At 68.8% G+C, this 117,762-nt stretch overlaps 7 protein-coding genes across 10 annotated transcripts; 3 read left to right on the forward strand and 4 right to left on the reverse strand.

The window, feature by feature from the left end:
• Window positions 1-1,298: 1,298 nt before the first annotated feature.
• LOC140647304 (casein kinase II subunit alpha-like) lies at window positions 1,299-27,378 on the forward strand. Of its 4 annotated transcripts, none has more exons than XM_072851750.1 (13): window positions 1,299-1,445; window positions 13,635-13,770; window positions 16,113-16,224; window positions 17,980-18,081; window positions 19,987-20,037; window positions 21,103-21,162; window positions 22,240-22,323; window positions 23,929-24,039; window positions 24,595-24,696; window positions 25,852-25,952; window positions 26,244-26,392; window positions 26,700-26,789; window positions 26,882-27,378. In XM_072851750.1, the coding sequence occupies exons 2-13, from the start codon at window positions 13,670-13,672 to the stop codon at window positions 26,995-26,997; spliced, it is 1,179 nt and encodes a 392-aa protein (XP_072707851.1). In that variant the 5' UTR covers window positions 1,299-1,445; window positions 13,635-13,669; the 3' UTR covers window positions 26,998-27,378. The 4 variants fall into 4 exon arrangements, with proteins under 4 accessions (XP_072707851.1, XP_072707854.1, XP_072707852.1 ...); XM_072851751.1 differs by having other exon boundaries at window positions 1,337-1,493; XM_072851753.1 differs by lacking the exon at window positions 13,635-13,770 and having other exon boundaries at window positions 1,315-1,445.
• A 1,509-nt stretch (window positions 27,379-28,887) lies between these two features.
• DGAT1 (diacylglycerol O-acyltransferase 1) lies at window positions 28,888-35,976 on the reverse strand (the record flags this gene model as incomplete). The annotated part of the gene is made up of 17 exons (XM_072855043.1): window positions 28,888-29,668; window positions 29,878-29,940; window positions 30,048-30,135; window positions 30,222-30,287; window positions 30,466-30,578; window positions 30,673-30,717; window positions 31,722-31,763; window positions 31,861-31,899; window positions 32,171-32,274; window positions 32,386-32,460; window positions 32,542-32,679; window positions 32,795-32,900; window positions 32,974-33,026; window positions 33,155-33,240; window positions 33,551-33,591; window positions 34,097-34,184; window positions 35,777-35,976. Coding segments are annotated over 17 exons (1,494 nt in total), but the record flags the coding sequence as incomplete, so codon positions are not given.
• A 3,274-nt stretch (window positions 35,977-39,250) lies between these two features.
• LOC140646798 (TBC1 domain family member 20-like) lies at window positions 39,251-41,671 on the forward strand. The gene is made up of 5 exons (XM_072851118.1): window positions 39,251-39,487; window positions 40,627-40,728; window positions 40,811-40,952; window positions 41,031-41,203; window positions 41,299-41,671. The coding sequence occupies exons 1-5, from the start codon at window positions 39,258-39,260 to the stop codon at window positions 41,549-41,551; spliced, it is 900 nt and encodes a 299-aa protein (XP_072707219.1). The 5' UTR covers window positions 39,251-39,257; the 3' UTR covers window positions 41,552-41,671.
• Window positions 41,672-42,025: 354 nt separating this feature from the next.
• Window positions 42,026-65,360, reverse strand: SCRT1 (scratch family transcriptional repressor 1). The gene is given in 14 exon segments (XM_072851120.1): window positions 42,026-42,139; window positions 42,741-42,932; window positions 43,473-43,551; window positions 44,983-45,112; window positions 45,115-45,160; window positions 46,316-46,467; window positions 47,500-47,658; window positions 47,661-47,699; window positions 48,065-48,264; window positions 53,293-53,448; window positions 54,020-54,161; window positions 55,123-55,149; window positions 62,126-62,818; window positions 65,249-65,360. Coding segments are annotated over 14 exon segments (2,241 nt in total).
• An 8,191-nt stretch (window positions 65,361-73,551) lies between these two features.
• On the reverse strand, window positions 73,552-81,361 carry FBXL6 (F-box and leucine rich repeat protein 6). Its single transcript, XM_072855044.1, has 9 exons — window positions 81,358-81,361; window positions 80,839-80,930; window positions 79,187-79,561; window positions 78,942-79,100; window positions 78,800-78,863; window positions 76,950-77,060; window positions 74,902-75,132; window positions 73,982-74,213; window positions 73,552-73,896 (listed from the first exon to the last, which is right to left on the reverse strand). Exons 1-9 carry the CDS (start codon window positions 81,359-81,361, stop codon window positions 73,713-73,715), a joined length of 1,452 nt encoding a protein of 483 aa, XP_072711145.1. The 3' UTR covers window positions 73,552-73,712.
• Window positions 81,362-81,573: 212 nt separating this feature from the next.
• ADCK5 (aarF domain containing kinase 5) lies at window positions 81,574-95,786 on the forward strand. Its single transcript, XM_072851755.1, has 15 exons — window positions 81,574-81,645; window positions 82,681-82,745; window positions 85,227-85,367; window positions 85,448-85,523; window positions 86,623-86,823; window positions 88,683-88,823; window positions 89,701-89,814; window positions 89,889-90,020; window positions 91,694-91,777; window positions 91,894-91,975; window positions 92,693-92,771; window positions 92,850-92,941; window positions 95,009-95,261; window positions 95,341-95,457; window positions 95,541-95,786. The coding sequence occupies exons 1-15, from the start codon at window positions 81,628-81,630 to the stop codon at window positions 95,644-95,646; spliced, it is 1,701 nt and encodes a 566-aa protein (XP_072707856.1). The 5' UTR covers window positions 81,574-81,627; the 3' UTR covers window positions 95,647-95,786.
• On the reverse strand, window positions 95,782-115,127 carry CPSF1 (cleavage and polyadenylation specific factor 1). Its single transcript, XM_072855045.1, has 38 exons — window positions 114,733-115,127; window positions 113,844-114,016; window positions 113,695-113,722; window positions 112,630-112,970; window positions 112,446-112,526; window positions 112,183-112,334; window positions 111,927-112,073; window positions 111,689-111,828; window positions 111,496-111,606; window positions 109,953-110,046; window positions 109,773-109,860; window positions 109,556-109,681; window positions 108,456-108,507; window positions 107,112-107,206; window positions 106,937-107,011; window positions 106,702-106,782; window positions 106,322-106,411; window positions 106,115-106,231; window positions 105,827-105,968; window positions 105,547-105,725; window positions 105,312-105,448; window positions 105,015-105,189; window positions 104,660-104,866; window positions 103,802-103,891; window positions 103,577-103,720; window positions 103,305-103,457; window positions 103,104-103,220; window positions 102,843-102,933; window positions 101,804-101,888; window positions 101,575-101,716; window positions 100,137-100,289; window positions 99,872-100,048; window positions 99,699-99,765; window positions 99,405-99,452; window positions 99,150-99,305; window positions 97,554-97,683; window positions 96,696-96,834; window positions 95,782-95,937 (listed from the first exon to the last, which is right to left on the reverse strand). The coding sequence occupies exons 2-38, from the start codon at window positions 113,985-113,987 to the stop codon at window positions 95,890-95,892; spliced, it is 4,542 nt and encodes a 1,513-aa protein (XP_072711146.1). The 5' UTR covers window positions 113,988-114,016; window positions 114,733-115,127; the 3' UTR covers window positions 95,782-95,889.
• Between the last annotated feature and the right edge of the window lie 2,635 nt (window positions 115,128-117,762).

Consider the following 117,762-nt stretch of genomic DNA (forward strand, 5'->3'; position numbering starts at 1 on the left):
CAGATCTGGGAGCACTGGGAGTACTGGTTGCACTTTTCCCAGATCTGGGAGCACTGGGAGTACTGGTTGCACTCTTCCCAGACCTGGGAGCAGTGGGAGCACTGGTCCCAGGCCCAGGAGTAGTGGGAGCAGTGAGAGCACTGGGAGCAGCGGGAGCAGTGGGAGCACCAGGAGCAGTGGGAGCAGCGGGAGCACTGGGAGCAGTGAGAGCACTGGGAGCAGTGGAAGCAGTGGAAGTACTGGAAGCAGCGGGAGCACCGGGGGCACTGGGAGCACTGGAAGCAGTGAGAGCACTGGGAGCACGGAGAGCAGTGGGAGCACCGGGAGCACTGGAAGCAGTGAGAGCAGTGGGAGCAGTGGGAGCACTGGGAGAACGGAAAGCACTGGGGGCACTAGGAGCAGTGAGAGCAGTGGGAGCACCAGGGGCACTGGGAGCAGTGGGAGCACCGGAAGCAGTGGGAGCACAGAGAGCACTGGAAGCAGTGGGAGCACAGAGAGCAGTGGGAGCACTGGGAGCAGCAGGAGCACTGGGAGCAGCGGGAGCACCGAGAGCAGTGGGAGCACTGGAAGCAGTGGGAGCACGGAGAGCAGTGGGAGCAGTGAGAGCACTGGAAGCAGTGGAAGCAGTGGAAGTACTGGAAGCAGCGGGAGCAGTGGAAGCAGCGGGAGCACCGGGGGCACTGGGAGCACTGGAAGCAGTGAGAGCACTGGGAGCACGGAGAGCAGTGGGAGCACCGGGAGCACTGGAAGCAGTGAGAGCAGTGGGAGCAGTGGGAGCACTGGGAGAACGGAAAGCACTGGGGGCACTAGGAGCAGTGAGAGCAGTGGGAGCACCAGGGGCACTGGGAGCAGCGGGAGCACCGGAAGCAGTGGGAGCACAGAGAGCACTGGAAGCAGTGGGAGCACAGAGAGCAGTGGGAGCACTGGGAGCAGCGGGAGCACTGGAAGCAGCGGGAGCACCGAGAGCACTGGGAGCAGCGGGAGCACTGGGAGCAGCGGGAGCACTGGGAGCAGCGGGAGCACGGAGAGCAGTGGGAGCACGGAGAGCAGTGGGAGCAGTGGGAGCACCGAGAGCAATGGGAGCAGTGGGAGCACCGAGAGCAATGGGAGCAGCGGGAGCAGCGGGGGCACCGGGGGCACTGGGAGCACTGAGAGCAGCGGGAGCACCGAGAGCAGCGGGAGCAGGGCTCGCAGGCCCCTCACCGCCGCCCCGGGGCGCGGCGCAGGCGCAGTGTCGGCAGCGGCGCGGCGCGGGCGTCGGGCGGGAGGCGGCGCTCCGGCCTCGTCCTGGCGGCGGGGCGCCGGCGCGGTGGCGCCCCCCGTCGGCCCGGCGGGGCCCGGCCCGTCCGAGGGCGCCGCCGCCAGGAGCCGCCGCCATCTTGTCACCCCCAGCGGAGGGGAGGCAGCGCCCCTCCCCACAGCGCCGGGCCGCGGCGCTCGGCCAGGTAGGCCCCGGCCCCGGCCCCCGCCCCGGCCCCCGCCCGGCCCCACCGGTGAGGGGACAGCGGGGCGTCGCGGGGGAGGGAGGGAGGGGGGACTGCGCCGGGGAGGGGGAGGGAGGGCTGAGGGGGCGGGGGAGGGAGGGAGAGGGGGAGGGGCGGGGGAGCGGAGGCCTGAGGGGAGGGGAGTGCGGGGGGGCGTGAGTGTGGTGGGGGGGAGTGGGGGTGAGGGTGAGGGTGTGAGAGCCGGGTGAGTGTGCGGGGGGGGATGAGCATGGGGGGGAGGGGTGGGGGGTGCAGGTGAGTGTGAGGGGGTGAGTGTGAGGTGAGAGGGTGTTGGGGTGAGTGTGAGGGGGCGAGCGTGAGGGGTGTGTGAGGGTGGGGGTGAGTGTGAGGGGTGTGGGGTGAGCGTGGGGAGGGTGAGGGGAGTGGGGGGTGATGGCGAGTGTGATTGTGAGGGGTGGGTGTGCGAGGGTGGGTGTGGGAGTGGGGTGGGGTGGGGGTGTGGGTGTGAGCATGGGGGTGTGGGTGTGAGCATGGGGGTGGAGGGCGTGAGTGTGTGAGGGTGGGTGTGGGGTTGTGAGTGTGAGCGTGGGTGGGTGTGCAAGGGTGAGTGTGTGGGAGTGTAAGTGCAAGCACGAGGGTGTGAGTGTGCGAGGGTGCGGGGGTGTGAGTGTGAGCATGGGGATGGGGGTGTGAGGGTGAGCATGGGGGTGTGAGGGTGAGTGTGATGGGGGTGTGTGCAGGTGAGTGGGGGTGTGAGGATGAGTGTGGGGGTGTGAGCGCGCGTGAGGGCGAGTGTGGCGATGTGAGAGTGAGCCTGGGGGGCTGTGAGGGGGATGAGGGTGTGAGGGTGATGGGGTGTAAGTACGGGTGAGCGTGGGGGTGTGGGTGCGTGTGGGGGTGGGGGTGTGCTAGGGTGGGTGTGTGAGGGCGTGTGACGGTGGGTGGGTGGGTGTGAGTGCTTGTTTGTGTGGGGGTGAGCGTGGGGGGGGTGTGAGGGTGAACATGAGGCTGTGAGGGTGAGTGTGAGTGTGTGTGGGGTGTGTGAGGGTGAGTGTGAGTGTGGGGGGTGTGTGAGGGTGAACACAGGGGTTTGTGGGTGTGAGTGTGTGGCGTGCGTGAGGGTGAGCGTGGGTGCATGTGGGTGTGTGTGGGTGCGTGGGGGGTGTGTGAGGGTGAACACGGGTGTGTGGGTGTGTGAGGGTGAGTGTGGGTGAGCGTGGGTGGGTGTGGGGTGTGTGAGGGTGAACACAGGGGTGTGTGGGTGCGTATGGGGTGTGTGAGGGTGAGTGTGGGTGAGCGTGGGTGGGTGTGGGGTGCGTGAAGGTGAGCGTGTGTGGGTGTGGGGTGTGTGAGGGTGAGCGTGGGTGGGTGTGGGTGTGTGAGGGTGAACACGGGGGTGTGTGGGTGCATGTGGGGTGTGTGAGGGTGAGCGTGGGTGGGTGTGGCTGCGTGTGGGGTGCGTGAGTGTGACCATGGATGTGGGGGGGTGCATGAGGGTGCGTGTGGGTGGGTGTGGTTGTGGGTGAGGGTGAGCGTGGGTGGGTGTGGGTGTGTGAGGGTGAACACGGGGGTGTGTGGGTGCGTGTGGGGGTGTGTGAGGGTGAGCGTGGGGCAGGGCAGGGGGGTGTGGGGGAAGGGGGTGCAGAAGGGGGTGTCAGGGGACGGGCGCATCAGCCGGACACCCAGGGGTGGGACGCTGGGGGCCGTGGGAGCTGGGTGTTGGGGGCAGGACGGCAGTGTGGGGAGGGGGCCTGGCTGGGGGGGCACCCCGTGGGCAGCCCCGAGGGGTTCCGGTGTGCCCAGCCGTGGGGGGGGTGTGGGTCTGGGTGTGCCCAGCCGTGGGCGGGGGCGTGAGCGTGCGAGGGCCGTGTCGGAGGGGTCCTGCCCCGCTGCCGGGGTCCCTCTGGGCCGCCAGGCGTTGGGGTCCCGTTCGTGAGGGGTTCACCTGGGTGAGGTGTGGGGCAGGGAGGTGCCCCACGTCCCGCCCGGCGGTCGGTGCCGGCCGATGCTGTGCGGCGCGTGGGCACGGCTGGCTGCCAGGAGAGGGGCTGGGGCGGGCGAGGGCGGTGCGGCCGGGCAGGGCAGGGGCCAGCGCCGTGTTTTATTTACTTTTACCAGATTCTCCTGTTTTACTTGAACAATTCTATTCTGCTCGCCGCCCGGGAGGCAGGGGGGTGGGGGCGGCACCTCGCTTTTGGGGACCACTCGGGCCCTTCCCGGCGCAGTCGGTCGCTGACCCGTTAGCGCACCGCGGCCGTAATTGCCGGGGAGCGCGGGGGGGAGCAGTGGTTTCTGCCGAAGCTCTCCCCGCTCACCTGCGACGAGGGGTGGAAAGAGCGGGAAGAATCTAACGAACTTTGCTTCTGCCCTTTGTTAACGTATAGACGAAAACAATGCAAAGCCCGTTTCTGTCCAAACTCTCGGAGTTTTTTCTTGTACTAATGAATCCGTCTTTCTCCAGCCGTATCAGGGTCCGGTCCCCAGCCCGGGAGCCCCTTAATGTCGAAGCCCCGTCCTTGGTGATGAATTCTCTGGCTGGCACCTGCTCTAACCAGGATCCCAAACCCTTTTGTAGGCGCCGATGAGGAATTTTTAAAGCGTCTGCCTTAGGAAATGCCAGTCTTGGTTCGCGGTGAGCTGTGAAACCGGGTGCCGTCCCGCAGGGAGGGATCCCTGTCCGCCGAGGATGGCAGGGGAAGAAGAGCAAAACCTTTAACCGCCGTTGCGGGAAATGCAGCGCGGCCGGTGCGAGGGAGACCACGGCACCCCAGGGCGGTGTTTTGGGGGGCTCTCGGGTCACGCCGTGTGCCGGGAGGTGCCCTGATGGGTGCCGCGCTGTCGTCCGTGGTCTCACCGGCATTCCTGCCTGGCTGCGGGAGATGCTGATGGGGCAGAAGGTGCCGTTGTCACAGCTTTTAGCTGATTCCTCCTCTGAAATCTCCCTGCTTATTCCGGCCACCTTGAAACTCGCTGTGTGATGCCAAGACGACTAAATTTAGGATATCGACCCCTTGCTGCTTCCCCTCCTCCCCTGTGCCCGGCGCTGACCAAGCTCACTCTCCCTCCAAGCCTTTCTCCCGGCAGCACTCACTGCCCGTGGCTCTTTGGAGAAGTCCTTCGGTGACGGGACGTGGGGCGATGATACTGAAACGCTGAGGACAACTCGCACGGCTCCCGCTCTGCAGGGACGGGAGGATTTGTGTTGTCACAACGCCTCGCCAGACCTGGCTCTGCAGGACGCGTGAAAGTGGGGTTGAAAACATGGCGGGGAGAGATGTGAGAGGCCAGAGCGAGGAGCTGGAGGCGAGCGAGGCCGGGGAGGAGGGATTTGGAGTTGCAGGAGAGGGGATGGGAGAGGGTTTGAGGTGAGAGGTCCAGGTCAGGACGTGGAAAGAGGGATGGAGGATGAGGAGGCAGAGGCGATCAGCCCCACACTGGGTCCTGGCATTTGAGCCTCTCTCTCCGCTCCCCCCGGCTGGAGTGGGTTTGGGAGCCGGCATCGGCCACGCTGAGCTGGAGGTGGGTGGGCACAGGGGTGTTGGGTTCGTGTCCAGAGAAGGGCAACGGAGCTGGGGAAGGGTCTGGAGCACAAGGCTGATGGGGAGCGGCTGAGGGACCTGGGGCTGTTCAGCCTGGAGAAGAGGAGGCTGAGGGGAGACCTCCTCGCTCTCTACAGCTGCCTGACAGGAGGGTGGAGAGAGGGGGGGTCGGGCTCTTCTCCCAGGTCACAAGGGACAGGACGAGAGGAAACGGCCTCCAGTTGCGCCGGGGAGGTTTAGACTGGGTGTTAGGAACAATTTCTTCCCCGAAAGGGTTGTCCAGCACTGGCACAGGCTGCCCGGGGAAGCGGTGGAGTCCCCATCCCTGGGGTGTTTAAAAGCCGTGTGGACGTGGCGCTCAGGGACGTGGTGTCGGGGTGGCCTTGGCTGTGCCGGGTTAACGGTCGGACTCGATGGTCTTAAGGGTCTTTTCCAACCTCAGTGACTCGATGATTCTACGGTCCTGCGGCAGAGGGGGCACGGTTCCTCATGAGCAATGGGGTAGTGACAGTATTTGTGTAGGGAGTCAGCCTGAGCTATCTCCGTATCTGTATCTCCACCCTATCCGGGCAAATGAGCCATTTCACCCTAAACCGTTGCCTTTCCAGACTGTTCGCTGCTGTGGGTTTGGATGTGACGAAGCAATCACAGTGATTTAAACAAATAAGTGCATTATTGAGTGCCTGGCTCGAGAGGCTTCCTGGTTCGGAGGATGACTAAGGGCACGTCTGCCCGGGCGTGCAGGAACACCGGGTCCGTCTCTCCGTGCGCTGGTGCCAGCGCTGGGATTTCAGGCTGGCAACCTGAGCCGGCTGCAGTCAACGAGCTGGGCTGCAGGATTTCAGTGCGGTGATGTGCTAATGGCCAAACTGCTCCCGGACCCGCATCCCCATCCAGGTGGTGCTGCCCGGGGCCTCGGCCGAAGACGCTGGCAGTACCTGGGCAGGGCACTCTGCCTGCACTGCTCTGCCTGCACTGTGCCTGCACCTTCAGCCTAGACGCCCGGTTAGCGGCGGGAGCGAGGGAAGAGACGTGCCCTTCCTCGAAGCGATGGGGCCAGAGACGCGCTGGGAGGGACAAGGGCCCCGGCGGGATTCGGCGTCGTCAGCTTTCTCTGCCTGTGGCATGCAAAGTTTTGTCACCCAGAGACTGAAAGCTGTAGCCTGCCAAAAGTCGTTTTACCTGGTGTTGGGGACAAGGGGAACGTAACGCCCCGTGAGCAAGGAGGGCACCGACCTGGAAGTCTGGTAGTCCCTTCTGGAGCTGAGCAGTTTTGAATTTTAGAATAATTGGGGCTGAAACAGGGCTCTCAAGCCACAGTCCCTGCTCAGGGCACGACGGCGGGGTGAGGAGGCAGATGGGAACCGGACAAGACGCTGCTGTTTGTTCTCCTTTAGGGATGGGACCTGCTTGTCCCCGTGGGCCTGCCGACCACGTCGGATGGGGGATCCCCTAGCCCCGCATTTAGAATAGGGTGTCCTGGCCCTCTTACCCGTCATCGGACGGGGCCGGCTGCTTCTCTCGAGACCCCAGAAGGACTGCGAGGGCTGAGGCATTAAAAACAGGGAGTAGCTTGCGGGGAGGTCGGGCGAGCCCTTTGCAGAGGCGGCTGGAGGTGGTGAGCTCTTGTCGGCCGCTGAGCTTCAGAAAATGAGGGGTTACAGTCTCCTCCCACGTCGGGGTTTGAAATTGCCCAGGGAGGGCTTACCCGTACCCCGTACCCACCACTCCTAAGTAGCCGGTGCTGAGGAGAGGCTTTGGCAGATTTTTAAAAAAGCTGTGGCCATTTTAAGTGTGTTTTAATTGCTCAGAGATCCGGTGATTCGGGTGCAATCCCTTTCCGTGGGAGAAGTGGGACGCTTCACGTGCCCTCGCCGCAGGCGCTGGTGGGTCAGGCCAGCGCAGCGGCCGGGAACAGAAGGAAGATGGCTTTCTATCCCCGCGGGCCGGATCTGATCTGGATCCTTAACTCTTCTGTTGAGCATCAGCCCGGTCTCCCCTTGAAAAACAAATGCGCTTCTCCATTTGCAGGTGACCCTCCCTTTCCTTAGCTGCGGGGCAGGGACTTCCCTGCTCTTCCCTGCTCCAGGGAGCTGGAGAGTCGGGAGCCGGAGAGTCGGGAGCCGGAGCGATCGGCTCCATCAGAGAGGCAGCATCTCTCCGGGGAAGAGCTGTCCTCGCTGTCCTGGCTGCGTTTTGGCTCTGCAGCGTTGTCAGCTCGGATATAAACCGGTGAGGCTCTGTCGTTCCTACTCCGTACCGTGGTCTTACCTTCCTGGGGGCAAGCGGCTGGTCTCTGAGCAGTTGCCTCTATCGCTGCCTAATGCAGATTGTCAGCAGGGGCCTTGGCATCTGGAAGCATCCACAGTCCAGGCATCTCCTTCGGGATTTCCCTGAGTGGCCTGGGCTCTCCGTGAGGCTCCCGGCTCCCCGGGGTGTGCAGAGGTGGCTGTCTTCACGAACTCCGTGGGCGAGCGTGCCACCGTGCTGCTAAAAGCTGTCGAGGGGCTAGTTGAAAGCTCCAGAGGCTGGCAGGAGGCAAGACCAGAGCAGGGCTGACCTCAGGAGAGGGGAGGGTGGCCTTCATCTTCCTCTTCTCGCTGTGCCGGCTGCCCTTTGGCTTTGACCAGTGCCGTTTTGCCCCACGATCGAGGAGATGTGCCCTCGTCATGCCTCCGCTCTCTCTGCATCCTCCCTGGCTCATCGTGTTCCCAAATCAGTATTTTTGTGGTTTCTCCCTTGCACGGTGTGTGGAAGACGCTCCCGAGAACATTCCCAACTTGTCGATGAGTTTAAGGGAGGATGTAAAGTTGGTTTCTTTGCCTCTGTGCTTATTAAAATCTCACCGGAGAGTGGCTCGGCAGCGTGAGGGGCAGCGCCTGCTGTGCCGACCTCGGGCCGGGGGCAGCCGCTCGGTTCCGTGTGCCGTGTCCCACTAGGGTGGGAGTCTTGGCTGGTGGCACTTACCAGACTCCTCCTGTACCTTCTTAAATCAGATAAATCCATGTGTACAGATGCTTTTTTTCATCCGCAGCTCCTCAGGATGTTTTCAGCCTTCTTGCCTCCATCGCCGTGGAGGTTTACGCCGTGTCTCCGTTACTCTCTGAACGTGATGGTGAAGGTGCTGCCGAGCTCCGGCTGGAGCCCAGCGTGAATTTCTTCATTTTGGCTGCCCAAAATCCCCTGTATCCAGGGGGATCCAGGTGCCTGCGTTGAGCCAGCCGTGTGGATAACCCTGTGCCGAGGGAGTGCCGGCAGTACGGCCGGGATGGAGCGTGCAGGGCCCCTTGGAGTGCGTGGAAAGTAGGAGCATGCTTTGGTCGACAGCCAGCAGAATATGAGCCGGCAGTGTGCCCAGGTGGCCGAGAAGGCCAATGGCATCCTGGCTTGTGTCAGGAATACTGTGGCCAGCAGGACTAGGGCAGTGATCGGCAATTTCTTCCCCGAAGGGGTTGTCCAGCACTGGCACAGGCTGCCCGGGGAAGCGGTGGAGTCCCCATCCCTGGGGGTGTTTAAAAGCCGTGTGGACGTGGCGCTTGGGGACGTGGTTTAGTGGTGGCCTTGGCCGTGTTGGGTTAACGGTCGGACTCGGTGGTCTTAATGATTCTATGATTCTGTAGCCACCGTGTACATCTTCCCTTCAGAGCAGCCCCAAGATTGCAGAAGTTACGGGCACAGGAGTATTTCGGTGCCGCAGGCTGCCTTCTGCCGCGCGGTTCGGCGTCGCCTGCCTTGAGCTGTGGCTTTGTGCGGGGCTAGGGATAACGGTGAGCCTCGCTGGGTCTCGCCTAGCCCGCCCTCGCCGTGGCCGTGTGCCGTAGGTGGTGGGGAGATCCGGCTGCCGCTCTTTTGGAAGCGTCTCTGGCCGCGGCTGCTTCCCGAGGGAACTCTCCTGTCTGTGGGGAAGGTCTTCTCCTCCCCCAGCTTCCCTCTTCGTTTTGGGGAGGACCTGGGAGGGTCCCGGATCCTGCGGGTGCTGCGTTGGCCGGGCAGGGAGGCAGCAGGCGGCTTTCCCCCGTCCTCCCCTCTGCTAGCAGCCTGCCTTTGAGCCGAGTGGAGAAGCCAGGCTTTGAGGTTGGATGTGGAGCAGGTAATGAGCTGTTTCCAGGCTGTTTCTGTCCTCTTGGTTTCGACTGCAGCCCCTTCCCTTCTCATTTCAGTCCACCGAATTGCTCCGGTTTGTTATGCAGAGCTGGAAACGCGGATGTGAAGCTCTTGCTCTCCGAGTCTGCGTGCTCGCCTTGCCTTTCTCTGCTGCCTTCTCCAAAGTCCTGCTGGCTGCGAGTTTATTTAGTGCCGTGAAGGCTTGTGGCTTTTCCCAGAGCCCAAAAGGTACGGTCCTGCCCGAGGAGAGCTTGCGGTCTGACCAGTGGGAAAAGCCCAGCAAATAGGGATTTGGAGGGGCGCTGCCTCGCCAAGGAGATGAGCTCAGGGAGGATTTCAGGGCAGCGCTCTGGGCGAGGGCTGTGCCGGTTCCTCTGACCACCGCCGGTCAGTCGGCCAGGGCCAGCTGGAGGGCAGTGGTGTGCCGTGGGACGGGGCAGGCGATGTTTCCCAACCGGGAGAGAGGTCGGAGCGTGTTCCCGAGGCCTTGCCCAGCCGTCCCCGGCTTCACGCTGACGGCTCCTCGTGCGTGAAAGGTCAGCGGTTTGCCAGAGCTCGTGTCGGGGAGCCGAGGTGGAGTCAGAGCTTCCCCTGGCCCCGGCGGGGCTGTCCGGAGGGACGGGGTTGTGGTGTCACCTGCCTGGGCACGAGGGAGAGCCGCTGCCTTTCGGGCTGCTCCGCTTCCCGTTTGCAGAGCGTGCGTGGAAGGGGTTTGGGCGTGAGACGAGTCCGTGTCTCACCGACTGAGTTACCTCTCAGGAGCACAGGGAGGTTGGAGCGGGCAGAGGGGACCGGTGCCGTCCCGGTGCAGAGGAACCGGCGGCCCCGTCCCGGTGCAGAGGAACCGGCGGCCCCAGGACTCCAGCCAGTGCATCCCGGGGCCGCTTCTGGCTTCCTGGGGAGGATGATGATGGCCACGGCCTTGGCCTTGTCTGCGGATACAGGCTTCTCGCCGGGGGCTGTGAAGCTGTGGTGGGGCTCGCCTTGGAAGCGAGCATCCTGGGTGGGACGCTGGTGGCCTGTGAGACCGCAGGGTTTCTTACACCCGGCTCTGTTTCTGAACCGTGTCACTTGATGTGGTGGTGCAGCGGCAGAGGGGGGACGGGGCACTCAGCCCCCTTCTCCTAAGGGATTCAGAGGGGCGGCTGGGGGGGCCGGGTCTGCGCTGAGGGGAAAGGGCCTGCCCAGGCAGGGATGCTGCCTGTTCTGCCCACGTTTCATCGGAGGGCAGTTTAACCAGCGTCAGGAAGTGCGCCGGCTCCTTTCATCTCGACACCTCTCCGATAACGCTCCTTACGTCTCGGCGCTGCCGAGAGAAGGAGGGATGGCGCCGAGCGCTACCAAAAAAGATGAAGGATGACACCCTTTTAAAGAGAGACCAAATGCTGCATCCCACTTATGTTTGTTATTTTAGTTGAAAAATCCTCAACAGATTGCTTCTGGCGGAGGGGAGCCGGGAGCAAACTCTGTGCTGGGGAAGCACGGGGAGCCGGCGAGCTGCTGCCGGTGGTTTGGAGTTAAAAGCGGTAAGTGCAGGAAGCCCGAGAAGCCCCCGACTGTGGTCGACAACTCCGAGACCCGGGATGCACGGAGCTGAAAGCTGCCCGAGAGCGCACCGCTTCCATTAAAGCACTCAGAGGGGAAAAAACCTCTGAAATTAGCACAGAATAGAGAGGTTGGCTTTTTGCCCCGAGCCCTTCAGGTTAAAAATATTTGAAAAGTGGGACAGGATGACAGGATTCCTGGCTTATTTTGCCAGCCTCACGTGTGAAAGCCTCAGGCGCCGGAGAATGTGCCGCGGGGAGCGAGCCTGCTTTGGCCGGAGGGGAGACCACCGGTGCCGGCACGTAGGCGATGTTGCAGTGGATCGGAGCAGGGAAGCGCTCCCCGTGGAGCCGCCTCCTGCCCTGGGACGGTGGGATGACCGCAGCCCCCCGAGCCGAGGCTCGTTAGCTGCCCGTGTGATTGCCTTCCACGCGTCACGGGTGGGTTTCCCCTGCGTGGAGCAGCGGGTCGTGCCGAGCCTGCGGTGGTGTGACCGTGTCCTCAGCCGCTGCCTCGTGCCCCGAGCAAGGTTCCTGCTATTTTTTCTCCCTCTCTAACGTCTCTGCGGTCGTTCTCTTCTCCCTGTCAGCACTTTTCACCCCGATCCACAATGCCAACAATGCCGCAGCAGAAATGTCTCCTCTCCTCCGGCGTCGGCCTTGCAGACAGGCCCGATCCTGCCCGCTGCCGGCCTTGAGAGTCCTGCCTTCCCTCTCTCTGGCTTTTCGGTGCCGGCTGATCTCCCTCGCCACGCTGCGGGAGGATACGTGGGAATGCTGTGTCTGCCGGCTGCTGCTGCGCGGGCCCCGGTGCGTTCTCTTTGAAGCCGGCAGCCGTGGCTCTTCCTTCTCCCTGGCCCCCTGCACTCCTGGTTTGTTCGGAGCCTGTGCTGTTCCTGCCATGCCTTTCCTGGGATGTTTGCTGGATGCGGGGGGCACCCCGCTGTGTGCAGAACAGCAGGATATTCTTTCTACCTCCAAACAACTTTCTTTTTGCTGAGCAGAACGTCTTCGCTCCGCCGCCGGGATCTGTGTGCGCACCATTTCACTGCGTAGTTGCGGATGGGACCTGGTGGGATTTTTCAATTTTCAGTTTCTGAGTGGTTTTTGTACCTCCCCACCCTCCCCAAACCCTGCTCCGGGCTGGTGGAGCTCGTTAACCTGGCAGAAAACTCCTTTTTTCCTGTGTTAATGAGCTCTGCTCGCTCCCCTCTCGGGTCGGGCAGTGGAGGACAGCAGCCTCTGCAGCAGCGGAGGGGCCGGATCCTGTTCATCCAAAGCCCAGCTCTGCTCGCAGCTTGCAGGCAGCTGCCTCCCTCTGGCTCTGTACCAGCTGGGTGGCATCTACCCTTCGAGATGCCCGTTAACCCTTGCGTAGAATATTAAAAATGCAACAGGGCTGTATAAATGCTCGGTGCTCCTTGCCGCCGGTGCTCGTATTGATTTATAGACTCACCGACCGTGCTGCGACATGTCTTGCGGGTGATTTTGCTACGGCAGGAGCAGAGCCCGGGCTGCTGTGTCAGAATATTTTCTATTTTGGGTAAAAGACGGACTGTAATGCTAGTTTCCCGCTGCCGTAGGAGGACGAGGGATAGCAAAAGCATCCCTCCCAAGCCCGCGTTCAGAGGACTGCCGGACCTGTGCCAGCTCAGCACCGCGTCTTGCCCTCTCTTGGCAGGCAGCCGGGGTTTCGGTACCTGTGCGTGTTTCCCAGCCCGTGTTGTTCAGTCGAAACGTTTCGTCCATGGCTGCGTATCCCCTTTCCCTGGGCGCTGCCCGGAGGAGTGGGAGCAGCTGGGCTGGCTCGCAGCGGGGACTCGTGGCCCTCTCCTCCGTGGCCCAGCCGGCTGACGCGGCGCATTTCACCAGGCGGTTGCGCCTGGAGGGCTCTGGCTCGTACCGGAGGTACTGCCGGCAAGAGGAGAGCGTGCAGTCTCACCGGGGCCGGTGGGCTCCTGGAGAGCTGCTGGTGTAGTGGGTTGGGGTCTCGCTATGTGCGGCTCACGTCGTCCCCGGCTCTCAGGGGACGGAAGAGCTCTGTCCCCGTGTCCTTGGGGAGGTGACAGGGTTTGGCACGGAGCTCCCTGGCCTCTGCCAGGGCCGGCTCTAACCTCTGCTCGTGCTGGGCACCGAGAGCTGCCTCCATCCCCGCCGGCTGCCCGGGGAGAGGCCCGGGGCGGCTGGTGGACGGAGCTGAGCCGATGCCGTTGCTGTGTGGAGATGAGGTGAAGGTGGGGACGTTCCCGGGAGGGGTTGAGAGCCAGGCCGGCCATCCCCGGGGAGGAGAGCCCGAGCTGCGCAGGCAGCCGTGAGCTGAGAGGTGCCGTGCTTGACCCCCGTACCTCTGTGGGCTGCTCCTTTGGGAAAGCAGGCGCTGCGTTTTGGGTCCGCGCAGCCTTCCCGGCGCGCAGAGCTCCCTTCCCCACCCCGGACAGACCTGCTTTCTCTGTGTGTGTCCCTCCCGGCTCCGTGGAGTTTGGCACTGCCGACTTTTTCCGTTGGTGTCTCTGTTTTACCGTTTTCCTCCCGTTGGGGAAGCAGGCTCGGGCCAAAGCTGGCAGGTTCAGGGAGGACCTGGTGGTGCTCGCTCCTAACTGCTGCGGGGCCGCTCGGAGCTGGAGAGCAAAGGGAGGTTTCTGCCCTTGGCTTTAGTGGCCTCCAGGGCGGGCAGAGCGGTTTCGGGGGGGAGAGGACTGGGCTGGGAAGGGGAGTGAAGGACGACAGCCCAGCTGTTGGCTCCGCGGACCCCGGAGCCCGCTTCCCAGCAGAGACCTGCCGCCGGGCTGGTGGCTCGGGCTGCGGTGCTGCCGGCTGCTCCCCGCGGGGCTGAGCCGTGCCGGAGAGCCCGTCAGAATCTGCCTGCTGCCCGCCCTCGCTTTCTGCGGCCCCCCCTCCGCTCGGGTTCGCTCGGCAGCCCCGACACGCGCCCCCTCTTTTCCCTGTTTCTCTCACAAGTGTGCTTTGGTCTCATCCCAATTCATGTGTGTTTGTATTTTTAGGGTGATTGAGGTACTGCGCCTCTGGCCGTGGAAGCATGTCGGGGCCAGTGCCGAGTCGGGCCAGGGTCTATGCAGACGTGAACACTCAGAGACCCCGCGAGTACTGGGACTACGAGTCGCACGTCGTGGAATGGGGGTACGCCTGGGAGATAGGAGGGGGACCTACGCCAGGGCCCGTGCGCGAGCGCTGCCGCCGCTCTCCTCCGCGGCGCGGGGACAAACGCCCTTCCGAAGGCAGGAGGGCCTGTCGCGGAGCCTCCGTTCCAGCCGCGGTGTGAGGGTGGCACCCAGCGGAGCGGGAACCGGCATTTTGGTTTTCGGCGTTGCCGTCCGGCGCCCGCCCAGGGGACTGCGCTGCCTGGGGCGGGCAGCGGTGGGAAGCGGGGGCCTGATTTCCTGGGGAGCCCTGGGCTCGAGCCTGCGGCTCCTCGGCAGCTTTGCAAGTGGAGCCACTTGTATTTAAGCATTTAAAATAGAGCTGGGCGCCTGGCTTTAAGCACAGAAGTAAGCGCTTAATTAAAGAAGCGTGATAAGGGTTTGGTTTTTATCGCTGGGAAGGATGGCTACGTCAAAAGACAGCAGCCTCCGCGCTGCTGTCCCCAGGGCGCTGATGGGAATAACGGGGAGCAAAACGGTGGGGAGCTTGGGAATGGTCCTGGAGCGAAGAGGCGTTTGAAAGGATGAAGGTGAAAGTCTCGTGACTGGTTTTTTTGGAGTTCCTCTGAGAACTTGACACGAAGACGACCAGTTGATTGTTTTATACGGCAGCTGGCTTGGCGACGGGCCGGGCAAAGGGCCAGCTTTGACGTCTCGGGTATTAACGTGGCGCTCGTCAGCAAGAAACGCTCCCCTGCTCGAGAGCATCTTCCTTCCCAAGCCGTGCGCCCGGCGCTTCGGGCTGAAGCAATGCTGCCTGCCAGGGACAGAGGCTGCTCTTTGTTCGGTAGTTGTGGTAAAACCTATGAAATAAGTCTTTTATCTGAGGCCGCAGCGTCAGCCGGTGCCTGGGCACCGAGGCGGCTGTTCCCGTGCTGCGGTTGGCAGCTGTCAGTGGGGTTGCTGCCGGGGCCGGATTAGGAGCCCTCCCCGGTGCTCTCCCTCCTCTCCGCCCAAACCCCGGCTAGCTGCAACGCGCGCCGGTCACTGGTACCGGTGACCTAGAAATGGAAAGCTTTTTATCCACTTCCAAATCCCCTGCGCCAGGCAGAGCCCTGGGGAGCCTTCAGTCTCTCCGGGATGGTAATTCCACGTCTTCTGCGAGCATCCTGGGGGCTTTTTTCACCCAAACAATCCTTGCAATTAATGTTTTCCCCAGCGCTGACCCCGAGCCTTCCCGTCTGGTTCCTAGTGAAGGTGAATTAATCCTCCCCATCTGTAACGCGTGGTTCACCACGCGTGGTTCACCACGCTCCCCCTATTCGCATTTGCCGAGCGTAACCTTAGGTTAAGGAGCGAAGCGGCCTGGCACGGTCGGGTTGTGCTGCAGCTCCGCTGCCCGTTTGAACTCTCCTTCTTTTCCTCAGGTGCTGACAAGTCATCTCCTGTACTGTCTCTGCTAATTAGCAATTTGTGAAGTCAAGCTTTGCAGCCTGTAATTCCCTTTCTTTCCTCAACTTGTTTATCCTTATCAAATCCCCGGGGGCCCCGTGCCTTCCCTCCTTGGCGTAGCAGAAATAATTGCCGATACTTCTGCTGTTTCCTTCAGTCCCCTCAGGTGACTTTGGTTAGACCTTAGTGGATTTAAATACGTGGAGGTTTTGTGGGTGAGAGTTGCTTTCTTTTCTTCTGATTTCTTGTACGGAATATTTATTTTTACAAATCCTTGGGTGTGCGAGAGCCTTGACACCTCAGGATAAAGGAGGGGTCCTAGGGGAATTTTTATCTCGGGTATTTTGTCAGTCTCTGCCGTTAGCTAACTGCTGGTGGGCTCTGGAGTTTCAGGTGAGCTAGTCCTTGCAGCCCACCGCCGCCTCTTTGAGAAGAGGGAAAGGTGGAAAGGCATCGCCTCCGCACGACCCGAGGCAGAGCTGGGAGGAGAGCTAAGGCTGGGAGGGAGAGCACCAGCGTTGGGAGCTGGCAGAGGCATTTTCGGCGTGCCGGAAGGGTTTGCCTGCAGGGCTGCGGCGCGTGCAAGCGGCGGGGGGCTGTCCCCGAGCTCCCCGTAACGTCTGTGAGGTCTGGTGTCCATCTCCACGTGGAAACTGCTGAGCCAGCACTCTGCCACGCGCGCTGCCGGCAGCGCCGCGCTTCAGCGGTGCTCTCCGGTCGTTCGCCGGTCGGTTTGCATGTTCCTCTGCGGTGGTAGCTGCTTCTCTCCAGCCCTAGGCGCCGTGGTAAACTGCTAGCTCTCCATTTGCCACAGACCGACCCCCAGACCTTGACCTTCCCTTGGGAGAAGCGTTGTCTCTAAAGCAAGCAGTGCTCTGTTTGGAGCCGGGCGCAATCTCTTCATCTCTGATTTCTCTGTTTCTCAAACAGCAACCAAGATGACTATCAGCTTGTGCGGAAACTCGGCCGTGGCAAATACAGTGAAGTCTTTGAAGCCATCAACATCACCAACAATGAGAAAGTGGTTGTGAAAATCCTCAAGGTAGGTGTCTCTGCTCACCGTTCTGTTCCTCTGCCGATGCTTCTGCGTCTTCCTCTCCTTCACCTCTTCCTGCCCTCTCCGTTTGAAGCCCTCGGCTGATATTTGGGCGATCTCATCTCAGCTGAGGAAAACATCAGTCCCCAAGGCAAAAGTTTCAGCTAGCTTCTCTCCTTCCCAAGCAAACCAGAGGCTGGAGCAGGGGGCAGAGGATCACGTACGTGCCGTGGAGGCAGAAGGGAAGTCCTGTGCCCAGCCTCGTATGGCTGTTCTGCCTGCGTCCCCTTTGCCCTCCCTCTGTCACCCGCTGGTGTCACCGCTGCGAGGTTGCGGTGGGTGGTGATCTCCTCCTGACAGGCGGCTGCGTCTCAGCGCCGCTCCGGGACTACGGATGCTTTAGGGAATAGGCTTTCTTTGGGCCTGTTTCAGGTCACAATCTCACCAGTCCAACACAAATACTTGGCTTGTTCTGATCCAAGTTCATAAAATCCCCGTGCTGGATTCCTGGAGCGCAGCTCCCTGCCCGAGCGAGGACGCAGGAGCCCAGAGATCTTTCCCGGGATGAGCAGAGCGGCGTCTTGCAACGGAAGGGTCGTTGCAGCACGTGATGTCTCGGCCTATAAGTTGGAGCCGATTCCTGCCCTGGGGATGAGCACGGGTACAGCCGGCTGTCCCGGGAGCGTGGGCAGGGCACAGAGGGGTTCCCCAGAGCTAACGGAGTCCGGACAGATGGGCAGCCGGCAGTCCTGCTTCTCCCGTTTCATCGCTCCTAAACGGGCCGCGTTTAGGCTCGTCAGCTTGCGGTAGCAAGCTCATTTCTGCGGTGTCACCGAGCCGTGTGTAATTATAGTCTGTAGGCTGCACGAGTTATAAAGTATGGGGACGGTCTTAAGAACCGTTGCCTTTGCCAGAGAAAGGGTGAAGTGGAAGGAGTATAGCAATTAAGCAGCACAACAGAAATACACGTCAAGAAAAGCTCGGGACGGGCTACGAGTGAGAACGTGAGAAACGTCCTCGTTAATGTATTTGCCCCGTATCGTGCCCAGCCTGTGACGGAGAAGCGGAAAGCTAGCTCGAAAGGCAGAAAGAGCATCCCGTCTTCAGAGGCAGGAGAGAGACTCAGGTCAGCTTCTCTGAGCGCACCCAGAGCTGTCTCTACGCTCGCTCTGCAAGCGTGGGGGCTTTCCCCGGGCAGCTCGGGCTCGTGAGGCAGCACTGAGGAGTTACGGAGACACAGACGGGCTTGGCTGCTAGAGCTCTTTGGCTGAGTGACGCTCTTCTTGGTTAACTGCTTCCAAAGTTTCAGTCAAAGATTTAACCTGGGACTTGAAGAAATTAAGCTTGCTCTTTAAAACCTTTTTTTTTGTAGTAAAATAATCTCCCAACGGTCTCCCGAACGCAGGAAGCTCCGCTCCTTTGGAAGCGGAGAGCTGTTAGACGGACAAGCTCGCAGGATGCCGTTCTCTGGGGTGATTCAGGCATGGAATCACGCTCCCTCCGTTCTTCCGCAGCCGGGCGACGCTGGGTTACCCTGTCAGGGGAGAGCCACCGTCCCCGTGAGGCAGAGTCTGCGCTGCTCAGGGTCAGACGTGGGCTGTGCAGACCTGGAGAACGTTCCTGCTCATCACAGTTTCTTTTGCACGACTGAAGAACCACACGTTCCTTCGCCGTTCCCCTGCTGCGTGTACAGCCCGTCGTGCCGGAGCGGCTGGAGCGGTCTGTCTGCTGGTAACTGGCTCTCGTTTTCTGTTTTATCAGCCTGTGAAAAAGAAGAAGATCAAGCGTGAGATTAAGATCCTGGAGAATCTCCGAGGAGGCCCCAATATCATCAGCCTGCTAGACATAGTGAAAGACCCCGTGGTAAGGAAGGGGAAGGGGCAGCTCTGACACCCGCAGCTGGCAAGGTGCGAGGGAGTCCTTTGGAGCCCTTCCTGCCCTCTCTGTGAGCTCGCGCTGACTCCCTGGCCCACTTGGCATCCGTCTGGCAGCTGAAATCAGCCCGGGGAAATCTCCGCGCGTGTTCCCCGCTCGAGGGCTGCTGAGACGGTAGGCGAGAGGGTAGAAATGGAAGGAGATATTTCTGGCTGATCCAGCAGCGGCAGGTGGAGGAGGGCTGTGCCTACAGCGCCATCGGCTCTCAGTCCCAAAAAAGTGGCTGGGAGCGAGGGCTGCCTTCTGCCCGGCGGGTTGTTTGGCTTTCTTGTGCAGCATCAGGCTGCTTTCTGTTTGCTGGGTGACGCTCCCTGCCTCTGCGAAGGCCGAGGACAAGGACAGGCAGCGGCCAACGTGGGTGAATCGGCGGGGAGCGGGAGGAGGTTGGGGTTGTGCCGTCGTCAAACCGATCGGGCAGAGGGAGGCTTTCCTCCGCCTCCGTGCCTCGGTGCTCTGCGGTGTGCTGAGATCCTTCACTCCTCCCCAAAACCGATGGTGTTTCCTTTGTGGCGCTGGCCGGTCTCCCGGCTCTCGCCCGGGGGTGGCTTTTACTTCTGTTATCCCCGCAGAGCCGGGGTGTCCCACTGTCCCCACTGGTTTCTAATCCGGCCGGTGCGATCCGGGCAGGATTGCCGGTTCAGGTCGGTCCCGAGTCGGGCAGGGGGGCCGGCAGGGCTCGGCAGGACCCGGAGGGTCTTGGGCTACGGCTTTTGGCAGCGGAGGGGAGAGTTTTACATGGGCAGACTGATAAAAGCCGTGGTGTTTATGTAGCGCGGCTGAATTTCTCCAAGGCCCGTGACTTCGTACCGCCTGCCGTTCTGATTAAAAAGCTGCATTAGGATGAATTAGCGGGGCGTATTTGAGCCGGTTTTAATCCTCTGACGGGCCGTGAAAGGCAGCTGTTTGTGGGGAGATAGCAGCGAGCGGGGGCCCTGGGGACAGGCTCTCGCTCCGCTGCTCCGTTTCCAGACGGGGTCTGCAACGCTGGCTGGTGACGTTTGAGGTGACAGATCACGTCGTAGGGAAGGAGCGCGGGCGGGTTACACGGCCGGCGAGCGGGGCCGTGCTCTCGGGAACTGGGGCGCGGGCTCTCGCGTCGGGGCGGGCGGCTGTTTTGGGGAGCAGCGGGCCGGAGGACTGGCGGGGTTGCTGAGGGTGATGGCCCAAAGTGGGCCCAGGGTGGTCTCTGGCCAAAAGGGCTGACCTGGTCTCCTGGGTGTATTCGGGAGGGGCTGTGCAGACAGGGAGGGGGGTTCCTCCCCGCACACAGACCCTGGGAGTCCTGCCCGGAGGTCCAGCATCCCGCTGCGAGGAGGAGGAGGAGATCAAAGAGAAAGGGAAGGGGTGCCCCCTTCTCCTTTCTGCCGGAGTTTCTATGAAGGCTTTGTGAGATGGGGTGGCTGCCAGCTGAGGCGGGACGTGGGAGCCCCTTTGCCGGGTATAACCGTAGCTCGCTCTAGCGATGCCGGCAGGCACCGCTCTTACAAACCAGACCTCAAGAGCTCCTTTGCTTCCCGCCTCGCCCTGACCCAGCTTTGCTGGGTCCCGTTCAGCACCCAGAGGCGGGTGCATCGGTCTGATCGCTGGGATGGGTATGTACAAAGCACGTGCACACGTGGCGGTGTAAAGATGCGGCTCCTAATGCGCCGGATGCTGCTAAGCGCCGGGCAGCGCTCCTGAGAGCAGCTCGTGCGGCCGTGTGCGCGGCAGGACCCGGGGTGGCAAGGGCAGGAGCTGAACGGAAGCGGGTGCTGAACAGAAGTGCCTACCTGGAGGGGGACTAAACTTCTCTCTCTTCTTTCCGTCTCTCGAACTGACGCCGCTGTCCTGCAGTCTCGGACGCCTGCCCTGGTCTTTGAGCATGTCAACAACACAGACTTCAAGGTGAGCGACCACCGCCGTTGCAGACACCTCCTGAATCCGATGATGGTGGGGGGTATCTGGGAGAGCTCTTCTAGGCTCTGCTGCAGAGTCGGCATCGCGCCCTGGCTGCTGGGGGGATTCCCGGCCCGCTCTGACGCTGTCTCGTGGTGGGGAGGGAACGGTCCTGTCTTTGAGGCACACAGTGTCACGGAAATGGCTGGCGTCGCTGTCTCGGAGGGACCGGGGGACTTGGGGCTGCGGCCAGCTGCTCTTTTCTGCATTTTACAGTTAAGGGAAGAGCCAGGGGAACAGTGCTGCTGTTAGGGATTGTCCCGGCGGGTCCCCAAGTCTCTCCTCTTGGCCACGCTGCTCCAGCAGTTGGCCATCACGGGCTTGTATTCGCAATCTGCTGTTGGCCAATTTGCCGGCTGAAATGTTAGATTAGTTGAGCCTCGTGTCCCTGGAGCCTGGGCTGAGTGGAAAGAGATGAGGGGGGTTATCGAGATGAGCCGTTAGGAGTTAGTAAACCAGCAGCCGCTTTGCCTGTGGCTGCGCAGTTCTGTTTTCAGGGAGTAATTAATGCGCTGTAAGTCCTGATGTGACCCTTTTCCCCCCCCGATTCCTGTCCCCAGAGTTTGTCTTTGGGCTCTCCTGGGGACGTGCTCTCTGCTCCCTGGGTTTTGCGAGGACGGTGAGGCACGCTCTCTCATCCTCGTCCCCTGTCCTCGGGATGGGGAACAATCCTTCCAGGCGCTGGGTCTCCGTGGGGTCTCAGAGCTGCCTGGTCCCCTCCGGGGTGGAAGCAGGGAGGGCACACGCGTGCTCCGAAGGTCGGTTAGCCGAATGAGAGTCTGGCTCCTCCCTGTGGTGTGCTGGCAGTTCCCAGGTGGGGAAATTCGGGGTACAAAGCGGGTACAAGCCTGCCTGGGGGCTGTCCGGCCAGTTGGTTCCTCTGGGCCCGAGTTGTGACTCCACAAGCGTCTGTTCTGCACCTACGCAGACGCAAGGAGCCCGGGTCCCGCGCCCAGGAGCGGCGGATAAACGTGCTGTGTTTTATTAACCTGCTTCTTGTCTTCGTTCTTCCAGCAATTGTACCAGACGCTATCTGATTTTGACATACGGTTCTACATGTATGAAATCCTCAAGGTAAGCTCCCGGGGACGGCTGGGAAATCTACGGTCCCTAAGAAAATCCTCGCTCCAGCAGAGAACTGCTGCTAAATCTCCCCTGGGAAGTCTGCATGTCGAAATGGGAGGCAGAGAGAGGAGTTCACTTGTCTACTAAACCCTGCTGGACTCTTGCCCGGCCGTCCACGTGGGACGGCCGCTTGGGCCACCGCGCGAGGGGAGGCTCAGAGGCAGGTGGCTGTGGAGCGTGCTAGCGAGTGGCTCGGAGCGCAAGGTCACCGTGTCCTTGAGAAGCAGAAGCCGTCTTATTTATCTCCCCGGCATTCTCTTGCAACATTTCTGCCTCCGCTGGGACCTGGTATTGGAAGTGGTTTTGGTTGCAAGCTGCCACTGGGGCCGGGGCCGTGCCGGAGCCTGCTCGGGTGGTCAGCCGGGGGGCCGAGGGCGCTGAAACGCTCTCCCAGAGCATTCCTTGCCTGTCCCAGCCATCCCCGCCGGCAGAGCCTGGCCGGGACCGACTGCAGCGTCCCGTCTGCGGGGCTTCCGTTGGAGCAGGCACTGCAGGGAGACGGCAGCCTTTGAAGGAGGTCTCCTCCGGTGGGGCTGGCACAGGGCTGGAGAGGGAGATGGGGTTTGCCCCCTCGCTGCCGCTCGGTCACGCTCCAGCTCTTGGGTTTGGGCCGGGCTTCAAGGGATCGTGCCGGGGGGCAGAGCCCGGTGCGTGGGTCTGCGGCGCGGCAGGCTGGTCAGACCCACGCTGCGGGATTTTAGCGGTCTCCTCCCAGGAGAGGTGACGGTGCGTGCCGGACACCGGGGAGGGTCCGCGCTAGAGGTGACTGCGCAGGATCTGGAACGGGGCCGAGGTCTGGAGATCCCTGGGGAACGCGTCCGTGCCCGTAGCTTTTAGGACGGGCGTCCCTGAAGCAGGGGCTGACCTCGGTGCTGCCCGGGGCGGCTGGCTGGCTCCGTCCCAGAACAGCCTCTGGGTCTGCCCTTCACCGCCGGCCCCGCCGCCTCCGGCTGCGGGCTCTCTGCCCGATCCTGCTGCCTTGTCACGCGGAGGGAGGCTTTCTGACGGCGCCCGTTCTGTCCGCAGGCGCTGGATTACTGTCACAGTATGGGGGTCATGCATCGAGACGTCAAGCCACACAACGTCATGATTGACCACGAGCACAGAAAGGTACGGTGAGGCCCCGGATCCACCTCCCTGGGGCAAGGGGAATGCCGTGGGGCAGCGCTGGGCCGGGTCCGCGCCTCGGAGCGGAGAGGGTCATGTGCCGTGAGCTCTTCTCCCAACCGCTCAGCTCCCGGCTAAGAACCTTTTACGCTGACAAGAGAACCAGCGGTTTGCTTTTGCCCGCTTCCTCGTGCTCCTGTTCCTGCAGGCCAGCACAGACGTATCCCACATTTAGCTGCCGCGGACGGTTGCGGTTTCGACAGCGAAACTTCCCCGGCACAGTTAACGCCGCGTGGTCCTGCCCGTCTCCGGCAGCACCGGTGTTCCCGAGCCTGTATTCAGGCAGGAAAGTGTTTGCCTTTAAGTCCCGGTCGGCCCTCGTTAGATCTGGGCCCCAGCAGACCCCAGTGCGGGGAGGGGGCTGAATTTGCAGCTGTTTGGAAATACAGGTGACCGTAAAACCCGCACCTGCGTCCAGTAAACTCCCTTTATTTGCCACCTGTTTGTCGGTAACTTGGGCTTGTAAATGTAACTTTAGATTTCTTCCAGCACCTCTGTAGCAACTGGCCAGCTGGGACTTCAAATAAAAAGGACTTCAAAAGGCGCCTGCTCCGACAGCGGGAGGCCGGGCGTCTCCCCGTGGCACGGGCAAAGCCTCTGGCAGCCGCTGAACGCCCCCGTTATCAGAGCAGAAGGGGGCCGAACCCCCGCCCCGTCCCCCTCGGGCATCGTGCCCTTTGAAATCTTCCCCGTCGTCGCAGCCCGGTATCGCCCTGCGTCAGCCCGGCTGCGTTTTGTTGCAACCGCCATGCTCGCAGACACCTGAGCTGAGCCGGTCTTTCCTTCTCCCCAAATTAACGTTCAAACCACCGGAGAGGCTCTCTGTGGACGGTAGATGTCATATATCTCGATTTTAATAAGAATTCTGGCATAAGCCAACCAGGGAAACGTGGCTTAGATGTGTTTTTCTATACGGTAGGTATAAAGCTGCTGGAAAGCCCTAATTAGAGTAATTATCAATGGTTTGCTGTCGGAGCGGAAGGCAGCGCTGCCCGAGTTCCACGGGGATTGTCCTAGGCCTGGTGTTACTCGATATTAATGACCTGGCTGATGGACCATCGTCCGCGGGTTTAACGAGCGAAGCTGGGGAGGGTTGCAAGTCCCCTGGAGCTCAAAGCGACCCTGACGAGTTTGAGAAAAGATCTGAAAAACGGGGTGAAATTCCCGAGGGGCAAACGCAAAACCCGAGTCCGAGGGAGGAGTAGTCATGGGGGGGCAGGCGCAGGACGGGCACCGCAGGCCCCCGAGCCGGGCGAGGGTGCTGGGGGAGCATCAGCGGTGCCGTGACGCTGGACCGCGTGAGCCGTGGTGTCACCCCCCGAGATGCTCCTGTCGCCTCTCCCCCTTGGCTCCGGTGCGGCCACCGCTGTGGCGTGGCACCGCTGTAGCGGAGAGCTGCGCGTCGAAGAGGAGCGGCCGAGAAGAGGCACGTTAGTGGTTGCAGACGCCTGACGGGCTGCTGGAGAGGCCAGCGCCAGTTGTGGGTCTGGGGTCTGCAGGGTTGCAGGTCCTCGTACTGACGCGCTCTCGCCCCTTCTTCTCCTCCAGCTGCGCCTGATCGACTGGGGGCTGGCGGAGTTCTACCACCCCGGCCAGGAGTACAACGTGCGGGTGGCCTCGCGGTACTTCAAGGGACCGGAGCTCTTGGTAGATTACCAGGTACGTCCCGGCGGGACCCAGCCCCTCGTGCCGACGGCGGAGCCTGGCTGTGGAGACGCAGGCTGGCGTGCCGCAGCGTCCCACGCAGCCCCGGGCTCTCCTGCGCCCGGGCACGTGCCCGGCGGGTTGCAACCTGCGGCCGCACGTGAGCAGGACGAGGGACAGCCCAGCTACCCGCGCTTTCCAACCCACGCTGGCTGGACAGGCTCTTGAGCGGTTGGTGTAACCGGCCCGGGGTGAACGTGTGCCGAGGGGTGAAAGAGTTGGGGAAAGCGAGAGTGAAAGTATCTGCCGCCCCGCAAACAGCCCTTGAGGTGGCTGCTCCTGCCTGGTCGGCGGCTAGCTTTTCTGCCCGCGACCGATGAGACCGCGCGCAGTTCAGGGGCCGAACCCGAAGCCTGCGTAGGAGATGGTCCCGGGCAAAGCGGAGCGTGGGGCTGCCGGCTGCCGTGCCGGAAACCCCCGGTGCCTGTTCCCCCTCCTGGGCCGTCCCAGCAGCCTGGTGGCTCCCAGAGCCTCATTCACCTCCCCTCTCTCTGTCCTCGCCTTTTCCAGATGTACGACTACAGCTTAGACATGTGGAGTTTAGGCTGCATGCTGGCCAGCATGATCTTCCGGAAAGAGCCCTTCTTCCACGGTCACGACAACTACGACCAGGTGAGCTCCAGGGCAGCACGCTTGCCCGCTCCCCCCATCACCCCCCCTCCTCCCGCAGACCCTTCCCTGCCCGCTCCCCGCATCGCCCCGTCCTCCGCAGACCCTCCCAGGGCGCTTGGCGAGCCCAGGAGCACACCGTGAAGCAAACCGGCGGCGCTGAACCGGCGTGGCAGCCTCCAACGCTGGCATTTGCGTGCCGCCTCCGCATGCTGCCCCGTCTCTCCATCCCCTGCCCACGCCGGGGTCTCGTCTCTCCATCCCCTGCCCACGCCGGGGTCTCGTCTCTCCATCCCCTGCCCACGCCGGGGTCTCGCCTCCATCCCCTGCCCACGCCGGGGTCTCGCCTCCATCCCCTGCCCACGCCGGGGTCTCGGTGATCCCTGCTTCTCCTATCCCTCTCCTTTCTGTCTGAGGGAGGAGCGGGTGAGCCGGCAGCTAGATCTGGGGGTGGCTGGGCAGGGTCGCAAAGCACTGGTTGTACTGGGAGGTGCTGACAGGAGCCATCTGCCTGACCCGCACGCTGCTGGAGGGGCTGTAGCTGAGGTGCAGCTCGGGAACTGCGGGAGCCGTGTGCTCCATTTCGATTACTCCGAACGACGCTGCTGCCGCGGTGGGGTTTATGGGATGTGGCTTTGGAGCCCCTGGCGAGAGCGGAGGAGGCGTGTTTCCCACTTGTATCGCTCCCGTAAGCTCAGCCAGCGAACGCAGGCATGCCTGGCGGGCCCCTAACCCCACCGCAGCTGCGAGAAGGGCCTGCAGGAACCTGCATTTGTGGGATCCGGGCTCCCCACTGCATCCGCCCTCAGGGTGAGGAGAGGAAATCAGACATCTGGCTCCGCTCCAGCTCTGGAATGCCGGCCCCGGAGCACCTCTGGCATCCGTTCGCCCTTCCTTGCCGAGAGCTGGAACACGGCACGCCTCTGCGTGGCTTCCAGCTGCCCCAGGGAAGGGCTGCGAGGCCTTGCCTTCGCTCTCCGCCCTGGAGAGGGCTGGGAGCGCGTCCTTCCCCGGCCACGAAGCTCCGCTGAGCTGTGTCCTCGCTGGGGGAGCGAGGGACAGCGGGGGGGCCGGGACGTGCGGGGCTGCGGCTGGGCTGGCAGGAGCCCCGTCTCTGCCGTCGCCCTCAGCGTCGCTCCTTCTCCACCCTCCTGCCAGCTCGTGCGCATCGCGAAGGTGCTGGGGACGGAGGACCTGTATGACTACATCGACAAGTACAACATCGAGCTCGATCCCCGCTTCAACGACATCCTCGGCAGGTGGGTGGGCGGCAGGCGCGGAGCCGTGCGGCAGGCGCGAAGCCGTGCGGCCGGCGCGGGCTGGGTGGGTGGCGGTGCCTTCCTTCCCCGCATCCTCCCTCCCCACGGCCTGGCCTCACTCCTCCCGCGGCTGGCAACTGGCCCGGTGCTGGCTGCGCCGGCCATGGTGTCCCACGTCTGGGTGCGGAGCGGGAGAGGGCAGCGTGGGAGGTGAGCTGGAGGTGCCAGCGGCAGGGCACAGCGCTGATGCAACTCTCCTCCTCTTCCTCCTCCTCCTCCTCCTCCTCGCAGACACTCGCGGAAGCGGTGGGAGCGCTTCGTGCACAGCGAGAACCAACACCTCGTGAGCACCGAGGCGCTCGACTTCCTGGACAAGCTGCTGCGCTACGACCACCAGACACGACTCACTGCCCGGGACGCCATGGAGCACCCCTACTTCTGTACGTCTGCCTGCACCGCTGCCTGCCCCAGCTCCTCGGGGGTCCTGCCGCGGTCCCCTCCCTGCCCCGACCCTCTGCCCTCCTCGCGCCGTTCGCTGCCCAGCACCACCCCGATGATTCTCCTCGTGCTTTTGGGCGTGGGCAGTGCCGGCGGCGCAGCTCCGTCCTTGCTGGCTGCCTCTCTCTGCCCATCCCTCCCCCTGCGGGGCCGCTGCCCCATCTCTGGGGGGGCGGCGAGGCACCAGCGCTCCCCTCGGCGCGCCGGGAGCCCTCACTGATGCCTTTTGCCCTCGCCTCTGCCCCACAGATCCCATAGCAAAAGACCCAGCAAGGATCGGCACCTCGGCTGGACTCTCGGCCAGTAACACGCCTGTCAGCTCCTCCAGTATGTTGGCAGGTGAGCGCTCGCGCCCGCGGTGCTCTCAGGGGGGGCTCCGGGACCCCCTCACCCCGCTGAGCTCTGAGCTCTCCTCTCTCTCTCCGGCGCAGGTATTACCTCGATGTCGGCGTCCCAGCCCATCGGCAGCCTGGCTGCGTCGCCCGTCATCTCCTCTCCCAACGCTTTGGGCTCGCCGGTCCCCGCTGCAGCCGGCGTGCAGCCCTGAACTCACCTCTCGACCGCCGGCTTCCCGCAGCGCCGAGGCCGGGGCCGCGCCTGCCTTCTGCCCTCCTGCCTGCCCCGCAAGAGCCACGGGCTCCGGCAGCCCCTGCCCAGAGGCAGAAACGGGGCACTCTGGAATTTTATTTTTATTTCTGTTGAGTATGGAAAAAAAAAAAAAGAGCAAAAATGTAGGTTCCTTTTTTTTTTCTCTGTGCAGTAACAATATCACACTCTCTGGCGATGGACCAAGGCTGATCTCTGTTGTGTCTGTGTCGGGGTACGGAGTTAGCTGCATTCTTCTCATGAGGATCATGGTTAGTGATGCAACTACAGTGTAGAAATCTAAAATGAATAATAAAATTTATTTTCTATGTCCCTAACAGGACAGCAGGAGCAGCAGCTTCTTCTTGGGGGGGGGTGGGGGTGCAGCAGGCAGGGGTGCCCCTGAGGTGCCTGGCACGGGTGAAGGCTGCGTGGGTTAGTGGGCACTTTGGCACAAGCGTGGCCTGAGGGGGCAGCGGCTCATGGGCTCTGCGGCACGCTGGCCCCGGGGGGGGGGTCCCGGGCCACAGGCAGGGTCCGGCAGCTGGGGCCAGGCAAGCCCCAGCCCTGGCACAGGGAGGAAGGGATGGAGAGCAGCCCTGCGGAGAAGGGCCGGGGACACCGGCGGGTGACAAAGGGGACACGAGCCGGCAGCGTGCGCTGGTGGCCCAGAAAGCCGAGCGTCTCCCGGGCCGCGTCCAGAGCGGTGTGGCCAGCAGGTCGAGGGAGGGGATCCCGCCCCTCCGCTCCGCTGAGACCCCCGGAGCGCTGCGGCCAGCGCTGGGGTCCCCAGCACGGGAAAGACACGGAGCTGTGGGAGCGGGGCCAGAGGGGGGGCACGGAAATGGTCGGAGGGCTGGAACCCCTCTGCTGTGAGGACAGGCTGGGAGAGCTGGGGCTGTTCAGCCCGGAGAAGAGACGGCTGCGGGGAGACCTTCCGGCACCTTCCGGCGCTTAACGGGGCCCATCAGAAAGACGGGGAGGGACTTTTTGGCAGCACCTGTAGCCACAGGACGAGGGCTCGGGGCTCTAAACTGACAGAGGGGAGATGCGGGCTGGATCCAAGGAAGAAATGTTTTACGCCGAGGGTGGTGAAACCCCGGCCCAGGTTGCCCAGAGAGGTGGTCGATGCCCCATCCCTGCCACGCTCAAGGTCAGCTTGGACGGGGCTCGGAGCAACCTGCTCGAGGTGAAGATGTCCCTGCTCGTGGCAGGGGTTGGACTGGATGACCTGGAAAGGTCCCTTCCCACCCAAACCATCCTGTGACAGGCAAGGGCAGGCAATTCTGGAGCTGCGAGCTTCCTGCAGGGTGACTCAGGCCCTCGAGCCCTCTGTGCGGGGCTGTTTGCGCACAGCGAAGGTCCTTGGCGGAGCGCGTGGCCCACGGCTTGCAGGATCACCCGTCCCAAGAGCGACGCAGGACCCTTCTAGGGGAGGGGGTGGAAGCCAGGTGCTGGCAGCGAGGGTGGGAGCTGCTGCTGGAGTCGCTCCCGGCTGCTCCTCCCAGCTCTGGAGCCGAATCCCCGAGCGCTGAGCTCCAGCTCCCGCTGCAGCTGGAAGCCCACAGGGAGCGAAGCCCTGGCAGCCGCAGCGCCGCAGGGTGCCAAGCCAAGGGTTGGGGGGGGGCACATCGCTCCCTCCAGCTTGTCCCCTCCATCCCCGCTGCTTCCCCCCCCCAACCAGCTTCTCCAGCCCAGGGTGGGACAGAAGCGGCTCCCCACCCCCCCGGGCCAGGGCTGAGCCCCACAGGCAGCCCCTGCTCCTGCCCCACTGCGAGCAGGGGCGGCATCACCGGCCCTGCCTGCGGGAGCAGCAGGGGCAGAAGGAACAGAGCTGGGGCCAGGCTTGGAAAAAAAAAAAAAGACACTTTAATCACTGGGTGTTGGACAGATACAATCTGGAAGGGCTAAAAAGTGGCTGAGTGAGCCCAGAGCAAGGCCAGGAGGCAGCAGCAGGTCCGGGCCAGCCCGCTCCGAGGAGAGGGCAGGGCCACGGGCAGCGCAGGCAGCTGCCTGCCCGGGCAGCGGCCCAGGGACAGAGCAGGCAGGGCCCAGGGCTCACGGCCAGCACAGCCACGGCGGCTGTGAGCTCTGGGCCCCCCCGAGCCTCCGGCAGCGTCCCTCCCCAGGCAGCGTGACAGGGACGGATGGGACAGGCACCGTCCAGGGACAGTCCTTTAAAGTGCCTTAAGGGAGAGGAGGCTCTGCCGGGCAGGCGGCCGCTTAAAGCTGGGGGCTGAGGGGCAGCCGGGGCCAGAGGCCGGTTCCCGACAGCCCCGGGGCAGGCCGCCCCCCCCGGGGGCTATTGCATTGATCCGACATTCAATTCACAAGGACAGAAACGCTGCCGGCTATTCCCTACACGTACAAGGAGGCGCAAGGCAGCTGCCCGCGGCGGCAGCACCTTGGCGCTGGCACCGGCCGAGGGCCCCTGCGCCCGCTGCCCCGGGGGTCACCGGGAGGGACGGGACGGTGGGCCCCCCGCCTCACTGGTTGCCTTCATATTTGAGCACGTAGTAGTCGTGCACGTACATCAGGACGGCGATGGGCTGCCCGATGATCAGGGATATCCAGACGGCCGCGTTCCCGTAGTTACCCCTGAGGAACTTGGAGACGAACCAGGCCAGCGGGACCTGGAAGGGAGAGGGCAGCGTCAGCCCCACCGCTGCCGGCAAAGGGCCCCGGCCGCATGGGGCTCAACCGCATGGGGTGCGGGACCCTCCTGCAGCTCCAGGCCCCGTCATCCCGAGGCTGCAGCCCAGCCCCGTTCTCTCCTAGGGGACCCATGGGTGCCGCCCCGGGCACGCGGAGCCGAGCAGCACCGAGCCAGGGCTCCGCTCACCTGAGCCGCCATCCCCATGAACGCCCAGAGCCGGAACATCTTCAGGGGGATGCTCACCAAGTACTGCGGGGACACAGCGTCAGCTCCAGCCCCAGGGTGGGAGCTCCGGGAGCTCCAGGGTGGGAGCGGGGGGCGGGCAGCCCCCCCCCGAGCCGGCAGGGAGCACTGACCTCGTGGAAGAAGGCAGACGCCAGGAAGACGGCCGTCTGGGCTGTCCACTTGCTGACCCCCCTCCTCAGCATGGGCTTGTAGAAGTGCCTGAGAAGCAGCACCGTTATAGCAGGGAGCCCCGGGAGCATCGCAGCCACCCCCCCCCGAGCCCCCCTCCCGCGACCCCCGCAGACCTGAGACACCACTTGTGCACCGGGATGTTCCAATTCTGCCAGAAATAGGTCACCGACTCCGAGTTCCTGGGGAGAGAGCGCAGTGAGCCGCGTGCCGGGGGAGCCGCCGTGTCCCCGCTCCACCCCACACCGCAGGGACCCCCCCCCAAAAAAACCAACAAAACACCATCCCACCCCTGGGCAGGGCCCAATGCTCCGGGACAGGAGGGGACCAGGGGACGGCGCTGCCCCCCCCATCGCTCACCACCAGTCCCTGTAAAACTCCCGGTCCCCAAACTGCATCACTTCGGCCATCACGTTCAGGCAGGAGTGGAAGAACCAGTAGAAGAAGATGAGCCAGATGAGGTGGTTGGGGACCTGGGGGGAGGGGGGGAAGGCGGAGGCCGTGAGGGGGGGCTGGCTGTCCCCCCCCTCCGGGGCAGGGGGACCGGGGGACGGCGGGGGTACTCACAGCCAGCTTCAGGAGGCGCTCGATGATCCGGGAATAATCCATGTCCTGCAAGGCATCAGCTCGCGTCACCCCTGTCCCACACCCCCCGTCTGCCAGCCCGGGAAGAGGGCAGGAGGCAGGGAGGGGAGCTGGCGGGGGCTCGCTGCCCTCGGGGGCGCGGGAGGGCGTCCTCTGCCCCACTGGGGCCAGGCAAAGGGGGCAGCAGAGGCTCCGGCTCCCCCTCGCCTGGATATTTCAGCCTCTGGCTATTCCCTACGCCGTTCACCCAGAGGACGCAAGAGCTCTGCGGGGGACAGCCCAAAGAGCGTCAGGGGAGCTCGCTCGAGAAGAGGCGGGTGTCTTTAGGGCCTGCCCTCAACCTCGCTTCCACGCTTTCAGATCCGCTCGCCGGCTACAAAACCGGGGAGAGCTTCTACAGCGACCGCCTCGGCACGCGGCGACGGGATCATCGCGTTTCTACAAAGCCGACGGCACCTAACCGGAGCGCCGACGCTACCGACCGAACTAGCCGTCTCTCAAGACGCGGCGAGAGTCGTTTCGGCAAACCTTCGCCTTCAAAAGGCTCGCCGTGGGAAGACGGGCGCTGAGAAACCGACGGGCAACTCGCTCCCGCAGCCTCCTCCTTCCCTTCGTGCCAGACGCCAGCTCCGGCGCTCGACCCCCGGCCGTAACTCGGCGTCGTGCCCCAAGCCAAGCGGGGATTCTGGCCTAAAGGGGGGCTGCAGTACGGGCTTCCCCCCGCCCGTCGAGCCCCTCGGCTTTCTCGCGGGCGCTCCGTTCCTTTACGCGCAGGCACCGGCCGGGGGCCGGGAGATCTACGCTTCAAAATCCCGTGGGATGCAGCTTATCGCGCCGTAGCGCTGCCGTTTCAAACGCCAAGCTGGTTTTCGCTTCACCGGGTAGCCCGAGCCACGCAGACCTTAGCCCTCGCTAAGCTGCGACTACTCTGGGGCCGGTCTAAATGCAAAGTCAAGCGTTTGCCCCCCCCCCCATCGCCATCCCTAGGGGACCCCCTCCCCCCAACTGCTGGGGGGTCCCCAGGCGCTCACCCGAAACGGCTTCATGGAGTTCTGGATCGTGGGCACCATCCACTGAAACAGAGAAGGCGGCTGGAGCCGGCAGCAGCCCCCGCGTGGGGAGGGGGGAGCCCCCCAGCCCCCCCCAGCGCCAAGCCCCCTCCCCACGTACCTGCTGGATCAGCCCCACCAGCAGCTGCGTGAAGAAGAGCTGGAAGACAGAGGAGCCGTCAGCGGGGGCAGCCGGCAGCCCCCCATCGTCCCTCCCCACCCTGGGGGACCCTCACCCCCCCCGCCTCGGGGACCCCCCCCAATATCATACCCCCCCCCCCCACCTCAGGGACCCCAATCTGCTGCGAAGGCAGAGGGTAGGACCCCGGCCACCAGCCTCGAGCCCAACCACCCCCTCCCACCGGACCCCCGCCCAGCAGGACCCCTGCCCCAGCAGGACCCCCCCCGCAGGACCCCCCCCAGGCTCTCACCATCTCGAAGAGGCGCCGGAGGAGGAAGCGCTTGCGGATCCGGGGGGAGCGGGGGAAGTTGAGCTCGTAGCACAGGGTGGGCGCGAAGAGAAAGTAGTAGAGATCTACGAGGAGGGGGGGGAGCGTGCGGGTGGGCGGCCACAGACCTGGGGACCCCCCCCCCCGCCCCCGCCGTGGGTCGGGGACCCCCCCCGAGGTCCACGGGCGGCACTTACTTCTGTAGGTGAGGTTGGCCGGGTAGGTGACCCCGCTCTTGCCCACGTCCCCGTTGGCTCTCTTGGCCCCGGCGGCTGGGAGAGGGGAGGGGGAGCCCTGAGCCCCCCGCCGGGATGAGCCCCCCGCCCTCCCCCACCACCGCCGCGGTGCCGTACCTGCGGCCGAGCCCTCCCCGGGGGCCGGGGGGGCCGCTTTCCCCTCCCTCCTCTCCCGATACCACTTATTGACGTCCCTGAAGGAGAAGAGCTTGAGGAAGATGACGGTGTAGGTGGCCAGGGTGAAGAAGGACCCCACTGCAGGGAAAGGGGGGGGGGGGGGGGGGGTCAGGGACGCATCCTGCCCCCCCACCACCACCCCCCCCCCCCCCCAGCCCGGGGGGAGCCCGGCTGCCGTCCCCTCGCCCCTCACCTGGGGTGATGGAGGTGACCACGAGCACGACGGCGGCGGGGAAGCAGAGGACGGCCAGGAGGTTGAGGACGTGCAGGGCGGTCCCCGCGCCCTCCGAGAGGGAGCCCTGCGGGGGGCAGGGGTGAGATGGGGGGGACACGGGGACCCCCAGGCGCAGGGAGGGGACCCCCGGGGCTCACCGCCGCCAGCCATCTCTCCAGGGTCAGGGCTACCACCGCGAAGACGTTGGCCACTGCGAAGAGAGGAGGAGGGCGGTGGAGCCGCCGGGACGGCGGCCCCGCGGGCCGGACTCGGGGTGAGGGGCTTCGCCAGCCCCCCCAGCCCATCCCCGCTGGCTGGGGGGGGCGGGGGGGCACTCACCGATGACCAGGCAGAGGGAGGGCCAGCTGTAGGGGTCTTTGAGGAAGAGGGAGACCACCTGGATGGGGTCCACCAGGACGCCGTACCTGCGCGGAGAGGGGGGCTGAGCAGCCCGTGCCCAAAGCCAGACCCCCCCCCACCCCCCGACACCTCCGGGACCCCGCTCCGGGGGGGGTGGGGGTGCTCCGGTACCCACCGGCACTTCCCACTCCCCCAAACCCCCAGCAGCCCCCCGGGGGGGGGGTCCCAGGGACGGATGACACCCCCAGCCCCACGCTGGGGATGATGACACCCCCCGAGCCCCCGTGCCGGGGCTGCTCCGGGCAGCGTGGGGACGGAGGGGGTGGGGGACAGCGTCCGCGTCCCCCCCGGCCCCGTGGGGACCCCCCCGCTCACTTGATGAGGTTTTCCAGGAAGAGCCGAGCGTTGTTCAAGGCCTGGAAGAGGAAGGAGGAGCGGGGTGAGGCGACGGGGGATGGGGGGGGCAGCCCCCCCCGCCCTTTCCCCGGGCACCCCAGGGTCGGGAACAGCCCCGGGACGCTCTTGCGTCACCGGTGCCACGAGTCTGTGCAAGGGTTGCGGCACGAAGCGCGGCGAGTCACGTGCCAGCGCCGGCACACGTACGGGCTGCCCCCGGTCAGCGGCCACGCAACCGCGGCGGCTTCACGCCGGGAAACGCGGGGACCAGTGACGGTCCCGGCACCGCGGCGCGGCCACCTCGGTGGCACCGGGTGCGGGAGCCGGCGGCACGAGCGAATGGGCGCGCCGGCCGCCGCCGAGTCTCTTCTGCTCGCTTTCACCCGCTAAATCGAATTAAAGCCGCGCCGGGGGATTAGCCGTCGCCGCGGCGGGTCTGGTGGCAGAGCCACCCTCGGGGCCGGGGCCGCGCTGCCCGGGGGGGTCCCGGCCCGGCCCGGGGGTCCCCCGCGGCCCCCAACTCACCAGCATGACCACACACCAGTTGAGGATGCCCCGGTAGTTGCTGTAGCCGCTGGCCGAGCTGAGCAGAGACTCCTGCACCTTGTGACACCTGGGGACAAGGGGGGGGACACAGCGGCGGGTCGGGGGGACGGACGGACACACACACGCAGCCAGAGCCACCCCAGGGACCCCGGCAGCGGCTGGGGACACCGGGACGCGCTTTTGGGGGGACACGGAGGGGAAAGCTTGGGGGAGATGGGGGTTTTGTAGCAGGTTGGGGGGGCTGCAGGCAGGAGGGGGGCTACAGGATGGGGGGGGGGCTGCAGGCAGCCCCGGGACAGGCAGGCTGCAGGCAGGAGGGCAGCATGGGGGGGGGGGGTGTAGAGGGCACCATCCCGGAGCCCCCCAGTGCTTGGGGACACGATTTCCCCCCCCCCCAGGAGGGGACAGGGGCGTCCCAGCCCCTTGAAGCGGTGCCAGGGCTGGGCGCAGCCCAGGGTTGCGGGCAGGGCAGGCAGCAGGCAGGGCAGGCAGCAGGCAGGGCAGGCAGCAGGCAGGGCAGGCAGGGCCGGGTCCAGAGTCCCACGGTGCTGCAGCCCCGGCCCCCGATAAGATTAGGGGGTAACGGGGGGGGCAGGGACCCATCCTGCCCCCGCTGCACCCCAAGGGGGGGGGGTGGGGGCAGGCAGCAGGCAGGGCAGGCAGCAGGCAGGGCAGGCAGCAGGCAGCTCACCCATGAGCCCCACAGCCCCTCGCTCCAGCCCGGGGGGAGCGGGACCCCCCTGCCCAGCCGTGGGGGGGGCTCCTGGGGGGTTTAGGTCACCTGGATTGGGGTCCCCAGGGGACAGGGACTCCCCCCCCACCCCAGAGGAGGGGTCCCCAAGCAGGGGCAGGGGACAAGGGGGTCCCCGGGCAGGGGCAGCCAGGGAGGGGGGGGGTCACAGCCCAGCACCCAGGTTGGGGGCACCCCCTCCCCAAAGTGCCCCCCCCCAGCACAGCCCTAAAACCCGGGGACGCCTCCCCGCCCCCACCCACGCCAGCCCGGGGGGCTGGAGGGGACAGCGGGGTGCCCCGTGTCCCCCAGGGTGCGGGACCTCCCCCCCCCAGGGCTGTGACTGGGGCACCCCCAGGTCAGGATCAGGCCCCTGGGGAGCCCCCCCGACCCCACGGGAGCCGGGGTGGGGGGTACCGGGGGCTCCCCCCGCTGCCCGACGCCCCCCCCCCCCTTGTCCCGGGGAGCCCCCGGAGAGGGGACACGGCCACCACGGCCCCCGCTGCGGGGACAGGGACACGGGGGAGGGCACACGGTGGCCCCGGGGGGGCGGGGAGCCGCCGCCGCCCGAGGAAGCGGCGCCCGCCCGGGGAGGGCCCCGCGGTGTCGCAAGAGGAACCGGGAGCGGCGGGGCCCGGGCGGGGGGCTGGGACATCGCTCCCGGGGACACGGGACAGGGACACGGGGGGACACACGGACGAGGGTCCCGGGGACACCGGGGGGGTCCGCCCGCGGCGCTGCCCGGGGAGGGGCAGCGGGGGGGAGACACCGGGGAGGGGACAGGGGGGCACCGGGACCGCGGGTGGGCACCAGGGCGGGGAGGCTCAGGCCGGGGTCACCCCGGAGGGTCCCCGTGCGGGGGTCCCGGTGGCGGCGGCGGCGGCGGGAGGGGAGGTCGGTTGGCCCCGCGGTCACGGTGGGGCCGTTACCTGAAATCTCTGCCGGAGTCGTGGCCGGGGTCGCCGCCGTCGCCCTGCCCGGGGCCGGGGTGGTCGTCGTCGTCGTCGTCTGCTGCCGCCCCCCCGCCGCCCCCCCCGCCCGCCGCCGCCGGGCCCCCCCCGCCGCCGCCGCCGCGCCGCGGTCGCCCATGCTGGGCCCGGCCCTGGCCCCGCGCCGCCTCCCGGCCACCGTACCGCGCCCCCCGCCCGCCACGGCCTATGTAACCTTGGCAACGGCCCCGCCCCTCCGCCGCGCCCCGCCCGGCCAATGGGAGGGGCGGAGAGCGGCGGGACTGCAACTCCCAGCGGCCCCCGCGGCGACCCCACCCCCCCGGTCTACCCGCGCCGCGGTGGGCGGCGGAGAGAACCAATGGCGAGGCAGGATGGGGAGGGGCGAGCCAATGGTGAGGCGGGGCGGGGCCGTGCTGGCCAATGGGAGGGCGGGGCGGCGGGGGAGGGCCAGCGGGGCGATGAGCGGCGGCCGGCGGGCGAGCGGGGGGCGGCGGGCGGAGCGGGGGAGCGGAGGTGAGGGGCGGGGGGGCAACGGGGGAGGGGGTCCTGGGGGGCAGCGGGAGCCCCGGGGGGGAGGCTCTTTTGGGGGCCCGGGGGGGCAGGGGCCGCGGGCCGGGGCACCCGGGGGGAGGGGGCAGGGCGGGGGGCGGGGCCTGGCAAAGCTCGTGCCAAGCCGTGCCAAGCCGTGCCGTGCCATCCTGGCCGTGCCATGCTGTGTGCCGGCCGGGCCACGCGGGCCATGGCCGTGCCGGGCCGTGCTAGCCGTGCTGTGCCACGCCAGCCGTGCCGGGCCGTGCTTTGCCGTGCTTTGCCGTGCTAGCAATGCCACGCTGTGCCGTGCCGTGCCGTGCCGGGTCACGCTGTGCTGGCCGTGCCAGCCGTGCCATGTGCCCCATTGTGGTGCCGTGCCGTGCCGTGCCATCCCAGCCGTGCTGTGCCACGCTACGCGGGCCGTTGCGGTGCCGTGCCGTGCCGTGCCATGCTGTGCTGGCCATGCTAGCCATGCCATGCGGGCCATTGCGGTGCCGTGCCGTGCCGGGCCACGCTGTGCTGGCCGTGCCATGCTACGTGGGCCATCGCGGTGCCATGCTGTGCCATACCGTGCCGTGCCGCGCTAGCTGGGCCATCGCAGTGCCATGCTGTGCCATACCGTGCCGTGCCGTGCTAGCTGGGCCATCGCGGTGCCATGCTGTGCCATACCGTGCCATGCTGTGCTGGCTGGGCCATCGCAGTGCCGTGCCGTGCCGTGCCACGCAGGCCATCGCGGTGCCATGCTGTGCCATACCATGCTGTGCCGCACTAGCTGGGCCATCGCGGTGCCATGCTGTGCCATACCGTGCCATGCTGTGCTGGCTGGGCCATTGCGGTGCTGTGCTGGGCCACGCTGTGCTGGCCGTGCCATGCTATGTGGGCCATCGCGGTGCCGTGCTGTGCCATACCGTGCCGTGCTGTGCTGGCTGGGCCATCGCAGTGCCGTGCCGTGCCGTGCCACGCAGGCCATCACGGTGCCATGCTGTGCCATACCGTGCCGTGCCGCGCTAGCTGGGCCATCGCGGTGCCGTGCCGTGCCACGCCACCCACGCCGACCGTGCCGGTGCCGCCGCAGGCGCGGGGCGCTGCGGGCGGTGGGCGCAGCAGCGGGTGCAGGTGCTGCGGGCGCTGCGCAGTGACCCGGTGGGGCTGGAGGGGCTGCGGGCGGCGGCGCGGGGGCCGGGGGGGCTCTGCCCCGAGCTGCGCCGCCAGGTCTGGCCCAGGCTGCTCAGCGTCGACCCCTGCAACCTGCCCCCCCGGCCAGGTACGGGGGGCGGGGGGCTGGGGGCGGGGGGGCCCTGGCGCCTGGGGTCGCTTTACACCCCCTTCCTGCTCAGCCTTGGCCCGCTGCAACGGGCTGGCACCGCCCCGACTTTCCACCCCCCGTTCCCCCACCCCGACCCTCACCCCCTCCCCCACCCCCACTCCCCCACATTCCCCCCATCCTATTGCCACCCCACCCCCATTCCCCCCGTTCCCAGCCCCCCATTCCCCCATCCCCCTTCCCCATCCCCCTGCATCCCCATCCCCCCTTCCCAGCCCCCCATTTCCCCCTGCACCCCCAGCCCCCATTCCCAGCCCCCAGCCCCCATTCCCCCCGTTCCCAGCCCCCCATTCCCCCATCCCCCTCTTCCCCATCCCCCTTCATCCCCATCCCCCCTTCCCAGCCCCCCATTCCCCCTGCACCCCAGCCCCCATTCCCAGCCCCCAGCCCCCATTACCCCCATTCCCAGCCCCCCATTCCCCCTGCACCCCCATTCCCCCATCCCCTCTCCCCCCCAGCCCCCCATTGCCCCCTGCACCCCCAGCCCCCATTCCCAGCCCCCATTCCCCCCGTCCCCCTGCTCCCCTCCCCAGCCCCCCGCCGCCTGACGCAGCACCGGGGCCCCCGCAGCCCCCCGCCCTCCAGGAGCACCGGGACCGGGGCCAGATCCTGCTGGACGTGGCCCGCTCCGCGCCGCGCTTCCCCCCGGTGAGCGGGGCCGGGACCCCCGCGGGGGCTGGGGGGCTCCGCGATGGGGGGCTGGGATTGGGGATGGGGGCTGGGGGCTGGGGCTCTGCCGTGGGGGCTGGGATGGGTATGGGGGATGGGGGCTCCACGATGGGGGGCTGGGACTGGGTATGGGGGCTGGGGGATGGGGCTCTGCCGTGGGGGGCTGGGACTGGGTATGGGGGATGGGGGGGCTCTGCCATGGGGGGCTGGGGGATGGGGGCTCTGCCGTGGGGGGCTGGGACTGGGGATGGGGGATGGGGGGCTCTGCCATGGGGGGCTGGGGGCTGGGGGCTCTGCGATGCGGGGGCTGGGGGGCTCTGCGATGGGGGGCTGGGACCGGGTTGGGGGCTCTGTGATGGGGGGACTGGGACTGGGATGGGGGCTGGGGGATGGGGGCTCTGCGATGGGGGGCTGGGGGACTGGGGGGCTCTGCGATGGGGGGATGGGGGCTCTGCCATGGGGGGCTGGGACCGGGTTGGGGGGCTCTGTGATGGGGGCTGGGGGGCTCTGCGATGGGGGGGCTGGGACTGGGATGGGGGCTGGGGGCTGGGGGCTCTGCCATGGGGGGCTGGGACCGGGTTGGGGAGCTCTGCGATGGGGGCTGGGGGCTCTGCGATGGGGGGCTGGGACTGGGTATGGGGGCTCCGGGGGGCTATGCCGGGGTTGGGGGCTGGGACCGGTTTGGGGGGCTGCGTCTGGATATGGGGGCTGGGACTGCCTGGGGTGGGTCTCTGCAATGGGGGGCTGTGCCTGGGTTGGGGGGGCTGTGCTTGGCTATGGGGGGCTCTGCCGGGGCTGGGGGTGCAGGGGGCTGCGCCCTCCATTGAGGGGCCCTGCAATGTGGGGGGGGGGTGAGTCTGGTTTGGGGGCTCCGAGGGGGCCGTGCCTGGGGGGGGGCGGAAGCTCTCTGCAGCAGGGGCCGGGGGGGGGTCTGGGATGTTTTGGGGGTCCCCCCCACAGCCAGCGGCGCTGCCCCCAGGCGTGCCCCCCGAGCAGCGGCGGGTGCTGCAGCAGCAGCGGGCCGGCCTCATCCTGCACGTCCTGCGCGCCCACCCCCCGCTCCACTACTACCAGGGCTACCACGACGTGGCCCTCGTCCTGCTCCTGGTGCTGGGCCAGCGCCGCGCCGCCCCGCTGCTGGAGCAGCTCTCCACCCACCACCTCCGGTAACCCCCGGGACCCCCCACCGCCGGGACCCCCAGCACCCCTCGGGACCCCCCAGCCCACCCCAGCGTCCCCCCAGGACTCCCCACCCACCTCTGGGACCCCCCAGCATCACCCCGGGTCCCCCAGCCCCCCCTGCTGCTGGAGCAGCTCTGCACCCACCACCTCCGGTAACCCCCCGGGACCCCCCCACCACCGGGACCCCCAGCACCCCCTCGGGACCCCCAACCCACCCCAGCGTCCCCCGGGACCCCCCACCTCTGGGACCCCCAGCGTCCCCCGGGTCCCCAGCCCCCCCGCTGCTGGAGCAGCTCTGCACCCACCACCTCCGGTAACCCCGGGACCCCCCCACCGCTGGGACCCCCAGCACCCCCTCGGGACCCCCAACCCACCCCAGCGTCCCCCGGGACCCCCCACCTCTGGGACCCCCAGCACCCCCTCAGGACCCCCAACCCACCCCAGCGTCCCCCGGGACCCCCCACCTCTGGGACCCCCAGCGTCCCCCGGGTCCCCAGCCCCCCCGCTGCTGGAGCAGCTCTGCACCCACCACCTCCGGTAACCCCCGGGACCCCCCACCGCCGGGACCCCCAGCACCCCTCGGGACCCCCAACCCACCCCAGCGTCCCCCGGGACCCCCCCACCTCTGGGACCCCCAGCACCCCTCGGGACCCCCAACCCACCCCAGCGTCCCCCGGGACCCCCCACCTCTGGGACCCCCCAGCGTCCCCCGGGTCCCCCAGCCCCCCGCTGCTGGAGCAGCTCCGCACCCACCACCTCCGGTAACCCCGGGACCCCCCACTGCTGGGACCCCCAGCACCCCCTTGGGACCCCCCAACCCACCCCAGCGTCCCCCGGGAACCCCCCACCTCTGGGACCCCCAGCACCCCCCAGGACCCCCAACCCACCCCAGCGTCCCCCTGGGACCCCCAGCCCACCCCGCTGCTGGAGCAGCTCTGCACCCACCACCTCTGCTACCCCCCAGGACCCCCCGGGGACCCCACCCTGCCCCAGTCTCTCCCCAGCCCCCCCCAGCCCACCCCGACGTCCCCCTGGGGTGCTGGGGGCGATGCCACCACCCTGCCCGGGGTACCGGGGTGGGGGGAGGGGGCCACCTCCTTGTGTGTGTCCGTCCCCCCCCCAGGGACTTCATGGACCCCACGATGGACAGCACCAAGCACATCCTCAACTACCTCATGCCGCTGCTGCAGCGCGAGAGCCCCCGGCTCCACGACTTCATGCAGAGGTACGGGATGGTGAAGAAACATGTGGGGTGTCCCCCCCCCCACACCCGGCCGCCCCTCACCGTCCCGTCTGGGCGGCGGCAGGGCGGAGGTGGGCACCCTCTTCGCCCTGAGCTGGCTCATCACCTGGTACGGCCACGTCCTCACCGACTTCCATCACACCCTTCGCCTCTACGACTTCTTCCTCGCCTCCCACCCCCTCATGCCCGTCTACTTCGCCGCCGCGGTAGGATGGGGAGACCCCCCCCCACCCCATACCGGCACCCCAGGGTGGGGTCCCTAAGGTGCTGGGTGCTCTCGGTAGGTGGTCCTGCACCGGGAGGAGGAGGTGCTGGGTGCCCCCTGTGACATGCCCAGCCTCCACCAGCTCCTCTCCCGCATCCCTCCGGATTTGCCCTACGAGCGCTTGGTGCTGCGGGCGCAGGAGCTTTTCCAACGGCACCCGCACGCCCGCCTGGCCCGGCAGCACCGCAAGAGGTGAGGGGGATGGCGGGGGGCACCGTGGGTCGTGTCCCCCCCCCCCCCCAAATCACCCAGGGTTGAGCCGGCGGGTCCCCCTCTCCCCACCGCAGCATCGCCATCCAGTCCTTCGGTGCCTTCCAGCACGCCGCGTCCCACCAGCGCCCCGATGCCGTCCTGCGCCGGCAGCGCCGGGAGCTGGCCGGGGCGGGGGGCGATGCCGTGAGCCCCCTGCCCGCTGCCGGTCACAACCCCCTGGTGAAGGCGGCCGTCTGGGGGCTGTCGGCCACACTGGGGGCCGTGGCGCTGGCCGTCACCCACACCGCGCTCGACTGGGGGCCCGAGTTCCTGCTCCGGCTCTTCTAGACCCCCCGGGGATGCCGGGGACACCGTCACCCACACTGTCACCGGCACCGGGAGCAGCCCACGGTCCCCGGCCGGAGCTGGACCCCCCCAGCCCGGGAGCGGCTTTCAATAAAGGTTCTTTTCGAGGCGTCTCTGTGCAGCTCCCCCCCGTTTTTGGGGTGCCCTGGGTGGGGGTCAGGCCCCTACCCCATCCCACCACCATTTGGGGTCCCCTGTCCCCCCCGTCCCCCACAGATGAGGCCAGCGCTGTGCCTGCAAGAAGACTTTATTGGGGGTCTGGGGTCCCCTGCCTGCTCTGCGCCCATCAGCCCCTGGGGCAGCTTATTTGCATGTGATTTGCATGCCATCTCCCACCACACTCTGGGGACCATGGGGTCCTGCCCCACTGCCCCATCCCCGCAACTCTTCCCACCACGTCCCCTGCACGGGGGCACCCTGGAGGGGGGGTGGCACCGGGGTTGAGACCCCCCCGGCTCAGTCGAGGATCCGGAAGGTGAGCAGGGGCGACTTCTCGGGCATGAGGATGAAGCGGAAGACGGTGCGGATGTCCTCGGTGGACACCGCCTCGATGGTGAAGTTGCACAAGACCTGGTGGGAGCCAAGAGGCTGGGTCAAGCCAAAATGTTGGGTCAAGCCAAGAGATTGGATTAAGCCAACACATCAGGTCAAGCCAAGACGTCGGGTCAAGCCGAAATGTTGGGTCAAGCCAAGAGGTTGGGTCAAGCCAAGACGTTGGGTCAAGCCAAGAGGTTGGGTCAAACCAAGCCAAAATGTTGGGTCAGGCCAAAATGTTGGGTCAAGCCAAGATGTTGGGTCAAACCAAGCCAAGACATCGGGTCAAGCCAAGACGTTGGGTCACACCAAAATGTTGGGTCAAGCCAAGAGATTGGGTCAAGCCAAGCCAAAATGTTGGGTCAAGCCAAGACATCAGGTCAAGCCAAGACGTTGGGTCAAGCCAAGCCAAAATGTTGGGTCAAGCCAAGAGGCTGGGTCAAACCAAGCCAAGACATCGGGTCAAGCCAAGACGTTGGGTCAAGCCAAAATGTTGGGTCAGGCCAAAATGTTGGGTCAAGCCAAGGGATTGGGTCAAGCCAAGATGTCGGGTCAAGCCAACCCAACCCAACCACGGGGGGTCCCAGGCCCCCTGGCCGCTGCAGGGAGGTGACACATCAGGGGGGTCCCCACTCACGTGCATGAGGAAGAGCATCATCTCGGCCTCGGCGAGGCGGCGGCCGATGCACTGGCGGGCGCCGAAGCCGAAGGCCAGAGCCTTGAAGCTGGTGTCGTCCTTGCCCAGCCAGCGGGAGGGGTCGTAGCGCTCGGGGTCGGGGAAGACGTCTGGGCTGCGGCCCATGGCGTACAGGGCCACCTGGCACAGCGTCTGCGGGGGGGTCAGCGCAGGACCCCTGCCTTCCGCCGCTATTCCCCCGGTATCCCCCCGTGCTCCCCAGTATCCCCCCCGTGCCCCCTGGTATCCCCCCGTGCCCCCTGCTATCCCCCCGTGCCTCCCAGTATCCCCCCGTGCTCCGCAGTATCCCCCCGGCATGCCCTCCGGTATCCCCTGTGCCCTCCCAGTATCCCCTCCACGCCCCCCAGTATCGCCCCATGCCTCGCAGTATCCCCTCGTGCCCTCCCAGTATCCCCTCCGTGCCCCCGGTATCCCCCTGTGCCTCCCAGTATCCCCCTCGCGCCCCCAGTATCCCCCTGTGCCCCCGGTATCCCCCTGTGCCCCCAGTATCCCCCCATGCCCCCAGTATCCCCCGGGCCTCCCGCTACCCCCGGTACCCCGGGACCCCGGGACCCCAGGACCCCCATGCCCCCCGGGACCCCCACGACGCCCGTACCCCCATGACCCCCAGGATCCCCGGTACCCCCGGTACCCCTGGCCCCCGGGCCCCCCGTGCCCCCGGCCCCCGCTCACCCCCGCCGGCACGCGGTAGTTGTGGAGCACCACGTCCGTGGTGGGGTAGCGCTGCACCGTGATGCCCACGGGGTACAGCCTGGGGGGCAGGGGGGGTCAGAGGGTCCCCAAGTGCCCCCCCCAGTATCCCCAGGCAACCCCCGGTCCCCCGTACCGCCCAGCGGGCGGCAGCCCTGCCCCCCAGTGCCCCCCAACCCCGTCAGGACCCTGCTCTGGGGGGCCGTGCCCTCGAGAAGACCCCCAGTGCCCCCAGTGCCCCCCGGTCCCTCCCAGTCCTCCCCCAGCCCCACAGTCCCCCCAGTGCCCCCCAGTCCTCCCCCAGCCCCCAGTGTCCCCCAGTGCCCCCCAGTCCCCAGCCAGTCCCGACCCTCCCAGTGCCCCTCAGCCGTCCCAGCCCCCCAGTACCCCCCAGTCCCCCCAGTGCCCCCCAGTACCTCCCAGTGCTCCCCAGCCCCCAGTACCCCCACTACCTCCAGTGCCCCCCAGTACCCCTCAGCCCCCCAGCCCCCGGTCCCCAGTCCCCCAGTCCCCCAGTGCCCCCAGTCCCCCAGTCCCCCCAGTACCCCCCAGCCCCCGGTCCTCCAGTCCCCCAGTGCCCCCAGTCCCCCAGTGCCCCCAGTCCCCCAGTCCCCCAGTACCCCCCAGCTCCCGGTCCTCCAGTCCCCCCAGTCCCCGCAGTGCCCCCAGTCCCCCAGTCCCCCAGTACCCCCAGCCCCCGGTCCTCCAGTCCCCCAGTGCCCCCAGTCCCCCCAGTGCCCCCAGTCCCCAGTCCCCCAGTACCCCCAGCCCCCGGTCCCCCAGTCCCCCCAGTCCCCCAGTGCCCCCAGTTCCCCAGTCCCCCCAGTACCCCCAGCTCCCGGTCCTCCAGTCCCCCAGTCCCCGCAGTGCCCCCAGTCCCCCAGTCCCCCAGTCCCCCAGTACCCCCAGCCCCCGGTCCTCCAGTCCCCCAGTGCCCCCAGTCCCCCCAGTACCCCCAGCCCCCGGTCCTCCAGTCCCCCAGTCCCCGCAGTGCCCCCAGTCCCCAGTCCCCCAGTGCCCCCCAGCCCCCGGTCCTCCAGTCCCCCAGTTCCCCAGTCCCCCCAGTACCCCCAGCTCCCGGTCCTCCAGTCCCCCAGTCCCCGCAGTGCCCCCAGTCCCCCAGTCCCCCAGTGCCCCCAGCCCCCGGTCCCCCAGTGCCCCCAGTCCCCCAGTGCCCCCAGTCCCCCAGTCCCCCAGTACCCCCAGCCCCCGGTCCTCCAGTCCCCCAGTCCCCGCAGTGCCCCCAGTCCCCCAGTCCCCCAGTCCCCCCAGTACCCCCAGCCCCCGGTCCTCCAGTCCCCCAGTGCCCCCAGTCCCCCCAGTCCCCCAGTCCCCCAGCCCCCCAGCCCCCGGTCCTCCAGTCCCCCAGTCCCTCCAGTGCCCCCAGTACCCCCAGTCCACCCCAGCCCCCCAGCCCCCCCAGCCCCCAATTCCCCAGTCCCCCAGTCCCCCAGTCCCCCAGTCCCCCACCCCCCCAGCCCCCCGGACCCACCGCAGGGTCTCCTTGATGGCGGCGCGCAGCAGCGGGAGCGCGCCCAGGAGCTCGGGCAGCGGCCGGGGGCCCCCCCCCGCCGCCCCCGCCCCCGCCGCCCGCAGCTCGGCCCGCAGCGCCCGCTGCACCCCGGGTTCCGCCCCAGCTCGAACAGCGTGAACAGCAGCGGCATCGCCGTCTGGGGCACGGCCTCAGCACCCGCACCCCCGCACCCCGGAGCCCCCGGACCCCCGGAACCCCTGGAACCCCGCACACCCGCACCCCTGCACCCCCGGAACCCCTGGAACCCCCGGAACCCCTGCACCCCCGCACCCCCGGAACCCCTGGAACCCCTGCACACCCGCACCCCCCGCACCCCCCGAACCCCGGAACCCCTGGAACCCCTGCACACCTGCACCCCCGCACCCCGGAACCCCTGGAACCCCGCACACCCGCACCCCCCGCACCCCCGAACCCCCGGAACCCCCGCACACCCGCACCCCCCGCACCCCCGGAACCCCCGGAACCCCCTGAACCCCGCACCCCCGCACCCCGGAACCCCCGGAACCCCTGCACACCCGCACCCACCGGCACCCACAGGACCCCCCGGGATCCCCTGCACCCACACCCGCACCCCCTGCACCCCCGGAACCCCTGGAACCCCTGCACACCCGCACCCCCCCGCACCCCCGGAACCCCGGAACCCCTGAACCCCGGAACCCCGCACACCCGCACCCCCGCACCCCCTGCACCCCTGAACCCCGGAACCCCCGGAACCCACACCCGGACCCCACCCGGCACCCCCGCACCCCCCTGAACCCCCACACACCCGGACCCCGGCACCCCCGCACCCACACCCGCACCCCCGGGACCCCCACCCGGACCCCCGAGACCACCCCCACTCGGACCCCCGGGACCCCACATACCCGGACCCCACCCGAGCCCCCCACCCTGCCCCCCGGGACCCCGGGACCCTCCCCATGGCACCCCATCCCAGGAGGACCCCACACCCCCCGCACTTTCGCGTCCCCCACGCACGCTGTCCCCCCCACGCACGGTCCCCCCACGCACGCTGTCCCGTGTCCCGTCCCCCCCGGTCCCCACACACACGGTGTGCCCCCCAAGGTTCCCCCCAGGGTGCCCCCCACGCTGTCCCCCACGCACGCTGTCCCGTCCCCCCTACACCATGTGTGGCCCCCAAGGTTCCCCCCCCAGGGTGCCCCACGCACGGTGTCCCGTCCCCCCCCCAGTTCCCCCTCCCACAGCCCCCCACGGTGTCCCCCGCAGGGTGTCCCCCCAAGGCCCCCCGCAGGGTGCCCCCCGCCCTCCCCCACGCGCGGTGGCCCCCACGCACGGTGTCCACGCCGCCGGCCGTGAGCTCGGTGAGGTTGGCCCTGATGGCGGCCAGGGGCAGGCGCCCCCGCAGCAGCGCGGCCAGGACCCCCCCGGCGCCGCCCGGGCCCCCCCCGCAGAACTGGCGGTAGGTGCGCTGGATGCTGCGGTCCGCTGCGGGGGGGTCAGCGGGGGCCCAGCCCCCCCAAGGGCGCGGGGGCACCCGGACCCCCCCCAAGGGTGCGGGGGGGGGCACCCGGACCCCCACCCAAAATGTGCGGGGGGGGGCAGCCCTGACACCCACCCGAAGGGTGCTGGGGGGGGCACCCGGACCCCCACCCAAAATGTGCGGGGGGGGGCAGCCCTGACACCCACCGGAAGGGTGCTGGGGCCGTGACCCCACACTAAGGGTGCTGGACCCGGACCCCCACCCAAAATGTGGGGGGGCAGCCCTGACACCCACCCTAAGGGTGCTGCAGGACCCCACCCAAAATGTGCGGGGGGCAGCCCTGACACCCACCCTAAGGGTGCTGGGGGGCACCCGGACCCCACCCAAAATGTGCAGGGGGCAGCCTGACACGCACCCGAAGGGTGCTGGGGAGGCGGCCTGAGACCCCCCCATGTCCCACTGCGGTGCTGCTGGGAGGGGGTGTCACTGGGGGGGCACCCTGGGCGGGGGGGACCCCAGGAGCCCCCCCCATGACGGGGGTCCCGCAGGGTGGGGGGCACCCAGCCCCTCCCGTTCCCACACGCACCGTGCCTGGGGACCCGGGTGGGGGGACCTACAGGGTGGGGGGGGGTCCCATAAGGTGGGGTGTCCCTCAGGGTGGGGGTCCCTGGGCGAGGGGTGTCCCTGGGGGTGTCCCATAGGTGGGGGTGTCCCTGGGAGGGTGTCCGGGGGGTGTGGGGGTGTCCCTGGGGGTCCCGGAGGGGGGCTCCCCACCCGCACCCACCGTGCTGGAAGATGGTGTCCCATAGGGTGGGGTGTCCCTGGGGGGGGGGAGCCCCGGGGGGTGTGGGGGTGTCCCTGGGGGGGGTCCCGGGGAGGGGGTCCCGGAGGGGGGTCCCCTGCCCGCACCCACCGTGCTGGAAGATGGTGTCCCATAGGGTGGGGGTGTCCCTGGGGGGAGCCCCGGGGGGGTGTGGGGGTGTCCCTGGGGGGTCCCGGGGAGGGGGTCCCGGAGGGGGTCCCCTGCCCGCACCCACCGTGCTGGAAGATGGTGTCCCAGGCGCCGAGGTGCTCCCGCCAGAGCAGGGGCCGCAGGCGGCGCAGCAGGGGGGGCGGCAGGAAGAGCAGGGGGGGGGTGGTCCGCAGCATCGTCTCCACCGCCGCGATGAAGCGCTGCGCCCCCCCGCCGCCCCCCCCAGCAGCCCCAGCCGCTCCCCGTACAGCGCGAAGCTGCTGGCTGGGGGCACCCGCTCAGCGCCCGGCTGGGGTCCCCGCTGTCACCCCCCCCCGGCCCCTGTCACCCCCAGCCTGGCCCACTGCCCCCCCCCCGCCATCCCCGGGGGTCCCCACCTCACGCCCCCTCCCCTGTCACCCCCCACCCCATCCCCTGGGGTCCTGAGTGGGTGGGGGTTCCACTGTCCCACCCCCCCATCCCCTGAGGGTCCTGGGTGGGGGGCCCTGAGTGGGGGTCCCACTGTCACCCCCCCATCTCCATCCCACCATCCACCCCATCCCCTGGGTCCTGGGTGGGGGGTCCCTGGGGGGCGGGGGTCCTGCCACCCCCCCCCCCCGCCGGGGTCCCGGGTGGGTCCCCCTACGCACCCTCCAGGGTGAAGCGGAAGAGCAGGGGGTGGAGGTCGAGGGTGAGGCCGCGCCCGGGCCCCTCCTGCACGCGGCGGCGCAGGGCGGCCGCAAAGTCGCGGGCGACGGCGTCGAGGAGCGGCAGGAACTGGCGGACGCCGGGCGGGCTCAGCACCTCCGCGTTCAGCGCCAGGCGGGCCGAGCGCCAGGCCGGGCCATTCCTGCAACGCCGCCGTCAGGCTGCCCGCCCTGCCCGCACTGCCCGCCCTGCCCGCACTGCCTGCACTGCCTGCACTGCCTGCCCTGCATGCCCTGCATGCACGGCCGGCACTGCCGGCAGTGCTCCGAGCACCAGGCCGGGGCATTCCTGCAATGCCGCCGTCAGGCTGCCTGCCCTGCCCGCACTGCCCGCACTGCCTGCGCTGCCTGCACTGCCCGCACTGCCCGCACTGCCCTCACAGCCTGCCCTGCATGCCCTGCATGCACTGCCTGCACTACCGGCACTGCCGGCACTGCTCCGAGCGCCAGGCCAGGCCGTTCCTGCAACGCTGCCGTCAGGCTGCCCGCCCTGCCCGCCCTGCCCACACTGCCCACGCTGCCTGCCCTGCATGCCCTGCATGCCCTGCATGCACTGCATGCACTGCCGGCACTGCCGGCACTGCTCCGAGCGCCAGGCCGGGCCATTCCTGCAACGCCACCGTCAGGCTGCCCACCCTGCCCGCACTGCCTGTGCTGCCCGCACTGCCTGCACTGTCTGCACCGCCTGCACTGCCTGCACTGCTCCGAGCGCCAGGCCAGGCCGTTCCTGCAACGCCGTCAGGCTGCCCGCCCTGCCCGCACTGCCCGCCCTGCCCGCACTGCCTGCACTGCCCGCACTGCCTGCCCTGCATGCCCTGCATGCACTGCCTGCACTACCGGCACTGCCGGCACTGCTCCGAGCGCCAGGCCAGGCTGTTCCTGCAACGCCGCCGTCAGGCTGCCCGCCCTGCCCGCACTGCCGACCCTGCCCGCACTGCCTGTGCTGCCCGCACTGCCTGCACTGTCCGCACTGCCTGCACTGCCTGCACTGCTCTGAGCGCCAGGCCAGGCCGTTCCTGCAACGCCATCAGGCTGCCCGCCCTGCCTGCACTGCCCGCACTGCCTGCACTGCATGCACTGTCTGCGCTGCCTGCCCTGCCTGCGCTGCCTGTGCTGCATGCACTGCCCGCACTGCCTGCACTGTCCGCACTGCCTGCACTGCCTGCAGCACTCCGAGTGCCAGGCCGGGCCATTCCTGCAACGCTGCTGTCAGGCTGCCCGCCCTGCCCGCCCTGCCCGCACTGCCCGCACTGCCCGCACTGCCTGCCCTGCATGCCCTGCATGCCCTGCCTGCACTGCTGGCACGGCCTGCACTGCTCTGAGCACCAGGCCGGGCCGTTCCTGCAACGCTGCCATCAGGCTGCCCGCCCTGCCCGCCCTGCCTGCACTGCCCGCACTGCCTGCACTGCATGCACTGCATGCACTGCCTGCACTTCCCCAAGCAGTGGGCCAGGCCGTTCCTGCAACGCTGCCGTCAGGCTGCCTGCCCTGCTCGCACTGCCCGCACTGCCTGCACTGCATGCACTGTCTGTGCTGCCTGCCCTGCCTGCGCTACCTGTGCTGCATGCACTGCCCGCACTGCCTGCAATGTCTGCACTGCCTGCAGTGCCCCCACTGCCTGCACTCCCTGCCCTGCCTGCCCTGCATGCCCTGCATGCACTGCTCCAAGCACCAGGCTGGGCCATTCCTGCAACGCTGCCATCAGGCTGCCTGCCCTGCCCGCACTGCCTGCACTGCCCGCACTGCCTGCCCTGCATGCACTGCCTGCACTGCTCCGAGCGCCAGGCCAGGCCGTTCCTGCAATGCCGTCAGGCTGCCTGCCCTGCCCACACTGCCTGCCCTGACTGCACTGCCCGCACTGTCTGCACTGCCCGCACTGCCTGCCCTGCCCGCACTGCCTGCCCTGCCTGCGCTGCCTGAGCTGCATGCACTGCCCTCACTGCCTACACTGTCCGCACTGCCTGCACTGCCTGCACTGCCTGCACTGTCTGCACTGCCTGCCCTGCCTGTGCTGCCTGTGCTGCATGTACTGCCCACACTGCCTGCACTGTCCACACTGCCTGCAGTGCCCACACTGCCTGCACTGCCCGCACTACCTGCACTGCCTGCACCGCTCCGAGCGCCAGGCCAGGCCGTTCCTGCAACGCAGCCGTCACACTGCCTGCACTGCCCGCACTGCCTGCACTGCCTGCACTGCTCCGATCTCCAGGCCAGGCCAGTCCTGCAACGCCGCCGTCAGGCTGCCCGCACTGCCTACACTGCCTGCACTGCCTGCCCTGCATGTCCTGCATGCCCTGCATGCCCTGCATGCACTGCCAGCACTGCTCCCAGCACCAGGCCGGGCCGTTCCTGCAACGCCGCCGTCAGGCTGCCCGCCCTGCCCGCACTGCCCCTACTGCCTGCACTGCCTGCCCTCCCTGCCCTGCATGCCCTGCATGCCCTGCATGCACTGCTCCAAGCACCAGGCCGGGCCATTCCTGCAACGCTGCTGTCACGCTGCCTGCGCTGCCCACACTGCCTGCACTGCCTGTCCTGCCTGCACTAGCCACACTGCCTGCACTGCCCGCATTGCCTGCACTGCCCGCCCTGCCCGTGCTGCCCGCACTGCCTGCACTGCCTGTCCTGCCTGCACTAGCCACACTGCCTGCACTGCCCGCACTGCCTGCACTGGCCGCACTGCCCGCGCTGCATGCAGTGCCCGCACTGCCTGCACTGCCTGCACTGCCTGCACTGCCTGCACTAGCTACACTGCCTGCACTGCCCGCGCTGCCTGCACTGCCCGCACTGCCCGCGCTGCATGCACTGCCTGCACTGCATGCACTGCCTGCACTGCTCCGAGCACCAGGCCAGGCCGTTCCTGCAACGCCGTCAGGCTGCCCGCCCTGCCCGCGCTGCCTGCCCTGACTGCACTGCCTGTGCTGCATGCACTGCCCGCACTGCCTGCACTGCTCCGAGCGCCAGGCCGGGCCGTTCCTGCAACACTGCCGTCAGGCTGCCTGCACTGCCTGCACTTCCTGCCCAGCCCGCACTGTCCGCACTGCATGCACTGCATGCCCTGCCTGCACTGTCTGCCCTGCCTGCACTGCCTGCCCTGCCTGCACTGTCTGCACTGCCTGCACTGCCTGCCCTGCCTGCCCGCCCTGCATGCACTGCCTGCACTGCTCTGAGCGCCAGGCCAGGCCGTTCCTGCAACGCCGTCAGGCTGCCCCTCCTGCCCGCACTGCCCGCACTGCCTGCACTGCATGCACTGTCTGCGCTGCCTGCCCTGCCTGTGCTACCTGTGCTGCATGCACTGCCCGCACTGCCTGCACTGTCCGCACTGCCTGCAGTGCCCACACTGCCTGCACTGCCTGCACCGCTCCAAGCACCAGGCCGGGCCATTCCTGCAACGCTGCTGTCACGCTGCCTGCGCTGCCCGCACTGCCTGCACTGCCTGTCCTGCCTGCACTGGCCACACTGCCTGCCCTGCCTGCACTGCCTGCCCTGCCTGCACTGCCTGCACTGCCTGCACTGCATGCACTGCCTGCCCTGCCCGCACTGCCCGCATTGCCTCCACTGCTCCGAGCGCCAGGCCAGGCCAGTCCTGCAACGCTGTCATCAGGCTGCCCGCCCTGCCCACACTGCCTGCACTGCCTGCCCTGCATGTCCTGCATGCCCTGCATGCACTGCATGCACTGCCGGCACTGCTCCGAGCACCAGGCCAGGCCGTTCCTGCAACCCTGCCGTCAGGCTGCCCGCCCTGCCCGCTCTGCCCGCCCTGCCCACACTGCCCCCACTGCCTGCACTGCCTGCCCTGCATGCCCTGCATGCACTGCTCCAAGCACCAAGCCAGGCCATTCCTGCAACACTGCCATCAGGCTGCCTGCCCTGCCTGCATTGTCCGCACTGCCTGCACTGCCTGCGCTGCCCGCACTGCCCGCACTGCCCGCGCTGCCTGCGCTGCATGCAGTGCCTGCGCTGCATGCACTGCCTGCACTGCTCCGAGCGCCAGGCCAGGCCATTCCTGCAATGCCGTCAGGCTGCCCGCCCTGCCTGCCCTGCCCGCACTGCCTGCACTGCATACACTGCCTGCGCTGCCTGCCTTGCATGCACTGCCTGTGCTGCATGCACTGCCCGCACTGTCTGCACTGTCCGCACTGCCTGCACTGCCTGCACTGCTCCGAGCACCCGGATGGGCCGTTCCTGCAACGTCACCATCAGGCTGCCTGCACTGCCCGCACTTCCTGCCCTGCCTGCACTGCCCGCACTGCCTGCACTGCTTTCCCTGCCTGCACTGCTCGAAGCGCCAGGCCGGGCTGTTCCTGCAACGCTGCCGTCAGGCTGCCCACACTGCCTACACTGCCTGCCCTGCCAGCACTGCCTGCACTGCATGCGCTGCCTGCACTGCCCGCACTGCATGCACTGCTCCGAGCGCCAGGCCAGGCTGTTCCTGCAACGCTGCCGTCAGGCTGCCTGCACTGCCCGCACTGCCCGCACTGCCTGCGCTGCATGCACTGCATGCCTTGCCTGCCCTGCCAGCGCTGCATGCACTGCATGCCTTGCCTGCCCTGCCTGCACTGCCTGCCCTGCCCCCACTGCCCGCACTGCCAGCCCTGCCTGCACTGCCTGCGCTGCATGCACTGCATGCAATGCCCGCACTGCCCACACTGCCCGCACTGCCTGCCCTGCCTGCCCTGCCTGCGCTGCCTGCACTGCTCCAAGCGCCAGGCCGGGCCATTCCTGCAACGTCACCATCAGGCTGCCGGCCCTGCCCGCACTGACTGCGCTGCCTGTGCTGCCCATACTGCCTTCCCTGCCTGCTCTGCCCACACTTCCTGCCTGGCCTGCACTGCCTGCCCTGCCTTCCCTGTCAGCTCTGCCTGCCCTGCCTGCCCTGCCTGCGCTCCCCAGGGCCCTGGCGAGTCCCGGGTCCCCCCGTTCCCCCCATCCCCTGCCCTGGCTCAGCCCCTCACGCGCCCCCGCTCCTGCCCCCCAACTGTCCCCCCGCTGCGCCCGCTCCCTGCCCGCGCTGCCCCCCACCCTGCCTGCGCCCCACGGAGCACCCACGCTGCCCCCCGCCCGCACCCCACTGCGCACCCATGCTGTGCCCCACTGCGCACCCACTCTGCGCCCCACTGCACACCCACGCTGCGCCCCACGGAGCCCCCGGGTGCCCGCGCCGGCGCCCTTACAGCAGGAAGACGCCGCAGTGGTGGTTGCGCAGGTGGCGGTGGGCGCTCCAGGCCTCGATGCCCATGCGGCGCGGGAAGGGCCCCTCCGCCCGGAAGAGCTGGGCCGCGTCCCGCGGGAGCAGCACGTTGACGCAGTCGTAGGTGCCCACCCGCTCTCTGCCGGGGCACCCGCGTCAACCGCCACCGCCCCGCCCGGGGGCCCGGCCACGCTGGGGGGTCCCCGGGATGGGACGGGGTCAACTGGGACCACCCAACTTGGGGGTCCGGCCGCACTGGGGGTGCTGGGAGATGTTGGGATGGGATGGGGTCAACTGGGAACACCCAACTTGGGGGTCCGGCCGCACTGGGGGTGCTGGGAGATGTTGGGATGGGACGGGGTCAACCAGGACCATGCAACTTGGGGGCCCTGCCATACTGGGGGTGCTGGGAGACATTAGGATGGGATGGGGTCAACTGGGAACACCCAACTTGGGGGTCCGGCCATACTGGGGGGTCCACAGGATGGGACAGGGTCAACTGGGACCACCCAACTTGGGGGTCCCGCCATACTGGGGGTGCTGGGAGACGTTGGAATGGGATGGGGTCAATTGGGACCACCCAGCCTCGGGGTCCTGCCATACTGGGGGTGCTGGGAGTTTTTGGGATGGGATGGGGTCAACTGGGACCACCCACCCAGGGGGGTCCTGCCGCCCTGGGGGGTGCCGGGGACAGGAGGGGGCCCCCCAACCTGTAGATGGGTCCGAGGCGCCGGAAGCTGTCCTCCATGCGGTGGTGGAAGTCCTGGAAGCCGTCGCTGCGCCAGAGGCGGTAGAGGTTGAGCCAACGGTTGCGGCCGTCGCGGGGAACGGCCTCGTAGGGCCGCACGGCCACGGGGGGCCCCCCGGCGCCCCCCGAGCTCAGCGCCCGCCGGCCCCCCCGGCCCCACAGCCAGCTCCGCGCCCTCATGCTTCGGCGTCCGGGCTCGGCCCCCGGCGTCGCCGCTGCCGGCTCCCCCTTAAATCCCCAAGGCCAAGGTCACCCCGCGGCGGCGCAGCCCCTCCTCCGCCCCCCGGGGACGTGTGGGGCCCGCGGACCCCCAGGGCCAGGGGGGACCCCCCCAGCACCCCCCGCTGGGGTGTGCGGCCAGCCCCACACGCCCTGAGCCAGCACCCCACAGCACCCCACAGCACCCCACAGCACCCCACAGCACCCCACAGCACCAGCCCCACACACCCAGCCCCACACATCCTGACCCAGCACCCCACAGCACCCCACAGCAGCCAGCCCCACAGCACCCAGCCCCACAGCACCCCACAGCACCCCACAGCACCCAGACCGACAGCACCCAGCCCCACACATCCTGACCCAGCACCCCACAGCACCAGACAGCACCCAGCCCCACACACCCAGCCCCACACATCCTCATCCAGCACCCCACAGCACCCAGCTCCACAAACCCTCACCCAGCAGCCCACAGCACCCCACAGCACCCAGCCCCCCCGCACCCAGCCCCACACACCCTGACCCACAGCACCCTGACCCAGCACCCCACAGCACCCAGCCCCACAGAACCACACAGCACCCAGACCGACAGCACCCAGCCCCACACACCCTGACCCACAGCACCCTGACCCAGCATCCCACAGCACCCAGCCCCACAGCACCCCACAGGAACGGGGTGAGCACTGGTGCCCCCAGCCCCGCTATGGGGCAGCCCCACGGTGGGGCTGGGAGGGCTGGGGGGGTCGGGCCCCCCCGTCCCACGCGTGGTGGTGACGCTGGAGCTAAAAATACGTGGGGCAGCGGGGCCAAGGCCCTGCTGCTATTCCTGGGCGGCGCGGCCGTGACGGGGGGCCGGGGCGGGGGGACCCCCTGCCCGTGGTGTGGGGCGCCCCACGGTGAGGCTGGGGGGGGAGGCTGCGGGCATCGGCCGTGGGGCTGGCCGTGGGGCTGGGGTGGTCCCGGCGCAGGCACCCCACGGCTCTCGCCGCAGCCCCCACGGCACACGGGGTGTGGGGCGAGGGCTGCACCGGTACGGAGTTAATACAGCCCCACAGCCTGCCCCACAGCCTGCCCCACAGCCTGCACCCCACACCGCACACCCTGCACCCCAGCTCCACACCTGGACCCCTGCTCTTCACCCCAGCCCCACAGCCTGCACCCCATCCCTGCACCCTGCCCCCCCAGCCGCACACCCCATCGCCCCCCCAGCCCCACACCCTCCCGTCCTTCTCCTCCTCCCGCCCTCACCTGCCTGTCCCCGTCCTCTGGTCTTCATCATCCTCATCATCCTCAGGCCTTCGTCCTCTGGTCCTCAACACCCTCCTCATCCTCATCCTCATCCTCATCCTCAGGCCTTCATCCCCTGGTCCTCATCACCCTCCTCATCCTCATCCTCATCCTCATCCTCAGGCCTTCGTCCTCTGGTCCTCAACACCCTCCTCATCCTCATCCTCATCCTCAGGTCTTCGTCCTCTGGTCCTCATCACCCTCCTCATCCTCATCCTCATCCTCATCCTCAGGCCTTCGTCCCCTGGTCCTCATCACCCTCCTCATCCTCATCCTCATCCTCATCCTCAGGCCTTCGTCCTCTGGTCCTCAACACCCTCCTCATCCTCATCCTCATCCTCAGGCCTTCGTCCTCTGGTCCTCATCACCCTCCTCATCCTCATCCTCATCCTCATCCTCATCCTCATCCTCAGGCCTTCGTCCCCTGGTCCTCATCACCCTCCTCATCCTCATCCTCAGGCCTTCGTCCTCTGGTCCTCATCACCCTCCTCATCCTCATCCTCATCCTCAGGCCTTCGTCCTCTGGTCCTCATTCTCTGGGCCCTACCCTTGTCCTCACCCTCCTCCTCCTCACCCTCTGGCCCTGCTTCCCCTCTGCTCCTCGTCCTCCTCCCCCCGGCCCCGCCTGGCCCCACGGCTGCACCCATGGCATGGCCCTCCCCAGCCACCCTGACCCACACCCCCAGACCCAGCACCCCACAGCATCCAGCCCCACAGCACCCTGACCCAGCACCCCACAGCACCCCACAGGACCCAGCCCCACATGCCCTGACCCAGCACCCCACAGCACTCCACAGCACCCAGCCCCATACACCCAGCCCCACACATCCTGACCCAGCACCCCACGACACCCAGCCCCACACCACCCTGACCTAGCACCCCACAGCACCCAAGCCCCACACACCCAGCCCCACAGCACCCACCCACCCACCCACCCCAAGCACCAGCAGAGCCCAGGGGGCTCTGGGGGGGCCCGGGGGTCCTGTAGGGGGGGGGATCCGTGGGGTGGGGGGTCCATGGGCTGGGGGGTCCCAGGGGGTTGGGGGTCCCATGGGGTGGGGGATCCATGGGGTGGGGGATCTGTGGGGCAGGGGGTCCATGGGCTGGGGGGATGCCATGGGGTGAGGGGTCCCATGGGGAGGCGATTCATGTGTGTGGGATCTGTGGGGCAGGGGGTCCCATGGGGTGGGGGATCTGTGGGCCAGGGGGTCCCGTGGGGCTGGGGGGTCCTGTGGGGTGGGGGATCCATCGGGTGGGGGATTTGTGCGGCAGGGGGTCCCATGGGGTGGGGGATCCATGGGGTGGGGGATCTGTGGGGCAGGGGGTCCCATGGGGTGGGGCATCCATGGGGTGGGGGATCTGTGGGGCAGGGGGTCCCGTGGGGCTGGGGCGGTCCCGTGGGGTGGGGGATCCATGGGGCGGGGGATCTGTGGGGCAGGCGGTGCCGTGGGCCCCGTGGGTCGGCGCGGAAGGAGAGGCGCAGGCCGGCTGCAGGTTTCTTTTTTCCCTTTTTTATTGTGAAGTGCGGAGCGGCCGGTGCCTTTTGTGCTTTTTCCTGGAACATCGTTCAAATCCTCAAAAAATTCCCCGGGCGAAGGCGCCGGGAAGGCGGTAGATTCTTTACAGCTCGTAAAAAGTCGTGGAAATCTCCACACGTATGTACAAGGCTGCTCCAGCGCCGGCCCCGAGTACAAAACGGAGGTCGAAGCTCTACGGTCCTGCTACCTGAATTCGGGGGCTCGGGGGGGCCGGAGCCTCCTGCTGCCGCCGCCGCCCCGGCCGGGCGGCGGGGTCCCGCGGCGAGGCCTGCCCGCCGCGGCCTGGGCGCCCGCCGGCCCGGGACGGGGCGACGGCGGCGGCGGCGGGGCCTGGTGGGCGCGAGGGCGGGGGCGCGAGGGTGGGGCCCGCGGCCGGGGCGGGGTGCGGCGGGTGCCGTGTCTGCGGGGTGCGGCGTCTGCAGTGTGCAGCCTGTGCAGCGTCCGCAGCGTCTGCAGCGTGTGCAGTGTTCGCAGTGTCTGCAGTGTGTGCAGTGTGTGCAGCGTCTGCAGTGTTCGCAGTATGTGCAGTGTGTGCAGCGTCTGCGGTGTTCGCAGTGTCTGCAGTATGTGCAGTGTGTGCAGTGTGTGCAGTGTCTGCAGTGTTCGCAGTATGTGCAGTGTGTGCAGTGTCTGCATTGTTCGCAGTGTCTGCAGTACGTGCAGTGTGTGTAGTGTTCGCAGTGTCTGCAGTATGTGCAGCGTGTGCAGTGTCCGCAGTGTCTGCAGTGTTCGCAGTATGTGCAGTGTGTGCAGTGTGTGCAGTGTGTGCAGTGTCTGCCGTGTTCACAGTGTCTGCAGTACGTGCAGTGTGTACAGCGTCTGCAGTGTTCGCAGTGTCTGAAGGACATGCAGCCTGTGCAGCGTCTGCAGCGTCTGCAGTATGCGCAGTGTGTGCAGTGTGTGCATCATCTGCAGTGTCTGCAGTGTGCAGCCTGTGCAGCGTGTGCAGTGTGTGCAGTATCTACAGTATGCGCAGTGTCTGCAGTGTTCACAGTGTCTGCAGCGTGCAGCCTGTGCAGTGTGTGCAGTACGTGCAGTGTCTGCAGTGTGCGCAGTACGTGCAGCATGTGCAGCATGTGCAGTGTCTGCAGTGTTTGCAGTGTGCGCAGAGCCTGCAGTGTCTGCAGCGTGCGGCGTGTGCAGTATGCAGAGCGTGTGCAGTGTGTGCAGTGTGTGCAGTGTTCGCGGTATGTGCAGTGTCTGCAGAGTGCAGTATGCGCAGCGTGTGCAGCGTGTGCAGTGTTTGCAGTGTCTGCAGCATGCACAGCATCTGCATGTGCAGTATGTGCAGTGTGTGCAGCGTGTGCAGCGTGTGCAGCATGCGCAGCGTGCGCAGTGTTCGCAGTGTCTGCAGTGTTTGCAGCGTGTGCAGTGTGTGCAGTATGTGCAGTGTTCGCAGTATGTGCAGTGTTCGCAGTGTGCACAGTGTTGGCAGCTTGCGGTGTGCGCGGTGTGTGCGTGTGCGCTGTTTGCGGTGTTTGCAGCGTGCGCAGCGGACGCAGCGTTCACAGCGTGCGCAGTGTTTGCAGCGGGCGCGCAGGGTGTGCACTGCGTGTCTGCTGCGTGTGCAGTGCGTGTGCAGTTCGTGCGCAGCACGCGCGCAGCGCACTGGCTGCGGTTCCTGTGCTGCGCGTGTGCAACGTGCGCCGCGTTCCATGTGCGCGGCGCGTGTGCGGTGCCGGCTGCCTGCCTGCCCGGTGGGTCGCGTGGGCAGCGCGTGGGCAGCGTGCGGGCAGCTCACACACACACACGCACAGAGAGCGGGCAGCGTGGGTGTGTTGCACGCTCAGGCCTGCGCTGCGCGCAGGGCCCGTGGGCCTGCAGCGCCCACAGCACGCGCACACCTGCGGCCCGCGCGTGCCGCGCGGCTAACACACTCGGTGCCGGCGGCCTGCCCACGCGCGCAGCGCAGGCGCGCGTGCCGCGAGCTCGGCGTTGTGTGTGTGTCCTGTGTGCAATGCGGTGTGTGCAGCGCGTGCAGCGCCCGCAGCGTGCGCAGTGTGTGCAGCGCCCGCAGCGTGCGCGGCCTGTGCGGCGCCTGCAGCGTGTGCAGCGCATGCAGCACGCGCAGCGCCTTCAGCGCTCGCGCCACCCGCGCCGCGCGCCACCGCTCGCCGCGTGCACGCGCGGGCGAGGCGCGGGCGAGGAACGGGCGCGCGGGCCGGTGGGTCCCGGGGAAGCGGGGAGCAGGCGGCGAGGCCTTGGGGCGGGGGTGCAGGCGGGCAGTGCATACGGGGGGAAGGGGGCGAGGGGGGAGGGGAAGGGGGCTAGCGCTACTCTGGCATCATCCCTGATATTCGTCGCTATTAAGAATATTGGATTAAAATGTACCTGATTCCTCGTTAATGCTATGTCTCTTAAAAATACCATGCACGACGTTAATTATTGCTCTATAGGTTCAGTACCGGACTCCTACGGAGAGATATTGCCCTCGGAGAGACTATCTACAGTTTGGCAACTCAAGAAATAGATCATTCGGCTCCAAAAGCGTCAAAAATTGGCATAGATTTAAATACTGGGGGGTGGGGGGGGTGGGGGTTTTTTGTTTTTTTGCATGCAGAGTCCCCGGGGGGGAGGGGGCGGCTGGGGGGCCCCTCCTCCCCCCCCTCCCCGCCTCCCTTTTAATCCCTCCCAAAAGTGACAAGACTTTGGCATCGGGGGGGAGGGGGGAGGAGGGGCCCGGGGGAGGGGGCGGGGGAGGGGGGCCGCTCCAAAGTCCGGGGAGGGGTGGGGGAGGGGCCCGGCGGGGCCGGGTTGTGCTCTCGGGGAAGGGCGCCCCCAGCGGGGGAGGTGGGGCAGCCCCTCAGGGGGTGGGGGGACCCTCCCCGGGTGGGGGAGATGGGGCAGCCCCTCTGGGGGGGGGAGGGGACCCCCGAGTGGGGGAGGGGGTGGGGCAGCCCCTGGAGGGGTGGGGGAGGGGTCCCCCGGGAGGAGAGGGCGCCCCTGGCGGGGGGTGCAGGGGTAGCCCCTCGGCGGAGGGAGGGGACCTGGGGGGGGAAGACCCCGAGTGGCCGGGTTTGGGGTACCCGTGCGCAGATTGGGGGTCCCCGGGGTGGGGGGTACCCTGCAAGGGGGTGGGGGGTACCCCGGTTTTGGGGTACCCGTGCAAGGCTGGGGGGTACCCGGAGTCGGGGTACCCGTGCGAGGTTGGGGTACCCAGGGTCAGGGTAGCCATGCAGAGTTGGGGTACCCGGGGGGGTAAGGATTTGGGGGGTACCCCAGGTCAGGGTCGCCATGCGGGGTGGGGGGGTACCCGGGTGGGGGTGCCAGGACAGGGGGGTACCCGGGGCAGAGGTACTGCAGCGGGTGAGGGGTGCCGGGGTACCCCAAAAACTGCCCAGGCATCGCTGTGCCGTGCCGGGGGGTTATTGCGGTGGGGGAGGGGGGGACCCCTGCAAGGGTGGGGGGGCCACCCTGGTGTTGGGGTACGGCACAGGGCTGGGGCACCCATGCAAGGATGAGGGGGTGACCCTGGGGTTGGGGTGCGGCACGAAGCCGGGTACCCATGCAAAGGGGGGTGGGGGCCCTGGTCTGGGGGTGCAGCGCAGGGCTGGGGTACCCATACGGGGGGGACCCCCAGGGTGGGGGACGGCACAGGGCCGGGGTACCCATACGCGGGAAGTGGGGGTCACCCTGGTCTTGGGGGTACAGGATGGGGTTGGGGCACCCATGCATGGAAAAAGGGGGGGTCACCCCGATCTTGGGGTGCGGCACAAGGCTGGGGTGCCCGTGCAAGGGGGAGGGGGTCACCCCGATCTTGGGGTGCAGCGCAGGGCTGGGGCACCCATGCAAAGAAGGGGGACCCCGGGGGGGCATGGCACGGGGGGTCACCCCGGATTGGGCTATGGCATGAGGCTGGGGTACCCCCAAGGGAGGGGGGTCACCCTGCTCTTGGGGTGCACCACAGGGCCGGGGCACCCATGCAAGGGTGGGGGGTCACCCTGATTTTGGGGTACGGCACAAGGCCGGGGCACCCATGCAAGGAAGGGGGGGTGACCCAGGGTCAGGGGTACGGCACAGGGCCGGGGTACCTGTGCACGGGATGGGGGTCACCCTGATCTTGGGGTGCACCCCAGGGCTGGGGCACCCATGCAAGGGGGGTCACCCTGGTCTTGGGGTGCACCCCAAGACCAGGGCACCCATGCAAACGTGCAGAGGGGGGGTCACCCTCCTCTTGGGGTGCACCCCAGGACTGGGGCACCCATGCAAAGAAGGGGGGGTCACCCTGCTCTTGGGGTGCAGCACAAGGCTGGGCACCCATGCAAGGGTGCAGAGGGGGGGTCACGCTCCTCTTGGGGTGCACCCCATGACTGTGACACCCATGCAAGGACAGAAAGGGGGGGCCACCCTGCTGTTGGGGTGCACCCCAGGACTGGGGCACCCATGCAAGGGTGTGGGGGGGGGTCACCCTGGTCTTGGGGTGCACCCCAGGACCGGGGCCCCCATGCAAAGGTGCAGAGGGGGTGTCACCCTCCTCTTGGGGTGCACCCCAGAACCGGGGCACCCATGCAAAGAAGGGGGGGTCACCCTGGTTTTGGGGTGCAGCACAAGGCTGGGGCACCCATGCAAGGGTGCAGAGGGGGGGTCACGCTCCTCTTGGGGTGCACCCCAGGACCGTGACACCTATGCAAGGGTGCGGGGGGGGGGGTGTCACCCTGCTCTTGGGGTGCACCCCAGGACTGGAGCACCCATGCAAATGTGTGGGGGTCACCCTGCTCTTGGGGTGCACCCCAGGACCATGACACCCATGCAAGGGTGCAGAGGGGGGGTCACCCTCCTCTTGGGGTGCACCCCAAGCCCGTGCCCCCCACGCGAGGACCGAGGGGGGGGGGGTCACCCTGAGCAGGGTCCCCCCGCCAGCAAAACGGGTGCCCGGGCGCAGCAGGCGGCTGCGGGGGACGGAAAAGGGAAGGTTGGGGGGGGGGGGGCTGCGTGCGAGCGAGCCGGCGGAGGCCGGGAGCGGGATTTGGGGGGGTGTTGGGGGGGGTCCCCCCGTCAGGCGCGGAGGGGGCTGAGGGGGGGTCCGGCTCCCTTGAAGCAGGCGGACTCGTAGTGCTTGTTGAGATAGGACTTGAGGGCGAAGGTCTTGCTGCAGCGCTTGCACTTGAAGTGCTTGAAGGCGGAGTGGGTCTGCATGTGGGCGCGCAGGTTGGAGCGGTCGGCGAAGGCCTTGCCGCAGTGGGCGCAACCGAAGGGCTTCTCCCCGGTGTGCGACCGCATGTGGCCCTGCAGCAACCAGGGCCGGCTGAAGGCTTTGCCGCACACCTCGCACTTGTGCTTGAGGTCGTGGGTGAGGAGATGCATGGCCATGGCCGGCATGGAGACGTAGACCTTGCCGCAGGTGGGGCATTTCTTGGCCATCTTGCTGTCCAGGCTGCGGTGGGTCTGCTTGTGCCGGCTGAGGTTGGAGGAGGTGGCGTAGGTCTTACCGCACTCCCCGCAGGTATGGCGTTGCAGGTTCCGCGTCCCGCTCACCGCTTTACGCCGCGACCTCCCGTCGGTGATGAAGAAGGCGTCGACGGCGTAACCTTCGCTCACCGCCGCGTCGCCGTTGATGTAACCCCCCGCCATGCCCGAGTGGGGGCTGTCGGGTGGCTCCGAGTCCCCCGCCCCGTAGTCCCCCCGGGCGCCGGGGTAGATGGCGTCCGGTGACGGCACCTTGAGCGCGGCCTCGCCGTCCCCCTCGTAGGCCGCCGGCGCCATGTACTCGCTGATGTACCCTGCTGGGGGGCGGGCGGGGGAGAGGGGGGGGACCCCCGTTCAGCGGCGCCCCAGCCGGCGCCGGTGGCGCCCCACGCCCCGGCACAGCCCGGCACCGCCGCGCTGGGGAGCCCCTGCCCGTACCCCTGCCCTTGCCCTCCGCCTGCCCGTACCCCTGCCCGTACCCCTGCCCCGTAGCCGCTTCCCTGCCAGACTGTGCCCAGCCCGACCCCGGGTCTGCCCCTGACCTTGTGCTACCCCTGCCCGTACCCCTGCCTGTACCCCTGCCCTTGCCCCCCACCCATACCCCTGCCCGTACCCCTGCCTGTACCCCTGCCTGTACCCCTGCCCTTGCCCCCCCACCCATACCCCTGCCCGTACCCCTGCCTGTACCCCTGCCCTTGCCCCCCCGCCCGTACCCCTGCCCGTACCCCTGACCTTGCCCCCCGTACCCCTGCCCATACCCCTGCCCGTACCCCTGCCTGTATCCCTACCCTTGCCCCCCCACCCATACCCCTGCCCTTGCCTGTACCCCTGCCCATACCCCTGCCCATACCCCTGCCTGTACCCCTGCCCTTGCCCTCCCCGTACCCCTGCCCATACCCCTGCCTGTACCCCTGCCCTTGCCCATACCCCTGCCCTTGCTCTCCCTTTACCCCTGCCCGTACCCCTGCCTGTACCCCTGCCCTTGCCCTCCCCATACCCTGCCCATACCCCTGCCTGTACCCCTGCCCTTGCCCTCCCCGTACCCCTGCCCATACCCCTGCCTGTACCCCTGCCCTTGCTCTCCCTGTACCCCTGCCCGTACCTGCCTGTACCCCTGCCCTTGCCCTCCCCGTACCCCTGCCCGTACCCCTGCCTGTACCCCTGCCCTTGCTCTCCCTGTACCCCTGCCCGTACCCCTGCTCTTGCCCTCCCCCTGCCCCTACCAGTGCCCTCTCCCTCCCCTGCCCCATCCCTGCCTGCAGCCCTGCCCTTCCCCACCTCCTGCCCCTGCCCAGCCCCTGCCCAGCCCTTCCCTACCCCTGCTCGCACCCCACCCCTCCCCACCCTGCCCCTGCCCTCACTCCTGCCTGTCCCCGCTCCGCTGCCCCGGCCCTGGCCCTGCCCCATCCCTGCCCGCAGCCCCTGCCCCTGCCTCCGTTCCCGTCCCTGCCTGCAGCCCTCTGTCCCCGTCCTTGCCTCCGTCCTTGTCCCTGTCCCTGCCCACAACCCCCTGTCCCTGTCCCTGCCTCCATTCCCGTTCCTGTCCCTGTCCCCGTCCCTGCCCGCAGCCCCCTGCCCCTGTCCCCATCCCTGCCTCCACTCCTGTCCCCGTCCCTGTCCCCGTCCCCGTCCCCGTCCCTGCCTGCAGCCCCCCCTCCTTGTCCCTGCCTCCAGCCCTGTCCCTGCCCGCAGCCCCCGGCCCTGTCCCTGTCCCCAGCCCCCTGTCCCTCTCCCTCTCTGTCCCCGTCCCCGCCGCTGCCCGCAGCCCCCCGGCCCTGTCCCCGTCCCTGCCTGCAGCCCCCTGTCCCCATCCCTGCCTCCATCCCTGCCCCTCTCCCTGTCCCCATCCCCGTCCCTGCCTGCAGCCCCTCTCCCTGTCCCTGTCCCCATCCCTGCCTCCATCCCTGCCCCTCTCCCTGTCCCTGTCCCCATCCCTGCCCGCAGCCCCATGTCCCCATCCCGGCCTCCATCCCCATCCCTCTCCCTGTCCCCATCCCTGTCCCTGTCCCTCTCCCGGCCTCCATCCCCATCCCCATCCCCATCCCCATCCCCATCCCCGTCCCCGTCCCCATCCCCGTCCCCGCCCGCAGCCCCGTCCCCGTCGCTGTCCCCATCCCCGTCCCCGTCCCCATCCCCGCCGCTGCCCCGGCCCCGCTCAAGGTCAGCCGGGCCGTGCCGTGCCGGGCCGGGCCGTGCCGGGCGGTACCGAGCCGTACCGAGCCGTACCGGGCGGTACCGTACCGGGCCGTACCGTGCCGGGCCGGGCCCCGCTGCGGCGGTTCGGTGCCGGTTACGCAACGCGCCGCAGCCGCCGCCGCACCGGGCCCGGCCGGGCCGCCCGCGGGGCCGCGCTCCGCACAAAGGCCGGGGCCGAGCCGGGCGCTGCGGGGCCGGGGCCGGGGCCGGGGCCGGGGCCGCGGGGGGGGGGCTCCGCGCCGCCGCTCGCCCTTGAACTTGGCTCCGGGAGACAAAAGGCAGCGGCCGGGGACGCTTCGGCCCGGTTCGGCGGGGCTCGGCTCGGGGTGGGGGGGGGGGGGTTCGGCGGGGCTCGGCGCGGTTCGGGTCTACTCGGCCCCGGCTCGGCTCCGTCCCGGCCCGCCTCGGTTCTACTCGGCCCGGTTCGGCCCGGTTCGGCTCCGCTCGGCTCCGCTCGGCTCCGCTCGGCTCCGCTCGGCGCGGCGGAATGCGGCCGGGCCCCCGGTTCCCCCCGCGGCGGCGGCGGCGGCGGCGGCGGCGGCTCTTACCCTTGTCGTGTAACCGGGAGCCGAAATCCGCCCGGGTCCTGCCGTACGGGGCGTCGAGGCCGGCGGGGAAGGCATCGATCTTCACCTTCTTCACCAGGAACGACCTGGGCATGGTTCCTCCCGGGGCCCGGGCCCCGGCCCCGCCGCCACAAAGGGCCCCCCGGTGGGGGTGGGGTGGGGGGGGGGATGTGCGGGGAGTGGGGGGGCTGGGGGGGTGCTGAACCGAGCCTACGGCTTTGTGCGGCGGGCGCGGCCGCCCAGCTCCGGTCCGGGGCCGCCCGCAGCCACCGCCGCCGCCGTCTCCGTCTCGGTGAGGCCGCGCCCGGCGGCTCCCGGAGCGCTGGGCACCGGGGACCCCCCCCCGCGGTGGGGCATGGACCGGCGGGGCGGGCGCGGGAGGGGTCGGGGGCGGCCGCGGGGCCCCGGGAGCCGCGACCGGTTCAGCACCGGCGGGACGGACAGCGCCGGGGGCGGGGCCGCGGCGGAGCGGGCGGGAGCGAGCGGAGAGGGGAGATATAGGGGAGGGGAGGGGCAGGGAGAGCAGGGGCCACGCCCACGGGGGCGGGGCTGGGAGGAGGGGCGGGGCTGGGGTGGGATGGGATGGGATGGGGTGGGGTGGGGAGGGGAGGGGATGGGGGGATGGGAGGGATGGGGTGGGGTGGGGTGGGGAGGGGTGGGGAGGGGTGGGGAGGGGTGGGGGTGGGGGTGGGGGTGGGGTGGGATGGGATGGGGTGGGGAGGTGGGGTGGGGTGGGGTGGGGAGGGGGGATGGGGTGGGATGGGGTGGGGTGGGGTGGGGATGGGGTGGGGATGGGATGGGATGGGATGGGGTGGGGATGGGTGGGGAGGGGGGGATGGGGATGGGGGATGGGGTGGGGTGGGGTGGGGAGGGGTGGGGAGGGGGTGGGGAGGGGTGGGGGTGGGGATGGGGTGGGGTGGGATGGGGTGGGGTGGGATGGGATGGGGTGGGGAGGGGTGGGGGTGGGGGTGGGGTGGGGTGGGATGGGGATGGGGTGGGATGGGATGGGGTGGGGTGGGGTGGGATGGGATGGGGTGGGGTGGGGATGGGGAGGGGAGGGGTGGGGATGGGGGGATGGGGAGGGGGTGGGGTGGGGATGGGGTGGGGTGGGGTGGGGGTGGGGAGGGGTGGGATGGGGTGGGGTGGGATGGGGTGGGGTGGGGAAGGGTGGGGTGGGGTGGGGATGGGGTGGGATGGGGTGGGGTGGGAGGGGATGGGGTGGGGTGGGGTGGGGGTGGGGATGGGGGGGGATGGGGTGGGGTGGGGTGGGGTGGGGGTGGGGATGTTTTTGGGGTTCCCCCCCGCGGGTCCGCGCTGGTTGGTGCTGGGCAGGGCCTGAGCGCGCCCAGAGCTGCTCTGTGCGTGCGAGCGCGTGTCCGTGCGTGGGAACGTGGGAACGCACACGGGCGCCTGCGCGTGCACAGGCGTGTGCCCCCACGAGCACGCCCCCACGCACGTGCTCAGGGCTGCGTGGGCCCGGCTGGGCCAGCGGGGGTTCAGCGCGCGGGGGCGCGTGTGCGAGTGCACGCACAGGGCCGGGATCTTCACCCCCGCCCCGTGCACACGCGTGTGCGCAGACACGCACCCACCAGCCCGCTGCGCACGCGTGAACCCTCCGCCCCCGGCCCACGGGCAGAGGCGCGGGCAGGAGCTGGGCAAGCGGGCGCAGACGCGTGCACGCGCGTACACGCGTGTGAACCAGCAGACATGCGTGGAAGCGGATGCACGCGTGCGTGAAGACGTGTGCGCGTGGGGGCGCAGACCCGTGTGCGCGCAGAGACTTGCAGACACACGCGTGTGCGTGGACAGACACACGCCTGCGGGCACACGCAGGCGCACACGGGCTCGCGCACCCACGCGTGCGTGCACATACATGGCGACACGCGCGTGTGCACGCACGCACAGGCGCACGCGGCCTCACACGCGTGTGCACACGCACGCAGACGCACACGTGTGCAGGTGCAGACTCACACACGTGCATACACACAGGCTCGTGCAGAGCCACGCGTGTGCACGCACACACAGAGGGGCGCACACGCAGACTGACACGCGCGCGTGCACACAGGCAGACACACGCAGACGACGCGTGCACGCACAGACACATGCTGACACACGCATGTGCATGCACAGACACACAGGCGCACATGCAGACACACACGTGTGCACACGCACACACACACGTGGACACTCGCACGTGGACACACGTGCGTGCACACGCAGACATGCGCACGCACGCAGACACACGCGTGTGCATGCACCAGGCGCCCCCTGCACACTCAGCCTCACACGCGTGTGCAGACACCCACGCAGACGCACGCGCAGCCACACGCGTGTGCGTGCACACAGGCAGACACAGTCTTGCACGCACAGAGACACGCGTGTGCGCACACGCAGGCACACACGCGTGCGCGCACGCACACGCAGACACACCCGTCTGCAGGCACACACAGTTGCACACGCAGACACACACATGTGCACGAACACACGTGCATGCACACACAACGACACGCAGACACACGCATGTGCATGCCCACACACACTGCAGACGTGTGCGCGCACACACGTGTGCAGGCACACGCAGACACACGCGTGGGCACACAGACAGCCACGCAGACACACGCGTGTGCATGCAGACACACGCAGACACACACGTGGGCAGACCCACAGAGACACGCGTGTGCACACACGCACACACACAGACACATGCCGGCTCACACGCGTGTGTACGCACAGGCGCACACACACACGCTGACACATACATGTGCGTGCACACGCACACAGACACGCAGCTTCACACGCGTGTGCACACAGACTTGCAGGCACACACGTGTGCACACACAGACGCGCACACACGCAGACGCACGCGTGTGCACACACGCAGCCGCTCCTGCACACGCAGCCTCACACACGTGTGCATGCAGACACCCACGCAGACACACGCGTGGGCAGGCACCCACAGACAGGCACACGCGTGTGCACAGACACACACAGACACGCAGCCTCACACGCGCGTGCGCACAGAGACGCAGACACACACGACAACACGCGTGTGCGTGCACACGCACACGCAGGCACACACAGCCTCACACGCGTGTGCACAGGGACTCAGACACGCACACGCCTGTGTGCACCGTCGATGACGACACACGCGTGTGCACACGCCGACACACGCACGCACACGCGTGTGCACACACGCACCGACACGCGCACCCCCGGCTGAGCCCCTCCCCCCCCCCCGGGGGCTGCCGGCCCCTCCCCCACCTCCCCGACAATGGGGGCAAGCACGGTGCCTCATTAGCATATAATCAGCATCTCATTAGCATCTCATTAGCATCTCGTTGCCTGCCCCGGCGGGGCTGGGGTTGCCCCTCCAAGCGCTGAGGTTGCCCCCTGGGTGCTGAGGTTGCCCATAGGGAGCTGAGGTTGCCCCACTGGGTGCTGAGGTTGCCCACAGAGAGCTGAGGTTGCCCAACCAGGTGCTGGGGTTGCCCATAGGGAGCTGAGGTTGCCCAGCCAGGTGCTGAGGTTGCCCATAGGGAGCTGAGGTTGCCCAGCCAGGTGCTGAGGTTGCCCACAGAGAGCTGAGGTTGCCCCCTGGGTGCTGAGGTTGCCCATAGGGAGCTGAGGTTGCCCAGCCAGGTGCTGAGGTTGCCCACAGAGAGCTGAGGTTGCCCCCTGGGTGCTGAGGTTGCCCACAGGGAGCTGAGGTTGCCCCACTGGGTGCTGGGGTTGCCCACAGAGAGCTGAGGTTGCCCAGCCAGGTGCTGAGGTTGCCCATAGGGAGCTGAGGTTGCCCCACTGGGTGCTGAGGTTGCCCACAGAGAGCTGAGGTTGCCCAACCAGGTGCTGGGGTTGCCCATAGGGAGCTGAGGTTGCCCAGCCAGGTGCTGAGGTTGCCCATAGGGAGCTGAGGTTGCCCCACTGGGTGCTGGGGTTGCCCATAGGGAGCTGAGGTTGCCCCACTGGGTGCTGAGGTTGCCCACAGAGAGCTGAGGTTGCCCAACCAGGTGCTGGGGTTGCCCATAGGGAGCTGAGGTTGCCCAGCCAGGTGCTGAGGTTGCCCATAGGGAGCTGAGGTTGCCCCCTGGGTGCTGAGGTTGCCCACAGAGAGCTGAGGTTGCCCAACCAGGTGCTGGGGTTGCCCATAGGGAGCTGAGGTTGCCCAGCCAGGTGCTGAGGTTGCCCATAGGGAGCTGAGGTTGCCCCACTGGGTGCTGGGGTTGCCCATAGGGAGCTGAGGTTGCCCCACTGGGTGCTGGGGTTGCCCAACAAGGACTGAAGGTGCCTCATGGAGTGTTGAGGTTGCCCAACCAGGTGCTGAGGTTGCCCCTCCAAGCACTGAGGTTGCCCCATGGAGTGCTGAGCTTGCCCAACAGGGTGCTGAGGTTGCCCCCTGGGTGCTGAGGTTGCCCCTCCAAGCACTGAGGTTGCCCATAGGGTGCTGAGCTTGCCCAACAGGCTGTTGAGGTTGCCCATGGGTGCTGAGGTTGCCCCCACAAGCACTGAAGGTGCCCCATGGTGTTTTGAGGTTGCCCATCCGGGTGCTGAGGTTGCCCCACTGCGTGCTGAGGCTGACCCTCCAAGCACTGAGGTTGCCCAATGGGTGCTGAGGTTGCCCAATTGAGTGCTGGGGTTGCCCCCACAAGCACTGCAGGTGCCTCATGGGGTGCTGAGCTTGCCCAGCTGAGTGCTGAGGTTGCCCCATGGGTGCTGAGGTTGCCCCTCCAAGCACTGAGGTTGCCCACGGCTGTTGAGGTTGCCCCTCCAAGCACTGAGGTTGCCCAGACGGGTGCTGAGGTTGCCCCTCCAAGCACTGAGGTTGCCCACAGGGTGCTGAGGTTGCCCACAGCTGTTGAGGTTGCCCAGCCAGGTGCTGAGGTTGCCCCTCCAAGCACTGAGGTTGCCCCATGGAGTGCTGAGCTTGCCCAACAGGGTGCTGAGGTTGCCCATGGGTGCTGAGGTTGCCCCCAGAAACACTGAAGGTGCCCCATGGTGTTTTGAGGTTGCCCAACTGGGTGTTGAGGTTGCCCATCCGGGTGCTGAGGTTGCCCCACTGCGTGCTGAGGCTCCTCCTCCAAGCACTGACGTTGCCCAATGGGTGCTGAGGTTGCCCATGGGTGCTGAGGTTGCCCCCACAAGCACTGTAGGTGCCTCATGGGGTGCTGAGCTTGCCCAGCCGGGTGCTGAGGTTGCCCCATAGGTGCTGAGGTTGCCCCTCCAAGCACTGAGGTTGGCCATAGGGTGCTGAGGTTGCCCACGGCTGTTGAGGTTGCCCAGCCGGGTGCTGAGGTTGCCCCTCCAAGCACTGAGGTTGCCCACGGCTGCTGAGGTTGCCCCATCGGGCTCTGAGGTTGCCCACGGCTGCTGAGCTTGCCCTCCCGCCCAGCGCTTGCCCCGGCGGGTGCCGGGGTCGCCCGTGGCCACCCGCATCCCCCCCGGCCTGGCCCCGGGGGGGGAGGGGCGGGGGGTTCCGGGGGGCGGGGCTAATCAGCACCTTAATGAGCTGGGCCGGGTGGGCTCCTGGCGGGGGGCGGGGCCCCTCATTAGGGCTCATTAATATGCAAATACGGGGCTGCTGCCAGCGCGACACCCCCACCCCCACCCCCGCGACACGGGGTACGCGACACGCGGCCCCCTCCCCCATGTGGTCCCGGGGGGCGGGGCCGCAGCTGGGGGGGAGGGGCAGTCCGTCAAAGCCCCGCCCACAATGAGCCCCTGGCCCCGCCCCCACCGCCGGCCCCTCCCCCCAGGGGCCCCTGTGCACCACTGCAGCGGGGGGGGGAGTGCTGGGAGCACTGGGAGCACTGGGAGGGCTGGGAACACTGGGATGGGTGCTGGGAGCACTGGGAGCACCAGGCACACTGGGAGCACTGGGATGGGTGCTGGGAGCACTGGGGGCACTGGGAGCACTGGGAGCACTGGGAGCACTGGACACACTGGGAGCACTGGGCGCACCAGGCGCACTGGGAGCACCGGGTGCACTGGGCGCAATGGAAGCACTGGGCACACTGGGAGCACCAGGCACACTGGGAGCACTGGGTGCACTGGGAGCACCAGGAGCACCGGAAGCACTGGGATGGGTGCTGGGAGCACTGGGGGCACTGGGTGCCATGGGAACACTGGGCGCACTGGGAGGACTGGGAGCACTGGGATGGGTGCTGGCAGCACTGGGAGCACTGGGCACACTGGGAGCACTGGGCGCACCAGGCGCACTGGGAGCACTGGGAGCACCGGGATGGGTGCTGGCACCACTGGGAGCACTGGGCGCACCGGGCGCACTGGCAGCACTGGGCACACTGGGAGCACTGGGCGCACTGGGAACACTGGGAGCACCGGGCGCACTGGGATCACTGGGAGCACCGGGCGCACCAGGAGCACCGGGAGCACTGGGCGCACTGGGTGCAGTAGCTCAGGTGCTGGGAGCACTGGGAGACCTGGGCACACTGGGTGCACCGGGCACACTGGGAGCACCGGGCGCACTGGGAGCACCGGGCACACTGGGAGCTCTGGGCGCACTGGGAGCACTGGCAGCACCGGGATGGGTGCTGGCAGCAATGGGAGCACTGGGCGCACTGGGAGCATTGGGAGCACCAGGTGCACTGGGCGCACTGGGAGCACCGGACGCACTGGGAGCACTGGGTGCACCGGGAGCACTGGGCGCAGTGGGAGCACTGGGAGCACCAGAATGGGTGCTGGGAGCACTGGGAGCACTGGGCACACTGGGAGCACTGGGCGCACCGGGAGCACCGGGTGCACTGGGAGCACCGGGAGCACCGGCAGCACTGGGTGCACCGGGAGCACTGGGCACAGTGGGTGCAGTAGCTCGGGGGCTGGGAACACTGGGCACACCAGGAGCACTGGGAGCATTGGGAGCACCAGGTGCACTGGGTGCACTGGGAGCACTGGGAGCACCGGGAGCACCAGACGCACCGGGAGCACTGGGCGCACTGAGAGCACCGGGTGCACTGGGCACACTGGGAGCACTGGGCACAGCAGCTCGGGTGCTGGGAGCACTGGGCGCACTGGGAGCACTGGGATGGGTGCTGGGAGCACTGGGAACACTGGGCGCACTGGGAGCAGCAGCTCGGGTGCTGGGAGCACTGGGAGCACTGGGATGGGTTCTGGGAGCACTGGGAGCACTGGGATGGGTGCTGGGGGTGCTGGGAGCACTGGGCGCACTGGGCTCACCAGGGACACTGGAAGCAGCAGGCGCACTGGGAGCACTGGGCACACTGGGCGCACCGGGCACACTGGGAGCAGCAGGCACACTGGGAGCACTGGGCACACTGGGAGCACCGGGAGCACTGGGCGCACTGGGAGCACCGTAAGCACTGGGCGCACCGGGTGCACTGGAAGCACTGGGCACACTGGGAGCACCGGGAGCACTGGGATGGGTGCTGGGCGCACTGGGCACACTGGAAGCACTGGGAGCACTGGGATGGGTGCTGGGAAGGCTGGGACGGGTGCTGGGCACACTGGGCACACTAGAAGCACTGGGATGGGTGCTGGGAGCACTGGGATGGGTGCTGGGAACGCTGGGATGGGTGCTGGGCGCACTGGGTGCAATGGGATGGGTGCTGGGAGCACTGGGATGGGTGCTGGCAGCACTGGGAGCGCTGGCAGCACTGGGAGCACTGGGCACAGCGGCTTGGGTGCTGGGAGCACCGGGATGGGTGCTGGCAGCACTGGGCGCACTGGGAGCACCAGGTGCACTGGGAGCACCGGGAGCACTGGGCACACTGGGTGCAGCAGCTCGGGTGCACTGGGAGCACTGGGCGCACTGGGATGTGTGCTGGCAGCACTGGGAGCACCGGGATGGGTGCTGGGAGCACTGGGCGCACTGGGCGCAGCGGCTCAGGTGCTGGGAGCACTGGGATGGGTGCTGGGAGCACTGGGAGCACCGGGTGCACTGGGAGCATTGGGAGCACTGGGAGCACTGGGCGCACTGGGCGCAGTAGCTCAGGTGCTGGGAGCATTGGGCACACTGGGCGCAGCGGCTCAGGTGCTGGGAGCACTGGGATGGGTGCTGGGAGCACTGGGAGCACCGGGTGCACTGGGAGCATTGGGAGCACTGGGAGCACTGGGCGCACTGGGCGCAGTAGCTCAGGTGCTGGGAGCACTGGGCACACTGGGCGCACTGGGCACACCGGGAGCACTGGGATGGGTGCTGGGCGCAGTGGGAGCACCGGGCGCAGTAGCTCGGGTGCTGGGAGCACTGGGCACACCGGGCACACTGGGCGCACTGGAAGCACTGGGCGCACCGGGAGCACTGGGCGCACTGGAAGCACTGGGCACGCTGGGAGCACTGGGTGCCGCCCCCCTGCTGGGTGCCAGGCGCCGGGCGCCCCGGTCGGGCAGCGGCACCACTGACCCCAGCCCTTTATTGCAGCTCCGGCGCCACGCGGGACCCCCGAACGCGGGGCGGGGCGGGGCGGGGGTCCCCCCGCTACGGCGGGGGCCCGTCCTGGGGCTCCTCGGGGGACTCCTCGTCGGGGGGCTGGCCGGCCAGGAGCCGCAGGCAGCGGCGCACGTCGCGGCGACCGCGGTGGGCTCTCTTGGTGCCGCGGGGCAGGCGGCGGCACGAGGAGAGGTCGAGGTAGGCCAGCTGCGGGCAGGCGGGCAGCAGGGCGCTGGGGGGACAACGCGTCAGCCCGCGGGGGACGGCGGCGTCCCCGAGCCCACCCGCCCCCTCGCCGAGCCCGGCCGGATCCTCACCCGAGGGCTTCGGCGGTGATTTTGGTGCCGGCCAGGTTGAGGGAGCGCAGCGGGGAGCCGGGGCCGAAGGCGGCCATCGCCCGCGCCAGGTCATGCTCCCCGAAGCTGCGCCCGGCCAGGTCCAGCTCCCGCAGGCTCCGGCGCCATTTCCACGCCAGCCTGGCGCTGCCCTCGGTGAGCCGGGGGAGCTGCTCCGTGCCGCAGGGCAGCCCCAGGTACAGCTGCTCCAGATCTGCCGGCGGAGACGGCGGTTGGCACGGCGCGGCCAATACGGCACGGCGCAGCTAACGTGGCGTGGCCCGGCATGGCGCGGCCAAGGTGGCATGGCCGCCATGGCACGGCCAACGTGGCACGGCACGGCACGGCACGGCCAGCACGGCACAGCACGGCCAATGTGGCATGGCCACCGTGGCACGGCACGGCAAAGCATGACATGGTCAACACGGCCCAGCATGGCATGGCATCGCCAACGTGGCAGGGCCAACGTGCCGTGGCCCATCGCGGCATGGCATGGCCAGCATGGCACAGCACTGCCGACACGGCGTGGCCCATCATGGCACGGCATGGCATGGCCAACACGGCCAACATGGCATAGCATGGCACGGCCAACGTGGCACGGCCATCATGGCACGGCACGGCCAACACGGCCACTGCGGCCAACGTGGCACGGCCATCAAGGCACAGCATGACCAACACGGCCAACGCGGCACGGCGTGGCACGGCCATCGTGGCACGGCATGGCCAACACGGCCAACGCGGCCAACGCGGCACGGCCATCAAGGCATGGCATAGCCAAGACGGCCAACCTGGCCCGGCCAACACGGCCAACGTGGCCCGGCCCGGCCAACACGGCCCCCGCGGCCCGGCCCCCGCGGCCCGCCCGGGGCGCGGCCGCCCCTCCGCCCCGCGCGGGCGCCCACCGGCGCAGGGCAGCCCCAGCCGCGCCCCGGGGGTGACGCGGGCGCAGCCGCGCAGGTCGAGCAGGCGCAGGCGGGCGGAGGCGGCCAGCAGGCGCCGCAGGGCCTGGTCCCCCAGGCCGGGGCCGCCGGGGCCGGCCAGGCTCAGCTCCCGCAGGCCGGGGAAGCCGGGGGCCCGGGGGGCGGCGGGGGGCCCGGCCGCGGGGCCCAGCTCAGGTTCAGCAGCCGCAGGACCTGGGGGTACAGGGGGTATGGGGGGTATAGGGGGTGGGGTATAAGGGGTATAGGGGGTATATAGGGGTATAGGGGGTGGGGGTATAAGGAGGGTATAGGGGGTATATAGGGGGTATAGGGGGTGTAGGGGATATATAGGGGTATATAGGGGTATAGGGGGTGGGATATAAGGGGTATAGGGGGTATATAGGGGGTATATAGGGGGGTGGGGTATAAGGAGGGTATAGGGGGTGTAGGGGGATATATAGGGGGTATATAGGGGTATAGGGGGTGGGGGTATAAGGGGGTATAGGGGGTATATAGGGGTATAGGGGGTGGGGGTATAAGGAGGGTATAGGGGGTGTAGGAGGATATATAGGGGTATATAGGGGGTATATAGGGGGTGGGGGTATAAGGAGGGTATAGGGGGTGTAGGGGGATATATAGGGGTATATAGGGGTATGGGGGGTGGGGGTATAAGGGGGATATATAGGGGTATATAGGGCGTATATAGGGGGTATGGGAGGGTGGGGGTATAAGGGGGTATAGGGGGATATATAGGGCGTATATAGGGGTATGGGGGGTGGGGGTATAAGGAGGCGTATAGGGGTATATAAGGGTGTACATGGGGGGTATGGGGCAGTATATAGTGGGGGCGTATATAGGGGGAATATAGGGGGTGGGGGTATAAAGGGGGTATAAGGGGGACATATAGGGGTTATAAGGGGGTGGGGGTATAAGGGGGGATATAGGGGGTATATAGGAGGGTATAAAGGAAGGTATGGGTGGGTATAGAGCAGTATATAGGGGGTATAAGTGGGGTGGGGGTATAGGAGGTATATAGGGGGTATATGGGGGGTATGTGGGGGTATATAGTGGGGGGTATGTGGGGGATGGGGATATAAGGGGGATATATGGGGGTATATAGGGGGTGGGGGTATATAGGGGGTATAAGAGGAGTATATAGAAGGGTATGTAGGGGGAGTATATGGGGGGTATATAGGGGGCGGGGGTATACGGGGGTATATGGGGGTATATAGGGGTGGGGGTATAGGGGGTATATGGGGGTATATAGGGGCGGGGGTATACGGGGGTATATGGGGGGTATATAGGGGTGGGGGTATATGGGGGGTATATAGGGGTGGGGGTATAAGGGGGTATATGGGGTATATAGGGGGTGGGGGTATAAGGGGGTATATGGGGGTATATAGGGGTGGGGGCATAAGGGGGTATATGGGGGTATATAGGGGGCAGGGATATATAGGCCAGGTGTATGGGGTGGGATATATGGGGGGTGAAAGGGGGGATATATGGGGGGTATCTGAGGAGGCCTATAGGGAGGGTATATAGAGGAGTAGGAGCATACTGGGGGGGGGGGATGGGGGGCAGGGAGATCAGGGGGGCAGGGGTACCCGGGGGCAGGGGGACCTGGGGGGCAGGCAGGGGTATTGGGGGGGGGCACCCGGGGGGGCGGGGGTCCTGGGGTGCTGCGGGTGCGGGGTATTTATTGGGGGGTACCTGGAGGTGCGGGCGGGGGGTGTTTGGGGGGTGTTTGGGGGGTACCTGGAGGTGCGGGCAGGGGTGGGGGGTGTTTGGGGGGTGTTTGGGGGGTACCTGGAGGTGCGGGCAGGGGGGGTGTTTGGGGGGTACCTGGAGGTGCGGGCAGGGGGGGTGTTTGGGGGTACCTGGAGGTGCGGGCAGGGGTGGGGGGTGTTTGGGGGGGTGTTTGGGGGTACCTGGAGGTGCGGGCAGGGGTGGGGGGTGTTTGGGGGGTGTTTGGGGGTACCTGGAGGTGCGGGCAGGGGTGGGGGGTGTTTGGGGGGGTGTTTGGGGGGTACCTGGAGGTGCGGGCAGGCTGCCTGCAGCCGCTCGATGGGCAGGGGCAGGGGGGCCGCTGCCCCCAGGGCCGTGTCCAGCTCCAGCAGCCGCAGCTCGGGGCAGCGCCCGCTCTGGGGGGGGCAGGGTCTGAGCCCCCCGCCCCCCGCCCTCCCCCGCGGGGTCCCCGCTCACCGCCAGCGCGGCCAGGACGGGCCCCAGGCGGGGCCGCAGCTCAGGTGCAGCTGCTGCAGCCGGGGGCCGGCGGCCTCCAGGAACCCCACCACGGCCGCCGCCTCCACCTGCGCACCCCACGCGTGACCCCCCACGCGTGACCCCCCCCACGGGGTGACTGGGACCCCCATAGGGTGTCCCGCCCCCGGCTGTCCGTGTCCCCCGGGGTTGCCCCCCCCCCCGGTGTCCATGGCACCTCCCGCCCCCGCGTGTCTGTGCCCCCCACGGGTGTCCGTGTCCCCCTCCCCACAGGTTTCCATGCCCCCCCCACCCCGGGTATCCATGCCCCCACGGGTGTCCGTGTCCCACGAACCCCCCCAGTGTCCCTCCCGCGCCTGCCTGTGCCCCCCACCCCCGCTTCCCTGCCCCCAAGGGTATCCATGCCCCCCCTCCCCGCGTGTCCATGTCCCCCCACGGGTGTCCGTGTCCCCCCCGTGTCCCTGCCCCCCGGGTGTCCCTGCCCCCCGGGTGTCCGTGTCCCCCCACAGGTGTCCGTGCCCCACGACCCCCCCCACAGTGTCCCTCCCACGCCTGCCTGTGCCCCCCCCGTGTCCCTGCCCCCCGGGTGGCCCTGCCCCCTCCCGAGTGTCCGTGTCCCCGCCCCCCGGGTGTCCGTGCCCCCCCCGGGTGTCCCCGCCCCCGTGTCCCCGCCCCCCGGGTGGCCCGCCCCCTCCCCGTGCCCCCGCGGGCGGTGCCCACCCGGCAGTGGCGCAGCTCCAGGCGGCGCAGGCGGGGGCAGCGGGGGAGCCGGGCCAGGGGCTGCGCCGGGACCCCCGCAGGCGCGCAGGGCCAGGGAGGCCAGGAGGGGCAGGGCCCCCAGCGCCTGCGGGGAGGGGCTGGGTGGGGGCCCGGGGGGAGGCCCCGGGGTGCGGGGGGGGGGCCCTGGGAGCGGGGAGGGGCTGGGTGGGGGCCCGGGGGAGGCCCCGGGGTGCGGGGTCCCTAAGGTGGGGGTCCCCAGGGTGCGGGGGGCCCGGGAGTGGGGGCCCTGGGAGGAGAGGGGGTCCCCGGGGTGCCAGAGATGGGAGGGGGCCTGGGGGGGGGAGGGTCCTGGGGGCAGGAGGTGGGGGAGGGGCCCCGGGGGGAGGGGGTCCCCAGGGTGCAGGAGGGGGATGGGGCCCAGCCAGCACCCGGGGACGAACAACCCCCACCCTGAGCCCTGGGCACTGTGGGGGGCAGCCCCCCAGGTGTGGGGCAGCCCCCTAAGTGTGGGGCAGCCTCCCGGTAAGAGACAACTCCCCCAGGTGTGGGGCAGCCCCCCAGGTGAACGCAGCCCCCCCCAGGCAGTGTGCAGCCCTCCCCAAGTGTGGGGCATCCCCCTAAGCGTGGGGCAGCCCTCCAAGCGTGGGGCAGCCCCCAGGTGAAGGACAGCCCCCAGGTGAACGCAGCCCCCCAGGCAGTGTGCAGCCCCCCAAGCGTGAGGCATCCCCCCAAGTGTGGGGCAGCCCCCAAGCGTGGGGCAGCCCCTAAGTGTGGGGCAGCCCCCAGTGAGAGACAACCCCCCAGGTTTGGGGCAGCCCCCCAGGTGAACGCAGCCCCCCAGGCAGTGTGCAGCCCCCCAAGCGTGAGGCATCCCCCCAAGCGTGGGGCAGCCCCCCAAGTGTGGGGCAGCCCCCCAAGCGTGGGGCAGCCCCCGCCTCACCTGCAGGACGAAGCCCACGTGGCTCTTCCAGCCGCAGAGAACGAACTCCTGCAGGAGGGAGAACCTGGCGCAGGGGGGGGCCGGGGGTCCCGGGGGGTCCCGGGGGGTCCCGGTGTGGGGGTCGGGGTCCCCCAGCACCCACCTGCTCTCCACCAGCCAGCGCACGGTGCCCAGCACCCGCCGCTGGGTGTGGGGCGGGCGCCCGGGGGCCGGCTCCCCCCAGCACCCCCCGAGCGAGACCCTGCGCCAGAGCCGGGGGTCGGCGGCGACGCCGTACCACAGCCGGCAGACGCGGGCGGCCCTGGGGGACACGGACACGAGTGGGGCGCGGGGCTCCGTGGGGCGCCCGCCTCCGTGGGGCAGCCCCCCAAGCGCCCCAGCACCCACCTGCAGAGGAAGGGGACGGCCCCCTCCCGCTCCACCGCGGCCTGGAAGATGCGGACGAGGATCTCGGGGGGCAGGCGGGAGCCCCACGCGCTCTGCGGCCCCACGGCGGCCCCCGGCGCCTCCCCCCGCCTCCGCTTCCTCGGGGGGGCAGCGGGGCGGGGGCGGGGGTCCCCCGGCCCCACGGCGGGGAGGATGAGGAGGACGTCGTCCGTCGTCCGGTGCAGGACGAAGTCGGGGGCGGCGAGGCGGCGGCGGCGGCGGCGGCGGCGTGGGGCGGGCCGTGGGGCAGGCCGTGGGGCGCGGGGAGCGGGGGTGCTCGGGGTGTCCCGCTGGCCCATGGCTGCTACTTGGGGGGCAGGGCCTGGAGGGAGGGGGCTGGGGGAGGTGGGGTGAGAGGTTGGGGGGCTGGGGAGGCGGCACCAGGGTCGGGCCCCGGCCGGACCCACGGCCGGACCCACAGCTGTGCCCTGAGCCAGACCCACGGCCGGACCCACGGCTGGACCCACGGCTGTGCCCTGAGCCAGACCCACGGCCGGACCCACGGCTGGACCCACGGCTGTGCCCTGAGCCAGACCCACGGCCGGACCCACGGCTGGACCCACGGCTGTGCCCTGAGCCAGACCCACGGCTGGACCCACAGCTGTGCCCTGAGCCAGACCCACGGCCAGACCCACGGCCGGACCCACGGCTGTGCCCTGAGCCAGACCCACAGCCAGACCCACGGCTGGACCCATGGCCAGCCCCATGGCTATGCCCCAAGCCAGGCCCACGGCCAGACCCACGGCCGGACCCATGGCTGTGCCCCGAGCCAGACCCACAGCCAGGCCCACGGCTGGACCCATGGCCAGCCCCATGGCTATGCCCCAAGCCAGACCCACGGCCGGACCCACGGCCAGACCCACAGCCGGACCCATGGCTGTGCCCCGAGCCAGGCCCACGGCCAGACCCACAGCTGTGTCCCAAGCCAGACCCCTGGCTGGACCCACAGCCGGACCCACAGCCATGCCCAGAACCAGCCCCACGGCTGTGCCCACAGCCGTGCTCTGAACCAGCCCCACAGCCGGACCCACGGCCAGCCCCATGGCTACACCCCAAGCCAGACCCACAACCGTACCCACGGCCAGACCCATGGCTGTGCCAAAGCCAGACCCACAACTGGACTCACGGCCAGCCCCATGGCTGTGCCCCAAACCAGACCCACAGCCAGACCCACAGCTGGACCCACAGCTGGACCCACAGCCAGCCCCATGGCTGTGCCCCAAACTAGACCCACAGCCAGACCCATGGCCAGCCCCACAGCTGTGCCCTGAACCAGCCCCACAGCCAGCCCCACAACCGGACCCACAGCCAGCCCCACAGCTGTGCCCTGAACTGGACCCACAGCTGGACCCACAGCCGTGCCCAGGGCCGGACCCACATCCGCGGGTCCAGGTGTGGGTCCGGCCGTGGGTCAGGCCGGGGGCATTCCCGCAGGCCTGCTTGGGGGCAGGGCCCCCCGGCCGGACCCACACTTGTGGGGCAGAGCCGGGGGGGGAGGGGAGGCCTCGCGCTCAGCAGGGACCGGGGGGAGGGGAGGGGAGGGCACCGGGGGGAGGGGACACGGGAGGGGGAGGGAGGGCACCGGGGGGGGCAGGGCCGGTCCCGCCGCTCACCTGCCGCCCGCCGCCATCTTGGAAGGGGCGGGGCGGGGGCAGGGCAACGGCGGCGGGGAGGGGCTGGGCCAGCGCCGCGTCCCCCGTGTCCCCTGGCCCCCCGTGTCCCCCCGTGTCCCCGCTCGGGCTGGGGGCTGCGCTGTGGGGCTGTGCTGTGGGGCTGGAGGCTATGCCGTGGGGCAGGGGATGTGCCATGGGGCCGTGCTGTGGGGCAGGGGGCTGTGCTGTGGGGCTGGGGATGCGCTATGGGGCTGTGCTATGGCGCTGGGGGCCGTGCTGTGGGGCAGGGGGCTGTGCTGTGGGGCTGGGGGATGCGCTATGGGGCTGTGCTATGGGGCTGGGGGCCATGCCGTGGGGCAGGGCCCTGTGCCACGGGGCTGTGCCATGGGGCAGGGCTATGGGGCAGGGCCATGGGGCTGAGCCCCCCCCGTTCCTCCCCCGCCCCCCCCGTTCCCCGCCACTTCCGTGGCCCCGCCCCTTCCCGCGGGGGAGGGGCGTGGTCAGCCCCGCCCCCTCTGCCCATTCCCGCCACGAGCGCTCAACGCCCAACCGGGGAGCGCGGCGGGGCGCGGCGTGGGCGGGGCCTCCCGCCCCTCCCCTCCTCCCTCCACCAATCGGCGCCGCGCTGCCGGCACAGGGGGGCGGGGCAGGGGAGCCTCCCTCCCTTCCCCTCCCCTGCGCCGTGGCCAATGGCAGCGCAGCCCGCGCGCGGAGGGGGCCCGCCTCGGCCAATGGCGTGGCGGGGGGGGCGGGACCGGCCCGGCCCGGGCGGCGGCGGCGACGGCGGCGATGGGGCTGCGGCGGGCGGTGAGGGGCGCCGGGACCCCCCTCCCCCCCGGGCCCCCCCGGGCCCCCCCGGGCCCCCCTCCCCGCCCCCACCCCGGGGACCCCGCCCTCCCCCCCCCCCGGGCCCGGCCCCCGGGGACTCCGAGCCCCCGCCCCCCCGGCCCCGGGATCCCCTCCCCCGCGGGGCTCCCCGGGGGTTCCCCGCTGGGGAATCCCTCCCTCCCCCCCGGACCCCTCCTCAGGGGCTCCCTCCCCCATAGCCCCCTCCCCTCCGCCCCCCCCGGATCCCGCCAGGGTCGCGGCCTTGGGCGCGGGGGGGAGGGCGGGGCCACGCCCCTTCAAGGACGGGGGGAGGGGCCACAAACCGGCCCCCGTGCCCCACGGAGCCCTGGGGGCTGGGGGGGACACCCCGGGGGGTGGGGGCACCCTGTGGGGCCGGGTGTGGGGCTGACACCCGTGGGGCTGGGCTGGGTGTGGGGCTGGATGTCGGGCTGGGCTGTCTATGGGGCTGGCTGTGGGGCTGGCTGTGGGGCTGTCTATGGGGCTGTATATCTATGGGGCTGGCTGTGGGGCTGGCTGTGGGGCTGTCTATGGGGCTATCTATGGGGCTGGCTGTGGGGCTGTCTATGGGGCTGTATATCTATGGGGCTGGCTGTGGGGCTGTCTATGGCGCTATCTATGGGGCTGTCTATCTATGGGGCTGTCTATCTATGGGGCTATCTATGGGGCTGTCTATGGCGCTATCTATGGGGCTATCTATCTATGGGGCTGTGTATGGGGCTATCTATGGGGCTGGCTGTGGGTCTGTCTATGGGGCTGGCTATGGGGCTGGCTATGGCGCTATCTATGGGGCTGTCTATCTATGGGGCTGGCTGTGGGGCTGGCTGTGGGGCTATCTGTGGGGCTATCTATCTATGGGGCTGGCTATGGGGCTATCTATGGGGCTGTCTATCTATGGGGCTGTCTATGGGGCTGGCTGTGGGGCAGCCGCGGCAGGTGTGGGGCAGCCGCGCGGGGGGCGGGTCCCGGGGTCCCACTGACCGCCCCTCCCCCCAGGTGCAGCTCTGCCGCCTCCCCTCCCCCCCCCTGCAGCGACCCCCGGCCCAGCCCCCCCGGCCCCGGTGAGCGGCGTGTGGGGCGCGGGGGGATGTGGGGTGCAGGGGGGATGTGGGTCCTGTGGGGAGATGTGGGTCCCAAGGGGGAGATGTGGGGTGCAGGGGGCTGCCATGGGTCACAGGGAGGGATGCTGGTTCCAGAGGGAGATGTGGGTCCCAGGGGGGACATGTGGGGCAGAGGGGGGAGATGTGGGTCCCAGGGAGATGTGGGTCCCAGGGGGGAGATGTGGGTCCCAGGAGGAGATGGGGGTCCCAGAGAGAGACGTGTGTTCCACGGGGGAGATGTGGGTCACAGGGAGGGATGTGGGTCCCAGTGGAGATATGGGATGCGGGGGGAGATGTGGGGCAGAGGGGGAGATGTGGGTCCCAGGAGGAGTTGTGGGTCCCAGAGCAAGACGCGTCCCCCCGCCTGAGATGTGGGTCCCAGAGGGAGTTGTGGGTCCCAGGAGGAGTTGTGGGGCTCAAGGGGGAGCTGTGGGTCCCAGGAGGAGATGTGGGTCTCGGGGGGGAGATGTGGGTCCCAGGGGGGAGCTGTGGGTCCCAGAGTGAGATGTGGGTCCCAGAGCAAGACGTGTTCCCCCGGCTGAGATGTGGGTCCCAGGAGGAGTTGTGGGGCTGAGGGGGGAGATGTGGGTCTCGGGGGGGGAGCTGTGGGTCCCAGGAGGAGATGTGGGTCCCTGGCTGAGATGTGGCTCCCAGAGAGGGTTGTGGGTCCCAGAGAGGGTTGTGGGTCCCAGGGGGGAGCTGTGGGTCCCCGGCTGAGATGTGGGTCCCGGAGTGAGGCGCCTCCCCCCGGCTGAGATGTGGCTCCCAGAGGGGGCTGTGGGTCCCAGAGGGGCTGTGGGTCCCAGAGGGGTTGTGGGTCCCAGGGGGGAGCTGTGGGTCCCTGAGCGAGATGTGGGTCCCCGGCTGAGATGTGGGTCCCAGAGGGGGTTGTGGGTCCCAGGAGGAGATGTGGGTCCCAGGTGGGAGCTGTGGGTCCCCGGCTGAGATGTGGGTCCCGGAGCGAGGCGCCTCCCCCCGGCTGAGATGTGGCTCCCAGAGGGGGATGTGGGTCCCAGAGAGGGTTGTGGGTCCCAGGGGGAGATGTGGGTCCCAGGGGGAGCTGTGGGTCCCCGTCGGAGGTGAGGGACGCAGAGGGGGATGTGGGTCCCAGGTGGGAGCTGTGGGTCCCCAGCTGAGATGTGGCTCCCAGAGAGGGTTGTGGGTCCCAGAGAGGGTTGTGGGTCCGAGGGGGGAGCTGTGGGTCCCCGAGCGAGATGTGGGTCCCTGGCTGAGATGTGGCTCCTGGAGGGGTTGTGGGTCCTGGGGGGAGCTGTGGGTCCCAGGGGAGTTATGGGGCTCAGGGGGAGATGTGGCTCCCAGAGGGGTTGTGGGTCCTGGGGGGGAGCTGTGGGTCCCAGGAGGAGTTATGGGTCCCAGGGGGGAGCTGTGGGTCCCTGAGCGAGATGTGGGTCCCCGGCTGAGATGTGGCTCCCAGAGGGGGCTGCGGGTCCCAGAGGGGGTTGTGGGTCCCAGGGAGGAGCTGTGGGTCCCAGGGGGAGTTATGGGTCCCAGGGGGAAGCTGTGGGTCCCCGAGCGAGATGTGGGTCCCCGGCTGAGATGTGGCTCCCGGAGGGGGCTGTGGGTCCCAGAGGGGGTTGTGGGCCCCAGGAGGAGTTATGGGTCCCGGGGGGGAGCTGTGGCTCCCCGGCTGAGATGTGGCTCCCAGAGAGGGTTGTGGGTCCCAGAGGGGGTTGTGGGTCCCAGAGAGGGTTGTGGGTCCCAGGGGGGAGCTGTGGGTCCCAGGAGGAGTTATGGGTCCCAGGGGGGAGCTGTGGGTCCCCGAGCGAGATGTGGGTCCCCGGCTGAGATGTGGCTCCCGGAGGGGGCTGTGGGTCCCAGAGGGGGTTGTGGGTCCCAGGGGGGAGCTGTGGGTCCCAGGGGGGAGCTGTGGGTCCCAGGAGGAGTTATGGGTCCCAGGGGGGAGCTGTGGGTCCCCGAGCGATATGTGGGTCCCTGGCTGAGATGTGGCTCCCAGAGGGGGCTGTGGGTCCCAGAGAGGGTTCTGGGTCCCAGGGGGGAGATGTGGGTCCCAGGAGGAGTTATGGGTCCCAGGGGGGAGCTGTGGGTCCCCGAGCGAGATGTGGGTCCCCGGCTGAGATGTGGCTCCCAGAGGGGGTTGTGGGTCCCAGAGGGGGCTGTGGGTCCCAGAGAGGGTTGTGGGTCCTGGGGGGGAGCTGTGGGTCCCAGGAGGAGTTATGGGTCCCAGGGGGGAGCTGTGGCTCCCCGGCTGAGATGTGGCTCCCAGAGAGGGTTGTGGGTCCCAGAGGGGGTTGTGGGTCCCAGAGGGGGTTGTGGGTCCCAGGGGGAGATGTGGGTCCCAGGAGGAGTTATGGGTCCCAGGGGGGAGCTGTGGGTCCCCGGCTGAGATGTGGCTCCCGGGGGGCAGCTGTGGGTCCCGGCGCTGGGGGCACGCGGGCCCCCTGACGTCCCGCCCCACGGCAGGCCGCTTGGGGGGCTGCTGCGGCCGGCGCTGCTGGGGCTGGCGCTGGGGCTGCCCCTGGCCGGTGGCTGGTACCTGCGGGCCGAGCGCCGGGAGCGCCGCCGGCTGTGGCTGCTGCTGGACGGCGTGGGACGCTTCGGCAGGTTGGGGCGCGGGGGCGAGGGGGGCCGGGGCGGCGGCTCTCGGCCCGGCCCTGAGCCCCCCGCCTGCCCCCCGCCCCCAGGTCGCTGGCCGTGGGCATCCGCATCTCCGTGGACTACTGGTGGACCGCCAACGTGGCGCTGCGGGGGCTGGAGGAGGCGAGTGGGGGGCTGGGGGGCTGGGCCAGGGGTTGGGGGCTGGGGGCTGGGGGGCTGGGCCAGGGGTTGGGGGCTGGGGGGCTGGGGGGCTGGGCCAGGGGTTGGGGGGCTGGGGGGTGCTGGGGGGCTGGGTGAGGGGTTGGGGGCGCTGGGGGCTGGGTGAGGGGTTGGGGGCTGGGCCAGGGGCTGGGGGCTGGGGGGCTGGGCCAGGGGTTGGGGGGCTGGGGGGTGCTGGGGGCTGGGTGAGGGGTTGGGGGCGCTGGGGGGCTGGGTGAGGGGTTGGGGGGCTGGGCCAGGGGTTGGGGGCTGGGGGGTGCTGGGGGGCTGGGCCAGGGGTTGGGGGCTGGGGGCTGGGTGAGGGTTGGGGGGCTGGGGGGTGCTGGGGGGCTGGGTGAGGGGTTGGGGGCGCTGGGGGGCTGGGTGAGGGGTTGGGGGGCTGGGCCAGGGGCTGGGGGCTGGGGGGCTGGGCCAGGGGTTGGGGGCTGGGGGGTGCTGGGGGGCTGGGTGAGGGGTTGGGGGCGCGCTGGGGGGCTGGGTGAGGGGTTGGGGGCTGGGCCAGGGGTTGGGGGCTGGGGGGTGCTGGGGGCTGGGCCAGGGGTTGGGGGCTGGGGGGCTGGGTGAGGGGTTGGGGGGCTGGGGGGGCGCTGGGGGGCTGGGCCAGGGGTTGGGGGGCTGGGGGGGCTGGGGGGGCTCAGGGGGCCACTTGGGGGGCTGGGTGAGGGGTTGGGGGACTTGGTGGCCAGTTAGGGGCTGGGGGACGCTTGGGGGGCTCAGGGGGCACTTGGGGGCTGAGCAAGGGGTTGGGGGCTCAGGGGCCACTTGGGGGCTGGGTGGCCAGTTGGGGGGCTCAGTGGTGAGTTGGGGGCTCCGCAAGGGGTTGGGGGCTCGGTGGCCACCCGGGGCTCGGTGGCCAGTTGGAGGGGCTCAGTGGCCGCTCGGGGGCTCGGTGGCCACCTGGGGGCTCGGTGGCCGGTTGGGGGTCTGGGGGCTGGTTGGGGGGCTCAGGGGGCCACCCGGGGGCTCGGTGGTGAGCTGGGGGCTCGGCTCGGTGGCCGCCCGGGGGGCTCGGTGGCCGCCCGGGGTGACGCGGGTCGCGCAGGGCAGCCCGGCCTTCGCGGCGGCCATGTCGCGGTGCCACCGGCGCGGGGCGGAGCGGCTGCTGCGGGGGGCCCTGCGCAACGGGGGCCTCTACGTGAAGCTGGGCCAGGGGCTCTGCGCCTTCGGGCACCTCCTGCCCCCCGAGTACGCGGCCACCCTGCGCCCGCTGGAGGACCGGGCCCTGCGGCGCGGCTACCGCGAGGTGGGCGGGGGTGGCCCGGGCGCGGGGCGGCGGCGGGCGTGTGGGTGTCCCCCCCCACACACACACCCACCGGCGTGGGGACGGCGCGGCTGGGGACGTGGGGACGGCGTGGTTGGGGACATTGTGGTTGGGGACATGGGGACATCGTGGTTGGGGACTGGGGGCCAGCATGGCCCTGGGCGTGGGGACGTCGTGGTCCTGGGTGTGGGGACATCGTGGTTGGGGACGTGGGGACATCATGGTTGGGGACATCGTGGTTGGGGACATGGGGACGTTGTGGCTGGGGACGTGGGGACATCGTGGTCCTGGGCGTGGGGACATCGTGGCTGGGGACATGGGGACAGGGTGGTCCTGGGTGTGAGGACATCATGGCCTTGGGCATGGGGACATCGTGGTTGGGGACATGGGGACAGCGTGGTTGGGGACGTGGGGACGTTGTGGCTGGGGACGTGGGGACGTCGTGGCTGGGGACATGGGGATGTTGTGGCCTTGGGTGTGGGGACATTGTGGTTGGGGACATGGGGACAGCGTGGTTGGGGACGTGGGGACGTCATGGTTGGGGACATGGGGACATTGTGGTTGGGGACGTGGGGACAGCATGGCCCTGGGTGTGGGGACATCGTGGCCCTGGGCATGGGGACATCGTGGTTGGGGACATGGGGACAGCGCGGCTGGGGACGTGGGGACATCGTGGCTGGGGACGTGGGGACAACGTGGTCCTGGGTGTGGGGACATCGTGGTTGGGGACATGGAGACGGCGTGGTTGGGGACATGGGGACGTTGTGGCTGGGGGCGTGGGGACATCATGGTTGGGGACGTGGGGATGGCGTGGTTGGGGACATGGGGACGTCGTGGCCCTGGGCATGGGGACATCATGGTTGGGGACGTGGGGACGGCGTGGTTGGGGACATGGGGACATTGTGGTTGGGGACATGGGGACGGTGTGGTTGGGGATGTCGTGGTTGGGGACATGGGGACATCGTGGCTGGGGACGTGGCGACATCGTGGTTGGGGACATGGGGACGGCGCGGCCTTGGGTGCGGGGACGGCGTGGCCGGGGCCGTGGGGACACCGTGGCCCTGAGCGTGGTGGCCCAGCGGTCCCTAACAGGGACATGGGGACTCCAAGCATGGGGACACCACGGTCCCCGCCCCGGTGACGCCGTGATCCCAGGCGTGGGGACACCGTGGCCGGGTGCCCCCAGCCCAGGGGCTGCTGGGGGGGTGTCCCCAAGCACCCTCCTGCCCCGTCCCCACGCTGTCCCCTCCTGTCCCCATCCCTGTCCCCTCTGTCCCCTCTGTCCCCTGTCCCCCCGTCCCTGTCCCTTCTGTCCCCATCGCTCTCCCCCCTGTCCCTGTCCCCATCCCTGTCCCTGTCCCCGTCTCTGTCCTCTCTGTCCCCATCTCTGTCCCTCTCGCCCCTGTCCCCATCCCTGTCCCGTCTCTGTCCCCTGTGTCCCCTGTCCCCATCCCTGTCCCTCTCCCCCCTGTCCCCTCTGTCCCCATCCCTGTCCCTGTCCCCGTCTCTGTCCCCTCTCCCCATCCCTGTCCCCCTTGTCCCCTCTGTCCTCTCTGTCTCCATCCCTGTCCCTGTCCCCTGTCCCTGTCCCTCTGTCCCCCGTGTCCCCTGTCCCTGTCCCCTGTGTCCCCCTGTCCCTGTCCCTGTGTCCCCTGTCCCCTGTTCCCATGTCCCCTGTGTCCCCCGTGCCCCCTGTCCCTGTCCCTGTCCCCTGTCCCTGTCCCTGTCCCGTCCCCTCTGTCCCCTGTCCCTGTCCCCTGTCCCCTCTGTCCCCGTCCCTGTCCCTGTCCCCTGTCCCTGTCCCCTCTGTCCCCTGTCCCCGTCCCTGTCCCCCGACGCAGCTGGACGAGCTGTTCCTCGAGGATTTCCAGACCACCCCGGCCGGGCTATTCCAGCACTTTGACTACGAGCCCGTGGCCGCCGCCAGCCTGGCCCAGGTCCACCGGGCCACCCTGCGGGACGGCACCCCCGTGGCCGTCAAGGTGGGGGCCAGGAGCCCAGGGACCCCGCCCCCCGGTCCCCTCCCTCCCCAGCCCCCCGACCCCTTGGGGACCCCCTCTCCGGGAGACCCCCACCCCCGGGACCCCCCAGCGTCCCCGCCCCCATGACTCTCCCCGGCCCCTCCCCAGGGGCTCCCCCGTGGATTCCCCCTCCCCCCGCATCCCCCCGACCCCTCCCCATCCCCCCCAAGACCCTCGGGGACCCCCTCTCCATGGCTCCCCCGGGACCCCCGGGACCCCCAGCCCCTCCCCATGACTCCCCCGGACCCCTCCCCCAGATCCCCCCACAGCCCCTCCCCCCATACCCTTGGGACCCCCCAGGCCCCCATCACCCCACAACCCCCGGGACCCCCAGCCCCTCCCCATGACTCCCCCCGGACCCTCCCCCACCCCCTCTCCCCGATACCCTTGGGGGCACCCCTCCATGGCCCACCCCCAGGTCCCCCCAGCCCCTCCCCATCCCCCCAAGACCCTCAGGGACCCCCTCTCCATGGCTCCCCCGGGACCTCCCCCAGCACCCCACACCCCCCCAGCACCCCCAGCCCCTCCCCCCAGCCCCCCAGCCCCTCCCCGTGACTCCCCCTGGACCCTCCCCACACCCCTCTCCCCGATACCCTTGGGGGCACCCCCTCCATGGCTCCCCCGGGACCCCCCAGCACCCCACAACCCCCAGCCCCTCCCCATCCCCCCAAGACCCTCGGGGACCCCCTCTCCATGTCTCCCCGGGACCCCCCCCCAGCACCCCACACCCCCAGCACCCCCCAGCCCCTCCCCATGACTCCACCCCAGCCCCTCCCCATCCCCCCAAGACCCTCAGGGACCCCTCCCCCGGCCCCCCCCAGCACCCCGCGCCCCCCAGGTGCAGTACATCGACCTGCGCGACCGCTTCGAGGGCGACATCCGGACGCTGGAGCTGCTGCTGCGCCTCGTGGAGCTGATGCACCCCGACTTCGCCCTGGGCTGGGTGCTGCAGGTGCGGGGGGGGAGCACCCCGGCCCCCCCGGCCCGCCCCGCCCCCCCTCCGCCGGTCACCCCCCGTGTCCCCAGGAGCTGAAGGGGACGCTGGCGCGGGAGCTGGACTTCGAGAACGAGGGCCGGAACGCGGAGCGCTGCGCCCGCGACCTGCGGCACTGCGGCTACGTGGTGGTGCCCCGCGTGCACTGGGACAAGAGCAGCAAGGTGGGGACGGGGACGCGGGGACGGGGACGCGGGGACTGGAGGGGGACACGGGGATGGGGACATGGGGGGACACAGGGACATGGGGATGGGGACATGGGGGACACAGGGACATGGGGATGGGGACATGGGGACGGGGACATGGGGACGTGGGGATGGGGACATGGGGATGGGGACATGGGGGGACACAGGGACATGGGGATGGGGACATGGGGACACGGGGATGGGGACTGGAGGGGGACACGGGGATGGGGACATGGGGACGGGGACGTGGGGATGGGGACCGGGGGAGACATGGGGATGGGGACACGGGGACAGGGACCAGGGGGACACAGGGACATGGGGATGGGGACATGGGGACAGGGATGTGGGAATGGGGACACAGGGACAGGGACCAGGGGTGACACAGGGACACAGGGACATGGGGACAGGGACATGGGGACATGGGGATGGGGACGTGGGGATGGGGACGTGGGGATGGGGACCACGGGGGACATGGGGACAGGGACATAGGGACAGGGACGGGGGGGGACGCAGGGATGGGGACATGGGGACAGGGACACAGGGATGGGGACAGGGGACAGGGACAAGGCAATGGGGATGCAGGGATGGGGACGTGGGGACAGGGACTGGGGGGACATGGGGATGGGGACATGGGGGTGGCGACACAGGGACAGGGACCAGGGGGACACATGGGGACAGAGACCGGGGGGACAACACGGGGATGGGGACACGGGGATGGGGACACAGGGAGGGGGACACAAGGGGAGGGGACTGGGGACAGGACACAGGCACGGGGGACACAGGGAGGGGACGAGGGGACGGGGTCTGCGGGCACGGTGGGGACAGGGGACAGGGACCGTGGGGGCGATGGGGACAGGGGGTGGGGGCACGGTGGGGACAGGGACCACGGGTACGACAGGGACAGGGGCTGTGGACACGGTGGGGACAAGGGACCGGCACGTTGTGGCCCAGGGGACAGGGACTGTGGTGGGGACAGGGGACAGGGACGGCAGGGCCGGGGGGGGCGCGGAGCAGCCGCCCCGGCAGGGCAGGGACGGGCAGAGGTGACCCCCCTGTCCCCTCCTGCCCCCTGTGTCCCCCCTGTCCCCCTGTGTCCCCCCCTGTCTTCTCTGTCCCCATCCCTGTCCCCCATCCCCCCATCCCATGTCCCTCCCTGTCCCCCTGTGTCCCCCCCGTCCCCATGTCCCCCCTGTTCCCTGTGTCCCCCTGTCTCCCCGTCCCCCATGTCCCCCCATCCCCCTGTCCCGTGTCCCTCCCTGTCCCCTGTGTCCCCCTGTCCCCATGTCCCCCATCCCCCTGTCTCCGTGTCCCCCTGTCACCTCCTGTCCCGTGTGTCCCCCATATTCTCTGTCCCCATCCCTGTCCCCCATCCCCTGTCCCATGTCCCTCCTGTCCCCCTGTGTCCCCCGTCCCCATGTCCCCCTGTTCCCTGTGTCCCCCCTGTCTCCCCTGTCCCCCATGTGTCCCCCCATCTCCGTGTCCCCCGTCACCTCCTGTCCCGTGTCCCCCATCTTCTCTGTCCCCCCATGTCCCCTGTCCCTCCCATCCCCCGTGTGTCCCCCATCTCCGTGTCCCCCGTCACCTCCTGTCCCCGTGTCCCCTGTCTTCTCTGTCCCCCCATGTCCCCTCTGTCCCCCGTCCCCCGTCCCCAGCGGGTGCTGACGGCCGATTTCTGCGAGGGCTGCAAGATCACCAACGTGGAGGGGATCCGCAGGCAGGGCCTGGGCCTGCGGGATGTGAGTGGCACGGGGGACGGGGGTCGGGGGGTCGGGGGACACGGGGGACACGGGGACACGGGGACACGGGGACACGGGGACACGGGGACGGGGGACCGAGCCCGCTGCCGCCGCAGGCCGCCGACAAACTGATCCGGGTCTTCGCCGAGCAAATCTTCTACACCGGCTTCATCCACGCCGACCCCCACCCCGGGAACGGTACGGGGGGGGGGGGGGGTCCCCAGGGTGGGGAGGGGTCCCTAAGGAATGGGAGGGGTCCCCAAGGGGGGGGGTCCCTAAGGAAGGGGGTCCCCTCGGCGGGGGTCCCCAAGGGGGGTCCCTAAGGAAGGAGAGGGGTTCCCAAGGCAGGGGGTCCCCACGGCGGGGGTTCCCTAAGGAAGGGGGTCCCTAAGGAAGGGGGGGTCCCCAAGGAAGGGGGTCCCCAAGGAAGGGGGTCCCTAAGGAAGGGGGTCCCCAAGGGGGTCCCCAAGGAAGGGGGTCCCTCGGCAGGGGTTCCCTAAGGAAGGGGGTCCCCAAAGGGGGTCCCTAAGGAAGGGGAGGGTCCCCTTGGTGGGGTTCCCTAAGGAAGGGGGTCCCCAAGGGGGTCCCTAAGGAAGGGGGGTCCCCTTGGCAGGGGTTCCCTAAGGAAGGGGGTCCCCAAGGGGGGTTCCCTAAGGAAGGGGGTCCCTCGGTGGGGTTCCCTAAGGGAGGGGTCCCCAAGGGGGTCCCTAAGGAAGGGGGTCCCCTTGGCGGGGGTTCCCTAAGGAAGGGGGTCCCTCGGTGGGGGTTCCCTAAGGGAGGGGGTCCCCAAGGGGGTCCCCAAGGAAGGGGGGGTCCCCTCGGCGGGGGTTCCCTAAGGAAGGGGGGGGTCCCCAAGGGGGGGTCCCCAAGGAAGGGGGGGTCCCCTCGGCGGGGGTCCCCAACCCGCCCCCGCAGTGCTGGTGCGCCGCGGCCCCGACGGCAAAGCCCAGCTCGTCCTGCTCGACCACGGCCTCTACGAGTTCCTCAGCGAGAGGTGAGGGGGTCCCTCCCCCAGTAAAGGGGGGCGGGGGGGCTCGGGGGTGTCCCCCGGGGCTGAGCCTGGGCCTGGCAGGGACCGGGCGGCGCTGTGCCAGCTCTGGAGAGCCATCGTCCTGCGCGACGACGCCGCCATGAAGCTGCGCTCGGCCGAGCTGGGTGTCGAGGGTGAGCCGGGACCTGCGCCCGCAACGGGGGGACCCCCCCGCCTCCCCCCCCCCCCCCCCGCGGCGGCAGCAGCCGGCGGGGTGACGGGGACGATCCCCCGGGCCTGGGGTGCTGCAGCCCCCACCCTCGCTCCCTGCGATGGGTGCTTGCTTTTTGGGGTGCTCCCACCCCCTTTTCTCCCCCTGGCACCTTAGGGTGCTGCAGCCCCCACCCTCGCTCCCTGGGGATGGGTCCTTGGGGTGCTGCCCCCCCCAACCCTCGCTCTTTGGGGTGCTGCCCCCCAACCCTCGCTCTTTGAGGTGCTGCCCCCCAACTCCTCCTCCCTGGGGATGGGTCCCTGCTCTTTGGGGTGCTGCCCCCCAACCCTTCCTCCCTGGGGATGGGTCCTTGGGGTGCTGCCCCCCCCAACCCTCCCTCTTTGGGGGTGCTGCCCCCCCCCACCTCTTCCTCCCTGGGGATGGGTCCCTGCTCCTTGGGGTGCTGCCCCCCAACCCTCGCTCTTTGGGGTGCTGCCCCCCAACCCTCGCTCCTTGGGGTGCTGCCCCCCAACCCTCGCTCCCTGGGGATGGGTCCCTGCTCCTTGGGGTGCTGCCCCCCAACTCTCACTCCCTGGGGATGGGTCCTTGGGGTGGTGCCCCCAACCCTCCCTCTTTGGGGTGCTGCCCCCAACCCTCACTCCTTGGGGTGCTGCCCCCAACCCTCACCCCTGGGGATGGGTCCTTGGGGTGCTGCCCCCAACCCTCGCTCTTTGGGGTGCTGCCCCCAACCCTCACTCCTTGGGGTGCTGCCCCCCAACTCCTCCTCCCTGGGGATGGGTCCTTGGGGTGCTGCCCCTCCCAACCCTCGCTCCTTGCGGTGCTGCCCCCCAACCCTCCCTCTTTGGGGTGCTGCCCCCCCCCCCCAAACCTTCATCCCTGGGGATGGGTCCCTGCTCCTTGGGGTGCTCCCACCCCCTTTCCTCCCTGTGGGCACCTCAGGGTGCTGCCCCCCAACTCTTCCTCCCTGGGGATGGGTCCCTGCTCTTTGGGGTGCTGCCCCCCAACCCTCACTCCTTGGGGTGCTGCCCCCCAACTCCTCCTCCCCCGGGATGGGTCCTTGGGGTGCTGCCCCCCCAACCCTCGCTCTTTGGGGTGCTGCCCCCCAACCCTCGCTCCTTGGGGTGCTGCCCCCCAACCCTCGCTCCCTGGGGATGGGTCCTTGCCCTTGGGGTGCTGCCCCCCAACCCTCGCTCCCTGGGGATGGGTCCTTGGGGTGCTGCCCCCCAACCCTCGCTCTTTGGGGTGCTGCCCCCCAACTCTCACTCCCTGGGGATGGGTCCTTGGGGTGCTGCCCCCCAACCCTCGTTCTTTGGGGTGCTGCCCCCCCAACCCTCGCTCCTTGGGGTGCTGCCCCCCAACCCTCGCTCCCTGGGGATGGGTCCTTGCCCTTGGGGTGCTGCCCCCCAACCCTCGCTCTTTGGGGTGCTGCCCCCCCCAACCCTCGTTCTTTGGGGTGCTGCCCCCCAACCCTCGCTCCTTGGGGTGCTGCCCCCCGGCCCCCGCTCCCTGGGGATGGGTCCTTGCCCTTGGGGTGCTGCCCCCCAACCCTCGCTCTTTGGGGTGCTGCCCCTCCCAACCCTTGCTCTTTGGGGTGCTGCCCCCCAACCCTCGCTCCTTGGGGTGCTGCCCCCCAACCCTCGCTCCCTGGGGATGGGTCCTTGCCCTTGGGGTGCTGCCCCCCAACCCTCGCTCCTTGGGGTGCTGCCCCCCAACCCTCACCCCCTGGGGATGGGTCCTTGGGGTGCTGCCCCCCAACCCTCGCTCTTTGGGGTGCTGCCCCCCCAACCCTCGCTCTTTGGGGTGCTGCCCCCCAACCCTCGCTCCTTGGGGTGCTGCCCCCCAACCCTCGCTCCCTGGGGATGGGTCCCTGCTCCTTGGGGTGCTGCCCCCCAACCCTTGCTCCTTGGGGTGCTGCCCCCCCCAACCCTTGCTCCCTGGGGATGGGTCCCTGCTCCTTGGGGTGCTGCCCCCCAACCCTCGCTCCTTGGGGTGCTGCCCCCCAACCCTCGCCCCCTGGGGTGCCCCCCAGATTACTTCCTCTTCTGCGAGATCCTGATGCAGCGCCCGCTGCGGGCCGGGCCCGGGGCCTTGGCCGACGTCCTCTCGCGGGCCGAGCGGGCCTACATGCAGGAGATGGCGGCCCAGCGCTTCGGGCGCGTCCTGGCCGTGCTGCGCGCCCTGCCCCGGCCCATGCTCCTCGTCTTCCGCAACATCAACACCGTGCGCAGCATCAACGCCGCCCTGGGGGCCCCCGTCGACCGCTACTTCGTCATGGCGAAGAGGTGACGCGTGGGGGGCGGCTTGGGGGAACCCCGCGCGCCTCCCAGCCGCGCCCCGCAGCGACCCCCTCGTGCCCCACAGCGCCGTGCGGAGCTGGAGCCGGTTGAGCGGGGAGAAAGCCGCCGGCATCCGCGGCAGCGGCTTCTTCTGCTGGGTCAGGGTGGCCTGGGAGAGCCTCAGGTTCGAGGTGGCCCTCAGGTAACGGGGGGGGGCGCACACGGGGACAATTGGGGGGCGCCCCCCATAACGCCCCCCCCCACCTCCCCCGGCTCTGCCCGCAGGCTGGAGAGCATCGCCATGAAGCTGACGGCCTCGGCCCTGCGCCTCTTGGCTTCCTGGGGGCTGCTGCCCCACAGCCAGCAGCTCTACGAGTACCTGCAGGCGTAGCGAGAGGGGGGGGCCCCCCCATACACCCCCCCCCGCACCCCAAAAATAAACCCTCCCCCCAGCACCCACCCACGCGGCCGAAAGCGTCCCCCCGAGGAGACCAAGAACGCAGCCGGGGCCGTGGGGATGGGGGTTGGTTTTTCCCATTTCTTTATAAATTTCCGGTGGGGGGCGTGGGGACGATGTGGGGGCCGCGGGGGGCACGGAGGGGGATCTGGGGGGCTGGGGGGGAGCGGGGCCCCCTCAGAAGTGAGCCGTCACCCGGTCGATCTCCAGCAGGTCCTCCAGGATCTGGGGGGAGAAAGAGGCGTTGGGGAGGGCGGCGTGGGGCAGGGGGTGTGGGGCAGACCCACAGCGAGGGGGGACGTGGGGGGCCCAGGGGCTGCTGGGGGTGACAGGGGCTGCAGCATATAGGGCAGGGAGCCTGGACGGGCGTCTGTGTGGGGCACAAGGTATAGGGCAGGGAGCCCAGACACATGTCTGTGTGGGGCAGAGCTCACAGGGGCTGGAACCTGACACCTGTATCTGTGGGGCACAGCAGACAGCAGAGCTCTGTGGGGTGGAGGGTGGCCTGCCCCACGGCTATGTCCCCCAGCCCAGCCCCACATCCCTGCCCCACGGCTGAGCCCTATATCCCAGCCCTATGGCCCAGCCCCACCACCCTGCCCCATGGCTGAGCCCTACATCCCTGCCCCACACCCCTGCCCCTCGGGCCAGCCCCATGGGCCAGCCCCACCGCTCTGCCCCACATCCCAGCCCTATGGCCCAGCCCCACCACCCTGCCCCATGGCTAAGCCCTACATCCCTGCCCCACACCCCTGCCCCTCGGGCCAGCCCCACCGCTCTGCCCCACACCCCTGCCCCATAGCCCAGGCCCACCACCCTGCCCCACACCCCTGCCCCATGGCTCTGTCCCACCGCCCTGCCCCATAGCTGAACCCTCCATCCCTGCCCCACGGCCCAGCCCCATGGCTCTGTCCCACCGCCCTGCCCCACGGCTGAGCCCTCCGTCCCTGCCCCACGGCCCAGCCCCACGGCGCCCCACTGACGATGTCGGGCGTGGTGCCGATCTTCTTGGCCAGCTCGCCGCGCTCCATGGTGCTGAGGTAGAGGTAGCGGTTGAGCAGCTCCCCGTCCAGCACGTTGCGCACCGCGTTCTGCAGGATGCGCCGGTCCACGTGCAGCAGCCTGCGGGCGAGCGCGGCGCTGGCACCCGCGCCGGGGGGCGCCGGCACCGGGGATGGGGGGGACACGCTTGGGGACCTCCCGGTGACGCCCCAGGGCGCTGGCACAGGAGTGGGGCGCAAGGCGGCACGGTGGGGACGGTGTTCCCCGAGGTGTGGGGCTGGGGACGAGGTGTGGGGCTGGGGACGAGGCCTGGGGACGGGGATGAGGTGTGGGGCTGGGGGCAGGGATGAGGTGTGGGGCTGGGGGCAGGGTGTAGAGTTGGGGACCAGGTGTGGGGCAGGGACAAGGGACAAGGTGTGGGGCTGTGGACAAGGCCTGGGGACAGGGCCGAGGCATGGGGCTGGGGACAGGGACAACGTGTGGGGCTGGGGCCAAGGCCTGGGGACAGGGATGAGGTGTGGGGCTGGGGCCAAGGTGTGGGGACAGGGATGAGGTGTGGGGACAGGGACCAGGCCTGGGGACAGGGATGAGGTGTGGGGCTGGGGCCGAGGTGTGGGGCTGGGGACAGGGACAAGGTGTGGGGCTGGGGCCAAGGCCTGGGGACAGGGATGAGGTGTGGGGCTGGGGCCGAGCCGTGGGGCCGGGGACAGGGCCGAGCCGTGGGGCCGGAGCCGAGCCCCTTATCCGCCCCGGGACGTCCGAGGGGCAGCCGCGGGCGGGGGCCGCGCCGCGGGGGCGGGGCCGTGGGGCGGCCGTGGGGCGGCCGTGGGGCGCGGTACCGGAAGGCGCGGGGGTTGAGGCCGGCGTGGTGGGGCAGCATGGAGCCCAGGGCGTTCTGCAGCATCAGCAGGCGCCGGTACGTCTTCTCCTGCATGGGCAGCAGCAGCCCCACGCCCCCGTCCAGCGTGGCTGGGGGCCGGGGGTTGGGGCGCCGGGGGGCGGGGGTCCGGCCCCTCCCCCACAGCCCGTGCGGGGGCCCCGCGGGGAGGGGCTGCGGGAGGGGAGCGGCGGGGCCAGGCCGCGGCCTGTGCACCCCCCAGGTCCCGGCACCCCAAATCCCGGCACCCAAGGGACCCACCTGGCACCCAGGGCCCCAAACCCCAGCCCCCAGCACCCAGCCCCCAAATCCCGGCAGCACCCAGGGCCCCACACCCCAAACCCCAGCACCCAAGGGACCCACCTGGCACCCAGCCCCCCAACCCCAGCACCCAGCACCCCAAACCCTAAACCCCAGCACCCCAAATCCCCGCACCCAGTGCCCCGCACCCAGCACAGACCCAGCACCCCAAACCCCAAATCCCGGCACCCAGGGCCCCAAACCCCAGCCCCCCAGCACCCAGCACCCCAAATCCTGGCACCCAGGGCCCCACCCCCAACCCCAGCACCCAAGGGACCCACCTGGGACCCAGCACCCCAAATCCTGGCACCCAGGGCCCTGCACCCCAAACCCTGGCACCCAGCACCCCAAACCCCAGCACCCAGGGCCCCGCACCCCAAACCCCGGCACCCAGCACCCCAAACCCCAAATCCCGGCACCCAGCACAGACCCAGCACCCCAAACCCTAAACCCCAGCACCCCAAATCCCAGCACCCAGGGCCCTGCACCCAGCACAGACCCAGCACCCAGCCCCCCAAATCCCGGCACCCAGGGCCCCAAACCCCAGCACCCAAGGGACCCACCTGGCACCCAGCACCCCAAATTCCAGCACCCCAAACCCCAGCACCCAGCCCCCAAATCCCGGCAGCACCCAGGGCCCTGCACCCCAAACCCCAGCACCCAAGAGACCCACCTGGGCCCCAGCCCCCCAAATCCTGGCACCCAGCACCCCAAATTCCAGCACCCCAAACCCTGGCACCCCGCACCCCAAATCCCAGCAGCACCCAGGGCTCCACACCCCAAACCCCAGCACCCAAGGGACCCACCTGGGACCCAGCACCCCAAATCCTGGCACCCAGCGCCCCAAACCCCAGCACCCAGCACCCCAAACCCCAGCACCCCGCACCCCAAATCCTGGCACCCAGGGTCCCTCACCCCAAACCCCAGCACCCAAGGGACCCACCTGGGACCCAGCACCCCAAATCCTGGCACCCAGCACCCCAAATTCCAGCACCCCAAACCCTAAAGCCCAGCACCCCAAACCCCAGCCCCCAGCACCCAGCCCCCAAATCCCAGCACCCAGCGCCCCAAACCCCAGCACCCAAGGGACCCACCTGGGCCCCAGCCCCCAAACCCCAGCACCCAGCACCCCAAACCCCGGCACCCAGCCCCCCAACCCCAGCCCCCAGCACCCAGCCCCCAAATCCCGGCGCCCGGGGCCCGCGCCCACGGGGCGCACCTGGGCCCCGCCCGGCCCCGCCCGGCCCCGCCCGCTCACCGAACCAGGTGATGTGCTTGTTCTCCCAGGCGCTGGTTTTCTTGTTGGGGCCCTCGGCGGCCCCCCGGCACGGCGTCCGCCAGAACGTGTTGACGTGGGCGCCCACGTGGAAATCGGCGCGCCGCAGCAGCCGCATCCCGCCAAAACTCTCCTTGGCTGGGGAAGGCGGCACGTGGCGGCGCGGCACGGCGCGGTACGGCGCCCAGCCGGCGCGGCGAGCCCCCCCGAACCCGCGCCCCGCCGCCAGCCCCTCACCTTCGGGCAGGTACATGTACACCAGGAGGTTGCGGTCGCGGTCGGACACTGCGGGGAGGGGGGAGGTTCGCCGGATGTGCCGCCGGCGACGCCGGAGCACCCGCGCCAGGCCTGCCCCGTCCTGCCGCCCCGGGGAAGGACGGGCCCGCGCCTGGGCGTGGGGCTGGCTTCACCGGGAGCCATGTGGCGGCACCGGGAGCCCCCCAGGAGCGCCGGGAGCCCCGCGGCAGCGCCGGGAGCCCCATGGCAGCGCCGGGAGCCCCGCGGCAGCGCCGGGAGCCCCGCGGGACCTACCCAGGAAGCCCAGCTGGGTGCTGTCCACCATGAAGTCCACGCTGTAGACCTCCAAGGGCTTGGCGTCCTGCGGAGGAGGAGGAGGAGGAAGAGGAGGAGAAGAAAAACCCCCCCCGACTGAAGCGCGGCGGTCGCGGCAGGCGAGGCGCCGGTATCGCCGGGGCGGTCGTTACCCGGCTAACGAGGGAGAGGGTCTTGCTCTCCTCCTGGTAGCGCAGGAGGGAGATGCTCTTCATCAGGTCGGCGGCGAGGATGAAGTTCTTGACGCTGATCATCTGGTGGATGTAGAGCTGGGTGTCGATGAAGGCCATCCCCGTCAGGTCGTTGTCCTTCAGGCTCCACAGGAAGATCTGCGGTGACACCGCGGGGGGACGCGGGTGACGCCCCGGCTCTTCCCGGGGGGACGTCCCCGCGGCGGCCGCGCCGCGCCCCGGTCACCTTCTGGCCGATGGCGGAGACGAGGTAGCCGTTGCAGTGGCAGAGGGCGGTGACCGGCCCCTTCTGCTCCTTCTCGTACAGGACCTTGAACTTGTTCTTGGTGAGCGGCTGCCCCGGCTCCGGCACCACCTCGATGATGTCCATGATCAGGATCTGGGGGGGACACGGAGCGGGGGGACGGGGGGACGGACGGGGGGACGGACGGGGGGACACACACAGAGCTGGGACACCCCCACAGCCACCCACAGCCCGGCCCAGGGCAGAGGTCCCACTGCCTCTGCTGTGGGACCCCCCGGGCGTCCCCCGAGAGATCTGGGTGCCCCCCGAGACCCCTGGGTGCCCCCTGAGACCCCTGGGTGCCCCCGAGACCCCTGGGCATCCCCCAAAGCCCCTGGGTGCCCCCCAAGACCCCCATGTGTCCCTCGAGGCCTCTGGGTGGCCCCTGAAGCCCCTGGGTGCCCCCCAAGACCCCTGGGTGTCCCCTGAGACCCCGGGTGTCCCCAGAGACCCCCACATGTCCCCCAAGACCCCCGGGTGCCCCCGAGACCCCCACATGTCCCCCAAGACCCCTGGGTGCCCCCCGAGACCCCTGGGCATCCTCTGAGACCCCTGGGTGTCCCCTGAAACCGCTGTGTGTCCCCGAGACCCCTGGGTGTCCCCAGAGACCCCACATGTCCCCCGAGGCCCCTGGGTGCCCCCAAGGCCCCTGGGTGCCCCCTGAAGCCCCCGTGCATCTGCAGGACCCCTGGGTGTCCCCAAGATCTCTGGGCATCCCCAAGACCCCGGGTGTCCCCGAGACCCCTGGGTGCCCCTGAGACCCCTGGGCATCCCCCAAGACCCCCGTGTGTCCCTGAGACCCCTGGGTGTCCCTGAGACCCCGGGTGTCCCCCGAGACCCCTGGGCATCCCCTGAGACCCCGTGTGCCCCCGAGACCCCCAGCTGTCCCCCGAGACCCCTGGGCACGCCCTGAGACCCCCGTGTGTCCCCGAGACCCCTGGGTGCCCCCAAGACCCCTGGGCACGCCCTGAGACCCCTGGGCATCCCCGAGACCCCCGTGTGTCCCTGAGACCCCTGGGTGTCCCCGAGACCCCGGGCACGCCCTGAGACCCCCGTGTGTCCCCGAGACCCCCGGGCACACCCTGAGACCCCTGGGCATCCTCCAAGACCCCTGGGTGTCCCCTGAGACCCCCACATGTCCCCCGAGACCCCTGGGCATCCCCGAGACCCCCGTGTGTCCCTAAGACCCCGTGTGTCCCGAGACCCCCGGGTGTCCCCTGAGACCCCTGGGCACGCCCTGAGACCCCTGGGCATCCCCCGAGACCCCTGGGCGTCCCCTGAAGCCCCTGGACATCCCCCGAGACCGCTGTGCCTCCCCCGAGCCCCCGGGCGTCCCCGAGCCCCGGGAGCCCCCCGAGCCCCCCGGGCGCCCCCCACTCACCCGTCCGCGGCAGGTCACCTCCTCGCCCTGCATCAGGCAGGTGCCCACGGCGATGTAGCCCTTGAGGCCCGACACCGTCTCCTCGCTCTTGAGGGACACGGTCTTCATGCAGGTGACGTGCTCCCACTCCTCCAGGTCGATCCTGGGGGCACGCGGGGGCAGGATCGGGCCCAAAGCCCCACCCCGGGGTGGGGGTGCTGGGGGAGGGGCAGGGTTTGGGGGTGCTCACCGGGTGTTGGGGATGGTCTCCCAGCTCACCGGGGAGATGAGCTGGATGGAGAAGGCTTCCTGCTGCGGGTGGATGTAGCGCTCGTCTGCGGGGGGACAGCGCTCAGGGGGCGCGGGGGGACGGGGGGGGACACGGGGCTGGGGGGGACACGGGGCCGGGGGGGACAGGGATGGGGGGACACGGGGATGGGGGGACACACGGGGCTGGGGGGACAGGGATGGGGGGACACACGGGGCTTGGGGGGGACACATTGGGGGACGACACATGGGGCGGGGGACGACACATTGGGGGGGACACATGGGGCTGGGGGGACACACGGGGCTGGGGGGACAGGGCTGGGGGGACACGGGGATGGGGGGACACACGGGGCTGGGGGGGACAGGGATGGGGGGACACACGGGGCTGGGGGGACACATGGGGCCGGGGAGGGGACAGAACAGGAATGGGGGGGACACAGGGCTGGGGGGACACGGGGATGGGGGGACACACGGGGATGGGGGGGACACGGGGCTCAGGGAGAGACACACGGGGCTGGGGGGGACACATGGGGCCGGGGGGGGGACAGGACAGGGATGGGGGACACATGGGGCTTGGGGGGACACACGGGGCTGGGGGGACACATGGGGCCGGGGGGGGGACACGGGACAGGGATGGGGGGACATACAGGGCTGGGGGGGGACACACACGGGGTTCGGGGGGACACACTTTGGGGGGGACACATGGGGCAGGGGGGACACACGGGGCTGGGGGGGGACAACACATGGGGCCGGGGGGGCGACGGGACAGGGATGGGGGGGACACATGGGGCTGGGGGGGACACTTTGGGGGGGACACTTTGGGGGGGACACATGGGGCAGGGGGGACACATGCGGGGCTCGTGGGGGGACACATGGGGCGGGGGGACACACGGGGCCGGGGGGGGGACGGAACAGGGATGGGGGCCACACGGGGCTGGGGGGGACGACACATACATGGGGCTGGGGGGACACGTGGGGCTGGGGGGGACACGCGGGGCTCGGGGGGGACACGCGGGGCTCACCCCGCTCGATGCTCTCGAACTCCTTCTCCTCCCCGGTCATGCGGGGGATGCGGGTGCAGGGGTTGATGACGCTGGTGGCCACGGCGTAGACCTGCCGGCGACACCGCCGTCGGCACGGGGACGCGGGGGACGCCCCCCTGCCCTGCCCGTGGCCCCCCCCGCCCGCACCGAGCGGGACGGGGCTTCGGAGGAAGAAGAGGAGCGGGGCACCCCCGGGGAGGGGGCTGGGCACCCCCGGGGAGGGGGCTGCGGCGCGGGCACCTTGGACTCCACGTGGTAAGCGACGTAGTGCGCGGTGCAGCGCAGCGGGATCTTCCGCACGGGCCAGGGCGCGTCGTAGGAGAGGTAGGCGGGCAGGACGCTGATCCGCAGCTCCCCCTGGCCCGACAGCCCCCCCGTCAGGGCGGCCGGGACCCCCCCAAGACCCCCCGAATCCCCCCCCAAATCCCTGCCGCCCCGCACCTGTCGGTTGAAGTAGAGGAAGCCCTTGGGGCAGTTGACGTTGTGGAAGGGGGCGAAGGACTCGACGGTGCCGTCGATGGTCATGGGGTGCAGGCGCAGGGCCCCCCGCGACGTCACCAGCAGCCAGTGCGGGGACGGGCCGCAGATAAAAACCTTGATGGTGATGATGGTGATGATGGGGGGGACACGGACGGACGGACGGACAGCCCCGGTTACTCTCGGCGAAGCCGGGGGCGGGAACCGGGGTCGGTCGCCGGCGCGGCCGCGCTCACCCCCGAGTAGCCGTAGATGTCCTCGAAGTAGCGGAAGCGAGCGACGCGGCCGCGCGGCCCCCCCGGCTCCTCGCCCCCCGCGCTCTCCGGCTTCTTCTTGGATTGCTTCAGCTTCTTCTCCCGAAAATTGATGTTGTGGGGGACCTGGGGGGGGGGAGGGGGAGCGTGGTGCCGGTGCCGGGGCGGCACGCGGGTTTTTTTGGGGGGAGCCTCCCCGCTTCCCACCTTCTTGAACCGGACTTTGAGGTTGCTCTGGCCCAGCTGGGAGTCGTGGCCGAAGGCCTCGTAGATGAGCAGCTCCTGCTCCACGTGGACCTGCGAGGCGGCCGGGGGACGAGCGCCGGCAGCCCCCGGTTATCTCCCGGCATCTCCCCGGCATCCCCCGCATCCCTCCGGCATCCCCCGCCGTCCCTCGGCATCTCCCAGCCTCCGCGGCAGCCTCCAACATCTCGGCATCTCCCGGCATCTCCCAACACCTCCCACATCCCCCGGCATCCCCGGCACCTCCCAGCCACCGGCATCCCCCGCGTCTCTCGGCGTCCCCCGACATCTCCCGGCATCTCCCAAATCCCCCGGCATCCCCCGCCAATTCCCAGCCTCCCCGGCATCCCCCGGCATCCCTGGTATCCCCCACATCTCCGGGCATCCCCCGGCACCTCCCGGCATCCCCCGGCCTCCCTGGCATCCTCCGGTATCCCCCAACACCCCTCTGGCATCCTCCCCGTCTCCCGGCACCTCCCACATCCCCCGGCATCCTCCGGCATCTCCCAGCCTCCGTGGCATCCCCCGGCATCCCCCATCTCCCGGCATCTCCCACATCCCCCGGCACCCTCCGGCATCTCCCGGCACCCCCGGTATCCCCCGGCACCCCCCACATCCCTTGGCATCTCCCCACATCCCCCGGCATCTCCCACCCTCCGTGGCATCCTCCAGCATCCCCCGGCATCCCCCATCTCCCACATCCCCCGGCACCCTCCGGCATCTCCCGGCACCCCCACATCCCCCAGCACCCCCACATCCCCCGGCATCTCCCACCCTCCGTGGCATCCTCCGGCATCCCCCCGGCATCGCCGGTCCCCTCACCAGCAGGTAGGGCCGGCTCTGGCGGTTGCCCAGTGCCACCAGCAGCACCTCCTTGACCAGCGGCAGCTCCCCTTGCCGCGTCACCTCCTCCTTCTTGCCGTCCCCCTGGGCGGCCGGTTGCCCGAAGGAGCTGTCGACCAGCACCCGCTGCCCCATCGGGAAGTTCTTCACCAGGAACACCAGGCGCCAATCCGGCAGCTGGTAGATCTACGGCACGGCGCGGCGACGGGCCGGGGCCGGGGGGGACACCGGCGGATGAGGGTCGGGCAGGGATCGCCGCCGGCGGTGCCGGTGCGGCGGCGGGACCCCGCGGGGTCCCCTCGTCCCTTTCCTGGTTGCCCGCCGGGGTTCTCACCTCCATGGCGCCGTTCTCCCGCACCAGTACGCACCAGTGGGTGGGCTCCGGTTTGTACTGGTGGGGGTCCCGCTCGGCGGAGGGGAGGCTGCTGCGGCGCGGTTCTTCCTTAGCCGGGCTGAAAAGAGCCCCCGAATCCCCGTAGAGCATCTCCTCCTCGTCGTCCACCGTGTCGCTGCGCCCGCCGGGAGAGGAACGCCGAGCCGTCACCGAGCCGTCACCGAGCCGTCACCGAGCCGTCCCTCGCGGCGAGGGGGGGGCGACCCCCGCCACCCACCCAGAGCACCCGGCACCCACCTGATGTCCTGGATGAGGGTCTCGGCCTCCGAGTGGGTGCGGAGGGAGAGCTCGTCCCGGGCGCCGGCCGCCCGGCTCTCCGTGGTGAACATGCCGCTGACGTCGCGGTAGAGGCAGAGCGCGATCACCTTGGATTGCTGGGGACGCCGAGGAGGGGGACGCCGAGCTGCCGGGGGGCCGCCCGGCGCTACCGGGAGCCCTGGGGGTGGGGGTGGGGGGGGTTACCGGCACCCACGTGGTGCAGCTGGGGTTTTTGGAGGGTGAGGCGGTGGGTCCGGCCCCCGTACGTGTCGCTCTTCAGGACGAACATGGTGACCTGCCCCTCGGCGCTCATGATCACCACGAAGGGGTCGGCGACGGCGCAGTGCACGATGGGCGAGCCCAGATCCACCGGGATGAAGTGCAGCTGGTTCACTGCCGGCGGGGAGGGGCAAACGCGAGGGACGGAGAGAGGGGGGAGGTCCCGCAAGCAACCCACGGGGCGCTCCCCCCGCCCCGCTTCCGCCGGCACCCACCTCCTTCCAGCAGCCGGATGCCCAGCGGCGACACCTGGACGATGTAGCGGTTGTCGCCGATGTTGCCGGCGAAGACGGTGGGTCCCTGCGTGGCAAAGCCGCTGGTGTCCAGCTCCATGATCTCCTGCCCCGTCTGCAGGATCTGCCCGGAGAAGGGGGGGGACACACACACACGGCGTGGGACCGAGCGCCGGACCCACCGCGGGGAGCCGGGGGACGCCGGCCGGCATCCCGACCGACCCTTCGCCGCCGCCGCGGCACGCCGGCGGGCGCCCCGAGCCGCCGCACCATGGTGGAGTCCTCGCGGCTGAGGATGAGGAAGCCGTGCCTCTTGCCGTCCTCCTCGGGGGGCTCGGGGGCGGCCGGCTCCTTCTCGGCGTTTTCCCCCGCGGCGTTTTCGTCCGGCTGGAGGGAAAAAGCCCGGTGAGCCTCGCCGCGCCGCGGCCGCCATCCCAGCGGGGAGGAGGGGACGGCGACGGCCCCCCGGCCACCGACCTCCTCCTTCTTCTGCGGCGCGATGACGGTCCACATGTCGTAGCAGCCCGGCAGCTCGAAGGTGGTCACCACCTGGGGCCGGATGCTTTTCTGCGGGCGAGGGGAGAGGTGAGGGCGGGCGGGCGCCGTGGGGCAGCCCCACATTTACCGTGGGGCAGAAGGACGGGCTGTAGCTGGGCGGATACGGGCGGCGCCCAACGCTCCGGGCGCGGCCCTGGTTTTGCCCGGGGCCTTGTTGTGGCACCGGTACCTGACCTGGCGCGGACGCTCCTCACCGGGACAGGCCTTCGCGCGGTGCGGGGGGTCGGGGGGTCGGGGGGGGGGGGCTCGGGGCTGGGGGGCCGGGGCTGGTGTCGCACCGGGGCTGCCGTCAGCCTGACCTGCAGGACGGAGAGGGCCCCGTTCTTGCCGTAGCCGGAGCAAAGGACGATTTCCAGATCCGGCTCCGGGCTGCTCTGAAACTGCGAGGAGGAGAAATGGCTGCTGTCACCGCCCTGCCCTGCCCGCGCCGGGGCTGCAGGCAGGGCTGCGGGCAGGGGCAGCGGGCAGGGCTGCGGGCAGGGGCTGCGGGCAGGGGCTGCGGGCAGGGGCTGCCCGTCTCCTGCCGGGACTCACCTCCTCCGAGAGGAAGGCCGGCTCGCCCATGGCGGCGTTGGCGCAGGGCCCGATGTTGAGGATGCTGTCGCAGACCTGGAGGGGAAGGGACGAGGGAGGGGACGGGGACGCGGCGAGGGGGTGACGCGGGGAGGGGACGGAGCGGGGGTGGGGCGCCCCCTCCCCGCCCGGGTACCTCGAAGGAGTAGGTGGCGAGCTGGGTGCCCGACTGCGCCTCGCTGCCGTACACCTCGATCTCGTCCACCTCGTCCTGCGGCGCCGACTTCCCTCCTGGCCGGCGGCACGGGGAGACCGCGTCACCCCCCCGTGTCACCGCGTCACCCCCCCGCGTCATCCCCCTCTGTCACCGCGTCACCCCCGCATCATCCCCCGTGTCACCGCGTCACCCCCTGCATCATCCCCCGTGTCACCGCGTCACCCCCGTGTCATCCCCCTCTGTCACCGCGTCACCCCCCGCGTCATCCCCTCTGTCACCGCGTCACCCCCCGCATCATCTCCCCGTGTCACCGCGTCACCCCCATCACTCCCCACCCCCTGTCACCGCGTCACCCCCTTGGGTCACCGCGTCACCCCCGCGTCATCCCCCACGTCACCACGTCACCCCCGTGTCACCACATCCCCCTCTGTCACCGCGTCACCCCCCGCATCATCCCCCTCTGTCACCGCGTCACCCCCATCACTCCCCCACCCCCTGTCACCACGTCACCCCTGTGTCACCACGTCACCCCTTGGGTCACCGCGTCACCCCCCGCGTCATCCCCCACGTCACCACGTCACCCCCGCGTCATCCCCCTCTGTCACCACGTCACCCCCCGTGTCACCACATCACCCCTCTGTCACCGCGTCACCCCCACGTCACCCCGTGTCACTGCGTCACCCCTCCGTCACCATGTCACCCCCCATGTCACCACGTCATCCCCCATCACCCCCCACCCCCTGTCACCACGTCACCCCTTGTGTCACCGCGTCACCCCCGGTGTCACCCCGTGTCACCGCGTCACCCCCATCACCGTGTCACCCCCCGTGTCACCACGTCACCCCCGTGTCACCCCCTGTGTCACTGCGTCACCCCCCGTGTCATCACCCCCGTGTCACCGTGTCACCCCCATCACCGTGTCACCCCCCGTATCACCATGTCACCCCCCGTATCACCACGTCACCCCTGTGTCACCCCCCGTGTCACCGCGTCACCCCCGCGTCATCCCCCGTGTCACCGCGTCACCCCCAGTGTCACCCCCGTGTCACCGCGTCACCCCCATCACCGTGTCACCCCCCGTATCACCACATCACCCCCATCACCGTGTCACCCCCGTGTCACCGCGTCACCCCCATCACCGTGTCACCCCCCGTATCACCACCTCACCCCCATCACCGTGTCACCCCCCGTGTCACCGCGTCACCCCCCGTGTCACCCCCGTGTCACCGCCCCCCGCGGTGACGCTGGGACCCCCGTTTCCCACCCCGCTGTGGGGGGACGGAGCCCCCGGCGCGGCTCGGGGGGGTCCCGGCGCTGCCCCACCTGCCCAGGTCCCCGAGGGCTCCGACCGCTTCTTCTTCACCGGGGGCTCCTCCTGCGGGGCCGAGAGCTGGGACCCCCCGACCCCCCGGGGCCCCCCCGCAGCGGGGCTGGGGGGCGGGGGTGGGGACCCGGGAAGGGGACGTGGGGACCCTGCACGGGGGCTTGGGGACCTGGGAGGGGGGCTTGGGGACCCGGAGCTCGGGGACCTGGGTTTTGGGGTCCCAGGAAGGGGCTTGGGGACCCGGGAAGGGGCTTTGGGGACCTGGGACAGGGGGTCTGGGACCTGGGACAGGGCGCAGGGACCCAGCACGGGGGCTTGGGGACCTGGGATGGGGGTTTGGGGACCCGGACCTCGGGGACCTGGGTTTTGGGGTCCCAGGAAGGGGCTTGGGGACCTGGGAAGGGGCTTTGGGGACCTGGGAAAGGGCTTTGGGGACCCGGACCTCGGGGACCTGGGTTTTGGGGTCCCGGGAAGGGGCTTGGGGACCCGGGAAGGGGGCTTTGGGGACCTGGAGCTCGGGGACCTGGATTTTGGGGTCCCAGGAAGGGGCTTTGGGGACCTGGGAGGGTGGCTTGAGGACCCGGAGCTTGGGGCCCTGGGTTTTGGGGTCCCGGGAAGGGGCTTGGGGACCCGGGACAGGGGTCTGGGACCTGGGACAGGGCGCAGGGACCCAGCACGGGGGCTTGGGGACCTGGGATGGGGTTTGGGGACCCAGGACGGGGGTTTGGGACCTGGGATGGGGGTGTGGGGCCCCGGGAAGGGGACCTGGGGACGCGGGGCTTGGGGCCCTGGGTTTTGGGGTCCCAGGAAGGGGCTTGGGGACCCGGGACAGGGGGTCTGGGACCTGGGAAGGGGACATGGGGACCTGGGAAAAGAGCGTGGGGCCCCGGGCTGGGGGCTTGGGGACCCGGAGCTTGGGGCCCTGGATTTTGGGGCCCCGGGATGGGGACTTGGGGACACAGGAAGGGGGTCTGGGACCCGGGAAAGGGACGTGGGGCCCCGGGAAGGGGGCTTGGGGACACGGGGCTCGGGGACACGGGGCTCGGGGACACGGGGCTTGGGGACACGGGGAGGGGCTCGGGGCCCCCTGTGGCCTCACCTGCCTCTCGGCCGCCTCCTTGCCCCCGTTGGCGGGGGTCTCCTGCAGCTTCTCGGTGTACTTGAGCAGCAGGGAGTTCCCCAGGCGCGACCCCAGGAACAGGTACCCCGGCTCCATCGTCACCATCTGCGGGGGGCGACGCCAAGAGGGGGTGACGGGGAGGGACGCGCCAGGGGACGCGCGCAGGGGGGTCCCCATCTTCCCCCGCGGGGCTCACGCAGGTGGTGAGGACGCTGGCGGCCGCCTTGTCGAAGTGGAAGGAGCGGACGCTCCTCATCCCGTCCGTTATCAGCGTCAGGACGTAGCTGGGGACAGAGGGGACACGGCGGGGACGGTGGCACGCTCGGCGGCGGCGACACCGGCCCCACGGCGGCCCCACGGCGGCCCCACGGCTTACATCTCCCCTCCTTTCAGCGAGATGACCATCTTGTCGTAGGAGATGAAGGTGGCCTGGGCGCAGTCCAGCGTCACCTTCACCCCGTCCTGCACACCTGGGGGAGAGCGAGGCTGAGCGCCCTGAGGAGGGAGGAGGAGGAAGGACGGGGGGAGGAAGGAGGAGGAGGGGGACGAGGAGGAGGAAGAGGAGGAGGAAGAGGAGGAGGAGGAGGAAGAGGAGGAGGAGAAGGAAGAGGAGGAGGAGAAGGAAGAGGAGGAGGAGAAGGAAGAGGAGGAGGACAAAGAGGAGGAGGAGGACAAAGAGGAGGAGGAGGACAAAGAGGAGGAGGAGAAAGAGGATGAGGAAAATGAGAAGCACGAGGATGAGGAGGAGGAGGAGGAGGACAAGGAGAAGGAGGACAAAGATAAGAAGAAAGACGAAGAAGATGAGGAGCATGAGGAGGAGGAGGAGGAGGACAAGGAGGATGAGGAGGATAAGGAGGAAGAGGAGTATGAGGAGCACGAGGAGGATGAGGATGACAAGGAGGAGGAGCACAAGGAGAAGAAAAACAAGGAGGATGAGGACGAGGACAAGGAGGATGAGGACGAGGAGGATGAGAAGGAGAAAGACGAGGAGGACGAGGAAGGAGAACAAAGAGGAAGAGGATGAGGAAGATGAGGAGGATGAGAAAGAGGACAAGGAGAACGAGGAGGGGGACGAGCAGGATGAGGAAGAGGATAAGGAGCATGAGGAAGAGGACGAGCAGGAAGAGAACAGGCAGGAAGAGAGTAGGGAGGGAAAGGACAAGGAGGAAGAAAACAAGGAGCAAGAGGACAAAAAGGAGAAGGACAAAGAGGAAGAGGACACAAGGAGCACGAGAACAAGGAGGATGACAAGGAAGAACAAGAGAACAAGGAAGATGAGGATGAGGAGAAGGAGGAAGAAGACAAGGAGGGGAACAAGCAGGATGAGGAAGAGGGTGAGGAAGATGAGCAAAAGGATGAGCACAAAGACGATGAAGAAGAAGAGAACAAGGAAAAAGAGGAAGAGGACAAGGAGAACAAGGAAGAATAAGAAGAAAAGCATGAGAAGGACAAGGAGCAAGAGGACGAGGAGGATGAGGAGCGTGAGGAAGAGAACAAGGAGAACGAGGAAGAGGATGAGGAGGACAAGGAAGACGCGGAAGAGGACGAGGACGCGGAAGAACAAGGAAGATGAGGAGGATGAGGAAGAGCATGAGGAGAACGAGGAAGAGAACAAGGAGGATGAGGAAGAGGATGAGGAGGATAAGGAGAAGGACTAAGAAGACGAGGAAGAGGACGAGGATGAGGAGAAAGAGCAGAAAGAGAAAGAGGAAGAGGACAAAGAGAAAGAGAAAGAGGACAAAGAGAATGAGGAAGAGGACGAGGAAGACAAAGAGAATGAGGAAGAGGACGAGGAAGACAAAGAGAATGAGGAAGAGGACGAGGAAGACAAGGAAGAGGATGAGGACGAGGAAGACAAGGAAGAGGATGAGGACGAGGAAGAGGAGGAGGAGGAGGAGGACGATGAGGGTGGCCCTTACGCAGGGGGAAGACGGTGGTGCCGTTGGTGAGGCTGTTGAGGGCCACCCCGTAGGGCGGCACGCTCTGGTTGAGGTAGAGCAGCGAGTTGACGGCGAAGATCACCACCCCTCCTGCCGCCAAAGAGAGAGAGAGACCGCCGTCACCGCGCTGCCGCCGCGCCGCCGCCGCGCCGCCGCCGCCGCCGTCGCTCACCGATGGGCTTGGGGACGGCCAGCGCCTGGGTGCAGTCGAAGGGCAGGTTGCTGAGGGACCAGATGACGGGATGGACCTTCTGCATGATGTTGAGGGAGATGGCCACGATGCTGCAGGTGTCCTGGCGCACCGCCACCCGCCTGCGCGGGGACAGGGGACGCGTCACGCCGACCCCCGGCGGGGACGCCGCGGTGGGGGGGGGGGACACACGCACACACGGACGGAAGGGCTCGCTCACCCCGGCCAGGTCTGGTTGGGCTCGAAGAGGATGAGGAGGGTGGGCTCGTAGTAGCCGTAGAGGAACTGCATGTCGATGATGTTGAGGAGCTTCTCGTCCAGCTCCCGCACGTCGATGATGTAGCTGGGCAGGAAGCTGGACTTCTGCCTGCGACGGGCAGGGGGCGGCGGCTCAGGAGACCCCCCCAGCACCCGCGGGCGGCACTCGGGGGGGGGGTCCTGGAACGGGGGGGAGGCGGGGAGGGGCTGTTCCTCACCCCTCTCCCACCAGCCCCTCGTGCTCGTCGGTCAGGGTGTCGCGGCGGAAGGGCAGGACGACCAGGCGGGTGCCGTAGATCAGCATGACGGCGCAGCGCCCGTCGGGGTCCACCCGCACGCGGGGGATGTGGACGTTCTGCACGAAGCCGTCCTGCGGGCGACGGGCAAGGCGGGGTGGGGGGTTTTTTTGGGGGACGCCCCCCCGCCCCCCTCAGCATGAGAGAGAACCCCCCGAATCCCCTCTCCCGCCCTCGGCACCCACCCTCAGCTCCGGCTCCTCGAAGTAGTGCAGGGAGAGCGTCTTCAGGTCGTGGGTGCCGGGGTCGTACTCCACCACGGAGAGCTGGAAGGGGAAGGGGGTGACGGGCAGGAGACCCCCCCCCCAAAAAAACCAACCCCAAACCAACCCGCCACGTCCTGGGGGGCCGGGGGGGTCCCCGCGTTACCTTGGCGTCCTTGAAGCTGAGGAGCAGGGCGTCCCGCTTGGCCCCCGCCAGCTGCACGCTGGCCATGGACATGACGTTGCCGAAGAAGGCGAAGGAGGCCACCAGCTCCAGCTTCTCCTTGTGCCCTTTGCCTTCTGCGGGCAGGGCGGGCAGGGCGGGCAGGGCGGGCAGGGGGGCTGCCCCCCACCAGCCCCTCGGGGGGGCCTCCCCCTCCCGCGGCTCCCCCCATCGCCCCCCAGCTCGCTGCCGCCCCGTCCGCGGGCAGAGAGCCCGGGGCTGGGAGCTGCCTGCACGGCCCTGCCCGGCCCCGGGCCCTGCCCATCCCTCGTCCATGCTCATCCCTGCCTGCACCACATCCCTGCCCGTCCCTGCCTGTCCCTGGTCCCTGCCCGTCCCTGGTCCCTGCCTGTCCCTCGTCCCTGCCCGTCCCTCGTCCCTGCCCGTCCCTGCCTGTCCCTCATCCCATCCCTTGTCCCTGCCTGTCCCTGTGTCCCTGGTCCCTGCCCGTCCCTGGTCCCTGCCTGTCCCTCGTCCCTTGTCCCATCCCTCATCCCTGCCTGTCCCTGGTCCCTGCCCGTCCCTGCCTGTCCCTCATCCCTGCCTGTCCCTCATCCCTGCCTGTCCCTCATCCCTGCCCGTCCCTCATCCCTGCCCGTCCCTGCCTGCACCACATCCCTGCCTGTCCCTGCCTGTCCCTGATCCCTGCCCATCCCTGCCTGTCCCTTGTCCCATCCCTCATCCCTGCCCATCCCTGCCTGTCCCTTGTCCCATCCCTCATCCCTGCCCGTCCCTGCCTGTCCCTCACCCCACCCCTGGGCCCTGCCTGTCCCCGCGCCCCTGGGCCCTGCCCGTCCCTCGTCCTTGCCCATCCCTGCCTGCCCCTGCCCATCCCTCCTCCCTGCCTGTCCCTCATCCCATCCCTTGTCCCTGCCTGTCCCTTGTCCCTGCCTGTCCCTCCTCCCTTGTCCCCAAGGGGGGGGGGGGATCTGTCCCTTAGAGAGGGGGGGACACACAGCGACAACACAGGGACCCCCCAAAAAAGCCCCAGCCCCCCCCTTCACCTACCCGTGTTGCTGTCTCCTTTGGCCGCCGTCTGCAGGGGGGGAAAATGGGGGAAAACATCAGCCCCTCCCCCATAAATCCCCCCCCACACCCCAAAATATGAGGGGGAGGGGACCTCAGGGAGGATTTTTTTTGGGGGGGGGGGTTGTTACCTCGCAATCGTGGTTGAGGCGATAAACGTAAAGTTGGGAGGTTCCGGCCACCACCAGATTGCGTTCGGCGTTGGAGAAGAAGTTACAGAACATGGAGAACTCCAGCCCCGTGGGGGGGTGGGCTTGCTTGTAGACGGCGTACATGGCCCCCCCTTATTTTTGGGGGTACCCCCCTAAAAAAAAACCCCCACACACACACAAAAAAACCCTAAAAAAGCTAAATTAGGGACCTCTTGGGGTGCCGGGCCCCCCTGGACTGGCCCCGGCCCCGTCCAGCCACTGATATCCCCCTATAGCCCCCTATAGCCCCCTTCATCCCCCTATATCCTCCCTATATCCCCCTTCATCCCCGCTATATCCCCCTATGTCCCCCCTTATCTCCCTTTACCCTCCCTATATCCCCCTTCATCCCCGCTATATCCCCCCTTCATTGCCCTATAGCCCCTATAGCCCCCTATATCCCCCCATATCCTCTTTTATCCCCCCATATAACCCTTTATCCCCGCCTATATCCCCCTTTATTGCCCTTTATCCCCCTATATCCCCCGTATCCCCTATATCCCCCATATCCCCGTCCCCCATATCCCCTATATCCCCCATATCCCCTATATCCCCCTATCCCCTATATCCCCTATATCCCACGTATCCCCCATATCCCCCCATATCCCCCCCTTTGGGGGCCCGGCACCCCAAGAGGTCCCTAATTTAGCAGAGAACCTGCCCCCCCCCGCACCCCACACCCCCCGCCTTGCACCCCAAATCTCCCCCAACGCCCCCCACCCTTGCACCCCTCCTCAGCCCCCTCCCCACATTCCCAGCCCCCCCAGCCCCACGGGCCCCCCATCTTCCTCCTTCCCCCCCCAAAATTTTCCCTCCGCCGCCTCCTCACCCCGCTCCGCACGCTGAGGGGAGGAAGCGACGCGCCAGCGAGAAAGCGGAAGTGAGGGGTAGAGCGGCCGCGACCAACGAGACGACGGTCCGCCGAGGCCTAGACGGCACCTGGGGAGGCACCCTATGGGGGCCCTGCACCCTATAGCGGCCCTATATGGCACCCATAATGGCCCTATGTGGCACCGAGGGGTGCACCCTATGGGGACCCTGCACCTCATAGGGGCCCTGCACCCTATAGCGGCCCTATATGGCACCCAGGGGTGCACCCTATGGAGACCCTGCACCCCATAGGGGCCCCGCACCCTATAGCGGCCCTGGGTGCACCCCATAGGGACCCTGCACGCTATAGGGCCCGTATATGGCACCCAGGGGCTGCACCCTATGGGGACCCCGCACCCCATAGGGACCCTGCACCCTATAGTGGCCCTATAGGGCACCCTATAGCGGCCCTATATGGCACCCAGGGGTGCACCCTATGGAGAGCCTGCACCCCATAGGGGCCCTGCACCCTATAGCGGCCCTATATGGCACCCAGGGGTGCACCCCATAGGGACCCTGCACCCTATAGCGGCCCCATACGGCACCCAGGGGCTGCACCCTATGGGAACCCTGCACCCCATAGGGGCCCTGCACCCTATAGCGGCCCCATACGGCACCCAGGGGCTGCACCCTATGGGAACCCTGCACCCCATAGGGGCCCTGCACCCTATAGCGGCCCTACACACCCCCAGGGGCTGCACCCTATGGAGACCGTGCACCTCTTATGGGCCCCGCACCCTATAGAGGCCCTATATGGCACCCAGGGGCTGCACCCTATAGGGGCCCTACACCCCATAGCAGCCCTATATGTCACCCAGGAGACACACCCTATGGGGACCCCACACCCCATGGGGGCCCAGCACCCTATAGCAGCCCTATATGGCACCCAGGGGATGCACCCTATGGAGACCCTGCACCCTATAGCGGCCCTATATGGCACCCAGGGGTGCACCCCATAGGGACCCTTCACCCTATAGCGGCCCCATATGGCACTCAGGGGCTGCACCCTATGGAGAGCCTGCACCACATAGGGGCCCTACACCCCATAGCAGCCCTACACACCCCCAGGGGCTGTGCCCTATAGCGGCCCTGGGCCCCATAGAGCCCCCAAACCTTTCCAGAGATTACACCCTATAGGATGCCTGCATGGCTGGGCCCTACACCGTATAGGGGCTGTACATCCTGGGCCTGCCCCATGGGCTCCCACACCCCATAGGGCTCCTATAGCCCCATAGGGTTCCCACACCCCACAGGGCTCCTATAGCCCCATAGGGCTCCTCCTGCACCCCACAGGGCTCCTATAGCCCCATAGGGCTCCTCCCGCACCCCATAGGGCTCCTATAGCCCCATAGGGTTCCCACACCCCATAGGGCTCCTATAGCCCCATAGGGTTCCCACACCCCACAGGGCTCCTATAGCCCCATAGGGCTCCTCCCACACCCCACAGGGCTCCTATAGCCCCATAGGGTTCCCACACCCCACAGGGTTCCTATAGCCCCATAGGGCTCCTCCCGCACCCCATAGGGCTCCTATAGCCCCATAGGGTTCCCACACCCCATAGGGCTCCTATAGCCCCATAGGGTTCCCACACCCCACAGGGCTCCTATAGCCCCATAGGGCTCCTCCCACACCCCACAGGGCTCCTATAGCCCCATAGGGTTCCCACACCCCACAGGGCTCCTATAGCCCCATAGGGCTCCTCCCGCACCCCACAGGGCTCCTATAGCCCCATAGGGCTCCTCCCGCACCCCATAGGGCTCCTATAGCCCCATAGGGTTCCCACACCCCATAGGGCTCCTATAGCCCCATAGGGTTCCCACACCCCACAGGGCTCCTATAGCCCCATAGGGCTCCTCCCACACCCCACAGGGCTCCTATAGCCCCATAGGGTTCCCACACCCCACAGGGCTCCTATAGCCCCATAGGGCTCCTCCCGCACCCCATAGGGCTCCTATAGCCCCATAGGGTTCCCACACCCCACAGGGCTCCTATAGCCCCATAGGGCTCCTCCCACACCCCACAGGGCTCCTATAGCCCCATAGGGTTCCCACACCCCACAGGGCTCCTATAGCCCCATAGGCTCCTCCCGCACCCCATAGGGCTCCTATAGCCCCATAGGGTTCCCACACCCCATAGGGCTCCTATAGCCCCATAGGGTTCCCACACCCCACAGGGCTCCTATAGCCCCATAGGGCTCCTGCCGCACCCCATAGGGCTCCTATAGCCCCATAGGGCTCCTCCCACACCCCACAGGGCTCCTATAGCCCCATAGGGCTCCTCCCGCACCCCACAGGGCTCCTATAGCCCCATAGGGCTCCTCCCGCACCCCATAGGGCTCCTATAGCCCCATAGGGTTCCCACACCCCATAGGGCTCCTATAGCCCCATAGGGCTCCTGCCGCACCCCATAGGGCTCCTATAGCCCCATAGGGCTCCTCCCACACCCCACAGGGCTCCTATAGCCCCATAGGGCTCCTCCCGCACCCCACAGGGCTCCTATAGCCCCATAGGGCTCCTCCCGCACCCCACAGGACTCCTATAGCCCCATAGGGCTCCTCCCGCACCCCGTCTCGGTGCCCCCAGCCCCCACCCCAGCCCCCAGCACTGGCCCCGGCCCCGTCCAGCCACTGATATCCCCCTATAGCCCCCTATAGCCCCCTTCATCCCCCTATATCCTCCCTATATCCCCCCTTCATTGCGCTATATCCCCTATGTCCCCCCTTATCTCCCTTTACCCTCCCTATATCCCCCTTCATCCCCGCTATATCCCCCTTCATTGCCCTATGGCCCCCTATATCCCCCCATATCCCCTTTTATCCCCCATATAACCCTTTATCCCCGCCTATATCCCCTTTATGGCCCTTTATCCCCCCTATATCCCCCGTATCCCTATATCCCCATATCCCCCGTCCCCATATCCCCTATATCCCCCATATCCCCTATATCCCCCCTATCCCCTATATCCCTATATCCCACGTATCCCCCATATC

Source organism: Ciconia boyciana, chromosome 2 (genome assembly GCF_034638445.1).
Source record: "Ciconia boyciana chromosome 2, ASM3463844v1, whole genome shotgun sequence".
Lineage (NCBI taxonomy): Eukaryota > Metazoa > Chordata > Aves > Ciconiiformes > Ciconiidae > Ciconia > Ciconia boyciana.

Coding starts and splice junctions, on each gene's coding strand:
- LOC140646798 (XM_072851118.1), top strand. CDS start 39,258: ATGTTTTGGGGGTCCCCCCCACAGCCAGCGGCGCTGCCCCCAGGCGTG. Junction 39,488..40,626: donor CTCTCCACCCACCACCTCCG/GTAACCCCCGGG, acceptor TCCCCCCCCCAG/GGACTTCATGGACCCCACGA. Junction 41,204..41,298: donor GCCCGGCAGCACCGCAAGAG/GTGAGGGGGATG, acceptor TCCCCACCGCAG/CATCGCCATCCAGTCCTTCG.
- ADCK5 (XM_072851755.1), top strand. Junction 92,772..92,849: donor TACGAGTTCCTCAGCGAGAG/GTGAGGGGGTCC, acceptor TGGGCCTGGCAG/GGACCGGGCGGCGCTGTGCC. Junction 95,458..95,540: donor AGGTTCGAGGTGGCCCTCAG/GTAACGGGGGGG, acceptor CTCTGCCCGCAG/GCTGGAGAGCATCGCCATGA.
- CPSF1 (XM_072855045.1), bottom strand. CDS start 113,987: ATGTACGCCGTCTACAAGCAAGCCCACCCCCCCACGGGGCTGGAGTTC. Junction 110,047..111,495: donor CACCACCGTCTTCCCCCTGC/GTAAGGGCCACC, acceptor GCTCTCCCCCAG/GTGTGCAGGACGGGGTGAAG. Junction 99,306..99,404: donor GTACATGTACCTGCCCGAAG/GTGAGGGGCTGG, acceptor CGCCTTCCCCAG/CCAAGGAGAGTTTTGGCGGG.
- LOC140647304 (XM_072851750.1), top strand. CDS start 13,670: ATGTCGGGGCCAGTGCCGAGTCGGGCCAGGGTCTATGCAGACGTGAAC. Junction 24,697..25,851: donor GTCACGACAACTACGACCAG/GTGAGCTCCAGG, acceptor CCCTCCTGCCAG/CTCGTGCGCATCGCGAAGGT. Junction 26,790..26,881: donor CTCCTCCAGTATGTTGGCAG/GTGAGCGCTCGC, acceptor TCTCCGGCGCAG/GTATTACCTCGATGTCGGCG.
- FBXL6 (XM_072855044.1), bottom strand. Junction 74,214..74,901: donor GCTGGGGCTGCCCTGCGCCG/GTGGGCGCCCGC, acceptor CTCCGCCGGCAG/ATCTGGAGCAGCTGTACCTG. Junction 73,897..73,981: donor ATCACCGCCGAAGCCCTCGG/GTGAGGATCCGG, acceptor TTGTCCCCCCAG/CGCCCTGCTGCCCGCCTGCC.